Source organism: Sus scrofa, chromosome 14 (genome assembly GCF_000003025.6).
Source record: "Sus scrofa isolate TJ Tabasco breed Duroc chromosome 14, Sscrofa11.1, whole genome shotgun sequence".
NCBI lineage: Eukaryota > Metazoa > Chordata > Mammalia > Artiodactyla > Suidae > Sus > Sus scrofa.
Window position 1 is genome coordinate 120,258,476 of NC_010456.5, and position 144,179 is coordinate 120,402,654.

A 144,179-nucleotide genomic window follows, 5' to 3' on the forward strand; every position below is an offset into this window, starting at 1 on the left:
CAAGAGGGGTCCAGCGGAGAAAAGATCCCTGGGGGTGGAGGTGAAGGAGGACTTTACATAGAGCAAAGGTACCCTTACCTGACCACCTCTTCTTGGGCCTGTGGATCTTAACTCTAGTAGTTCATTTGGGGCCATTGCTGTATCATCAATTACTGAGCTCCTTGTGTTCCTCCTAAGGACCTGTAGAAAAGCTGGAAATGTGAGCTCCTGCTTCTGGGCTACCTCCTTGTGTTCCCAACACTGGCTAAGGCTGTATGGGAAGCTCTTCACCAACTCAACTTTAGCACAGTAGAGTGATGAGGTCCTGCTGATACACTTTTCAAGCCCTATGTCTTCCTTGCTGAGCCCTTAACACTGTTCATTCCCATTTCTCCAAATCTTCATGATTCCTTTCCCCAGCAATGCCTCTAGAATAGCCTCCTTTCTCCCCAAATTATCAGCTTATTTATGGGCCTCAGTGACTCCTGCAACCACTGGGCTTTTTATTCACCAGTTCCCTTTGCTCATGTTTTTGAATGATTCAGCTTCTGGATAACTGATGATTTGTCCTATAACATCAATGAACCTCTTCACTTTTCTACTAGACATTTAACTTTGACTTAAATATCCCAGTGAGCTACCCACAACATAAGAAAAATAAAAAGCCCTCTAAAAGCCTCTTAATTTCCTCAAGACGAACACTGCAGTTATTATCCGAAAGTGTTATTATAAGTGTTATTTAACAGTGCACCGTCTCCTGTGAACAAACAAAAGATGTGTTTCAGTGAGTTAACAATTTAAATCAGAGAAAGGAAAAAAATATATATATATATATATGTATGTGTATATTTCCAAGAAGTCAAGGAAAGCACAACAGGAAAGAAAAATCATACAGAGATTGTTAATTGTTTTGTAAGAATATTTGAGATGGAGAGATGTATGTTTCTGAACATATGTTTAATAAACCTGAGAACCCACCAGAAGGTACTTGTGAGACCCTTGTAGTGTTCTTTGATGATTTAAACCAGCAGCAGACTAATTTCCAAATGGAAAAGATTTCCTTTACTCAATTTAAAGAGTTGGTGTTAATTGTTCTAATTTCTTTGAACAACAACCCACAGACCTCTGGATCCTGGTGGCTAATCTCTGGCCATTTCCAGGTGGGTAACACCTTACGTAAATGGGCTTGTGTCTGAACATGTGATCATGTAACCTACACAGTTATTTTTCCTACAGAAAGGAGTGAGTTTCTAGTAAGGACAAGGCATTAAATGGTCCAGGGGATGCAGTGGTGAGCAAAGCAGGCAAGGTCTCTGTCCTCATGGATTTTATAGTCTGGTGGAATGGACACACTCACATGTGTGATTGTGTGTCTGATTATACCTTCCCTGGAGGCAGAGTCCTCTGAGAGCTCAGCTGAGAGACAGGGACCCTAGCTAGTCAGGGAGTGGAGGTGGTTGAGGTTTCCTTTAAGATGTGGTGATTAAACAATGGTATCAGAGGTGAGTGGAAATTAATTTGGGGGAAAAGAGGCAGCATCTAAAGGTCCATTAGCACAGAGAGGATAACACATTTGAAGAAACTGGTTGGATTGAAGATAAAATTGGCCAAACGTGAGGCCAGATCAGTCAAGGTCTTGTGGCTCACATGGACGATCTTGAATTTTATTCTAAGAATTTTGACAAGTCACTAAGGTGTATTAAACCATTGAATTTGTGGTCCAGTAACTACAAAGAGTAGAACACAGTTTGCTTGCCTTTCACCAATATGAAGTAGTTGTTTGGCTATCTCTCAAATTTGTGTATGTCTTTTTACAAGAGAACCTTAAGAATGTCATGTGAGGCCTTTGTCTTCAACATCCATGTGGAATATCTGCTCTTGACTGCTCAGACAGGGTGAATCTGGTTCTGCCTTTGGCTCTGGAGACCCTAACCCTAACCCTTTTGTGTGCTGCACTCTGCCCTGTTGTGTTCCCTTTAGAAATCTACTTCATTGTAAGCTGAGTTCAACAATGGAGCCACAAGGGAAGGTGATCTTGGGAGCAGCGAAGTTACAATGTGGAGGGAGTATCTCGATCTTACCCCCCCTTCACTCTCCAGTCCTCCCAGGACCACTGCTCAAAGCTGGGCTTATGCCAGCTAACATAAATAGCTATGGGGTTTTGAAAATAATGAAACACCAGTTTGAAATGAGCAAACCTAAACATTCACCAAATCCATAGAGATTAATGAAATTAGTGTATTGAGGCACACCTCAGTTTAGAGAGGGCCCAAAATCATGGAAGAAACTTGCTGTTGCTTCTGAGCAACTGCTGCCTTTTCCAATCCATCCTAAGGGGTGTTTTGTCTCCGCTCACCCTCCGCTCACCCTTTCTTTCAGAGCCTCCTGGCACAGCCTGCTTCCTCTCCCTCTTCCTTCATCCAGCAACTCCCCACCATCTACCCAGTCTCTCTTCTAACTACTTTCTCTTCTCTTTTTGTCTTCATATTGATTTCCTCATAAAATGAAATTGAATAAAGGGAAACATATGAAGAAATCTTACAGGATAATATTATGTCAAGAAGAATTTCCTCAGAGCCAGTTCTGTTTCATGGTAGAATGAGTTCCCAAGAAAAATAATGAGGCCAATTACCCGAGTTACTTAAAAATCAGCTGGACGAAAACACCAAGGATGTGCTGGCAGGAGGGCCCCAGTCTCAGCCATCCTGGAATGAGGAAAGTGATCCTAATAGGATTGTTCTCTCCTCATCCTACTTTTTCTGTGGGCTGAATTCCGTAGCATGTGCTAAAATCAGTTATAGCCAAATACAGCAAGATTCACTCCTTTCCTGTGGCCAAATTCATCAGAAACTAGAACAAAAACAGGAAAGGGGAGTATTCAAGAATCCCTTTTTCAACTATCAGAAAATACTCTGGTCGTGTAGGGAAAAATCAATGTGGAACTCTCCCATTCTTGGCCTGTTCTTGATTCTGTGATCAAAGGAAAAATTCTCTGGAAATAGGAGGGTGAATTTTGCTAACATTTCGTGGCTAAAAGCTACTGTTATACATAGCTTCCTACAGTGTCTGCATAAAATTTTTGTCCATCAACAAGTAAAATTTTATTTCCCAAACAGCACATGTTTTCCCATTACATGTTTATGGCAATTTCTCTGAAGTCCATTAATTTTTTTATATAGCCTTGCAGAATATTGTAGAAATCTTTTCAAACTCAAAATGTGTGAAATATAGGCATTACTGTATTAGCCAGATCAATGTACTTACCACCTAGCACTCTAGGATCCAAACAAAGATGTTATGGTTTTCTATCTTGGCATCATCAGATAAACATATCCCTTTAACTTGACCCAAGAGGTCATTGAAAAATCTACCATGATTTGATAATCTAATAATACCTCACACATAAAGCACTTGTACTTTATATAAACTCTTTCACAAGTATCCACTCTTTTGATCTTCAATTTGTGTATTATTGTCCATTATACAAATGGAAGAATCTGAAAATCAAAAAGGGGAAATAATTTGCTCAATGAATGACACAGAGATAGTAGGGGCAGGCTGGAGCACAATCTTGGATCTGTCTCCAAAACCCTGGATTCTTCCCATTCTGACACCTTGCTCTTCTCAGGGATTTGGGGAAGCTTCAACCTAGGCACATGCAGATGATGTGTTTTAGATGCTGAGTGCATCCTCTATAGATATCAGACCAAAAAACTATACCTTCAGAAGACAGTATGTATCAATAAAAATGATATTCTAATCATTGACCCAGGTAAAATAGCTACTTGTCTATTTTCAAGCATTTTTCATTCATGGGGAAACAATTATGCAAATTAACTTGAACTTTATGTCTCTGAGTTGAAGGAATTCACCTGATCCCTGAAACTGGATCCATTCTGCCTGCTTTCTTTGCAGAACCCTCCCCTCCCAGTCTCCTTATACCCCCAGGGTACCTAGCAGTGTTCCCCTGGGCATGGAGAAAGCAGTGTGTTGGAGAGTTCAATATCTTAAGCAGGAATGTTCTGTCTTCTACAGCTAACTGGTTCTCTACCAATTCCAAGGACCATCAAAAACTGTACAAACTTGCCCTTAACGATGGCAAGGAATAAAGGAAGCAATATTTTTAACATGGAATTAATGCCCTACTGAAGGGAGCCTCAATAAAGACTTTAACAAGACTCACCACTACTCCTGAGGGTAGGCAGGACCTGACACTTGCTTCTGACTAATAGAATATGGCAAATGTGGTGGGACTCCATCCCCATCTGGCTGATTTGGTGAAGCAAACATCCATGTTCACAAAACTCTTCTCTTTTTTTACTGTTCTTACCTTTTTATTGAAATATAGTTGATTTATGTGTTAGTTTCAGGTGTACAGTAAAGTGATTCTGTGTGTGTGTGTGTGTGTGTGTGTGTGTGTGTGTGTGTGTGTATTCTTTTGTATATGCTCTCCCATTATAGGTTATTATAAGATACTGAATATAGTTCCCACCAAGCTGGTCTCTTAAGAAACTGAAGGTGGTGTCTAGGAGCCAAGAACAACCTCTAGCCAATAGCCAACAAGAAGTTGAAGCCCTCAGTCCTGCAACCTCAAGGAACTGAATTCTGTCAACATAGCAATAGAGAACTAATACATCATACAAAGATGCAGGTACCTAGAGAATGAAATCATACTTGCATGGACCGATTAGACATTGAAAGGGCACACAGCTATGTTTTCAATAATTTTTTAATAGCTTGTGACCCCAGTTAAGTAGCTTCATCTCTTGTATCTTCATTACTGCATCCTTAAATTGTTGGAGGATTCCCTGAGATCATATGTGTAAATCATGTAATTACCCCCTACATCTTAGAGGTCTTTGCTTCTTTGGGTTTTAAAGCCAGCTATGCTCTTAAAAGTCAGTAATGATCATATTTCCAAATAGTATCTTTGTTGACCAAGCCTATGCCAAATGCTTCTCTGCCTTAGAAACCAGAGATATGAAAATACTATAAAGCACCAGCATCATAACTACTTCCTCCAAAAACCCCAAATGAAATAACCCATTATTACCCCATAAGAAGTCATCTTCATGCAGGGAGGGGCAGTATATTCATTTTCTGTTGCTGCACAACAAACTATACTATCTTAGAGGCTTTAAAACAAACCCATTGGTTATCTCACAGTTTCCATGGGGCAGGAATCCAGGCAGGCAGTGTCCTCTACTTGGTCTCATAAGACTGCAATCAAGGTGCTGGCCACACTGGGTAAAAACCTGCTCAAGCTCTCGCATATCTTTGGCAGAATTCTCTTTCTATAGCTGCAGACCTCATGGTGACTTGCTTCTTCATGGCAAGCAGGAGAGAATCTCTGCCCTCAGACCCTCTTTAAGGGCTTTCACTTGATTAGGTCAGGCCCACCCAGAGTGATCATCCTTTCAATTAACTCAAAATTGGCTAATTTAGGGTGTTAATTACATCTTCAAAAATCCCTTTGTTTTTGTCATGTTCTATCGACCAGAAGAAAATCACAGGTCACACACACACAAGACGAGGAATTACAAGGGCATGACTCTGTGGAGTCACCTAAAAATGTGTCCAACACAGAGTACAGTCAAAACTTTTTGATCAATGTCAGTAAGTACTTTCATTTAGCCATATTACTTTATCAATTTTCATTAACTTAAAGTGATTTCATTTAGTCATTATTATTTTACAAATTTTTATTATCTTATTACAAAGATCTATACACATTGCCAAGTGATTGTCTGTTAAGTGTGAGCAGATAAGTTAGATTACATTTGCGCACACAGTGACTTCTGTCCTTATTTTATATAGAAACCCAAGTTTAAGGGTGAACCAAAAGGACCTTATGATCCACTGGCTGCTAAGCCTCATAACATTTCAGTGTTATTTCACCTTGTGAATCTTCAGGTCTACAACCACTGTGCCTAAGAGCAACTTGAACTTCCTGTAAGAGTCCATGCTGGTTTGGTTCATGATGAGAGTGTTTTTCCCACGGTCTTCCCTGCCACAGTGTTTATCTTCTCTAGTTCTGAGTATGGTTGATGATCAGTGATCATCCTGGGATCAGAGGACCAGCACTGACCATCAATCTTCTCTCTTCACTTTCACTTTTAATTTTATTCTCTTAAGGTTAAATAGTTAAGTGTTCTAGGCATACCCCACATCCCTGATACCCAATCTGCCTAACAGAAAGCAAAAATGGAACAAAACTAGTCAATAGAGTGGAGAAAGGCAAACACCACATGGTATCACTTATATGTGGAATTTTTTAAAAAGTCAAACTCATAGGAACAGAGCATAGGAAACTGGCTACCAGGTCTTGGGGGGCAGGAGAGAAATAGGGAGAGGTTGGCAAAATAGCGATTGCTTAAGAGATAAGAATTCAACCTTATCTAATATAATGAGGCCCTGACCCTAAACATTTGTCTATTTGGAAGGAGGAAGAGGAGAAGACAAAGCTCCCCCTTTCCAGCTGGAGGTGAGGCTAAACTGATATAGTTTGGAGATGCTGTGATGCTGAGGAACATGAGAATGAAACCAACCCAGGGAAGAGCACGGCACCAAGCAGGGACATGGAGAAAGGTGGGTCCTGGGGACAGTGTTCCCAGCCATACCTGAAGCCAGCAATAGCCCTGGACTTTGCAGTTCTGAGCCTGTGCATTCCTTTTTGGCTTGAGATGATGGGGGTGTGGCATTGGTTTTGTTTTTTGTTTTTTGTTTTCTGTTACTTGTTATGGGAATTGTCCTAACTGATATTATACCACTGGCAAACTCAGACCAGAAATCTAGTTTCCCAGGTTGATCTCCACAGTAGCATATATCAGTCAGAGATACAGATTTTTTTAAAGCTAGAAAAGAACCCATTGAGTTCTTGTCCAGCACACTTTCTTTATGAGTTAAGGTCTACAGTGTTTCAGAAAAGGGCCTACTCATAGGTGACAAGCTATCAAGCTATCAAGATCAAATTTCCTGACTTGAAGTCAAGTCATTTTTTTTTTTACTACTCTATGCTACTTCAGTAATAGATAGTGATTTTTGATAAGCAACTATGTGCTCAGCTCTGTGGGTTCTTTCCTGTAGAGAAATGATAGATAATTAGATAAATAATTAGATAATCAGATAGATAATAATAAATAATAGGTATTCAATGGATGTAGAAACTATTGTTCTCATTCTCAAAGAGTTTACATTCAATACCATAAATATTTGAGTATTTGTTGAATATCTACTATGAATTCTTCAGTTACCTTGAAGACAGGTGATATGAGCATAGGATTAGTGGTAAAACTTACAGACTGAGCCTCCTCCACCTAGTAGCACTTACTAACGCTGACCTTGAATGATATTTGTGATTTCTTTAACTTCTCTGTTTCCTTATCTTAAAATTTAGTTAACATGTGATGTCATATGGCAAAGATTCAATTAAATACCTTAGGTTTGAGTGCTTAACACCATATCTGATGAGTACTATTCAGTGAACTAATTAATATGGTTATTGTTACATACCTGAAAAGATTAGACAATGTATTGCATGATTTAAATTCACACATGGTACTCTGAAATATACTGGATAGCACAAAGCACTGTAAGGTAAATGATGGATGCACAGCCTTCAGTTTGCAAATTGTCAGCCTATAAGGTGAATGTAGTTAGAAAGCATATTTTGTGTGATCCACACAGTATTTTTAAAAAAAGTGAAATTATTTTCTGATATCTAAGACTGAAGGTATTTTACATTAAAATCTAGGTTTCTCTCTTCCCTGGACAAATCAGATGATCTAACAGTCCCAGGGCTGCATTTCAATTTTGCATTCATTAGTGTCTGCCTAGTTCAGAAAGATCCATTGTCACACAGACTCTACCCCTTTGTATGTACTGTTCAGCTCTTGTAGGCTTTGAAATTTTGGAACTCGAATTGACATTTAACAAGGTGTTCTTAGAATCCTCACATGCTGTGCTAACATGTGTTCCACAGGGCACACACACACACACACACACGCACACACAGTGTTTCCTTGGTCACATACATCAGGAAATACTTCATAATAAATCGTCAGCCATCTGGAGCATCACAATTCACTTAGAGTTCTAGAAATGTTACAAGAAAGAAACCTGTTCAGATTGTTTTAACCCAGCATTTCTCAAATATATTATGCTGTAGAAGATTTTCTTCCAAAGAAAACCTGGTAATATTATCTGCAGTAGTGTTTTTGGAAGACAGACGTTAAAAGACCTGTTTGTTCATAGAAAGAGAAAGTTCTTAAGTAGTGAATGTCATGACCTCTGTCCAATGTGTAGTTATAATCTCCAAACTAAGCGTTCAGAGGGAAGTTAATAGACAACCTAGCAGTGAAGAGAAGTTGAGGAAATGGAATATAGGAAGAGAGATACAAGAGAAAGGAACACAGTCTGATCTCTCACCAAAAAAAAAAAAGGGACTTGGGGAATTAAGCCCAGTAAATCTTTGCTACTGTTTCTTGAAGAGAAGCAGCTTCATGATAACGGCGCCCAGCCAGCAAAAGCCACCGCTGGCCTTGGAAGAGAATCCTGGCTTTGATCTGCTGTTGGCTTAGTGTGTCCCTGATTTTGTTTTTGTTTTTTCCCAATGTGTATGTACATTAGGACAACTTAATAGAAGATTTTCCTTTTTGGATTAAAAACACTGGAGAATTTGACTGATGATCTACTTGTTTTAAGCAAATGACTCAGATTGATCCGTAAACTTTCAGTTACATTGGCCAGCAGATAAATCCTTTGTTTACTGGCTTTCATCACTCAGAGACTGGTTCTGCTCCATGACATGGGCTTAACTTCATGAGTCGTAAATATTAGTAAGTGCCAATAATGTATAGACAGACTAATTTGACAAAGCTTAAGTCTTCAATTTTATGAGCTGGTTTTTTTTGTTTTGAGTACTGAACGAATAGATGTTAAACAGAAAAAAAACTGGATAGTACAGATAGCAGAAAGACAATTCAAAATCAAATAAGGGTAGTATTGGGGCTGATATTTTTATATATGGCCCACAGGCTTTTCTTCCCCCCACTCCCATGGCATGGCATGCAGAAGTTACCAATCCAGAGATCGAACCCCAGGAGCATCAGGATCACTAGCCCACTGCACCACAAGGCTTTTCCAAAGAGTATTCAACATATGTATAGTATTATGCGTGACATGAATTCTTAACCCCAGAATTAAGAAGGTTCTATAGAACACAGTTATTTAATTTATTCAAACTGTCCAAATACCCTTCAATAACAGAATGAATAAACTGATTTGTTATATTCATATAATCAGCACTGTACAAAATGAGAATGAGTTCTCTGAAATCACACACTATTGGTGAGTTCCACAGAAATATAATATTAAGTTAAAGAAGCCAAACGCAGGAGAGTACAAATTATATGCTTCTCAGTATAAAATACAAAAATAGACAAAACTAATTTATGCTATCAGGATGGTGCTTGTTCTTTGAGAGATGAAACTGGAAGAGTACATAAGAGGTCCTCTTGGAGTACCAACAGTGCTCTTGTTCCAGAATCTATTTTTGAATGGGACGTCTGCCTGCAACTGACCATAGCCGTTGATTTTTGCTCCCCCTTAAAGAAAGACTGAACATTGAGAAATACTACCCTTTGAAAAACTGAAGAAAAGCATAAGAACATCAAGCATAAGAACCAACAAAACAACAATAAAAATTCCATGACCCTTCTAAACACTCCAAGATTATAAAAGACTTTGTAGGATTTATATTTATCCACATCTAAATTTCTTAGTCAGGAGTTCCCCTCGTGGCGCAGTGGTTAACGAATCCGACTAGGAACCATGAGGTTGCGGTCCCTGCCCTTGCTCAGTGGGTTAACGATCCGGCGTTGCCGTGAGCTGTGGTGTAGGTTGCAGATGCGGCTCGGATCCCGCGTTGCTGTGGCTCTGGCGTAGGCCGGTGGCTACAGCTCCGATTCAACCCCTAGCCTGGGAACCTCCATATGCCGCGGGAGCGGCCCAAGAAATAGCAACAACAACAACAACAACAACAGCAAAAAGACAAAAGACAAAAAAAAAAAAAAAAAATTTCTTAGTCTTCAAATTAGCCTATTTTTTCCCAATTTTTCATCGTGGTAAATACATGTAACATAGGGATTCATAATAAAAATAGTAGGTGGAAGTACAGTTGAAATGGACCTCTTAAGAACCTTTTAACCGTGTATTTCCAATTACTCCCTCTTGTCCTTTGTACTATCATTTTCATGTTTTCTAATTTTATGTATGCTATTAAACACACAAAATATTGTTACCATTTTTGCTTTAAACAAGCATGTGTCAATTAGAGCAATTAAACACAGTAAAAAATTTTTAATAGAAAAAAAGTTTTTCATCCCCTCTTTCCTATTCCTCTTCCTCCTTCCTTTTTCTCAGTGATGACCACCGTTATCCCTTAATTCAAAATATATTTTACTTAGTCAGTGACCTTGATCACAGATCAAATTTAATGACAGGTTCTTAAAATGTATTTTAATAGTGTCATCTTAATGGAATTCTAGACTATAGGTGAAGGTAAGAAATTGTCTGTCTTTGGCCATAATTTTAATTTCTTTATTATATAATAAATAATTTCTGAATTATAGCCATGAACAAAATTAAATTCTCTATCTACGAAATGTAATATTAACTAGGAGTTCCCATCATGAATCTGACTAGTATCCATGAGGACACGGGTTCAATCCCTGGCTTCACTCAGTGGATGAAGGATCTGGCATTGCTGTGAGCTGTGGTATAGGTCGCAGACATGGCTCAGATCTGGTATTGCTGTGGCTATGGTGTAGGCCAGTAGCTACAGCTCCAATTCGACCCCTAGCATGGGAACCTCTATATGTCATGGGTGCAGCCCTATAAAGACAAAATAAATAAAACAAAATGTAATATTATCCAGAATTTGTAAACTTTTCATTGATTTTTTTTTTTTTTTTTTGTCTTTTTGTCTTTTCTTGAGCCGCTTCCACAGCATAGGGAGGTTCCCAGGCTGGGGGTCGAATCGGAGCTGTTGCTGCCAGCTTACGCCAGAGCCACAGCAGCGCGGGATCAGAACCACGTCTGCGACCCACACCACAGCTCATGGCAACGCCCGATCCTTAACCCACTGAGCAAGGCCAGGGAACGAACCCACAACCTCATGGTTCCTAGTCGGATTCGTTAACCACTGCGCCATGACGGGAACTCCTGATCATTTTTTTAAATACACAGTTCTACATGGTATTGGAGCCAAATGTAAGTAATTTGAACATCTTGTTTTACTTGCTTTCAGTGGAAAAAAAAAACTATGTTAATACCAAGAAGCCATTCTTTTTAGCAAGGAACCAGCTGAAAACACTGGATGAGGAATAATCTCTAAATATGGATTAATGTTATATTTTATTCAAGGTGGCTTTGTGGACCTGTTTTAATCTGGTTCAATTACAGGGTATACTGTCAAATGTAAATGAATGAAATTTTGCTCCAGGTCGTAATAGAAAATACCTGTAACATCCTATGTCTTATGCTATTCTGTAGCCAACTTGACCTAATAGATATTTATAGAACATTCCACCCCAAACCATAGAATCCACATTGTTTTAAATTATGCACCTAACATTTACCACAGTAGACCAGATGCTTATGGCTTGCCATAAAATAAGAAAGACAACTTACAGAATGGGAGAAAATAGTTTCAAATGATGCAACTGACAAGGGCTTAATCTCTAGAATATACAAGCAACTTATACAACTCAACAGCAAAAAAGCCAATCAATCAATGGAAAAATGGGCAAAAGACCTGAATAGACATTTCTCCAAGGAAGATATACAGATGGCCAACAAACACATGAAAAAATGCTCAACATCACTGATTATAAGAGAAATGCAAATCAAAACTACCATGAGATACCACCTCACACCAGTCAGAATGGCCATCATTAATAAATCCACAAATAACAAGTGCTGGAGGGGCTGTGGAGAAAAGGGAACCCTCCTGCACTGCTGGTGGGAATGTAAACTGGTATAGCCACTATGGAGAACAGTTTGGAGATACCTTAGAAATCTATACATAGAACTTCCATATGACCCCGCAATCCCACTCTTGGGCATCTATCCGGACAAAGCTCTACTTAAAAGAGACACATGCACCCGCATGTTCATTGCAGCCCTATTCACAATAGCCAGGACATGGAAACAATCCAAATGTCCATCGACAGATGATTGGATTCGGAAGATGTGGTATATATACACAATGGAATACTACTCAGCCATAAAAAAGGATGACATAATGCCATTTGCAGCAACATGGATGGAACTAGAGAATCTCATACTGAGTGAAATGAGCCAGAAAGACAAAGACAAGTACCATATGATATCACTTATAACTGGAATCTAATATCCAGCACAAATGAACATCTCCTCAGAAAAGAAAATCATGGACTTGGAGAAGAGACTTGTGGCTGCCTGATGGGAGGGGGAGGGAGTGGGAGGGATCGGGAGCTTGGGCTTATCAGACACAACCTAGAATAGATTTATAAGGAGATCCTGCTGAATAGCATTGAGAACTATGTCTAGATACTCATGTTGCAACAGAAGAAAGGGTGGGGGAAAAAACTGTAACTGCAATGTATACATGTAAGGATAACCTGACCCCCTTGCTGTACAGTGGGAAAATAATAAAAAAAATAAATAAATAAATAAATAAATAAATAAATAAAAGAATCAATACATTTTAAAAGACTGAAATCAAAATACAATTAATAGAAATTAATAACAAAAGAAATCTTGAAAATCTTTAAATATTTAAAAGTTAAACAATATACTTCTTTTTTTTTTTTTTTTGGTCTTTTTGCCATTTCTTGGGCCGCTCCCACTCCCGCGGCATATGGAGGTTTCCAGGCTAGGGGTCGAATCGGAGCCATAGCCGCCGGCCTACGCCAGAGCCACAGCAACTCGGGATCCGAGCCGCGTCTGCAACCTACACCACAGCTCACGGCAACGCCGGATCGTTAACCCACGAGGTATAACTGAGTAAGGGCAGGGACCGAACCCTCAACCTCATGGTTCCTAGTCGGATTCGTTAACCACTGCACCACAACGGGAACTCCAGCAATAACTTCTAAATAGCCTATGTGTCAAAGAAGAAATCACAAAAGAGGTGAGAAAAAAATGTTGAATTGAATGAAAATAAAAATACAGCACAGCTGTACAGCAGAAATTGACAGAACACTGTAAATCAACTACAATAAAAAAAATTTTTAATAAAAATACAGCATATCAAAATGTGTATGATGCAGTTAAAGAAGTATCTGCAATATATCCTAGTACAGCACAGGGAATACAGCCAATATTTTATATAATTGTGAATGGGGTATAACCTTTAAATATTGTGAATCACTATGTTATACACCTGAAGCATATAATATTGTACATCAACTATACCTCAATATAAATAAATAAGCAAATAAATAATAAATTAAATGAGTTCCTCTCATGGCTCAGGGATTAATGCACCTGACTAGGATCCATGAGGATGCAGGTTTGATCCCTGGCCTTGCTCAGTGGCTTATGGATCTGGCATTGCTGTGAGCTGTGGTGTAGATTGCAGACTCAGCTCAGATCTGATGTTGCTGTGCCTATGGCATAGGCTGGCAGCTGCAGCTCCAATTCGACCCCTAGCCTGGAAACTTCCATATGCCATGGGTACAGCCCTAAAAAGCAAAAAATAAACAAATTAATTATTTTTTTAAAGTAACAAATAATAAAGTAAAAAAAGTATTTGTAGGAAAAGTTGTAACTTTAAATGTTTACATTTAAAAAATTATAAAGGTATGGAGAGACAGTATAAGATAGCAATGTAGAAGGACTGGAGCTCACCTTCTCTTATAAAAGAACAAAATTACAACTAACTGCTGAATAATCTTCAACCAAATAAACTGGCAGACTATCAAAAAAGATATTCTACTCCAGAAGACAAAGAGGAGGCCACATCAAGACAGTAGTAGGGATGATTACATGATATAAGCAACCCATACATGCAGGATGGGCAGCCCATAGACTGGAAAGTAACTGTATCACAGAGACTCACCTACAGGAGTGAGAGTTCTGAGCTCCATGTCAGGTCCCCACACCTGGAGATCTGGCATTGGGAGAAGGAGCCCCTGGAGCATTTGCCATTGAAGGCCAATGGGGCTTGTGCGCAGGAGCTCCATGGGACTGGGGTGAAATGAAGACCATTTCTTAAAAGGTGCACACAGGCTTTCATGTGCACTGGGTTGCAGGGCAAAGCAGAGACTCCATGGGAATATGGGTCAGACCTGACTGCAGTTCTTGGAGGATCTCCTGGAAAAACAGGGGGTGACTGTGGCCCATTGTGGGGTAAGAACATTGGAGGCAAAAGTCGCTGGAATAATCATTTGTATCTGTTCCTCTAGAAGTGGCCATTTTGGAAAAATCTGGCCCCACTCATCAGTGCTGAGAAGCACCAGGCCAAACAATAAACCAGGTGGGATCACAGTCCCACTCATCTGTAAACAGGCTGCCTAAAGACACCCCCCCCACCAGGCACACAGCTGCCTTTAATCTCAACCAGAGACAAAGCCCCAACCACCACAGAGATAAGAATCAGCTCTACCTACCAGTGGGCAGGCCCCAATCCCTCCCATCAGGAAGCCTACAGCAAGCTCCTATACCAACTTCAGCCTCAAGGGGGCGGACATCAGAAGGAAGAGAGGCTACAACTCTATAATCTGCAAAAAGGAGACCAAACCAAAAATCTATAGAAAATGAAAAGGCAGAGAATTATTACTCAGATAAGAGAGCAAGAAAAAAAAAAGTGGTGTTCCCGTCGTGGCACAGTGGTTAATGAATCTGACTAGGAACCATGAGGTTGCAGATTCAATCCCTGGCCTTGCTCAGTGGGTTAAGGATCCGGTGTTGCTGTGAGCTGTGGTGTAGGTCACAGACACAGCTCAGATCCTGCATTGCTGTGGTTCTGGTGTAGGCTGGCGGCTACAGCTTCGATTGGACCCCTAGCCTGGGAATCTCCATATGCCATGGGAGTGGCCCTAGAAAAGAGAAAAAAAAAAAAAGAAAGAAAGAAAGAAAGAAAAGAAAAAGAAAGAAAGAAAAAAAAAAAAAACAGAAAAACAGCTAAGTGATCTGGAGATTATCAACCTCCATGAAAAAGACTTTAGACTGATAATAGTGAAGATGATTCAAGACATTGGAAATACTGGAGGCAAAGATTGATAAATTACAGAAACATTCAGCAAAGAAATACAAGAGTTAAAACTTAAGCAAGCAAAATACAATAATGGAAAAAAATACATTAGAAGCAAACAACAGCAGAATACAGGAGGCAGAAGAATGAATAAGCGAGGTGGAGGACAGATTAGTGGAAATCTCTGATGTGGAATAGAAAAGAGAAAAAAGATTGAAAACAAATGAAGAGAGTCTCAGAGAACTCTGGGATAATGTCAAATGCACCAACATCTTCTTATGGGGTGCCAGAAGGAGAAGAGAGAAAGAAAGGGAAAGAAAAAATATTTGAAGAGATAAGAGCTGAAAACTTCCCTAACATGGGAAAGGAATCACTCACTCAAATCCAGGAAGCACAATGAGTACCATATAAAATAAACCCAAGGAGGAACACCCTGAGACACATATTAATCAAACTGACCAAAATTAAAGACAAAGAGAAAATATTGGAAGCAGCTAGGGAAAAGAAACAAATAACATACAAGTTAACCCCAGTAAGGTTATTGGCAGATTTTTCAGCAGAAATGCTGCAGCCCAGAAGGGAGTAGCATAATATACTTAAAGTGATGAAAGGAAAAAAAAACCTACAACCAAGAGTACTCTATCCAGCAAGGCTCTCATTCAGATTTGAGGAAAAAATCTAAAGCTTTGCAGACAAGCAAAAGCTAAGAGAATTCAGCACCACTAAACCAACTCTACAACAAATGCTAAAGAAACTTCTCTAGGTGGAAAAGAAAAGGCCACAACTAGAAACAAAGATACCGCAAATGACAAGGCTAACCAGTAAAGGCATACATATAGTAAAGGTAGGAAATCACCCACACAAATATGCTACCAAAATAAGAAATCATGGGAAGAGGGGGAAAAATGCAGGACACTGGAGTTGCACTTTAAATTAAGAGACCAACAACTTAAAACAGTCTTGTATGTATATAGACTCCTATATCAAAACTTCACGGTAACTGCAAACTAAAAATCTACAATAGATACACACACAAATAAGAAAAACAACTCAAATACAATGCTAAAGATAGTATCAAACCACAAGAGAAGAGAACAAGAGAAGGGAAGAAAAAAGATCAATAAAAACAAATCCAAAACAGTTAATAAAATGGCAATGAGAACATACATATCAATAATTACCTTAGGAGTTCCCGTCATGGCGCAGTGGTTAACGAATTTGACTAGGAACCATGAGGTTGCAGGTTCGATCCCCAGCCTTGCTCAGTGGGTTAAGGATCCGGCATTGCCGTGAGCTGTGTTTAGGTCGCAGACGCGGCTCAGATCCTGCGTTGCTGTGGCTCTGGTGTAGGCCAGTGGCTGTGGCTCCGATTCGACCCCTGGCCTGGGAATCGCCATATGCCGCAGGAGTGGCCCAAGAAAAGGAAAAAATACAAAAAAAAAAAATTACCTTAAATGTCCATGGACTAAATGCCCCAACCAAAAGACATAGACTGGCTGAATGGATACAAAAACAAGACCCATATATATGCTGTCTTCAAGAGATGTACTTCAGTTCTAAGGACACAAACAAATTGAATGTGAGAGGATGGAAGAAAATATTCCATGCAAACAAGAATTAAAAGAAAGAGTAGCTAGAGAAGCAATACTCATATCAGACAAAATAGACCTTAAAATAAAGAATATTATGAGACAAAGGACATTACATAATGATCAAAGGACATTACATAATGATCAATCCAAGAAGAAGATACAACAATTGTAAATATAAATGCACCCAACATAGAATCACCTCAATATATAAAGCAACTGCTAACAACATTAAAAGGAGAATTTGACAATAACACAATAATAGTGGGGGACTTAAACACCCCACTTACAGCAATGGACAGATCATCCAGACAGAAAATCAACAGGCCTTAAATCATGCATTAGACCAGATGGATTAATAGATATTTATAGAATATTCTATACAAAAGCAGCAGAATACACATTCTTCTCAAGTGCACATGGAACATTCTCTAGGATTGATCACATTCTGGGCCACAAATCACTCCTCAGTAACTTTAAGAATATTGAAATCATATCAAGAATCTTTTCCAACCGCAATGCTATATGACTAGGAATCAACAAGAAGAAAAACTGCAAAAAAACAGAAACACATGGAGATTAAACAACATGCTTCTAAACAATAAATGGATCACTGAAGAAATCAGAGGAAATTGAAAAATTTCTAGAAGCAAATGACAACAAAGACAAAACAATCCAAAACCTATGGGATGCAGCAAAAGCAGTTCTAAGAGGAAGTTTATAGCAATATAAGCCTACCTCAGGAAACAAGAAAAAGCTCAAATAAACAACCTAACTTTATGTCTAAATCAGCTAGAGAGAGAAGAACAGACAAAAACTAAAGTTAGCAGAAGGAAAGAAATCATAAAGTTCAGAGCAGAAATAAGTGAAATAGAAATGAAGAAAACCATGGAAAACATCAATGAAACCAAAAGCTGGGTCTTTGAAAAGATCAACAAAGTCAATAAACTCTTAGCCAGACTCATCAAAAAAAAAAAAAAAAGACTCAAATCAATACAATTAGAAATGAAAAAGGAGAAGTAACAACCAACATCACAGAAATACAAAGGATCATAGGAGACTACAACATGCAATTATATGCCAATAAAACAGAAAACCTGGAAGAAATGGACAAATTCTTAGAAAATTACAGTCTTCCAAGACTAAACCAAAATAAAATAGAAAAGATGAATGGGCCAATCACGAGAACTGAAATTGAAACTGTGATTTAAAAACTTCCAACAAATGAAAATCCAGGACCAGAGGGCTTCGGAGGAGAATTCTATCAAACATTATAGAAGGGCTAACACCTATCCTTCTGAAACTCTTCCAAAAAATAGCAGAGGAAGGAACACTCCCAAACTCATTCTATGAGGCCACCATCACCATGATACCAAAATAAGACAGAGATACCACACACAAAAAGAAAATTACAGGCCTGTATCACTGATGAACATCGATGCAAAAATCCTCAACAAAATATTAGCAAACCGAATCCAACAATACATTAAAAGGATTGTACAACATGATCAAGTCGTATTTATCCCAAGGATGCAAGGATTCTTCAGTATCCTCAAGTCAATCAGTGTGATCCACCACATTAACAAGCTGAAGGGGAAAAAAAGCATATGATACTCTCAATAGATGCAGAAAAACTTCTGGCAGAATCCAACACCCATTTCTGATAAAAACCCTCCAGAAAGTGGGCATAGAGAGAATCTATCTCAAGATGAAAAAGGCCATATATGACAAACCCGCAGCTAACAACATTCTTAGTGGTGAAAAGCTGGAAGAATTCCCACTGAAATCAGGAACAAGACAAGGATATCCACTCTTGCCACTACTATTCAACATAGTTTTGGAAGTCCTAGCCAATCAGAGAAGAAAAACAAAAGGAATTCAAATTGGAAAAGAAGAAGTAAAACTATCACTGTTGGCAGATAACATGATACTATACCTAGAGAATCCTAAAGACTCTACCAGAAAACTGTTAGAGCTCATCCATGAATTTGGCAAAATCACAGGATACAAAATTAATACACAGAAATTGATGGCATTTCTATATACTAACAATGAAAGATCAGAAAGAGAAATTAGGGAAACAATCACATTTACCATCACATCAAAAAGAATGAAATTCTTAGGAATAGACCTACCTAAAGAGACAAAAGACCTGTACTCTGAAAACTATAAGATGCTGATGAAAGAAACCAAAGATGACACAAACAGATGGAAAGACATACCATGTTCTTGATTGGAAGAATCAATATTATAAAAATGGCTACAATACCCAAGGCAATCTACACTTTAGATGTAATCCCTATCAAATTACCAAGGACGCTTTTCACAGAACTAATACAAAATATTTTAAAGTTTGTTTGGAAGCACAAAAGACCCAAAATAGCCAAAGCCATCCTGAGAAAGAAAAATGGAGCTAGAGGAATCAGCCTCCCTGACTTCGGTCTCGTACAAAGCTACAGTCATCAAAACTGTATGGTGCTGGGAGTTCCTGTCATGGCTCAGTGGTTAATGAATCCAACTAAGAACCATGAGGTTGCGGGTTTGATCCCTGGCCTTGCTCAGTGGGTTAAGGATCCAGCATTGCCGTGAGCTGTGGTGTAGGTTGCAGACGTGGCTGGGATCCCGTGTTGCTGTGGCTCTGGTGTAGGCCAGCAGCTACAGCTCCAATTTGACCCCTAGCCTGGGAACCTCCGTATGCTGCAGGAAAGGCTCAAGAAAAGGCAAAAAGACCAAAAAAAAAAAAAAACAAAAACAAACAAAAAAAAATTTATGTTGCTGGCCCCAAAACAGAAATATAGATCAATGGAACAGGATAGAGCCCAGAACTAAACCTGAACAGCTCCAGTCAACTAATCTATAACAAAGGAGGCAAGAATATACAATGGAGAAAAGACAGTCACTTCAATAAGGTGCTGGGAAAACTGGACAGCTACATGTAAAAGAATAAAATTAGAACACTCCCTAACACCATACACAATAATAAAATCAAAATGGATTAAAGACATAAATATAAGACCAGATACTATAAAACTCTTAGAAAAAACAGGCTGAACACTCCAACATAAACCACAGCAATATCTTCTCAGATCCACCTTCTAGAGTAATGACAATAAAAACAAAAATAAACAAGTGGGACTTAATTAATCTTAAAAGTTTCTGCACAGCAAAGGAAACCCTAAACAAAATGAAAAGACAACCCACAGAATAGGAGAACATCTTTGCAAATGAAGCAACTGACAAGGGATTAATCTCCAAAATCTATAAACACCTCCTGCAGCTCAATACCAAAAAGACAAACAACCCATCAAAAAATGGGCAGAAGATCTAAACAGACAGTTCTCCGAAGAAGACATATGGATGGCCAAAAAACACATGAAAAAATGTTTAGCATCACTCATTGTTAGAGAAATGCAAATCAAAACCACTGTGAGGTACCACCAGCCAGAATGGCCATTATCGAAAAGTCTACAAACAGTAAATGCTGGAGAGGGTATGAAGAAAAGGGAACCCTAGTACACTATTGGTGAGATTGTAAATTGGTGCAACCACTGTGGATAACAGTATGGAGATTTCTCAGAAAACTAAAAATAGAAGTACCATTTGATCCAGCAATCCCACTCCTGGGCATCTATCCAAGAAAACCATGACTGGAAAAGATCCATGTACTCACATGTTCATTGCAGCACTATATACAGTAGCCAAGACATGGAAGCAGCTTAAATGTCCATCAACAGAGGAGTGGATCCAGAAGATGTGGTACATATACACAAAGGAATATTACTCAGCCATTAAAATGAAGAAATAATGGCATTTGCAGCAACATGGATGGACCTAGAAATTATCATGCTAGGTGAAGTTAGTCAGACAGTGAGTCACCAACATCATATGCTGTCACTTACCTGTGGAATCTAAAAAAATGACACAGTGAACTTCTTTGCATAACAGATACTGACTCAAAGACTTTGAAAAACTTAGGGTTTCAAAGGAGACAGGTTGGGGGTGGGGGAATGGGCTGGGGGTTTGGAATGGAAATGTTATAAAACTGGGTTGTGATGATCACTGTACAACTATAAATGTAATAAAATTCATTGGGTTTAAAACATTTTTTAAATGATAAAGGTATAAAAATCAGTGTACAATATATTATAAGAAAGGACAACTACAGGCTGATATCCCTTATGAACATACATTTTTTTAAATTATTTTTAAATAAAAGTGAACTCAGCAGTGTATTTTAAAAAGTCAAGAAATTATGACCAAGTGGGAGGTGTCACAGGGATACAAGTTTGGGTTTACATTTAAACATACAACAAAATGGAGTTCCCATTGTGGCTTAGCAGAAACAAATCTGACTAGCATCTATGAGGACACAGGTTTGATCCCTGGCTTCATTCAGTGGGTCAAGGATCCTGCATTGGGATGAACTATGGTGTAGGCTGTAGACATGGCTCAGATCTGGTGTTGAAGTGGCTGTGGTGTAGTAGGGCAGCTGCAGCTCTGATTCGTCCCCTAGCCTGGAAACCTCCATATGCCATGAGTGCGGCCTAAAAAAATAAATAAATAAATAAACAGTAAAATGAGTGCAATCATTATCATATTAGCAGAGTAAAGGAAAAAATCATATGATCATTTACTTTATGCATAAAATATTTTACCAAATTCAATATCCACGCATAACAATTCTTAACAAACTAGGAATGGAGAAGAGTTTCCTCAACCTGATAATAGAGCATCTGAAAATCCTACTGCTGACATCATACAAAATGATGAAAGTTTTAATTCTTTATCCATAAGATTGGGAACAAGACAAAGTTGTCCACCCTCACCTCTGCTACTCAAGATTGTACTAGAGGTCCTACCTAATGAAATAAGCAAGCAAGAAAGAAGAAATAAAAGGCACACAGACACAAAAAGAAGTAAAACTGTCATTACTCACAGATGACATAATTGTGTACAGAGAAAATCCTCAAGAATCCACAAAAAGCTACCAGAGCTGACAAATAAGTCTGACAAGTTTGTAGGACACAAAGTCAACATCCATCAATCAACTTTCTGTCTATATACAGTAATGCTCAATTAGAAAGTGAAAATTTTAAAAATCCAATGCTGCCTATAGTAGCCAAGAAAAAAAATCATGAAATACTATGAGATACATGAAATAAATCTATAAAAATATGTGTAAGACCCACAGAATGAGAACCAGAAAACATTTCTGAGAGAAATTAAAGAACTCTTAAATAAATGAAAGATGTACTAATCTATAGATACATTATAATCCCATTTAAAACCCAAAGAGGTTTGTTAGTATTTTTTAAAGGCTAACTCAAAAATTTATATGAAAATAAAAAAGACTGAAATAATCTAGACAATTTTGGAAAAGAATAAATACGGAAGACCTACACTACATGATTTCTAATTATAAAGACTTAGTAATTAAAGTATGTGATGTTGGCATAAACACAAACATAAAAATTAATGGAACAGAACAGAAAATGCAGGAATAATCCCATACATTTATAGTCAATTGACTTTTGGCAGTGCGCCAAAGTCCTTCAATTGGGAAAATGATAGCCTTTTCAATATTTCTGTTGGAACAATTAGATATAAATATATGGGAAATGTACCTTGACTCTGCCTCACATCATATGTAAAAATTAACTTGAAATGGATTATAGACTTCTATGGAAAAGTTAAAACTTAAAACTTCTAGAAAATAATAACAGCAACAGAAAAGATCATTGTGACCCTGGGCAATGGTTTCTTAGTTTTCTGGTTCAAAAAGCATGAACCGTTTAAAAAAGGGGGGGCTGTGAGGAGGAGAGGAAGAGAAGAAGGAGAAGAGGAGGGATGGGTAGGAAAGAAGAAAGAAAAAGAAAATTTTAACTAAAATTTAAAACTTCAGAGTTCCCGTCGTGGCGTGCAGTGGTTAACGAATCCGAATAGGAACCTTGAGGTTGCAGGTTCGATCCTTGGCCTTGCTCAGTGGGTCGATAATCTGGCCTTGCCGTGGGCTATGGTGTAGGTTGCAGACGCGGCTGGGATCCCACGTTGCTGTGGCTCTGGCGTAGGCGGCAGCTACAGCTCTGATTAGACCCCTAGCCTGGGAATCTCCATGTGCCACAGGAGCAGCCCTAGAAAAGGCAAAAAGATTAAAAAAAAAAATTTAACTTCTCATTAGGAAGTTCCTATGTGGTGCAGTAGGTTAAGAATCCAATGTTGCCATAGGTCAAAACTGCAGCATGGGTTTGATCCCTGGCCCAGGAACTTCCATATGCCCAGGGTGCAGCCATAAATAAATAAATAATTTTAAAGCAAATTTTTCAAAAAATAAATAAAATAAATTTTTCATTAAAAATAAAAATGCAAGCAACAGAGAAAATATTTACATTCATCTGACAAAATCTAAATTTTTTTAAACTTACAAAATAACAAGAAAACAAATAATAAAAACTGGCCAAATATTTGAGCAGACAGTTCACCAAAGCAGATATGTGAATGGGCAGTAAGCATATGAAAATATGCTCAACATTATTTAGTCACCAGGAAATTCAGATAAAACCACAATGAGATTACCACTCCATGTACACTAAAATAACTAAAAGACTGACAATACCATGTATTGGGAGAATAGGGAGCAACTGGAACTCTCATGAATTGCTAATGGAAATGTAAATTAGTACAATCACTTTAGAGACCATTTGGCAATTTGTTAAAAATTCACACTTACCATGTGATCCAAGAGTTTTACTCCTAGATACTCATATAAGAGAAGTGAAAATTTATGTCTACAAAAAATATTTTGTTCATAGAAACTTTGTTCTAATAGCAAGAATTGAAAATAACCAAATGTCCATCAACAGATAAATGGATAAACAAATTATGGTATATTTATACAAGGGAATACTACTCAAAAACAAAAGGAGTAGTTCCTGCTGTGGTGCAGTGGGTTAAGTATCCAGCATTACTGCAGCTGCGGCTCGGGTCACAGCTACGGCTCAGATTCTGTCCCTGGCCTGGGAACTTCCATATGCTGTGGATTTGGCAAAAAATAAAATAAATAAAAATAAAAATTTTTTTTAATTTTAAAAACAAAGACAAAAAGGAAAGACTGCTGAAATGCACAGCAACATGGAGAAATCTCAGAAACCACGTGCTGAGCAAAAGAAGCCAAAAACGAGAGTACTGACATATTGTTCCATTCATTTAAAATTTTTGAATAAGTAAGCAAAAAGAGTATAGTATTTTCATATGGAGTATAAGTAAAAACAGTACACTATTTTATATAGAATAGTAGCAGAAAGCAGTGGTTTCATGGAGCTAGGGTGAGGGATATTGAGTAGTAGGGGGCATGAAAGCATTTGGGAGGGCAATAAAAATGTTCTGTATCTTGATCACAGCAATGGTTACCTAACATTAAACCATCCACTTGGAGTACATTTCACTGTAGGTAAATCACATCTCAATAAGGTTAGCTTTTTATTTATTTTTTTAAAAAATGAAGAGTCAGCTGCAAGGCAACAATCCTTCTTTCCCCTTCAGATAACTCCCCATTTCTCATGTGATATTGGCCTTCCCCAAAGACAGTGCAGAATGTGCTGATAAGCCCTTGTTCTGAGCTGACAGTTTCCTGTTAGTGACATTCAGCGGTCACATGCAATGCCTGAGAGATGTCCTTCAGGTGGTCCTTCAAATGGGGCTTATGGCTATGAAAGTTGGAAGGATGGCAGTCCCTGCCTTCCTGTCCCGGAGGATGAAGATGGCATTCTGACCTAAGGACTGAGTAATTTCCTTGTCAGCATAAGCAATGTGTTCTCCCAGTGGCTGTAATCAAAAGAGACTTGCCCTTTGGCCTCTAGCAGTGAGCAGCTCTCCACTGAGTTTGTTAGGACCTCGCAGGAAGAGTGGTAAATTATGCACAGGGACACCAGAGGGGTTATATATTACTGTTGCCACATAATTCTAGCACTTGTCAAGATCTAGATACCCTCTATAACTCAGGCATGCTTTAAAATGGTGAACAGGGAGTTCCTGTCGCGGCTCAGTGGTAAACGAATCCGACTAGGAACCATGAGGTTGCGGGTTCCATCCCTGGCCTTGCTTAGTGGGTTAAGGGTCCGGTGTTGCCATGAGCTGTGGTGTAGGCTGCAGACGTGGCTCACATCCCGCGTTGCTGTGGCTGTGGTGTAGGCTGGTGGCTACAGCTCCAGTTCGACCCCTAGCCTGGGAACCTCCATGTGCCGCAGGAAGCAGCCCTGGAAAAAGACGAAAAGACAAAAAAATAATAATAAAAAAAAGTAAAATAAAATGGCGAACAGTTGTTTACTGAAGCTAACAAAGGTCTAGCAATTATAAAACTAATTACTGAGACACACACCACCATAGCCACCACCAGAGAAAGGAAATAGTGAATAAGTCTTCTCTATGCAGTTTTTTCACTATGTTGGTATCAAGAAGCAGGTAGCTGAGCTGGCATCCATTAAGAAGGTTATAGCTTGCTTTCAGAGAGGAGACATGTTGGAAAGGAATTTTTTGTGGATGTTTTCCACTTAACTGTATTGGGGATGTTGAGAAGCAGGGTAGCCAGGAAGAAATAAACCAGATGGTGAGGGATACTTAACTGAATTCAAGGATTTACTGTAGAATTCCATGTAGGTTTGCCATAACCTTAACTTCCATCATTGAATGACATTCAGATCAGAATATTGTGGAACTGAAAGGGCATGTGGGTTTGTCTGGGGTCGGGGGGGAGTGAAAGAGCCATTTGCTTCAACTTTGTTTAAAATTATGAAGTTTGGGAATTGGAAGGACCTAGAGTCATCTAGTTCTGAGCTTACCAGCACTCAAGGATTGAGGTGGTAATGCCCATGGGAACTAGGAGTCAAAAGCAAATATGGCTCAGCTTCCAAGATAATTCTCTGCCCTGAGGTTTTCTGTATACATGTTATTTATTAAAACAAACACAGCAATTGGCTTGAATTTGAATTCTTTAAAGTGGCATTGTCAAAAAACTTTATTGGAGTTCCCATCATGGCACAGCAGAAACGAATCCGACTAGGAACCACGAGGTTGTAAGTTTGATCCCTGGCCTCGATCAGTGGGTTGAGGATCCGGTGTTGCCGTGAACTGTGGTGTAGGTTGCAGACACGTGGCTGGCATTGCTGTGGCTGTGGTGTAGGCTGGCAGCTGTAGCTCCAATTAGACCCCTAGCCTGGGAACTTCCATGTGCTGCGGGTGCAGCCCTAGAAAATACAAAAGACAAAATAAATAAACAAATAAATAAACTTTATTGATTGCAGTAGCCACTTTCACCTGTGCTCTAAACCCGCAAACCTTCTCTCTCCCTTGCCACCAGGTGTACCCCAGTGGAATGTAAAAGGAGAAGAGAGAATAGCCTCCTGGTCAACTCTGTGATGATGCAAAGGGGGACTCCAGAAATAAAAGGGACTCCTCCAGGCCGTACCATGTCCATGGGTAGAGCCAGAGCTGGGTGCCCCTTTCTCCTTTTCCAGGACCCCTCCTCTCACCTGCAAGAGACCTGGAGAAAGGAGCCTTCCAGACCTCACTTGCTTTAGCCTGCCTTTTGGGGTAAGAACAGATCCACTGGCTGCTCTTTCTGGGGAGAACTCAGCCCCTGGTTTCATGGCACCTGGTCCTCCTCTAGAAGCCAAGTCTCATTTCTCCCCACCCCTGTCTCCACCTTCTTGCAACACTCTTCCCAGAATAGTCAGGTACTCTTCTCTCTTCATGGGTGATGCTTAGGAGAGCTCATTCACTCATTCTTTTTATTCTGTGCCTGTTGAAACACAGCTAAGTAAGTCAGCCATCTCCTGTCTCCCCTCAGGGAGCTTGCAGTCTACCCTGGCAGGGAGGTGGCGAGCATGGATGCACATTCACTCGACACATGTGTACATCCTCCTTCCTGCCCTCACCCCAGCAGGAGTTGCAGTGACAAAACAACTGGTACTGCCCACACCCAGTAGCCCCAGTTGCTCTGTCCAGTTTCCCTGGCAAGAGAAAAGAACCATCCCTTTCTGGTCCTGCCCCTACTCCCATAAAATATATCCACAACAAACAGTGGAGCTGAAGGTCTAAAAATGAATCATTTGGGTCACTACTTCTCTGCTGATAATGGGGCCACAGCAAACTTTGGGAAAACAAGCCCTGGTGTTAGACCAATGCCTTCCTATGTCCTGAGTCCTTCTTCCCCTTTTTCCAGGTAGTGTATCCTCGCCTCTGCCTCCCACCTGTGTCTGTGTCAGGGCAGGATGGAGAGTAAGGTGAGTCATCCCCACCAGCAGGAGCAGAGGGTAGCCCGAGGTGTCCCAGACAAGCCCTTCCCAACCAAACCCCTTTCTCTGTTCTTCCTGATGCCCCAAGTTCCCTGAATCCTGCTGAAGGAGGGGGCACCACAAAGCAATCCTGCTTGTCCCCTGAACCATCTAAGAAAGAGAAGACTGGATTTCAGAGGCCAAACAGCCAGTAATGTCTAAGAGTACAGCAGAACCAATGCTGGCAAAGGATTTTCAGCAGGTAGGTTTTGCTTCAAAGCATCACTCTGTGTATCCAGTCACTACATCTCTCCATGCTCTGCTTGTTTTAAATGGCCACTCCTGTCCTTTTCTTGCTCTTGAGATGGAATTTTTCTTTTTCCGCGAAGTCACTGCGATAGGAGCCTTAGATTCACAAAGATCAGGATTGACAGGCACCAGCTGCGTGATTTCTCACCCAGATTCTTCTTGTCCACTTGGGAAATTATGGAAACATTTGATTTGTATAGAGTTTATAGAGTTTGTTACTAGCCACTTTAATGCTTAAAATTTGGGGAGTTCCCCTTGTGTCTCAGCAGGTTAAGAACCTGACATAGTGTCCATGAGCATGTGAGTTCAATCCCTGGCATTGCTCAGTGGGTTAAGGATCCGGCGTTTCCACAAGATGCAGTGTAGGCTACAGATGCATTCAGATCGGGTATTGCCATGGCTGAGGCATGGGCCAGCAGCTGCAGCTCCAATTTAACCCCTAGCCCAGGAGGAACTTCTGATGCTGCAGGTACAGCCATAAAAAGAAAAAATACATGCTTATAATTTTGTTTGATCCTTGCCACAATTCTGTGAGAATTTTTCTTAATATACCGAGAAATTATTCAACCACTATTTACAAGTGTCCTCAAGTGTGGTAGATGTAAAGTAGAACCACACACATCTCTGTTTTTAAGACACTTTAGAGTCTGATAGGCAGGCAGCAAATAGACGGGTAATTATAACTCCGAGATAAAATGAGCCCTACTGCCACCAGACCATCTTACATGCGTGCTATTAATACATGTTGATGGTTGTCCATAGTCATCTGCTCCACCCGGAGAGACCAGGGGAGGATCTAATGAAGGGACGACAATTCACCAAGTGGACAAACCTTCTAGGAAAAGAGAAGAGGGTATCCTCCACAGAGGACAGGGTGTGCAAAGATTGCAGCATTGGTTTGCAGCACAGGGTGTTCACAGAACTTCATCATGGAGGCAGGGGGCTGAAGGATTTATCCAAGGTCCTGCCACTGTTTAAGGCAAGAACTGGCTTTAAGAATAGGTGTCTTTCTACAGCATCTTTCTCCCAGTGGTATGTGGCCAGGCTCTCCCCAACACATTGAGTAAGCTTCCTGAATGGAATGCTGCCTGCCCATTTGCCCTCCAAATGGGTGCTCACAGAAAACCATCCCTGTTATTCTTGATTCCAAGCTACCTCCCTTTGTACAAGCCATTTCTATGTACTGGCAAATTGCAATAGTTATGATCATAGTAATAACATCTCAGGCATAATCAAATGCTATTGAGACAAAATGCACCAATTTAGGTCAGGCTTTGGCTACTGTAATGTGCATTTAAGTTCATGCACATTTGTGATTTATGGGAATGACAGTGCCCTCTATGTTCCCCTGGAAGCTGTGATAGACTGCCCTCTGCAACCTGGTTTTGTTTGGCCATTTATCTCTCCTTCCCCCGATCCTCAATTTTGAAAGGGAGGGAACCAACCTAGTCACTGCCATCTGAGCCAGTACATACCAAGGCAAAGCTGAAGTCATGATGAACTACTAATTGATCATTCCATTCAATCCACTTCTCACTGACAGGACCATATTGGGTTTGTGTAAATAACCTTTATGAAGCGATCAATTCGGCAACTCAGTCCCCTTATCACTTCCCTGAGGCTGCCTGGATACCGCGTCTCCCTGTCCTGAATCAGTTGGTCTCATTCTGGCTGCTCTGGTATCTTTCAGACTCTTGAAAGCAGTGTCTGCCACTGACTCTCCCTATAGAAAGAGGCACTCTGGTTGGAATGGGGGCCAGAAGCTTTTTTGAAGCTAACATATTTGCATATCAAAGACTCTGGGTCTACTTTGATTGTGTGTTTGCTGGAGATGGCTTGGTGACAGCTGATGTAGGTACAATTAGAATTCTCCCAGCTCTGGCCTGAGTACCACCAGCAGGAGACCCTCACAGAAAGGGTTACTTTCCTCGTCCATGCCCATTTTAAATTTCATATTCCTCGGGTAGAATTCCTCTCTGCATCTCTGCAGTTACCAATGCACTCTTTACCTATATGAGCACTTTTCATAGCCTGCCAGCTACAAAAATTCCTTAGGTTTGTTGATCTTTTCTCAGTTCCCTGGTGAGCACTGAGAGGAGAGAGTCATAGTTACCTCTGCCCCCCACGTGTATGTGGGACGTTCAATAAAACCTGGGCAGCTTGTCAAAGGCAAAAACCAGTCAATCATATCTCAATAAAGCTGGCTGTGGGGGGAGGAGGCAAAAAACAAATGAGGAAGAAGATTGATTGCATTCAGGTTATTGCAATAAAAAGATTCCAAGATCAGAATATCTCTGCAGGTTGATTTCACTCCAGCCTTCAAGGGGAAGGAAAGAAGAAGAAAGAAACTGCAGATGAGGCAATTTGCAGTTGGGGTTGTTTTGCAAGCAGGGCAAGTCTCAATCAGTTGTCAGACCAGGAAGTGCTTTTCCCTGTAGTTAGTTTGTTTCAGGGGGACAAAAGGTTCTAACCTCAGCTAATCAATCATGAAACAGAGACCAGAAGTTGGAGGGGCTGTGTCCAGCCTCATCAGCAGACTCAGACAAAGGGGGAAAGGGCTGTGCTTGGCCTTGTCCCAGGTAAATAAGGGAGCCTCCAAGTCTTAGGAGAGTCGGGAGAAAGAGCGAATTTTCATCCTCATCTAAGTCATGTGAGAAAGGGTAGTTCTTTGTGGGAACCTGTTTACTGGGACACAAAGATCAAGTGGGGTGGGGGGAATTTCTTAACTGTCACTGTTTTCCCAGAGCACATGGGTCAGGTAAAGTTAAACATTATCAAAATGAATGAAAGCAAATGTGCAATATAGGCAGATAGATAGATGGATAGATAGATAGATAGATGATAGATGGATAGATAGATAGATAGATAGAGCAGTGGTCTCCTCAAAGAAAGATTATTCCTGCTCTCCGTCCCTGCCTCAGCTCTCTCTTTGTGACCTACTAACATGGAAAACTAGAAAGAGAAGATAGGAGCTTTCTTAAAGTCCAATATCCTTAAAGTCAATTCTTCCCTTTGGTATTGCCTTTAAGGTGACTGGACTTTGAAATTTGCAACATGAAGATCACAGTGGTGACTTTTCCACCAGAATTGAAGCTGTGAGGAGCAGTAAGAATAAAGGGTGCTTCTGCGTGTTCACTGAGGCAAAGATGGTGGTCAGAGGCACTGCAGTCTGTGGAGCTGTGGTCGGGGAAGTCATTAAGGCTTGATCTGACCCTTGCTTACTGGGTAGGGGTCCACCACTCATCAGCCCTGCAGTTTGACTCTGAAACTTCATATCCAAGTTGTTTCTGCAACCACCAGCCTCCACCTGAGGCTCATCGGGTGAGGGTCCCTGAGGAAAGAATGATGCCCACTCAGGAATCCAGTGTTCTTTCTCCCCACACATTTATTTCTCAGAAGATTAAGCTTTTGCCTGGAGCTCTAGCCCAGGCTGGAGAGAAGAGAGTCAGGAGGCTTGATCCAAAAAGAAAAGAGTTATAAAGAGAAGGAGTTCTTTGAAAAACAAGATTTGAAGTCTGGGCAAAAGTTCTAGTGGCCTCTCCTCTTTTTTTTTTTTTTTTTTTTTTTTTTAGGGCCACACCTGTAGCATATGGAAGTTCCCAGGCTAGGGGTCGAATCAGAGCTGCAGCTGCCGGCCCACACCACAGCCACAGCAACTAGGGATCCGAACCGCATCTGTGACCTACACCCCAGTTCACAGCAACACCATATTCTTAACCCACTGAGCAAGGCCAGGGATTGAACCCACGTCCTCGTGGATCCTAGTTGGATTTGTTACCACTGAGCCACAACAGGGACTTCCTCTCCTCTTTTATTTTTAATCAGCTTTTTATCCCTAACAAACAGTAGATGAGCAGTACTGGGAATAATTGTTTAAAAAGAAAAGATAAGCCTGTGTATAAAGAACTACCATATGACCCAGCAATAACACTCTTGAGCATATATCTGGACAAATGCATCCACATGTTCATTGCAGCATTATTCATAATAGCCAGGACATGGAAACAACCCAAATGTCCATCAAGAGGTGATTGGATTAGGAAGATGTGGTATATATACACATAGACTAGAATACTACTCAGCCATAAAAAAATAATAATAATGCCATTTGCAGCAACATGGATGGAACTAGAGACTCTCATATTGAGTGAAGTGAGTCAGAAAGAGAAAGACAAATAGCATATGATATCACTTATATTTGGAATCTCTTCTATGGCACAAATGAACCTTTCCACAGAAGAGAAAATCATGGTCTTGGAGAATAGACTTGTCGTTGCCTGGGGGGAGGGGGAGGGAGTGGGATGGATTGAGAGCTTGGAGTTAATAGATGCAGACTATTGCCTTTGGAATGGATTAGCAATGAGATCCTACTGTGTAGCACTGGGAAGTATGTCTAGTCACTTATGATGGAGCATGATAATGTGAGAAAAAAGAATATACACATGTGTGTTTAACTGGGTCACCATGCTATACAGTAGAAAAAAAAATGTATTGGGGAAATAACAATTGATTACAATTTTTTAAAAAATCCTTAGCTTATTGTTTTGGTTAGGGCACTGTGTTTTATTTGATTCTAACACCTTGTTACTCAAGTTAGTCTTTGGTACAAAGTAGGTGCTCAGTAAATGGTTATTAGTTGACTGAATTGCCTTCTAGTTGTGGTTAGCATTCTCTTTTCACTAGGGGATATGGGTGTACCTTCCGACATGGGGCTTGTCAAAACGTGGCAAAGTTTGAACCAGCCATCCTGGTTTATCTGTCTCCAGTATTTTTAAGAAGCCACCCTTGTCATTAGTGCAGGAGGACTTTTCCTAAGACACAGAGGATGCAGGTGACACTTGCCCAAATACAGCACAGGTAGACGCCCAGACGGTACTAGTTCTTGGTCGAAAGAAGACAGGTTCTTTTATGCTTGCCTGATGGAGCTTGACACTTCACTCACAGAGGACAGAGCTTTTCACGTCACAGATCATTTTGGCCTTGGCAGCCAGGGTCCTCCTCCTCCTGGTCACAGTTCACTGGAGCTGAAAAAAGCTGAGGCCTAAGATGCACCTGGAATCAGGGCATGTGAAGCCAACTCTGGCCATGGCTGTAATGTGCCTCGGCTTGTGCCAGGAGCCATGATGTATGTGAGGCTAATTAGAACAAGTTTGAAAAGGCGAGCTTCCCTAGGGACAGCACTCTGAGGTGATTTTCTCCTGTGACAGGGAGCGTGTATTTGCAGGGAAAATCAAAATTTTCATGGAAAGAGAAGCTTAGAGATAAAGCTTCATTCCGCATTGCACGTGGCCCGGTCCTCCTTAGGCGAGACTTTTGGAAGATGCTGAGACCAGACTGTACATCTTCACCAACTGGTCACCCTGAGCTGAGCACCATCTGGAAAAGTTCAGTATCTTGCTTTGCTGCTTGACCTGATAGTCTCTAACTTCCCCAGGGTAACCTAGAGAGGTGTTGTTTCTCCCCCTCATATGCACTATGAGCAGTTAATCAACTGGTACCGGTATGCTCTCTTAAGGTCACTTGTTCCAGGAGTCTCTCTTTCTTCTTGGTGCAGGGCTTTTCCCTTTGGCTATTCCAGGATGTCTTCTGACACCAACCACCAGCTCTCCCATTCTCCAGACTCCAGATGGGCATTCAGTAATTCAATTCAATTTGACACTAACTACCCAGAGTCAGCGCAGACTCCACAGGTTAAGGATTCATCCCACAAGACTGCTCCCACTTGGGATGTCAGTCACAGTCCTAGGCCTCCTGTACTTCTTTGCAAATGGCTATAAATCAGGGGTTCCCTCAAGCCCTTCCTAAGGGTCAACAATTCGCTAGGACAACTGATAGAACCCAGGAAATCCCTTTACTTAATATTACCAGTTTATGGTAAAGGATATGACTGAGGAGCAGCCAAATGGAAGAGATCAATAGGGAAAGGGATTGGGGGGAGGGGTGCACAGATTTCCATGCCCTCTCCAGGTGCTCCACCCTTCCAACACCTCCTGTGTTCACCTATCCAGAAGCTTTCTAAACCCCATCATTAGGGGGGTTTTATGGAGGTTTCATTATGTATTTATGACTAATTAAGTTATTGGTCATTGGTGATTAACTCAAGTCCCAATCTTCTAATCAAGGGTTGGTATCTCTGGCCAAGTCTGCATCCTAACACTATCTAAGGGTCCACCAAGCGTCACTTCATTAGAACAAAATTAGGTCCTACTACCCTTATCTCAGGAAATTCCAAAGGTTCTAGGAGCTCTGTGCCTGTAAACAAGAAAAAAGACCAAATATCTTTCTATGATACCACAGTTGTGTCTTTGTGGAAATTTTTAAGATGTTAATACATCCAGCAATATGCCCTTCACACTAGTAGGACATAGCAGTTCTCTAAATAAAGTGGTTCCTGCTCTTTGTCCCAACCAGTTGATAAACTTAACTAGCCATGGAATTTTGAGTTTGTGCAGTAAGAGGAAAGCACAAAAGATGGAAAAGACTGTATCACTTCCACTGGGAAGCTTATGGCAATGGTGATATTAATTACTATGTCAATTAAAGAGTAATCTGAGACAATGTCTTATCAAGTGCTGACATAGATAATTTGGGGGTTTCCTTCCCAGCCCCACTGCATCCCATCCCATTGTCAAAGGAACTAAGGTATACCTTTGGTTAGGTCCCAACCAATTGGACCAGAATAGTGTCCAAAGAACACCAAGATGGACTAAAAAGAACTCCAGGGTGGGGCTGGACCAAGATGGACTAATTATCGTCCCTCCCATGACACTGGAATTTCTGTGTATGTCTTTAAACACTTGAACCAGAAGGGCTTGCCTTCATCCCTTCAGTCAAGGTCTTCTGCCTGTCTCTGATGCCTTTCCTCTTTTTACCTGGATAAATCTTAGCATTTTTCAGGAGCCAGCTGAGAGTATCTTCCTCTAGGACCCCATCTCTGTGACACTAGGTCTGTGTCCCAGTACTTCCTTGTGTTTACTTCCATTTAACATTTATAGATAATTATCCCAGTCACACTGTGAGCTTTTCAAGGGCAGGGACATCCTAGATATTCATGCATAATCTTGTTTCAGTGCCTATTATTTGTCCTGGCTCTCAATGAGTCTTCAACATTTATTCATTTAACTGAACCAAGAAATGAAGTAGTCTTTTTTAAGATAAACCAGACTATATCATTCTTTTGCTAAAAATTTGCTAATGACTTCTTTTTTACTTATAGTAAAATCCAGACTTCTTACTGAGGTCCGCAAAATCCTAGGTTTTCCATTTCACTCTGTGCATAAAATAAGCCTTAAAAGAATCACCCCAATCCACAGGTAAATCAAAACTTAACACTTCTATCAAGGAAAATGATGAAATACAGATAATCACACTATGCCATCCAGCATACCATCAAAACTTTCTAATTATATGAAAAAGCATGAAAATATTACCCATATCCAAGAGAGAAATCATTCAGTAGAAACGGACACAGAAATGAAAGGGATGCCAGGAGTAGCAGAAAGGGCTTGGAAACAGCCATTATGGGAGCTAAAATAACACACTAAATAAATTTCCCTTAATCTTAAAGAATTCAGGAAAGGAGGGAGAGAGGAACAAAGAATAGATGGCCCAAATAGAAAACAAATGGCAAGATGGTAGACCCAAACCCAGTTTAAAGTAAGTAGATTAAATCCTCCAATTAAAGGGTAGAGGTTGTTTAGCTGGGAAAAAGTAAAATTGAAAATAATCATGTGGAATATGGCAAATGTCCAGTTCAACCAACTAGATTTGGAAACATAAGTAATAAGATATAAGAGTGGGAAGTTTGATGAAACCAAGTTACGTTGGGTCATAGATGTCCAAACCTATACTTTCTACAGGCACTCGTGCCTTGTGTGTGCGAATAAATAGCCCACTTTGTGAAATGGAATGACCTTCTGAAAGAACAGGTATAAAGCTGACTTACTTTCCAGAATATTTTATTTCATAAGAAAAGTAAATCTTAGCATTCCCACTGTGGCAGAGTGGGACTGGAGGCATCTCTGCAGCTCCAGGACACAGGTTCAATCCCTGCCCAGCACAGTGGGTTAAAGGATCTGGCATTGCCACAGCTGCAGCATAGGTTGCCACCACAGCTTGGATCTGATCCCTGGCCCAGGAACTCCATGTGCCACAGGGCTGCCAAAAAGGAACAAGAGAGAGGAAGGGAGGGAGGTGGAGAAAGAAGGAAGAAAAGTAAATCTTTCTCTTATCTCCTGTTTTTTTCTTTCCTCATAAGGAAACAGGGTGGCTGTGGTCATGCATTTCAGCTGCCCAAGCTCCCAGCGCATAAATAAGCCAGGTGACAAAATGTTAACCTCTGTACTACATGCTACAATCTTTCTTTTAAAAGTGAAAATATATTTGGAAACTGAAGAAAGTACTAAGTCTAATCTTGCCTTGTCATTAAATCAATAAAGAAATTAAAGACAACATTACTCAAACTGTGGTTCTTAGATGACATCACCTTTATTTTTATTATTGTCATTATTATTATTGTTATTTCATTTTTCAGTGCCCACCACGTATGAAGGTTCCTGGAGTTAAAGGCATAGCAAGATATAGAAAAGATATTGCTTTTGCCTCAGCTTCATGAAGCTGATATCAATCTTTTATTTCATAAACTTCAGGCTGGTTATTGCTTTAAACGCAGGCTTTGGTGCATTAAATGTGGCACTGACAGGAATACAAATAAGACAGTTCCCAATGATACTAAGCAGGGGGCTGGGGAAGGACTGACTTCCCTCCCACGCCTGGAGAAGGGAATTCAGGAAAGGTCACAGAGCAGCTGGACTTTAGAGATAAATCTGAGCTGAACTGACTCAATGAATGACTCAGAGGGACAGTTTTTGCTGCTGTGTTTTTCCAGCAAGAGGAGAAAGGACAGATGATTTGATTGAGCCTCCGAAGGAGGTCTGGCTGTGCTGAGGCTGAAAGAGTCCAGATCTCAGAGGCAGAAGGTCTGGAGTTAACCCTTAATTCAGCCCCTCAGTAGCTCAGCCCTCTGGGCCTCAGTTCGATCTGTGACCACAGTAAATCTCTAAAAGCCCTTTCTGGCTTGAAATTTTTAAGGAAGTAGTACCTACTATACAGAGCAATCATTTGTATTTGGAAAATACTTCCTGGAATACCAGTTGCTTTGATACTAATCACAGCCTTAAGAATAACGAAGGGTAGAGCTGAGTGAACTGAGGCATCACCAGCTGAAAGATGCGGTTAGCTAACCAATGGATAGACTGGTCCTTGGCTGCAGGTCTCTGACTTCTAACCCTGTGTCCCTTATCCCATTCCACAAAGAGCAGAGAAGACTTATTTAGAGGGAATATACAGGCAAAATGGGGAAGTGGTGCTTTGAGTTCTTCAGGAAGGATTTGGGAATATTCTTTTTTTCTTTTTTTTTTTCTTTTTGCCTTTTCTAGAGCTGCTCCCATGGCATATGGAGGTTCCCAGGCTAGGGGTCTAATTGGAGCTGTAGCCACCGGCCTATGCCAGAGCCACAGCAACGCAGGATCCGAGCCACATCTGCGACCTACACCACAGTTCACGGCAACGCCAGATCCTTAACCCACTGAGCATGGCCAGGGATCGAATCCGCAACCTCATGATACCTAGTCAGATTCGTTAACCACTGGACCACGATGGGAACTCCCAGGAATATTCTTGTGGTGCAGTGGGTTAAGGATCCAGTGTTGTCACTGCAACGGCTCTGGCCACTCCTGTAACTCATGTTCCATCCCTGGCCCATGAACTTCCACATGCTGGGAAAAAAAAGAAAAAAAAAAAAAAAAAAAAGGAAGGATTTGGATCTGGGACTAAACTGTAAAAATGGAATGGGGTTGTCCATCAGGTCAGAATTAAGAGTAGAGTTTGCCCCTCTCTGAGTATTTGCACAAACAAATTGAAAATAGGTACTCAAGGGACTTCCCATTGTGGCTCAGCAGGGTAAGAACCCAACTAGTATCCATGAGTTTGCAGGTTCGATCCCTGGCCTCACTCAGTGGGTTAAGGATCCAGCATTGCCTCAACCTGCAGCACAGATCACAGATGTAGCATAGGCCCCAGCTGCAGCTCCGTTTTGACCCCTAGCCCAGGAACTTCCATGTGCTGCAGGTGTGCCTGTAAAAAGAAACAAAAAATTTTCTTCATGAACTCTGTGTTAAAGGGCAAAATCCTTGGAGTTCCCGTTGTGGTGCAGTGGTTAACGAATCCAGCTAGGAACCTTGAGGTTGCGGGTTTGATCCCTGGCCTCGCTCAGTGGGTTAAGGATCTGGCGTTGCCGTGAGCTGAGGTGTAGATCGCAGATTCGACTTGGATCCTAACTGCTGTGGCTCTGGCATAGGCCGGTGGCTACAGCTCCAATTAGACCCCCAGCCTGGGAACCTCCATACACCTTGGGTGTGGCTCTAGGAAAGACAAAAAAATAAATAAATAAGATAAAGGGCAAAATCCTTAACTTCCAAAGTCCCCCCAAATCTGGCCTTCCTTTGCCTTTCCAGTCTAATCCCAGCTACTCCCCTTCACCTACCTTTCACTCCAGTCAGACCAAAGGATGATTCTTCCCTGTACCTGTCCACACTTCCTGCCGCCATGCACCTGCTCATACTACATCCTCGGTCCACGGTTGTATCCTTTTTGTTCATCTAAACCCATCTCCATAGTTACCAACGTTCTCTGCTTCTTCCAATGGAATTGTTCCTCTCTCTTTCTCCTCTAAACACTTACCTCTTACTCTTCTGTTGACTTTACTTCTATCCTGTGTTATAATTATTCTCAAACCTGCCTGATTTCCCCTCTTAAATGGTTCCTTTAAGGCCGAAGAAAATGGACTTTCAAAGAATATGGATTTGGGGATTCAAACCAATCTTAACTTGATCTCTAAGACACCAGAATCTCCTAAATGTCATGTCAAATTGGATATTAAGCAGATCAATACATAATAAGTGCTCAGTAACATTTGTTGAATGTTCTTTATTTGTATTTGTTCGTTTGATTTCAAGGCTACTTCAACATTAAAACCCTTTCCCCATCTTTATTGGCTAAATAACTTAAAAACTGGCTTTTGGAGTAATATTTAATACCAAAACAAATTTGTGAAATAGCTGAGGATGTCTATGAGCATTTTCAGGGAGCACTAAAGACCAAAACTTAGGATCTGTTTCCCATCCTCAGCTCTGTTATCACCAGGAGAACCTCAGCACTGTAGAATTTTTCTCTCTAATGTGTTTTTAAAGCCCCCAGATGAAAATGTGCTGAACTGAAAGGAAATATTTTCATTCCATTGCTCTACACCCTTATTCACTTGTCTACTAAAACACATACCTAATCATGGCATGTATTTAAAGCCATGAAATATTTACAGTGCAATGCCAAAGGCAGATGATGTGTAATATATTCATTCTGCAGTCAGTAAACTCTGGATACAAAGACTCAAATTGATGCTCTCAAGTGATCGTGTCACTGCAAACAAACTTCTCTTAAAAAACCGTTCTTCAGGATTTGATTTTCATTCTAAAAGATGGCATGTTCTCTGTATATGTCTTGACTGACATAAATAAATCTAGGCTCTAGCTCTTTCCTGCACTTATCAAAGTATCTTCTGCCTTGTGAGTGAATCTTTTCTGAACAGGTAAGACTCCCCGGCAGGGCCCAACATGTCAGAGCTATCCCATCAAAGACTCTGCCTAAGTAGATATTTGCTAAATGAAGTAAACATTCTCGGTTGAATTTCCCAAAGTTCTGAACAACTCCCCCCCTACTGATTTGATGTGTCATTAAAAGTGCAGGCTACATCAGTGCATTTATAATCCTTGGAAACCACAAGTGCCTGGTAATAGCCATGAGCTGCAGTGTAGCATGCCAGGAGGCTTTCTTTGTCAGGAACGGAGAAACTGTTTTACTAACTTCTATATTTTACTCATTTTCCTGTTTAAATCATGTTGGATTTGCCTCTGTAACTTCCCTTTCTCCAGTGAATCCTCAACCATGATCTTGGGGCATTTTTTCCTTTCTCACTTTGTGCAATAATCACTAGCATTGGTTAGTGGGTGCTCAATAAATATTGGTTGGATGAATAGAAAATAACCTGTGAGGAATTTCCACTGTGGCTCAGCAGTAATGAACCAAATCAGTATCTGTGAGGACGCAGGTTCTATCCCTGGCCCCACTCAGTGGGTTAAATCCAGCATTGCCATGAGCTATGGCATAGGTCACAGGCGAGGCTCCAATCTGGCATTGCTGTGGCTGTGGCATAGGCTGGCGGCTGCAGCTCCAATTCGACCCCTGGCCCAGGAATTTCGACATGCCACAGGTGAGCACTCCCCCCCCCCGCCAAAAGAAGAAAGTAACCTGTGAAATTTGGCTACCATGTGTGAGGAACTGTGGTATATGCTAGAGATGAAACTGTGAGAAGGACAAATAGGGACCCTTACACTGTGGAGTTTACAGTCCACTGGGGAAGACAGACCGTCCATGACATCATGACAAAATACATACTACCTTACAGATGCAATGAGGACTGGAAGGAGCAGCCTGTGCGCTGGTGAGAGGGTTTATGGTGGATACCCTGAGCCGAAAGTGGAGGTCGGGGAGCACTTCCCGAAGAAAGTGAAGCTTTAGCTGAGATCTGACTCTTAAGTGCAAAGTGACAGGTGAAGACAAGGCAGATGAGCAGATGTGCAAAAGCCTGGAAGGAGGAATTTGAAGTTTGGGGAAGAATTTAAAGTTTCCAGGGGCTGAAAAGTATCATCAAAGGGCTGGAGTGAAGAGAGCTAGGGAGATGTTGGTGAGGGAGAAGTTAGAAAGGACAACATCCAGTCATGCGAGCCCTTAACTCCTCGCTCCAGGGTCTTTATTCTGGGAGCCATGCAAGTCGGAGGAGTTAAAAAAAGGGTTAACACTGTTAGGTTTTGGTTTCAAAGCCAACATAAAAAGAAGGAAGGCAGCTGCAGCACTGGCCAGTGAAAGAAGGGAAGTATTAACCAGAAGATTAGTAATAAGGGTATGCTTTCATTATTGAGCTTTACTCTCAGTGCAGAATTGACACATCCGTTTCTGGAGGAATGGTCAATTTGAAGTCATCTCCAAGTAGATCCTTGACAATCCAAGCTCCTGTACTGTTCCTTTGTCCTTCAGAGACACTGATGGGGATACAGGGGCAAGAGCTTCAGTCCGTGGCCAGACATTTGAAAGCATGGTGCACATCCTGGTGGTCACGCATTAACTCATTTGGCCTCAGCATACAAGCTTGGAGTCCCCCAGGTGGGCAACATCACTGTACCTGTCCCAGGGTGATGTGAATGAATAAAGACCTCAGTCATGCTAGGCCCACTGGCCACACACTACCTTGCTCTGTAAGAATTCCAAGCTATGCCTCGTGGTCATAGATTTGTCACATTCATTTTGTATATGAATCAATGCCGTATTTGCTGTCCTTCTAGGATATTTTAAAAACACTGACTTCTCACTGTGCCCTTGAGCTTTCAGTACACAATAGAAGATTGTCCAATAAGTGAGGAATCTTTTTAAAATGAGAACATTACCAGCTTGTGCCCTTAATCGTCTTTGTGTGGATTACAAGATGGATGTTAGGACTATTGTTTATTTATGAGGACCCCTAAGTAGCACACACATTCTAACTAAGAATCTAAGCCTTCATCCTTAACTCTGTCCTCCTAATGAAACTGAATAGTCTGACTCCTGGGGAGGCGGTCTCACTGACTGTCAAATCTGCCATATTCAGGAATGCAAGCACGATTCTGCAAGGACCCCTTTTCCTCTCCCTTGGTTGAAATCCCACCAGTCATCAGGGTCGATATTTCTAATAAGACCTCTCCTGCTGAGCTTTTCCTGATTACTGCCCCTCAAGAGGCCATAATAGCTTTCTTCTCTAAATCTTCCCAAGCATTTATATCAGTTTGCCTTTTAGACCAATGCCCCCACAGTCACACTCCCTAGGTTGCAAGCTGTTTGAAAGCAGGGGCTTCAACAGTGACCATCAACTCCACTCCATGCTGGAGTTTTCAGGCCTGCACTGTTCAGTGGTAATTCACATTCAGTGGGCACTGAGAGCCCCAAACTTAAATTCTAGCCCTCCCAAGACCGTCTCAACAATGTAGCAAAAATTTCTCATGTTTGAGCTGCCTTTTCATCTCCTAGTCTGGGTCTCCTTGCTGCCAAGATAATTTAAAAAAGCACAACTCCAAACTTAGAAAATGAGAGCAGCTTTATAGCTGAGAGAATTGTAGTCTCGAGTGTGTAAATGTATAAAAATCGATGAAGAGAGCAATGGATGCATGTCAGCTACTGTATATAGGGGCTTCTTTATGTAACAGTTGTTAGCTTTCCTTACAGAATTTTACACCTCTAAGGAACTGGGACCACTTTCATCTTTGTAGCCATGGTACCCACAACTATGTTGGTAGTAAAAGCCCCACAAGTGTTTGTGGGAAATGATTCTGATATGCCTTGCCACCATGATTGAAGTCAACTACATCATAACCAGGCGTTATCCCTTCCTAGACATATTTCTACATTAAAAAAAGATACCTGCAGAAGATGAAGCTTACTCAACATCTTTGACAAAGTTGCCTGCTGCTTCTTTGAAGCATAGGTAGAAGATGGTCCACCCACCTCTCAGCATGTATTCTGTTCTTCCAGCTCTCTTTTGCGTTTTCCAAGAACAGAGACTGTGTTTTGTACAGCTTTCTCAGTTACCTGGCACAGAAATAAGCATGCAGAAGGAATACAGTAAAGATTTGGTATTTCTGACTGACATTGTGGACACAGTCTCAGAAGCTGAAAGAGCAGCACCATGTGGCTTCCACTAAACCCAGATCCAGGAATGGACGCCACGGAGTGCCAGGATCTCCTATGCAAGGACATTCTCACCCACCCAGGAAGAGGCAAGCTCAGCTCTTCCCAAAAGGCCAAAACTGGACAGCAAAAAAAAAAAAAAAAAAAAAAAAAAAAGAAAAAAAAGGATGAATGCAACAAGTATTTGGCCCTGTCCCTTGTGAACTTGATTTCTTTTACCTGTGTCATCACCAAGAGATTGTCAAAGCAGTAAACGTGAATGTCCCCTCAGCCCCCTCAAGGAAAAAGTCCATCTTGGGACAGTTCTGGTGGTAGAAAGTTCATCCTGACATGGAGCTTATTTTCACTGCAACTTCCTCCTGTTGGAAAAAAAAGCAGCTCCTTGATGGGAGCAGTTGTGTTTTTTTGTTGTTGTTTTTTGTTTTTGTTTTTTTACTGCTGTAATTCCAATGTCTAGAATGGAGCCTGGCACAGAGTAGCCCTCAATAAATATCTGCCGAATGAACACATGAAAGAGTCTTCACCCTGAAGAGTCGTCTGAGACTTTGAAGTCCCCGGCCTTCCTGCTCAAACCTCTCTTAGGTTTCCAAGCTACTTCCCCTTCCTGGTCTGCCTTCTCTGACCACTAAATCGAGGTGCTCCACAGGCTGACCTAAGGTGGCTTTATCCCTGTAACCAGGCTACAAGCCTGGTGAGAATGGAGCCCCTGGTCATAATTACCTCTGTGATGCAGTGAGTACTCGATAAACGCTGATGAATGAAGCTGTTAGCGCTCAGTTCGCAGGCTCCCTGCATGGATCAGCTGGATTTCCATGACAAGGTCTCCCCTCTTCTTCCTTTCTGTTTCATCTCTCTTCACCCCATAGCATTTGCCCTCAGGAACACCTCCCTCCTAAGACTAATCAGGGCTCGCCAGGAATTAGGAAACTGGCCACAAAACACACTGTAAGATGGAAAGCACATTCTTAAAACCAAGGTTATGCTCCTCACCACCCCCACCCCTAACACCTACATGCATTTTCTTCAGCCTGTACAGTAAGAATTAAAGCCTGTGGGAGGAAACCAGAACAATCAAAGAGACAACAGTAGAGACTATGGGACAAGAGCATGAATTTCCTCTTGAGTTAAGTGACATCTTTGGCACATGTTCATTATCTATGTGGGTGAAAGTCATGGCTTTATCTTTTTGAAAAGTATATCTTTTAGCCCTTTCTAGGAGAGGAGACAATTAACTAGAGTGATCAAGTGTTTTTCATTAACCTTAAACCCATCTTGCTTTGGGCTAGAATTTGTGATTTAATTGAGCACTGCGTGCCCAGTCCTTACAGAGCCTAGCTTTCGACATTCCTCAGAGAAGGCAAGAACCTTGAGGCTCTGAAACTGCAAGCTGGGGCATACCGAGCATGTACCATCCTCCAAGCAGTTAGTCTCACTGCCATTCTACCTCCTGCTATCCTGGCAGGATGAGAAAACTAAAGCTCAGATGACTTTCCCAAGGTCACTCCGTCAATTAGGAGATCCGGGATTTAAACCCAAGTCACTCTGATAACCACGCCTTTGATCTTGCCCATTAGACCATGATGTTGGCAGATGAGGAAACAGAGGTCTCATAACTGGGACATGAATTGTCCCTCAGAACAATGAGGAGACAGATGGGACTGCCCCTTCCCAGGGTTCCCCCCCCCATCCACCTTCCGTTCTCTGTACAGATTCTGCCGAGGCTCCCCCATTACCCATGCGATGCGGCCTTCCTGCTCTGCCACCTCTCAGAACACACCAGTTCTCTGGAGCACTGCCTCCATCTGCCCCAGTTCATGTGCTGTGCTGCTCTGGGGATGTTCCTAAGTTGGGAGGAGTGAATGTTCCAACAGGCAAGTGTTCTTCCCCCAGCTCAGCTTTCTGCTCCCTCGAAGCAGAGAAAGAGACATGGGTGGTCTTCACAGCACCCTCCTCGGAGCCTGCACACAGGCCCTGCACACAGGGGCATTAAACAACTCCTATCCCGCCGTGCTGAGGGAGACAGCCAGGGCTAATGACAGCAGGCAGGAGACAAGAAGACACAGGAACAGTGGCAGGTGACCCGTTGTGAATAAATTATATTCAAACAAAAGGCAGCATAGAAAGTGGAGCAGCCACTGGAGAGGTTTAGACAAAGTTCGAGAGAATCCTTCCAATCGGTGAAGGAAAACTCAGGGCAAGCTGCAAGGAGACATGACACTTCCTCTGAGCTCTGAATGATGGTAGAATTGGGTATGTGGGAGAGTCTGGGTGTCCCAAAAGGACAGCAGGGACAAGGCTCTGAGGAGGGTGATCCCAGAAAGGACACAAGAGAAAAAGGTCGAGTCCGTTGCGCCGAAGTATCAGGCACAGGAAGGGTGCAGCTGGGGGATGAAGTTGCTTATATGTAAGTTGAGTCCAGACGGCGGACCCTGAACAGCAAAACCAGGGACTTGAGATCTAGTCTGTGGACCATAAGAGGTTTTAGAGCAGAAGAGTGACGCAATCAGGAATATGCTTCAGGAGCTCCTGTTGTGGCTCGGCAGGTTAGGAACCCGACATAGTGTCCATGAGGATTCGGATTCAATCCCTGGCCCCATTTAGTGGGTTAAGGATCTGGTGTTGCAGCAAACTGTGGCATAGGTCACAGATGTGGCTCAGATCCAGCATGGCTGTGGCCAGCAGCTGCAGCACCAGTTTAACCCCAAGCTGGAAACTTCCATGTGCCTCAGGTGCATAAGGAAGGAAAAGAAAAGAAAAGAGAAAATAAATGGCAACACCAGACCTGAGCTGCATCTATACCCTACACTGCAGCTTTCGGCAATACCAGATCCTCAATCCACTGAGCAAGGCCAGGGATCTGGTGTGGCTGTGGCTGTGGCTGTGGTGTAGACCAGCAGCTGCAGCTCTGATTTGACCCCTAGCCTGCATATGCCACATGTGCAGCCATTTGGGGCGGGGAAGTGCTTCAGAAAATATTCAGCAGTTATTTAGATGAAAAATGGATTAGAAAGGGAAAGGAATTGTAGCAGGGATAACAGTATGAGTAGCTTAGAAAGAAGGAACAAAGTTATGAAACAAATAGGGCAGCGGCATTGGGAAGGGACAGGAGTGGGTGGTGAGGCCTCCAGAGGCAGAAAGGACAAGGCTCCATAGGAAGGGTACGGAAGAGGAAGGAATGGGTCAGGACACCTGGGAAGCCGGGCACAGCAACATTTATTGGATGCTTACTGGTGCCAGGCATTGTGCAGAGCACCTGATACAAGTCTTAACCCACGGGATCCTCATAACGCCCTATGACGTAGGCACCCCTGTTTCACAGGTGTTGTTCACTGAGGCACCGGGAGCTTAAGCAACATGCCCAAGCACACGCAGCCTGTTAAGTATCAGTACAAGGCTTTGAACCAGGGCATCTGCCTCTGTCCCCATGGCCTACACTCTTCATCACAAGATTATGTTGAATCACAGGAGTCAGGAAGCCAAGGATTCCAGTAGATTAGGGCAAGAGAGGCTGAAAGCCAGAGAAGAGCCTAGATGGCCTCAGAGAGCTGGAGGAGACTGTGGGGAGCCCAGGCGTCAAGGGAAGCAGGAGCTTCCAGAAGCTACTTACTCAGCATTCACCCTGTGCCCAGAGCCACACCAAGAATTCTAAATTCTACCCTCCCTGAACCAGCAGCTCCTCTCTGAAGTAGGTACTGTTATTTTTATTCCTCCGATTACAGATAAAGAAGCTGTAGGTCAGAGCTTGTGCATCAGTGAGATTTGGGGATTCAGAGTCACATCTGTTTGTCGTCAGAGTCTGAGCCTTTAACCAATGCTTCACCAAAACTGGCACAAAGTTTAACACAAATGAGAAAAAGAAGAGGCCACTGTATATGACTAATAAGAGGTGATGTGGCCAGATAGCTTAAAAGCCAAATCAGAACTTGAGAGAGTGAAACTAGTGCTATTCATAATTCTGCTGGGAGGACTAGGATGAGATGGGGCTGTCCCAGGCCACCTAGCAAGTGCGTTCCTTCAACTCTGAGGACGCTGGCTGCATAAAATCAAATTAAATGAAATAAAAAGAAATATTAAATGGAACGAGGATGGAGTCAGATAACAGTGGGTCGAAGAGAAATAGGACATTAGGAGCTTGAGAGAATGAAAATGGACTCAGCTTTCTCAAAAAGAGGTAGACATCAGAGTTCCCTGGTGGCTCATTGGGATAAGGACCTGGCATTGTCACTGCTGTGGCTCAAGGTCGATCCCTGCCTGGCCTGGTAATTTTTGCATGCCACAGGTATGGACAAAAAACCAAACCAAAACAACAAGAACAAAACTTAGAAAAAGACACTGAAAATAACTTTCAAGGAAGCTGAACCTGTTTGACAGTGAGCAGGAACAGTGGCCATACTGCACCTTGTACAGTGTCCAGCATAGGCACTTCCTAAATATGTATTGATTCATTCATCAGGATCAATAAAGGGATGATTTTTTTAGAAGGGAAAAATACTGAGAATACTGTAGTCTGAAGGATAAGACCCTATGGGGTGGGGGGGATAAAAGATGCAAATACAAGAGGGATTAATAAAGCAGGGTAGATAACCTCACGGGTGTAAGTGGGAGAAGAGTTTGCTTTGAAAGTGAGGAGCATTCTCTTCTCTAAAGAAATAATAAAATGAAGCTGCCGTGCGCAAAGGACTTGGAGGTGGGTCGTAGACAGCTCTTGAGCAGAGGGGATTGCAGAGCCTGGGTGGGGGGGTGGAGAAAAGAGATCAGCAACAGCGACCCCACATTTCACCCATCAACTGAGCGCCTTCCGCAGGGGCAGGCCCCCCCCGCCCGCCCCAAGGCAGCCAGGACTCTTCCTCTAGTGCAGCCTCTGATCTGCAGCTACTAAAGGACCAGGAAGCCTGAAGCAGTGAGGAATCCCCCAGCTAAGCCTGAGGCTGGGGAACTGGTCCCGTTTGGTCACTGACTTGTTTTGTCACGCAGAACAGGGCCTTGTCCCTTCTCAAGGCCTCGGTTTCCTCCTCTATCAAATGAGAGAACATGATCAGTGGGTCCCAAAGGACTAAAGGCTCAGGAGAGATGATGATGAACTGTGTGTGTCTTTAACACTTAATTCCAGGCTAATACACACAGAAATGTGCATGTTTCATAACCGTACAGTTCTCTAGATTTTCACAAATTGGATATACTATGAAACCAACACCCAGAGGAAGAGTCAGAGTATTTCCAATAACTCCAAAGTCCCTCATGCTCCCTTCCAGTTATCAAACCCCCAGCTGAGGTGACCATATCCTGACCTCCAGCCCTGCAGTTGGGCCTCTCCTGTGTTTTCCTGCTCTATATGATGCCTGGAGTGTGCCCTATTTTGTGCCTGGTTTATTCCATGCAGCATCTTCAACAGTTCTGTGTATAATGAGAATATTTGCATCAATACATTACCCAAAAATGCAAAAAAAAAAAAAAGTGAAGAGAATACCATGAGTTTTGCCATCAGTTAAAATGTGTTTAAGTTAAATGATTGTCCTTTATTCTAAGATGATATTTCTCTATTTTGTAATAAAATGTCCTACACCAAGTTTGGTGGTTTTTTGTTTTAGTATTGATACATGTTTAGAAAATCCAATCTCTAAATCAGATTTTCTTGAAATTTGGCTGGTCAGAAAACCCCTGATTGTGGTCTCTGCTGGTCTGGTTGAGCTCCAGAGTTCCCAGAACTGTGATGTACTGGGCAGAGCTTCAGACTCAGCTTTCTGGTTAGAGCGCCCTCTGGTGGCTGAGTGGGAAAAGGGGGAAGTCCACAGACTCAGTGGTGCCTGGGATGCTGCAAAACTAAAACTCTTGACTTTTCTTGAGAGGAGAGAGAAGTGGGGGAGGTTTGTAGCCCCCACGCACTGAGTCTTCACAGTGACAATAAAGAATAGTTTCACCTTCCCTTTAGTTCCCTGGTGGTGCAGGGGGTTAAGGATCCAGCATTGTCACTGCAGAAGCTCGGGTCACTGCTGTGGCGCAGGTTCTGTCCCTGGCCTGGGAACTTCCACATGCCACAGGTGCAGCCAAAAATAGCAATAAATTTAAAAGACTATATGAAGAGGGGAAGGATAAATTAGGAGTTTGGGATTAACATATACAAGCTACTATCTATGAAATAGATAACAAACAAGGATAGCACAGGGAACTCTACTCAGTATTTGTAATAACCTATAAAGGAAACTCTGAAATACATATGCATATATATTCAGTGACACACACACATATATGTCACTGAATCACTTTGCGGTACACCTGGAACTAACACAACATTGTAAATGAACTATTTTTCAATTAAAAATTAATTTAAAAATAAAATTAAAAGGCTAGATGGGGCTTTTTGCAAAAAAAGGTAGCATGGAAGTCTGTAACCCACTTACAGGACAGGACCAGAGAACAGAACAAGAAAGCATCAATCAGGTTTGAGAGTCCTCATCTCAGAAATTCAGGAAAGAGGGGGCTAGGCCATGGGCTGTGTGCTCAGGACATACTTAGAGCCAATATGGGACTTTGAACAGGCTTCAGTGCCTCATGCCAGGGACTCAGTTGAAAAAAAAAATGGATGTTGTAGTGACTTCTGTGGCACTGTGCTGCCACAAACATACCAGTTGTGGTGGCATCTGAGTCAGTCTGCACCATCATCCAGCCAACAAGCACCCTGTGAAGAAACTGTAAAGGAAAAATTATTCAGCCTCATCCCCTGCCCTAAAGGAGCCATGGAGGCAAAAGGATAAACATGAAGTAAAGAAAAGTAAGAAAAATCCCAGAGCTCCCAGTTCTTCAGAAATAATTCTCTGGTGAGATTATGGAGTCTGTGATGGAGTCTTCCATTGAGATCGAGTCAAGGGGAATGACCATCAAGGGGAGACTCAGCTCTTTCTTCCCTAAGCCTGTGCCTTTACAGATGCAGCAGGATCTCCTTTGGAACAATGGATAATAGGACAATTCCACCTAAAACTAAATCCATCTGAGGCTATGCTTTGCATCATAGCTGCACAAAATAATGTACCAAGAGTGCCTTTTAATAGGTGATATCCTGGTCCATCCAACATAGTAGTCTTTATAAATCTAACTTTTAAAAACCTTCTATATTGCATAAAGCAAGATATATACTAGAATCCCCCTATAATTCATTGGTTTTGCCATTGTTTTCACAAGCAACAGTTTTGTTCTGGTTTGGCTATCCAGCCTTCAACACCCACCACTGTTTCCACCCCTCTGTAGCTTATTTGGGAGAATTCCCAAATGTGTGAGGTCTTGGCAGAAGTTAAGTCCCAGTCCCTGCCACTGCACACCCTCAACTAGGAGACATCAAGGGGCCACATGGTTTCTTCGGTACCCACTGAGGCAACCCAGTGATGCAGGCTAGACCAGTTAGATGTTCTTGCCTGGAACCTGGATGCTGGGGAAGATAGTGCTGAGTCAGGGGGAATGTTTGAAGGTCAGATTCAGCAGTGACAACAGCCTTTTGACACCAACTGTTCCTGATGCTCCAATACCAATAAATCCCTCCTCCTTCCAGAGTTTTTCCTAAACATGGTTTCTTCGGTAGTAGAGACACGTTCAATTATCTCTTCCTCTTCTTCCATCAGTGAAATAGATGCTCAATGCCGGGTGATACTAATGAACAAAAAAATGAAAGAAAGAAAGGGATTAGAAGACCTCACCAGTCAACGTATCAAAATTTAGTATGAAGTTCATGGAAAAGAGGCCAGGTAGAAGCACCTTAAATCTCCTAGAGTGGATTTGGTTTTAAATGATACAAAAAGTTAACCATACTAAAGTGCAAGAATATAAGTGACTCCACTTCATGTCTGCCTCATGAGACATTATGTCTTAGGTATTTAATTTTAAAGTCACATTGAGCTTTATGTTTTAATTAATGAATCCTGCTTCATAAGGCAATGAAGAGCATTTCTGCCAATTAGTGTCAGGTCTGTCTCTCACACAGCTTCTAATCTGCCCTTGCGCACCGGGCCGGGAGGTGGAGGGCAAACGCACATGGATTTGCTCACCCACTGGTACCTTGTGTTTTGTCATCCTGGAGTGTCTACATCTGTGTGTGTGTGGATGCTATTCCTTGACCCATGATCATGACAAATACAATTTCCTCCAGAACAGCATCACTAAGCGTGCACCCCCAGCTCCCCAAGCCTTGCGCTACAACCAGCTTATGCAAGAAGTATGCTCACATCTGCAAACATCCACTGCCTACATGAGATGAACATGGACGTGGGGCTGGGGGCTGGGGTTGAGGGAGACAGCGTGTGTGGTGTGGGGGGAGGAGGCAACATTGCCTCTCAGATAGAGGTGTGGAGTCTCTAAATCAGAACCTGGCAAAATTCCCAGTTCCATCATTAACTGGCTGTGCAATCTTGAACAAATCATTTCATTTCATTTCTGCCTTAGCTTCTTTACATATAAAATTAGAGCTGTTAGAAGAATTAAAGGAAACAATTGTGTAGCACCTAGAAGACAACTCCCTACTTAGGAAGTACTCAGTACTCTGCAAGGACTTAGTAAATGTCTGCTATCCCTCTGCCTCCAACATGTGCACTTTGTAGAGACCTCCTCCCCAGTCTGTACAGCAATTTCATAAACTCTGATGCTTCTGATCGTCATCTTTGGGGAGTTCTGGGTTTGTTTGGCTTTGTTTGGCTTTTGCAAGAGATGCACTTTCCTCACCAGATGCTCTTTGAACCAGCCGCCCAGGGGCTGCACTGTAACCCACACCCCTCACCAGTGCTGCAGAAGGGTAAGCAACATGTCTCCTGACTGCCCTTGGAAGGGACGTGGAAGCCACAGCAGGGAGGGGACTGGCAGGGTCAGGGATCTGACCTGTGATCCCTGGGGCAGGTGGCAACACAGAACATGGCGGGAAGGATTTCCCATCCTGGCTCAGCGGAAACAAATCTGACTAGTGTCCATGAGGATACAGGTTCAATCCCTGGCCTCGCTCAGTGGGTTAAGGATCAGGCATTCCGTCAGCTGTGGTGTGGGTCGCAGACGTGGCTCGGATCTGGCATTGCCATGGCTGTGGCATAGGCCAGCAACTGTAGCTCTGATTCACCCCCTAGCCTGGGAACCTCCATATGCCATGGGTGTGGCCCTAAAAAGACAAAACAAAAACAAACAAACAAAAAGCAGCAGAGCAAGGGTTTTGGAGAGGGGGATGAGGGGCAGTGTTCCAGGCTGGTGGCAACTCTGTTCCAGCAGAAGGAGAATGTCCCCCCAGGTATGAAGTAATATGGTGTTCTGTAGTCTGGGGTGAGAAAAACACAGGCAAGCTGTTGGTATCAGTCAAGCTGGGGCGTTCCAGGCTCCAGGAAGGCAAGGTCAGTAAAGGTTGGAGAATGGGCACTAGTTTTGACTGCGCATATTTTCTATAAGATTTGTATGGAGTAGCATTATTAACCACGCCCATCCCTTTTAAGAAAGGAAGAAAATGTGGTTCAGAGAGGCCAGGAAACCAGGCCAAGGTCATGCAGTGGTAAGAGGTGAGTGAGTTCCACCCCACCTGGTTGGTACTCGTGCACCGCCCCCAGCTGGAGACCAGGAGGCACCAGAGGGCTGAGCAGGACTCGAAACCTGGATCTCAGGCAGGAAGGATAATTCAGAGGCTGAGGTCCTAGCTTAGAACTGGGTGCAAGGGGGCAGGGGTAACAGGACTGGCAGAAAAAGGATTCAGAATTCAGTGATAGAGAATGGGACTGGTCCTGGAGTCTGGGTGAGCTGGTCCTGAAGATGGTGGCTAAGGGACCTATGAGGGCTGAAGGGATGGGGACGAGGGAAGAGAAGCCAGAACACCGTGACAGTGATGACAAGGTTAAAGGTCCTGGCTATGATTGTGGAACAGAGGAAATCCACTGGCTGACCTGGGGGCTCAGCAAAGGATTTTGGTCTTTTTGGTGCTGAGCTCCAGACCACTGAACTAATCAGACTACCCAAGGCTACAGAGTACGAAGCAAAACACGTGGAGAGGCCAGAAAAAGAGGCTGGGGTCTGAGTGAACATAAACCTCTAGTGATCTAACAGCGCACAGCCTTTGTTTAAATAGGAAATAGCATTGTAGAAGGATGCTACTTGTTGTAAAGGATGGAATCCACGTGGACCCTCCTTTTTTAAGACAAAATGGGATGTCAGGGGGAAGCCACAAAGAGCTACAAAGGATGAGTCAATGTATTTTTTAAGGCTAGGGAGTGAGCTTTGGTGACATTCTAGCATCTAGCATGGCGAGTCATCTTAGCGGAGGCCAAGGGTAGGCAACTCCAACTAAATGGACTCCCACAGCCTGGGAGGTCTGAGGCAGACACGGAATGTGCCCATGGGACAGAGCACCAGGGAGGCCCTGGAGAGATTCTGTAGAAACCCCCTGCCTATTCCACTTGCATTATAAACTGCCTTGTGCTGTAGGCACATTTGGATACGCTGTGTCTCTGTGAGGGACCCTGGGGGGATTGGGGGGGGTGGTACATCTTTCTGTTCCCATCATATCCAGCTGAGGGTACCATCAGAGCTGGCATTTCAGTCCATCTTATTAAATGAACCCTATCCATATTCCTGCCTACAGTCATGGACTGGGTCCAGTGACCTCTGGGAGGACACTGAGTGGCAGCACATGAACCCATGTGATTCCTCCCCTGTCTTATAGTCTGTATTATCTGTAATTCAGTGCCCTTCCTCTGGGGCTGGTGCTCTCTAAAGGTCTACACTGCCACCTGCTGGCTGGATGCACAGGCCAGCCCAGACGCCACTGTGCACCCCCTGCAGGGGTTTGCTGGGAAGTCCTAAGGCCTGACTCCCTGAGTTAGGCCCTCCTACCCCCTGCCTGGTGACACTGTGAGCATGGAAGCCCCAGGCTCTCATCCTTATGATTTTCCAAATATCTCATCATCCTTTTCTTCAAAAAATTTTAACTTGTTCAGAAACATGTGTCCTCCACCACTCCGCCCGGACGTATTTTAGACTCTTCTGACGCTGGAGGGAAAGAGAGCAGGGCAGTAGAGACAGCCACATCCCTTCCACTCACCCCTTGTCCGAGAGGCTTCAGTGCAGCCCCTGATCACAGCGCCCACGGCAGGGCCTGCTCAGGTTTTCTGTAATGAAGTTTGTTCCACATTCTCACAAATCAGGAATGAGGATGCAGTCTTAATCTCTGTATAAAAACCTTCTCTGACACCTGGATAGACCAAGGAAGCACCAGCACCGTCGTGTCCCCCTTTAAATAGGTGAACTGTATGGCAGAGGAATCTTATCTCAATAAAAGTGCAATTTTAAAAACAAGGTTGAGGAGTTCCTCTTGTGGCCCAACAGGATCGGTGGTATCTCTGGAGCCCTGGGACTCAGGTTCAATCCCCGGCCTGGCACAGTGGGTTAAGGATCCAGCGTTGTCGCAGCTATGGTGGTATAGGTCGCATCTGTGGCTTGCATCTGATCCCTGGTCCAGGAACTGCATATGCCATAGGGCAACCAAAATGAAAACAAAAACAAGCAAACAAAAAAACCAGTGTTGGGTTGGAAGACACAGGTATACATGCTGAGCTAAGTCTGGGGACACACGCTACATGAGCTTCCTCATTCGGTCCTCACAGCCACAGGACTTGCCACCACTAACCTCACCTTACAGGGAGGGAAATGGGGGCTCAGAGGGGTCGTATTCCTGCCCAAGGACTCACAGCTGGTACACGGCATGTGCAGTCGGCAGTCACGCCCTCCTTCAGCAGTGGTCAGCTGGCTTCCAGGCATCCCATGGAGGCTACTCGCCTGTCCTCAAGGAGCTTACAGTCCAGTAAGACACAGCAGCTGCCCAAGAACCAAATGCAGCTCGCACGGGTGTGCTTGACCCACACATTTTCTGTTTTGGTTTATTTTATGTTAAATTGGCTATGAATATTTAAAAACGAGGATAAGCCCCACACACATGCACAAAGGGGTCTCAGCTCCTCTTTAAAATCATGCTTTAACCCTTCTCCTGTGAGTCTTCACCACATGGCCAGTCAGCTGCAGATGGTACCTCCCCTCTCCTCACACAAGGCACTTGCTCTCCCCTCCCCCAATCATGGTCCAATCCCATCCGCTCTAATCTTGCCCACCTGGCCACTCTTAGTTTTTGGGGGGTTTTTTAAGTTCATTATTGTTAAATTTAGCACAGATACAAAAGACAACAAGAAAGAAATTTGGGGCTTAATGAACTACAACGGACACCCTTGTAACCACAACCCCTGCTATTCCATTTCTTCTGCCCTAAAATGTTGCTGTGAAAACTTCTAAGGGCAGTCTCATGTTTTTCTGCTGTAAGTGACCACATCATTCATTAGACTACTAAATGATTTTTTTCTTTAAAGTACAATGAGTTTTTCCTGATGGTTATCTTGGGGTTCTCAGGTCCATCAGACACCCTATTGCTTCCTTCAGTTTCCTCCTGCACAGCTGCTGACAACATACTGGTGACCTTGTGTCAGCTCCCACTAAGTTTGTGGGGATATTTGTCACCTGTATTTGATGTAAATCTCATCCATGAGTTTTAGTTTACTATCCTGGCTTCGCTGTGTTTTTATGGAGTGATTTGAAGAGATTCAACAACTAGGATACAACTGCCACCTTGCCAGAATCTGCATTTTTTGTTTTCAAATTCTGAGCCTATGAATTTCTCACTCTGTGCTCCATCTGCTTTCAGTAACTAGCAACTACAGTAGAGGCATTAAAATTGTCAAGCACCAGCGTTCCCACCGTGGCTCAGTGGGTTAAGAACACTATGTAGTCTCCGCAAGGACATGAGTTCGATCCCTGGTCTTGCTCAGTGAGTTGAGGATCTGGTATTGCCATGAGCTGTGGTGTAGGTCACATATGGATTCGTATGTGATGTTGCTGCGCCTGCAGCATAGACCTCAGCTGTGGCTCTGATTCCACCCCTAGCTCAGGAACTTCCATCTGCCACAGGTGCAGCCCGAAAAACAAAAGTCAAGCACCTGCCTGCCCTGTCCCCAGCCCTCCTGTTATGCCCTTCTGTCTCCCCTAGTGGTAAACTTGCTCAAGCTGGGAAGGTGTCACAAAGCGCTACCCCTGAGTGTGTGTAAATCCCAAGCTGCTGGGAAACACCAAGGGCAAGCCCTCCCTCACAGCTTGTGATACAACAGCGGTTCCTGTCACAACTGCCCACTTCTCTCTGATGAGAAATGACATTTGGTACCACTAGACAGCTAGAGCCCAGGCACTAGCCCTCAGGGCAGACAAGCACAGGCCCCTCTCATAGCACAAGCAACAGAAGGATTTTTTTAGCAGAGTGAACAAGCTGAGGAAGGCAGCCCCTGGGGTAATCACAGCAGAAGCCACACATCCATTCCTTTTATTAATTAATTTAAGGGCCGCACCCGTGGCATATGTAAGTTCCCAGACTAAGGGCCACAGCTGCCTGCCACAACAGCAACACAGGATCCTTAACCCACCGAGTGAGTCCAAGGATCGAACCCTCATTCTCATGGATACCAGTCAGGTTCGTTACCACTGAGCCACAACAGGAACCCTTCCGTACCCTTTTTTAAATCCTCTCTTGTACCTAAGACCTAAGAGGGCATAGAGTAAGCAAGACAAAGAGCAGCTTCCTTGGAATTCTTCCGTAAATTTAGCATAATGCTCTTTCTGCACCCAGACTTCTTTCTAGTCACTTATTTAAAAGTGAAGAGTGGAGTTCCCGTCGTGGCACAGTGGTTAACGAATCCGACTAGGAACCATGAGGTTGCGGGTTCAGTCCCTGCCCTTGCTCAGTGGGTTAACGATCCGGCGTTGCCGTGAGCTGTGGTGTAGGTTGCAGACGCGGCTCGGATCCCGCGTTGCTGTGGCTCTGGTGTAGGCCGGTGGCTACAGCTCCGATTCAACCCCTAGCCTGGGAACCTCCATATGCCACGGGAGTGGCCCAAGAAATAGCAACAACAACAACAAAAGACAAAAAAAAAAAAAGTGAAGAGTGATTCTTTTTATCCATATTTTTAACTCTCCATCATCCCCCTGAGCACATTACAGTTTTATTTTGGTCCTTGCTCTTTCTGGGGCCATGTCACCTAGTTTACGGCTCATGAACTTCATGCCAAGACATGCAGGTCCAGGCAGGAAGCTCCCAGCACCAGGAAACTCTGCTTCTTGGGCTTGAGCCAGTTAAATGAAACTTTGCTCTGAGCCTGCCTTGGGAAGTGACAGGCTTAACAGTCTGGTGAACAAACAGTGGAGTTGCCGTCACACTTGACTTACAGTCTGTTTGAACTCCAAAATCAGCTGCAATTCACGGCTCCCATTTCCTGAGAAAGAGGAAGATTCAGGATGTCACAGAGGAGATGACAGTCTGGGTCCTAAGGGGAGGGCCTCCTGCTTTTAGAGGTGATGGATGAGAAATGTGACTAATAAGCACTATTATTTGAAAAGTCCAAGTCCAATCTTATGGGACATAGTAGAAATATGAGCAAAGGTGAACCAAAGGCATTCCAGAATTGATCTTTGGTGGGTCAGAATACGTTCTGTTATTGTGAGGCACTGCTTCCATGTCATCCTGGTCTTGTTACAAATATAACCTGAGAACTCGCCATCAGTCATGCTTCCTCCCACACAGCAAGTTGGAATCAATAATCCTTGGGAGGAAAGAAGGCAGGAGGATGGCAGAAATGTTGATAAGTCTGTTTTTAGGTGCTTGGTCAGTTTAGACTCACCCTATCGGTAAATTTTTTTTTTGCCAACACCCCGGTTCTGAATGGTAAATATAGTTCATTTTCTGCTCCCCAGATGGAAAGCGTAATGGCCCTTGCCAACCATGCTTTGGTGAAAGGCTAAAGTATGCTTACTCATCTTCACTGCCATTCAAATCAAAGATGTGGTTTCAGAGTCAATGAGACTGGCTTTCAAAAGAACACAGCCATAAATAGAATTGTCTATACCCATTAATAGCTGGATCTATACATACCAATATGGAAAAATAACTTGGATATATTTTGCCAAGTTAAAAAAGGAAATTGCATATATAGAGAATAGCCCAATGTCTGTGTGTGTGATGTGTGTGTATGTGCATCTGTGTGCATAAATATTCCTTTATCCATTCCATATATTACTGAATACAAAGAAAGAAACTGGTGAAAATGTTTAGCAAAGAGTGGTTTTATCTGCAGGGTATGACTTAGGTTGGGTTCCTAAAGAGGAAGACCCTAAGACAAGGATCTGCATGTAAATGGTTTAATGGGACATGGCTCCAGGAAACACTGGTGGGAGAAAGGGAAAATAAGACAGAAGAGAAGGAAGAAGACAAAAGGTGTGCTATTGAACTGGTTCCCACAGTGAGCAAGGAAGCCTCAATCCCCATCAGAAACCCCAGGAGACAGTGTAGACCACGCCTCAGACATCCCAGCCAAGGGATGGAGAGTCGGTTTTCTCCCACCTGACCATGAAGGTCTGAGGCCTCAGGGGCATTAGCTCTGCCAGCCCTTCAGGTCGCCCCATGTGTGCAAGTCCAGAGAGAGCTGTAGGACAGGGAGTGGCAGGCACCTGCCAAAGACCACTGTTTACAAGTAATGAAACAATGAGACATCCACAACATCTACTCTAAGGCAGATCATGGAAGACTGTCACTTGCAGTGTGATTTGTGTGTGTGTGTGTGTGTGTCAATGGCATATTTCAAAATCAGGGAAAAAAAAACTGATAGTAAAAATATTCAACAAAATATTAGGTTTTCTAGAGGAAAAAAAAAATAAAAGGAGGCTTAAAATTAAGTCAGAAAGTATGCAGGGAGGCCTGGGGTCTCTCCTCAAAGGGTCCTTGCACCAGAAAACATGCCCTGGAAAGGAGCCCGCCTCACACACAAGTCAGACAGTGCTGGGAGGAGCGAGACGGTGGAGACAAAGCCCATTCTGACATTTTATTCACTGATGATAAATACAGTCTCGTGCACAGGAAGGTGGCCATGAATGATGTACTAGCACCGGAACGTGGCGGTCGCAGACCGCTCACTGCTTCGCCATCGCCAAACACTGGATCCCCCGCGGCTGCTCAGGGCATCGCCCCTGATCCGAGCACTGGGCTTTGTGGGGAATCCTCCTCTGGGGCAGCAATTTATTCTTTGCTAGTTCTCAACAATTTAAAAAAAAATCATAAAAGATCAAGTGTTTGCAAGAAAATATCAAAGAGGATAAGAAGATTTTCAGTTCTTCTTAGAGTCTAAAAGTAAAAAGGGGAGGTAAGGAAGGAGACAAAAGGGGGAAGATGTTGGGGGTGTGCCAGGCTTCTTCCTTTCCCCAGAGCGTTTTTTAAAAAAAATCAGGGAGATATTAATGCTGTTTGGAGATGGGCTGTGTCTCTCTGATGAGCCACTCGAGCGCTTCCTGGCGGCCCTGTTTTTGCAGTTCCTTCCCGATTACATCCCTACAGGTCAGATGGTAGTTGTTGAGCCAGTCACACTGCAACAGAGAAGAAAGAGGAAACTTCAGTAAAGGCTGCCTGGAGAGCAGCAAGGCCCATGTGCTGAGGCACAGGAGCAGAAAACCCTTTCTCCCTGCTCAGGGACAAGTGACTTCCTTGTGTTCTACTTCCCTGGAAACAGATGGGTTGAGGCCACATGGCCTATGGTAAGAATGCTCCCAGAACAGTCTGGAGTGACTGGGGGTGTGTGGGGCAGGGGGCAGCCTCAGCGGCCACAACAATACCCCAAAAGCCCTGGCAACCTGCAGTTCCCACAGTCACAGCCAACCAAAGTCCTCTGCTGCCACCTGGTGAAAAGTTGATGGGAATGCAGACCCAACCCCAAAACTGTAAAGTTTCTAAGATAGTCTATTTGGAAGGTGATACAGTCAGTGCACTGACTGGTATTTTAAAAGCCCAGTGGACAGAATCTTGATCTTGTTGTGTGATATGACTATGCCTTACTACAGAATGAAGCCCCAGATTTACTGAGTGATATATATATTTACTGAGTGGGAAAAGAAGCCTTTTACTAAAAGAGAGAAACATACTCTGCTTGGTATATTAAATACTGTCCTCTACTTGTTATTTGTGGAAACCTGCTAATGACCCCAAGGCAAGAAGATATTATCTGTCCTATAAAACCGAATTGGCTAAAAGAACAGTTCAGTGATTTGGGTATGTAAGGTACAGTAATAACACTGGACCAGACAAAGGCCACCAGTCCCTGTCCACTGTCATGGGGTGGACTGTGAGACACAGGTTAACAAAACTTTCTCCCTTCCTACTTAATCTTCCTCATGCACTATTTCCCTGAATAAAGTGGAATGTGTCGCATGGGAGAAATGCCTCCTGACTGGCACTCATCCTGTGGACAGCAAAGACAACGGGACCTAGAATTACTTGGCAGAAACCAGAGCCTTGGGCTTCCCAAGTGTGCCAAGTGACTTACTAGTGGAGTCCCTTGCTAACACCCTGGACGCTGTGCCCAAGGGCCACTGGAAGAGATCGGTTCCTTGGGGCACAGGGCTTTCAGCCAGGTGGCGCCCAGGTTCACTGCTGTGTTCTCACTCCCTGTCACCTAAGCCACTGCTGAAGTTCAGAGGAGTCCAGGACCACAGGAGAGACTCTTCCTGCTGAGGAGACACACCTGACACTGTGCTACTGACAGGCCGCTTCCTCTTCTGAATCCACACACTGAAGAAAGCAGCATCAGCAGGGCCTCTTTGGGTCCTGTGAGCGGGAATGATTGGCTGACAAGGGCACTGATGGTCAAGGAGAGGTGCCCAGGTACGGAAGGAATCGAAACAGAAAGCAGATGAGCTTCCTATCACCATCTGTGAGCTGGACAAGGCAGAAGAGGGTGCTTCTGCCTGGAAGAACCAACTTCCCTCTAGCACCAAGCATGCGGCCCAAGGGGCTCCATGAGGACACCTTTTTGCCTCAAGAGGCATGAAGGCCCCTGGGGTGAGGCCAGTAACAGAAACGTCTTATTCCTAGAGTAACCCCCACACTTGTCCTGCCTTTGGCTCCCGCTAGTCATTTGCTTGTTGCCGGACTTCTGTCCACCTGCCTTGCTATGAAATGTGTGTTCTTCTGGCTTCTGGCTTCCTGGCTTGGGAACTCTTCTGTCCATGAATCAGGCCTGACCACTTCACATCTGAAGGAGGGGGTGGTGCTGTTTCTGGCCCCCTGTTTTGGCCCTCGTCCCTGCTCTGATCTTGATCACTGTCTGATTCCTCCTGTCTTCCTCCAGGTTCCTGACTCTGCCACTTCGCCTGGCCTCAGGAGCCTGGGGACCCACACTAGTATCTGAAGGGGTTTCGAGACTCTGTGACCCATGAGCTTGACAAGTGAGCACAACAGTGAAGGGTTTCACAGCCCAGCGGGACCACCTCTCGGTCTGGGTGAAAACCAGGCATGTGATAGATTTTACTTCCCATTTCCTTCATGTTCCATGCGATGTGAGGAAACAACCTGGCACGTGCAATAGCCACCAGGTCCCACCAGCCGTCTGGAAGGGAAGACACACGGCCCGTATTTGCTAAACACGCATCAAGGCAGCTATGGCCCCTGCCCTCCTGGAAAGCAAAGTACACTATTCCCACCCACAAAACTACAGCCCACAACGGCAGGGAGAGCAGGCCAATCTCAGCCTAGAGACCCAAAAACACAGGAAAGGGACCTACAGTCCTCAGAAGACATGGGATTTTCACTCAAGTGGCCTAGACTCCACCCCACACACACCCTTCTGCCTCCCCCGAGACTCCCTCATTACCTCTTTGTCTGTAAGGGAATCCACGTCTATCATTTTGGTCTGTATGGGAACCAAAGTTAGAGGTTCAAAGGTCAGGCTTCCCCGGTTATTAAAGTTATACTGTGGGAGAAAGAAGGAAACAGAAGCTTTTACTCCTCTTTACCACAATGAGCCACCATGAGGTCATTCCCACCAGACAGGACTGTCCCTCAGAGCCAAGTGTGACTAGGAATCGAGAAGTGGTTAGTGGGTCCCCATCTGTAACAGACAGAAGCCACAATAAACACAGTGGATGCCACTTTCCATGAGCTGCTCCGCTGTGCAAACCACAGCCCATGGCAGCGGGAAAAGCCAGGCTGAGAGCGCTGGAGGCTCCTTCCCGGCAATAGATCCAGCCCGTCTGCTGTGATGCAGAGGAGGCAGGTGGGGGCGTCTGGAAGCAGGGACAGCTCTGGGTTTAGTTCTCAAGACTCCGCTAAGCTCTAAGTCCCCCAGCAGATTCCATGCGACCTGGCCTAACCCAGCCAGGCCCATCAAGTGACGTTTAACAGGTCTGTCCAGGGCATGTGGCCTGGGAGAGCCGGGGCACACAGAGCAGGCAGGTCTCTGTTCCCGGCAGGGCTTGCGGGAGTGAGGGGAGAGGCCGCTCTCTTCCTGCAGGCTAAGGAAACCACTTCCCACCGACCGTTCCACTTCCAAAATCAGCCATGGAGAGGCGCAAACAGGCCTTCCAGGTAAAGCCTAGCACCTAAAGGCTGCAGTCTCTTAGTAATGTGATGGGGAGAGGGCACCACACCTGCCTTATCACTCCTCTGCAGGGCCAGACCCAGGGGATAACTCAGGCTTCCCCAGCTTTACCTGATAAAAATCACCTGGGCGCTTGTTAAAAATAGTTTCCAGGCCCTAGCCCTGGAGATTAAGTGTCTGGAAGGAGGCTTTACACAAACATCCCCCACAGCAAAGGGGCCTTCATGACAAGAAGCTGCCTCCAGTAAACACAGAGGCCTGAGGAACATCAAGCAGGGGTCTGCCTAGGGCTCTCTGAGGTCTGGCTCAGGATCCCAGGTCACAAAGGATTTTCTTCCTGACTTTGAAGAGGAGAATGAATTCCAGGAAAGGCCTCAATATCAGGGGAAGGAAGCTCCATTTTGGCCACAGAATGGCATACTCTTTGTTCTAAGGACAAAAGTCTTCATCTTCCCCATCAAGGAACGAAGGAATTTTAAAAATAAATAACTACATAATTACTCACCTTGGTCTTCACAGGAACCACCAGGACAACATTCTCAATGCGAATTCCAAAAGCCCCATCTTCGTAATACCCTGGCTCTGAAAGAAACCAAGACCCCAGGTGAGAAGCAGCCCATGATGAAGATAAGCACTTTTTGGAGACGCTTTTGTTCCTGGGATGACAGCGCCTGTCCCAAGGAGAAGAGAAACAGGAAGAGCCACTCAATTAGGGACAAGAGCCCTGAGACACTTCTTCCCAGGTGGCTTTTAACAGGCACTTGAGGTACAGAGAGAGCAAGGCTCGGAAGTTTCTGAAACAGGGGATCCACCAAATAAATTACAGGGCATATCTATCCATAAGACATAACGATGCAAGCGTTAAAATACATTCACAGATTTAATGGGAAACGGCAATATCTGTTAAGTATGGATGCAGAATATAGACCATATGACCAGTATAATCTGAATGATTTTAAAAAAAGCTACGCACATATATAAACAACCAGAAGCTAATAGATCGAAATATTAAGCCGTGTTTCCCCCAGGTGGCTGGGTCACAAATGACTTTCATTTTCTTTTTTTTTGTTGTTGTTGTTGTTATAATGGTTTTATTTTATTCATTTTCTTCTTCATACCATTCTATAGTTTCATGTTTTCTACAATGAATATTTATCACTTTTATAAACATAAAAGGTGGTTGTTTGTTGTTGTTTGAGTAAAAAGTGACAGGAACGGGAAAGTAGATTCAACTTACTCTATAATAATTCAAATATTAGAAACAACAAAGAGCTTTCAAAAAGCCAGAGGATCCACGCGCACCCTCTGGGTGAGAGAGACCTACCATCGGTGACAATCATGCCCGCCTCCAAGGGCTCATCGGAGAATGTTTTATAACTGATGCCACAAGGACCCTCGTGAACATTCAGAAAAGACCCGACCCCGTGTCCTGTTCCGTGCAGATAATCCAGGCCAGAATCCCACAAAGCAGAGCGGGCAAAGGAGTCCAGAAGGTGGCCTGGAAGATATAAAGAACCACTTGACGATATTTATACAGTAGTTTTCAACTTGAGAAGCACTTTAGAGATTAGATTTGTTATGTTTGGCTCCAGAAGGTGAAACAGAAACCAGTGGGTAAAAGTCCCTGGAGGACTCAGGTTTCAGTGCAACACAAAGAACTTTCTAACAATCAGAGCTCCTGAGGAGGGCAGCTCCCCACCAGTCCGAGCTCAGTGTGAAGCTGGAGGACGCTGGTGAGGGACGGTCAGCGGTGGCAGCTAAGGGCTGCGTTAGGTGCCCGGGACATTCCCTTCCCAGTGCCGGGACCCCACAGCTTCAGAATTACAAAGGTGAGATTCCAGCCAGACTGCAGGCAGGCCTGACAGGTGAGGAAATGTGCCTGGGAGGTGAGTGCCGGCCCAATGCCCGGGACAAGCCCCACCCACCAGTCTTCAGGCAAAAAGGGGTAAATCCGAAGTCAGGTTCCCAGAAAAATTAATCCCAACAAAGGTCCTGAAAGGAGGCACTGGCCCAGCACAGAAGGACAGACAAGAGGCTGCGCCAACTTCCACGGGGGCCCTGGGACCTTCATGCCCTGCTGCCCCCACACGGGCCACCCAACACCAACAATGGTCAGGAGGTGGGGACACAGCTGACCCTCACCCGGTCCTAAGCCTGGCTCCCTGGAGGTCCTCTCAGCTCAGTCCGTGCAGCACCCCACTTGCCCTGGCTGGGCCTGAAGTAGGCTGGGGGCTGGTGAGAGAAGGACGGTTCTTCCACTCAGACTTACACATGGCTGATGGCTGCACAAGAAAAAGGCTGCCATATGCAGGAAGGGACCACCTACCTTTGGTCCCGGTCGGGAAAACGGCAGCGCTCACAGCTATGTGGCCCTTGAGGACATATGTGAAGCATTCCTGCCAAAGAAAACCCAGGGGGCATGTTCAGAACAAATCCTGTCCTTTCCTGGGAGTTCAGAAAACCTTGCCTCGTTGTATCAATACCACAGAGAAAAATCAGAGGAAAAATGGAAAAAATCTGGCAGGGGAAAAATAACTTGGCCTCGGGACCAATTTTCCAGAAAATCTTGAAATTAGATTTAGTAAAAGAACTGTCCAAGAGATGACCCCACCAGCCCTTCCCTGACATTCTGAATTATTCTGCCATCTGAGCCCCAGGAAGGCTGGGGCAAAGTAATAAAAAGTACCGGTGACACTAGTAAGGTAACACTTACTGAGCCTCTCCTCTGGCCGGCCATTGCTACTCAGCCCTGCACACTTAATCCCACACTTCTTGATGGAGGCACTCCTGTCCTCACTTTACAGAGGTGAAGTAGGCAGCCTGCCACATTGCAGAGTTCATAAGTGGTACCATCTGGCCTTGGAGCCGGGCAGTCCTGCTTCAACTTCTGTGCTCCTCACCACCAACTATACTCAAACGTTAGTCCCTACTGCCTAGACAAGAAAAGTGCTGTTTGGAAGGGTAGTGGCTTGCCAGTAGGGTGCAGAGTCAGAACTAAACCCAACACTGTTCAGTCTCGTCTGAGGCTCTTTCTACAGCATAAGACAAGTCACACCAAAGGTATCTGGACCCAAGGTCAAACCCTTCTAAGGTGCTGGTGCCTACAAGTGAACAATGCAAGGGACCAACACCAGGAAACCTGCCCTGCGGCACCCACACAGCCCTCCTCCCTAGACAAGGAGCTTCCCGGAAAAACGAGCACTCAGAGATTCAACCAATATCTGCCAAGCAGTGACTATGATCCAGGAAACTGCTGGGCTCACAGAACCTTCACAGCCAGCCTTGGAGGCAAGCAGTTTTCTCCCTATTTTTATGGATGGTCTAAGTGCTACATTCAAGGTCATGGAGCGGGTAAACAGCAGAGAGGGTACGAAGCCCAGTCTCCAGGCGCCTGGTACACACCCCTCTACCTTACAGCTGTCTCCTCTTTTCCATGCCAGACAGACCACAAACTGAGCCGTGTATATTATTTCAGAGGGTTCCTAGAGAGTTGAACCTATAAATAGGAACACTGAACTTGAAAATAGAAGGGGGGTAGCTTTCAAAATCAAACCTAGACACTGTTGGTTAAAAAAACATATATTTCACAACTCTACTCCCAACCCCAAAGACATTTCCTGACTCAAGAGCAGGCCAAAGCTGTTTAAACTTGAATCTGAGCCACTTTGACCTCAGCAGACAGAAAGCTTTTAAAATCTCTCCAATGATTAATTAAATGGACATCATAAAGCAGATAAGCCTGACTCCACAGTAAATGAGCTATTTTATTGTCCCACATATAATTTTTACTTATTTATACAATCGCTTTTCGCAAGCAAGAACTGTCAGAGAAAGTAGAGAGGGCCTCTCGAGTTTTCTCTTACCTTCTCATATGCCGTAGGGGTTCCAAAATGCATGGTACGAGTCACATCTGTTGTTCCATCCCTTTCCAAAAGAAAGGACAAATTAATTTTCACTCGAAATAAGCTTTTGCTCAAATAGACAGGTGAGGATGTGGAGAAGTTAGAACCCTCATGCACTGCTGGTGGACACGGAAAATAGTGCAGCCACTCTGGAAAACAGTTGGCAGTTCCTTAAAAGGTTAAACATGGAATTACCCTGTGACCTAGCAATTCCACTCCTAGGTAAACCCCCAAGGGAACAGAAAACATGTTCACAGTAGCATTTTTGTTCATAATATCCAAAACATGAAATAATCTGAATGCCCATCAATGACAAATAAACAAAATGTAGTATATACATACACTGAAATATTACTCAACAATAAAAAAGGAATGAAGTACTGATACACACTATAATAAGGAAAAATCCAGAAGAATCAGACTAAGTGACAGAAGCTAGACATTGAGGCCACATGTTATTAACCCAATTATATGAAATGTCCAAAACAGGCAAATCCATGCAGACAGAAGGTAAACTAGTGGCTCCCTGAGTAGAAGAAATGAGAAGTGACTGCTAACAGGAATGGTGTCTCTTTTAACGGGTGATGAAAATATTCTAATATTGATTGTGGTGAGAACTGCACAACTCTGAGAATAAACTAAAAACCATTAATTGCACACTTTAAGTTGCATGGTTTGTGAATTATGTTTCAATAAAGTCATTATAAAAAATAAAATGAAACAGAGTGAATGCCAGGATGGCCCGTATAGTGGGAGTGAACTCAGCCCTGGCACGCACGCACACACACACACTCTTGGTCTACGATGTGAGGACTGTTTCATGAAAGACACCGTCTCTGGGGGTATGAATGAGAAGGAGGTGGACAAAGGGATGGAGAGCAATTTACTGGCCCCTAAAAACACTCAAGTGCATCTTTTAGAACATGCAAATCTACCCCCTGACACAGAAAGGATAGCTTCTAGAATCCTGCTAACATGTAGAAGTGAACCAAAATGTCACCACTAACCAAGCAACCCCAATACTCTGAGCCACAAGGCTAGGTTGTAGCTTCCACATACTTGGCTGAGCTCATTTAAAAATAAGGTTCTCCATCAGCCAAAGTCCCAGCTGCAGGGACTGAGGAGAACAGGTGAAAAGGCCTTGCTCGTGCTCTCTTAAGGCAGACGACACCAATGCCAGCTCCTCCTCCTGGGGTCCACATCGAGACCCAGCCTAATCGTGGGTTCTCTGACAAACTATCCTAGATGATGACTGCGAAAGCAGTGAGGCATGAAGAAGGGGATTCAGAATTCATAGGCAACCCTTTTTTCTCATGCATTCATTCAAAATTCTCATGCCTCACTTCATGGCTCTGGAGCCACTGCAAGTCCAGAGAGCTGGCAGACAGTTTGTGGGCTGGATCAGAAGACTTCCCAATGGTCCAGAAAGCTTACTTTTTTATTTATTGAGTATTTAACAGCTTCCAACCAAGGCCTAAACATTTCTATCAAACAGTCTTTTGGGGAACAGAGCTACAACCAGGCTATTTCAACTAGGGGTGAAAAAAAGGACAAGACTTGAGAACAATTCTGTTAATGCCGCACAGAATGAGATGACCGGCTGGAGCCTGGCTTGTCCAGCCACTCAAGTGCCTTGATTCAGCGGAGTCAAGATCTCTGGCAGCCCTGATTCACTTACTTGTACTGTGCACCCGAGTCAATGAGGTACACCTCATCCAGCGACAAGGTCCTATTCGTCTCAGGGACTGGCCTAAGAAGGTAATCAAAAATTAGTTATTCCACAAATGTAAACACTTCCTGAATCCAGGAAGAAGGAATACAACTGTTCTTTGTATTAGTCTCACAACTTAGGTAAGTCCAAAATTACATCAAAATTAAGTTACCCAAAAGGTTAATTATTTCAACTAGTATTAACCTTCTACTAGTCAGTCCCAGTCAACCTATCTCTCCACTAGATAAAGAGCTCAGGAGAAGGAAGAATAACATAGTTATGTCTACCTCCATTTGTTTCTGGGACAAGTGTTCATGAGATAAATTGTAAAAGCTACAAAAATATTAATCAATAGAAGCAATGGGACCAAGCTGGGAAATGGGGAGAGCACAGCCTGGAGTCACTTGTCTTTTACTGGGTAGGGGTCCAGGCCCCTGCCTCAGCCTCCACTACCCTCCCTTAGTCTTAACTCCACCAGGAGCCTCCCCACTGGCTTCTCAATTTGGTAGAAAAACTAAAGGCGTTTTTGCTGGGGAAAGGGATGGATCGTGATGCTCTTACGCTGGAGCAATTTTTCAAATCAACATGAGGTATTTTTAAGTGATCTGATTTCCGGGTGCCTCTTTCCCAGACACTAGGCTGCCCTAAGAAAAGTTAAAAGGGGAGTTCCCGTCGTGGCGCAGTGGTTAACGAATCCGACTAGGAACCATGAGGTTGCGGGTTCGGTCCCTGCGCTTGCTCAGTGGGTTAACGATCTGGCGTTGCCATGAGCTGTGGTGTAGGTTGCAGACGCGGCTCGGATCCCGCGTTGCTGTGGCTCTGGCGTAGGCGGGAGACTACAGCTCCGATTGGACCCCTAGCCTGGGAACCTCCATATGCCGCGGGAGCGGCCCAAGAAATAGCAAAAAGACAAAAAAAAAAAAAAAAAAAAAAAAAAAAAAAAAAAAAAAAAAGAAAAGTTAAAAGGGAGTCGAGCATTCCGAGTGTCTGCCCTGCAGGAGACAGGGGGCCTCAGAGAGCTTCTCCTTCATGTCTAGGCAGCAAGGGAGCTAGTGGGCACTCAAGTCCAATGATTGAAAATGAACCAAAGGTGGGCCCAGCTTCAGCACCCTGCCTCTCAACAGGCTTCCAAGAGCCATAACGAAGAAACACCAAAGGAGAAGCAAAATTCTCCTGTCCTGGTCTGAAATTATTTAAGGTGTTAATTACATGCAAAATTCTAGGAATAGTATCCAAGCAGGAAATTCATCACCTGAGTTAAATATAACACAAAAACTGACTTCCTTTTGGTATTTTAATATTAGAACAGAAGCATTCATGTGAAAGAACCGTACATTCCCATATGTGACTGTCTCCCACATAACAGCTTCAAAATTTGCCCTAAGACTAAAAACTCTAAAAGCAATTATTAAAAAGCAGGGCCCAAGTATAGCACAGTGAGACAGAGCAAGTGTTCCTTCCCTGCGCACATCACAGATGGGAAGCGAAGAACTCAAGATGCCCCACAGAAGGCAAAACCATTTGAGCCAGGTGAAGCTAGAGCTGCAGCCCAGGGGACGCCAAGTCCCCTTTCCCACAGGTCCACAGGCAGATCTAGCAGTCCTAGACTCATCAGTTCCCCTCCTGCCTCACAGCGGGGGGACGCTCGGCTCTGTGGGCTCCTGGGCTCTCACAGGTCATGTGATAAAAACCCCCACAGGCTGAGGAAAGAGAGAGTACAGATTATCTCCTTAACCATAAAAGGTGCTCCACAAGCTAATGATAAGATTTTCTGGTGCGGAGGTGATGGAGCTCACAGGACGTTTGGACTAATTCATCAAGAAGGCTGCCGCTGTCAGAAGGGAAAAACACTAAAAATTCTAATTATTAAGATCCAGGGATTATGAATACAGATAGTGCAGCCTCAGAAGGAAAGAGAGACAACCCATTGACTGCATCATGGAGAATGTCAGTGCCAAACACCTAAGCTTAAGAGGCGGCTCCCAAAAGGCAGAGGCTTGGGACTTTAGAGGAAATGAGAGAAAACAAGATTTCATTCTTTCCCAAATAAGAACAATCTCAACAGACACACGGAGGTGGGCACTGGGGCCTCTGGTAAAACAATGTCTCTCCCCTGCTCAGGCTCCTGTGCAGAAGCAGCAGCAAAGCCAGGCAGCGTGCTCCTCCGCATGCCTTACGCGTAGTGAATGATGGCGCCGTTGGGTCCCGTACTGGAAATTGTTGGGAAGCTCAGGTCCACAAAGTCAGCCTGCTGCCTGGAACAGAAAGACACACAGAGCAGAGGGGCTTAAAGATTTTTATTGTGCCAAGAAACAGGGCCCTCCCAGGTTCATTTAACCTGCCAAGGAAGTGAGCACAGGTTCGTGGGGTCCCCAAACTGGCCCTTACCTGCGGAATTCCTCAGCTTTGTCAGCAGCTGAGATCTCCGTCACGCCACCTTTGGGCACCTACAAGGAAGTGGCTTATAAACCATCGGGGTGTGATAAATTCATGTGTCTCTTACATATTATAGGGCGTGCATTAAAAACTTATTTTTCCTCAATTCCCATGTCCCTATTCCCAGCAATCTACAGGACACAGTTTATGTCTCATCTTTAACAAGGAGGGGATTTCCAAAGGCTCTAATCTAAAGTTGAAGGATTTCTACCCATTTATTTTTCACAAAACCATTTTGCCTCAGTATGATATCCTGAAACTTTCCAAAACTTTATACACCTAAATTTAAAAATTCAAAAGTATCCCACCCAGGATATCATTTTAAGAAAGTGATCCTAAATAAGTAAAAAAGATAGGTGCAAACATATTATTACAGGGTTTTTGATAAGGGCAAACAGTTAACAACAATCTAGACATTTGAAAATAGGAGAAATGAGTAAATAAATCAATCTAACCACCAAACATAGTCTCCATTTAGATCATTTTTTTAAGACCTCAAAGCATATGGAAAATGCTCACACTATGATACTAAATGACTAAAATAAACAAAATACAAAATTGTAGCTGTACAGTGAGAGATGTAAAAATAATTTATATTGAAAAAAATAATATACAAAGATGAACAATAGCCAGAGGGGAAAAAGCTGTTACACTGGAGGGAATAGGGGTGATAATTCTCTTTTTCCAATTTAAGCTACTTTTAAAGAGTTGTTTAGATAATATTGAAAGGGAACATGATATTGTTTAATAAGAGAACAAAAAAATCACTTTCGTGTCAACTACAAGGAGTGAAAGGGAAAGAAACCAAGGAGTCAGTTTAATATAAAAAGTTTTATGGGAGTTCCTGTTGTGGCACAGTGGAGGTAAGTCTGACTAGGAACAATTAGATTGCAGGTTGGATCCCTGACCTCACTCAGTGGGTTGGGAATCTGCTGTTGCCGTGGGCTGTGGTGTAGGTTGCGGACAAGGCTCAGATATGGCATTCCTGTGGCTGTGGTGTAGGCCAGTATCTGTGGCTTCAATTAGACCCCTAGCCTGGGAACCTCCATATGCCGTGGGTATGGCCATAAAAAGACAAAGGACAAAAAAAAAAAGAAAAAGTTTTATGGTGCAAATTAAAGTTCAAAATGTATAAAGATCTTTTTTCTCTCAATACAACTTGCCTAGAATATCCACAAAGTCATATTTCCTTATAATGAAACTCCACTTAGTTGTAAGACAATTCCTTAACCAGAAAGGATCCGTGCTGTTAAGGAATTTCCTTCTTCATCCTTGTTACTATTTTCTACAATTAAAGAATTTCTAAATACACACACACCAAATTTCCACAGAGAACTACTGAAAGAGTGCTAAAAGTAGATCAAGAGCTTAGACCTCATGGTGAACAGTTAAAATCACACGTAGATAATTCCGGAATAATCTAGATCCAAGTGTTAAACAAAGACTAGGAACCAACCTCTTTCTCCAGCCAGTTAAAGAGTTCACAGAGGGCAACGGCATCTTTAATCTGTGCAAATAATGGAGACATTTTTTTAAAGTCACTACTGAAAATCAGATGGGCAGATTCGGAGCCCAGCCCTAATGTGATACTGAGAGGACTGCACCCACAGGACCACAAATCATCAGCAATCAGGGCTGTACACGCAGGCATTTCCTGTGAACAAGTGTGCAGCAATTTCTACTACAGGGGAAAGGGCTCCTCTGCCAGGGAGTAATTCAGGCACGATCAGGAAGGGGCCCACCCCAGAGCATACACAACAGCTCCCTCAGGGGGGTCACTCCTGTACTTCTGGAGCAGGAAAGACAGGCCATCTCTGGGCCCCACATCCTTCCAGATCCACTGCTTGAAACACAAATCCAGGCCTTTTCAGAGGCTTCACCTTCATCATTTTCATCATCGCCATCACCTACACTATCATCATCAATATCTCTTTTGTGTTGTATGTATTTTGTAAAGATCCAGATCATCCAGTAGTTGATTTCATTCTCTCATTAACTCTGGAAGGCTCACAAAGGTTCCAACCTTGTGCCAAGTTCAAGACCACTCAGCAGGTAAAGGAGCAGGGCCTTCTGACCGCCACACATCCCCTCTTCAGCACGGGCTGCCTTACTCACATGAGCTCGCCTCATGCCTTCTGATTCGGCAGAATTCTTCACAGCTTTGGCGATGCAGATGGGGGTGTAAGGCATACAGCAGCGATGATCCTAGGGCAAAAGGCAGTAGCATGGGAAGCTAAGCATGGCTCCACTCACCCAAGACCAAGGCAATCACCTCTTGGCCCAGCACACCACACTTAAATCACTGGAAGAACTCCCACTCAGGACCTACCCAGCTGTCCCCTGGGGCCCAAAGACCTGTCCCTTTTGGTTGGTGACTCTGAGCATGGTAAAAGGTGATTGAGCTCATTCAAAAAAATAAAGTACATCAAACAAGGTATTTCTCGTCCATCCCCCACCCACTTAGTTCTGTGAGACTGCTGGCAGCCAGCCATCAGCAAGATACTCCTTTTTGAGCCTCCGTGGTCATGGTCAGAGTTCACTAACAGATCAAAGCTTGACTGAAATAACCCCTTCTGGCTGCACAAAGGAGGCTTTTTCCCACTGTCTGGGATGCATATGACCAACCAGGGGAGACAGGGGCACTCTGCTTCTTCCCCTCTTGCACTCAGGAATCAGCTACTGCTAAAGATCTGATCTTAAAGGGCTGGGGAAGAGCCTTCCCAATTTGAGAACAAGTTAGAATCCAGGCCTGTGTTACAAGGGGGTTGGGGTGGATTTTTCACCACCTTGACTTTGGACTCGCAGAGCCTCTCAAAGGGCTTTCCCTCTCCACTCTCCTTGCTTCTCTCTCTCACTTACCTAACCCCTCAGGAAACAAAGGCAGGCAGGATCCCCAGGGAAGTAAAGCTCTGAGTAACTGTGTCACACAGTGTGATAGTGACCAGGTGCAAGGGCAAGCCAGGTCTAGAGGGCCAAGCCTAGACTCCTCCCAGGATGGCCCACTGCTTAATGGAGAAGAGAGGACATTGCTGGCCTTGGCACAGGCCACCTGGCAGCCAGAGGCCCAAGGTAGGACAGTTAAAAAGAATACAACTAAGGTGGTGTGGACTGCTGCCCCAGGCTCTAGTTAAAATGGGGCGGCGGCGGAGGGGGGTGGTGGGGAAACAGGTGTCAGCTGCTTACCACCACCAGCAGGGGCTCAGTCGAGGGCAGGGTTATCACTATCATCTGACCTCTGACAAACCCCTAGCTTCCAAAGCTGCCCAGGGCCTCAGGTCTCTTGAACTATAAAGTGTGATGGGGGAAGTCAATTAGCGTCTCCCCAACTTTAGCCACTCTCCTGCCACCCGCACAGGTCTTACCTTAGCCGCCTACCCCCGGACCCTGAGTAATATCCTTCTTTAGATTCTCTTTCAATTACCTTCGTTTATTAAACTCAACTCTGTCTTAACAAATGATCTGTATAATATATGGTCTTATAGACTAATTATATTTTTACCATACACATTTTTAAATTGAAATATAGTTGACATATATTTTAATGTAAGTTTCAGGTGTGTACAACCCAGTGATTGACAATTTTTAAAGGTTAAATGCCATTTAAAGTTATGAGAAGATACTGATTATATTCCCTGTGCTATACAATATATCTTTGTAGCTTATTTATTTTATACATAGTAGTTTGTGCCTCTAGTGTTTAGACACCCCTATCTTGCCTCTCCCCACATCCCTCTCCCCACTGGTAATCACTAGTTTGCTCTCTGCATCTGTTAAAATGCTTTTAAAATAGATATGTATAAATAAACCTAAGTTTGAATGTTTCCCACCTAAAATCATCTCTCATGCCACATTCTGGAAAACACAGGACTCAGTGGGTTCTAAGGGCCTCCCTCTAGCCCAAAGGGCTCATCCAGGGAGATGACACCTCTGATCCAACAGCCAGTTCTGGAACTCTGCCCAAGCAACCTTTGTTTCAAAAGCAAATTGCACGAGGCCAGGCCTGGGAAGGGCCTGGCCGCTGGAATGAAAGGTTCAGATGGGCCTCTGGGGCTACCAACCTTGGGGATGGCCTCGCTCACGGCATAGCTGGCCTTGTCACTGACCCACACCTTCTCCCTAGGCGACAGGCTGGCACACAGGACCTTGAGCTCGCTCAGGATGGACTTGTAGGGAAGCACCTGGATTCTGTATTCGGCTTCCAGGCCCAAGTCAAAAAGCAGGTGTTCCTTAACACTGGGGGTGTCTATGCGGTCACCGTCAATGAAGAGCCTGCAGAGGGGCCAGACGCAAGGTGACAGGAAAGGCGGGCATAGGAGTGAGAGGACAAGAACGCAGATGCACACAAGTGGGTCTGTCTTCTGGCAATCCAAAGCAAGCAGCTTCTCCTTTCTCCCCACCTTTCCCAAACCCTGCTCCCCAAACCGTGTCCCCTGCCCTGTATATGTTGTCGCCTTCACCAGGTGACAAGCCAGGGCCTGGGCACTGTCCTCTTTGATGCTCCTCCTCTCTCCTTTATTGAGATCTTTGAGCCTATAGCCTAGACCACCCCCAACCTCTCCAGCTTTCGCTGTGGCCTTGCCCAGTCACTGCCCAGGTTCAGGCCACTATCGTTGCTCACCTGGAGTGGTGCCACAGCCTCCTAACTGGTCTCCTTGCCTCCAGCCTTCCCTATCCACCCTATTTTTCACAGCAATCATAATTTTCCCCATAATTTCACCCTAATCATAACAGTCTTTATGATTTACAAGCCTGACCAAGTGGTTCCCTTGAGAAGCTCATCCCTCGGGACAAGAGCCCAAGCTCTGGAGCTAAGGGAGGCTCACAAGGCCTCCCTTAAGGGGCCTGCCCACCTGTGGGCCTCTCACTCCAGGTTCCAACCATCCTGGACCACTCTGCCTCCTCCACATGCACTGTGCTCTCCCCTGCCCAGAGCCTCTGAAAACGCTGCTCCCTCTGCTGATCGCCATTCTCTCCCTCCTCGCCCCCTAACCCAGCTAACTCACATGTACCTTAATCTCTGCTTCAATATCACTTTCCCCAAGAGCCTCCTCTGACCAAGTCAGGCCCCTCCCATAATACCCATCTCCCCATCCTACTGATGAGTCAGTGCCCACCATGTGCATGAATCGCCTAAGTTCATCTCCCCAACTCCAACTCCAACCCAGGGCCCTGTCTCATTTGCCCCAACACCTAGCAGAGACCCTGGCACATGGCAGGCACTGAATAAATATGTTGTCTGAATGTACAAAGCCATTCAAATAGAAGAGCAATGGCAGGAAGGCCACAAGCAGCAGTTTAAAAGATAAACTGACGATTCAACAAGGCACAGCTCAGGGACGGTTTCCTGAACCACTTCTGACCTTCCGAATGACAGGGTCTGTTTGCAGTGGAGACCCAGGATTGCATAATGGAGCCCACAGCCCCCCTGGCATTGGCTGCTAGAAAACCTGGCATCAGAATCAAATCTGCAGCCTGAACAAGACTTTGCAGCAGGAATTTGGTGAACTGACCTCACTCTCTGGTTTTGTTCTGATGTCCTCGAATACCAATTTTTTTTTTAATCTCCTAGTACTATAGAGACTTTCAGAGACTTCAAATCACTTTCAGGATTAAAAGAGAAGCAGGATATAAATAAATACCTATTGTTAAGGAAGGCAAGAAAGGGAAGGAAGAGAGGCCGGAAAGGGAAAGGGCAGGAGAAAAGCAGCGCGTCAGCACACGTCAGGGCCGGAGCAGGAGGTCGGGGCTCCAAGGGGCTGGGAGAAGGACTTTCAGGTGCAGGGCCAGCACTCACATGATTGTTTCTAGTCCTATGATTGCATAGGAGAAAAATACCGGATTGTGCTCCACATCTGATCCTCGGAGATTGAAGAGCCCTGGAAAAAAAAGTTCCTGTCACCTGCCTGACTGAGAGTTTAAGGGGCAGCTTGTTGGGGTGGTGAGCGGGGTTCCACTTGCTAGGGAAGGACTGGGTGGCATCTCTCTCAGAAGCTGGGAACCTTTCTTCCTAGTCCTACCTCTGAGCTGCAGTTGCTCATATCCGCCAAATGATGGCACCAGAACTGTTTCTTATGCTGCCACATCTCCGTCCAGAGAAGGGAATGCGGGAGTTATTAGTCAGAAAAGGGGAAATGCCCTCCAAACAAAGAGTTGCAATGGTCCCCCTGGTGGTGATGGGTCAGGCCTGGCCTTGCGGCAGAAAACCTCTGATGCTCCCTACTCCAGGGCAAGAAACCACTTTCTGGCTCCCATCTGAGGCAAACGGCCTTGGATAGAAAAACTGAGACCCACCCATGAGGGAGGCCAAAAGAGGCCTCTGTGTGAGGGTCACGGAGCCCCAGGGAGGCGGAGCTTCCCGGCAGAGGAACAAAAGCAGTGAGTCAGCCGGGGCTCTGGCCCTTGAATGAAACCCGAGCCTGCGGCCCACCCATGGGTCTGCTGTGGACCAGGGCAGGGTGGAGGACCTGCCTCCGCCAGTGTCAGGGGGCTTGGTGAGGTCACTGTGTGTCTGAGAAACCAGAGAACAGCTCTGGTCCCTGCACTTCCAGCTGCTTAATGTCTGCTCTCCTGAGGATCAGAACGTAGAAAGGACCCTGCAGTAAAAGTACCACCTCTGCTTTAAAATCACGGCTTCTCAAAGTAAAGCGATGAGGCAGTGTGTTTTACCTATGGGACCAAACTAACACTTTTTTAAACAACAGTACCTGGGACTGGCAAGGGTGTGGCAAGAGGGGTGTATTCATGCACCACTGTGCGACCATTCCGGCAGGTAAATGGCAAGACGGTCAAAAGCCCTACCACACACACACCCTCCAACACATACCACTTCTAAAAGCCAACCAGAAGCCGCAAGAAAACTATCAGACATTAAGACATGGATTTTGATGCACCAAGTTTGATGGCAGCATTGAAATAAAATCATGAGGAAACTGGACATAACTGAAAGGACATACTTAGGAGAATGGCTGAGTAAATTATTATACAATCCTATGGTGGGATATTTAATATTCACTGCAAATTATGCTTATATATGCGTAGAGTATCCTGATACACTGGGGGAAAAAAATCAAGCTACAAAATCACATATGCACAGAATGTCAACAGTGATTCTCTCTGTGTAACAAGATCACAGGTGATACTTTTTTTCTTCTTTCTACTTCCTCTGCACTCTCCAGATTTTCCACAATGGAAATGTGTTTTTTAAATAATCAAAGGGAGAAATTAGCTTTCTACGTTATTTACTCTGATGCTAAGATTATTAAGTTAATTAGGGATACAAATCACTGATACTCCTGACCAAGTCTGGGGGCTGGGGATTAGAGAGAAAGGACACTGTACAGTAAGCTCTCTTTCTGTAGTGAGAAACTAAAAAGATAAGACAGTGCCTCTTCTCAGGTGCCTTGGGTCAAATCCAATCAGAAAACAGCAGAGAGAATAAGAAGCTTCAACCAGATTCCTTTAGGTTCTAGAAGGCACTAAACAATTCCATGGGGGTCGTTTCAGGGCTTAAGATTAAGAAACTGCTACTGCATGAAAAGGCCTGGTGAAGAACTTTTAATTCCTGAGTTTTCTGAAGTAGAAATATTTCTAGAACATCATTACTGTGAAGAACTTGGGGAAATACAGGCAAGTATAAAGAAAAAAATATCTCCTGTGATCTCACTGTTACACGTATAGAGAGACATGAATGTTGACAGACCAGGAAGTTTGGACGAAATGTGCTTTTTCAGAGGTGTCACAGGCCTGAGTACAATGGCCAGAGGGGAACATTACCATGACTTTAACCTTAGCCCCTGGCTGTAATTCTGCTCCAGATCCCCCTCCCCCACTCCCTATAATTTCTTCTCCATCCTACTTGGCATATCGTACACTCACTTGGTGACAAGTCTTTTGCTTATTCCCTGGCCAGTCATGAACCCACAGATTCCCAAAGAACCAATGGAGAGATTAGAGAACATGCCCCAACAGTGAAACCAGGGCACTCACACGCAATCTCATCCAGGGCAGTGACCACAAACCACACGACATTCCTCTCGGCCATTTTCAACCGAAGGTCTGCAACCTTGTCTTTCCAGGAGATGCCTGCAAGAAACAAACCTGCTTGTGACTCCAGCCCTGGACTGGTCCCAGAGTTCTGCAGGAACCAAGTGAAAGAAGCCATTCCAAACATCCTTAACCAGCACCACAGCCTAAGGAACATGTTATCTGAGCTGACCCAAGGCCTGGATTCAAGCCCCATACAAGAGAAGTAACTCTGTCTAAGCTAGTTGACTCTTGAGAGCCCTGACTGCCTCACCAGCAAGATTAATTCATTTGTTCATCCAATAAATGTCTATGAAGCATCTGTACTTTCCAGGCCCAACTATCTGTAGGTACCATACCGGTCACTGAGGTTGGAGCTCTGAGCTACACACAATCTCTGCGCTCTTGGGGCTTACAACCTATGAGGGAAGACAGATTACTAAACCAGCAATTAGTTACACTTCTGTAAAGACTGTTGCAATGGAGGAAGCACAGGGAACTTTGAGAACACACAGCCCAGCAGAGAGAACTCACTGACTCTTAGAGGTCAGAAGAATATACCCACCCCTTTACATTCCCAGAGCCTTTCAGTGCTAAGACCCAGGCACTCTCTACATACAACTTACTGTGACTTTGACTTTTAAATCACACCTGTGCTGTCAGACACAGCCAGGGCCTCCCTGCTGCTCCCCAGGATGAATCTGTGGCCCTGGAGGTGCTCACCCCATCATCACCACTACCACCACCACCTGCCCTGAAACAGCACCTGTAACTCAGGGTACAGCCACCTGTGAAGGGGGCAGGCATCTGTCTTATTCAACCAACACACGGCAGTGTCCTGCACACAGTAGGTACTCATGTGTCAGTTGAACAGAAGCCTTATCAGCCATATATGTTCTCCCCTCTTGTACAAGCAAAAGGTCAGAGCCCTGTTCAGTTAAACAAAATCCAAAATACACTGATGGAAATGTTTAGGTGACCCTGGACCACCCACTGGACCCATCCCCCCAAACTGCAACACCCTCAGGTGAGGGCGTCACAAGGAAAGTGAGCTGGCGGCTGCCTCCACAACCAAACACTGCTTTGAAGATCAGCTCGGGAACGCTGTTTAAAACTTGGCTCAGAGTCTGGGCTGTAATGCTTTCTTCCCAGGACCCCTCTGGGCAACGGGCCCACATTCCAGACATCCCCCATCCACCTCTCCTCTTCCATTTCAACAGCAAGGCTCCCTCCCCTGCAGCCCCACCTCCCAGGCCTCTCCCTCCACACTTCTCACTGTTCCAGAAATCCACACTTGCATCTCCCACAGAACTTGCTCCTTACTCACCAATGTCACACAGGCCCAAGAAACCCACCCACCCCCCAAAGCCTTTAGAGTACAAGGTAGATAGAGGGTGGGGGGGGCCTGGAAAGGTAAACCTACAAATGCTAGGTTTAATGCTAGACAGAAGAAAAGGAAATGGAAGCTAGAAACCTCTAGTCTCTGTTTCCAGTATCAGACATGTCTTAAAGGGGCAGTGAGCAACTGAGTGGTAGAAAAGACATCTCAGTAGCACCCAGAAGAGCTCTGCAAAAATAAACTATGCCAAAGTAGGGGAAATAGGTGACAAGAGTAGAAACAAACTGAACTGCTTGCATCAAATGTCTCAGGGGCTTGGACAGGTCAAAATCCCCCCATCAGCTCAAGCTCCACTTGGATTCAGAAAACCTTCACTCAAGTGTAGGGGCTGAAGGTGAAGGCAGGGCATGGCGTTCCGACCTGTGTAATCCAGGCCCAGGGTGAGGAGGGGCTTGCACGGACGCTCAGGGCGGTCTGTCCAGATCTTGTCCACAAGGTTCTCCTTGACAGGAACAAGGTGGTGGCCAGCGCTTCTCAGAACCTTGGCCATCTTCTTCCAGTAATCTGAGGAGAAGCACACGTGGTCTAGCTAAGAGCGGAACATACTTTACAGACAGCAGCACTTTGAGAGCCTGGCACCTTCTGAAAGGCAATATTCCTGTGGCCCTTTGCTAACCCTTCTCCTCACCTTGACCTCTGTTGTGACATCAATTCATGCTGAGCCCTAAATGTTCCACGTTCCACAAGCAAACAAGGAGGATGGAGAGGCATCTAGAACCCACTTCCTCACCCAAGCTGAAAGGGTCTATGCTTACTCACCTGTAGGAATGATCAATGGGTCCACACCAACCCTGGATCCTTCAGGAAGTACACTCACCAGCCAGTCTTCCTGAGTTGGTGTGTCCTTCAGACCTACAGAGGGAAGAACTAATAAGAAACAATTCCTGGGGGCCCAAGCTCATTGTCCCATCTAGCAGGATGCAATTCACCAACATCATGATAGTTGGTGAATTAATAAAAACAAACTAAAGAAGGTGCTTTTACTAAAGAGAATTGACAGCACTTGGAAAATCTAAACTTCCCTTAATCCTGGAAAGTAATGAGAAGTGTAAGACACTATATAAGGAAAGCATAAGGTAAGACGGTATATAAGGGTGAGACAGAAGGAAAAAAAAAAAGCAGGATTTTCATTAGACCCCCAGTGAAAGGCAACCCGAGAATCACTGCAACGTAGGTATGTGCTGTCATCGTGAAGATCACCTCATCAGCCTCCAGTCACTTTTCCACTACTGGTCATGTGATGAGAGCTTGGGTGGTGATATGGTGAAGGCTGGGGCTGGGAGCCTCCCTGACATCCCACAGCAGGTAAGTGGAATACACACCACAGCAGCCTCCCCTTATCTGGAGGGCAGAGTGGCAGAGAAAAGGCCCTGGGTCTGACTGGAGGGCTGAGCACACGTCTTGGCAGCAGAGAAATCTATCCAAAGATTAAAGATTATAAGAGGAACACACAGAAGCCCAACATCGTGTCCTTAACGTGGTTCCCTGGGCCTCCCACTACCAAGAGCAAACAGCCCTCTCGGTTTCTGCAACACTAGTCACAGGACATCAATCAGCTCTGCAAAAGGAACTGAAGTCATTTTTGATATCCCAGTTTTTCTTTAATCCATCCCAATATCTTGTATATTTGGGATGTATACTTTTTTCATCAGATTTTTGCTAAATAACATTTGGTAAAACATTAAGAGTGAAAGTTCACATATTCTGAAACAGTACTGATTTTTTACCATTTTCCCTGAGTACTGATAATCATATAACCACAGAAAGGAAGTTCAAAGGTTTATAAAGAAATGAGCTCATGAATTTCAGTTCTCAAATACTCAGCTGCACTGAGCTGTTATCTTGCTATTTGATTTGGCCCTATATTTTTTCAAACTGCTGAACAAGCCACTTCTTAATGAAGTTTCTTTAATGCCCCTGGTAGAACTTTCACAGGATGAAGTCATGTTATCTACTAGCAGACAGATGTTTGGCAAAACCCTGGGGGTGAATCACTCCCCAACCACACCCACCAGAAACTCCCCATGCAGGAGAGACGCTGAGGAGGTAGGCTTAGGGAAGAGTCAGCACAGGGAAGAAACTAGAGAGGGGCTGGAAGGGAGGAGCCATCCCCAGGATTGTTCTAAGGAACAGGCAGACAGTATCTGCTCCTCTGACACTCTGACCCCAAAGTGCTATGCATCTAACAGCTGGAGTTACAGCCCCAAGGAGAGATGCCCACACTCCAGGGGCACGCTAAATGATCCACGGGGGTGCAAGTAGAAAGGATCAGAACTCCCATCTGTTCTTTTCCTAAAAAAATAAGCAACTAATTTTTGCTTGTATTTGAAAATACAGATGGTCACTAGCACATCCATATAACTCTTATAAAGTAAATATATATACACGCAGACGCATGAGCCATCAACAGAGGCATGTAATTAAAAAGTTTAAAGGTGAGGTAACCAATCCATTTATAACAGCTATACAACCCTGAACATCTGTGTGTGTGTGTGTGTGTGTGTGTGTGTGTGTGTGTGTGTGTGGAGAGAGACAGAGAGTGAAAGAGAGAGAAAGAACTGGGGTAACATCACCTATAACTTCAACGTTTCTATATTTTTTAAAAGATTTTTGAGAGCGTTCCCTTCGTGGCTCAGCAATTAACGAATCTGACTAGCATCTGTGAGGACGCAGGTTCGATCCCTGGCCTCGCTCAGTGGGTTAAGGATCTGGTGTTGCCATGAGTTGTGGTGTAGGGCACAGATGCAGCTCGGATCCTATGTTGCTATGGCATAGGCCGGTGGCTACAGCTCCAATTTGACCCCTAGCCAGGGAACCTCCATATGCTGCGGGTGTGACCCTAAAAGGCAAATTAAAAAAAAAAAAAAAGATCTTTGAGAAACAGAAATTTAAAATAAACCCACTGCCAAGATAAAAAACATTCCTAACTCCTAAGACAAACAACACACATTTATGTATATGGAGATGGTGTGGCACACATGTACACACACACACACACACATACACACACACACACACAAACACGTTTTACCTCAGGAGGCTCACTGCTGGGATCTTGATGTCAATTCAACTCAAATTGTGAGTCTAGTAACAATGTGGTTTCCTCATTACTTCCGACAACAAAGAAATATCAGGTATTTGGTCTCATCTTCTTTTCCTTACTCAACCCCAGTAGCCCTTTCCCCCTCCTATTGTCCAAGTTCAAAATTCAGGAGGCAGAGACCTCTGTACAACCACTAAACACAAGTTTCTACAGACTATTTTAATGGCAAGGAAAAACACAGCACAAAATTAAGTGACAAACCAGAGTACACACCCACACATAGATACACAATCGTTATCCAGTAAGTGCTGAGCTCTATTCTTCTCATATATTATCTCTTTAATTCTCACCATTTTTGTGTGGGACTTACTATTATCATTCTGTATTACAGATGAGGAAACTGAAGCACCGAAAGTGAAGTGACTTGCCCAAGAAAGTTCCAGACCCATGCTTCTGCCCCTCCTCAGAGGGAGAGCTTCCTAGCTTCTGCTGCCAATGGCCTCTTACCTTTATCTCACTCTGAATCATGAGGCAGCGAAGAGCAGTGGGAAGGTCCCCAGTGCATGAGTCAAATGCACAGCAGGATATGTGAGCTAGAACAGAGCAACTGTCCTCTCTGGCCCTCAGTTTCTCCTCACTGACATGAGTATCCTGAACCAGGACCTTCCAAAATTGAATGCATAATGGTATAGATATATAAGCATGTAATTTTCTTGGTTTTCCTAGTGCCATGAACTGTGTCCCCTCAAAATTCATACATTAAAGCCCTACCCTGAAATGTGACTGTATTTGGAGATGGAGGTAATTAAGGTTAAATGAAGTCATAGGGGTAGAATTCTTTTTTTTTTTTTTTGGTCTTTTTTGTCTTTTTAGGGCCGCACCCACGGCATATGGAGATTCCCGGGCTAGGAGTCGAATCGGAGCTGTTGCTGCCGGCCTACGCCAGAGCCGTAGGGGTAGAATTCTAATCCAAAATGATTGGTAGACTTCTAAGAAGAGGAACAGAGGGAGATCTAGCCATGAAGGAAAAGTGAAAAGGCAACCATCTACAAGACAAGACGAGAGCTCTCACCAGAACCTGACCACACTGGTACCCTGACCTCAGACCTCCAACCTCCAGAAATGAAAAAGTAAATTTCTGTTGTTTAGGCCACCCAGTGTATGGTATTTTGTTGTGGCGGGCTGAGCAGACTAAGACACTTTGGATTCTAAACAGTCCATGGCCCCATAATGGGTTAGGACTCAGAAGCCCTGAGAGCACTAGGGTCCCTTCCCAGAACTGGCCAACTAAGGTTGAGATGGCCAGGCCTCTACGCACCCATCTTCATGAGTGTCCAGTTGCTGTCCATCTGCTTGGCAGCCTGGAGAAAGTAACGCCCATCTGTCCACATGGCCGCGTGCTCTTCTGTGATGATGGCTGTGCCTGGAGCAAGGGAGCAAAGAAGTGAGAGTGGTTTCTCATAACCACCAGAAGCTGAACAAAATGGCAGCAGGCAGGCAGGCATGGCGAGAGGCACCAGATCCTGTGTGGCCTCACTGGCCACCACCAGCAGGGCAGATGCGCCTTTAACTCCAAGGAAACTTCCAGGCAAGAGAAGATGATACACTGAGAACCAGCTGTGGACCAAGCTCTGAAACAAACAGTCCTGAGGCAGCCCAAGCTACCTGAGTACTGGTTCCCACACAGAAAGAACCCCACTTGTACAGCAGGAGTCAAGGCCAGCAGAACAGAGGTCTACAGACTATGGCCACAAGGGCCTCATAGTCAACAAGACAGAGGTGGAAACAGTTCCTGCTCAGTGATCACAGCCATCTGCTCCACCAGATACCCCAAAGGAGAGACCACCGGACCCGGTGAGTATTCATGGTGACTCAGTGGTCACCAGTAGGGACTTTATGCCTCCCACCTCCACCTGTCTCATTCTCACAAGCCCGGCAGAACTCAGGGCTTTCAACGGAGGTGTCAGCTAAAACATGTCCTAATGTGCCAAGAACACATCAAAGAAAACAGTACACTAACTGCGAGGAGAGGGGCTCCCACCAAGTCTAGCAGCTTAAGGGATGGGAGTCTGAAGGGGAAAACCCACCTTAAAACTCAAGGGCACAACAATTTTGGGAAAGTTAGTACAGAGCACCAATATAGCTCAACATTAATCTTTATTATTTAAGCTGAAAGTGAAAACAGAAAAATCAAAAGTCAAGCACTTAGAGAATTACACAGGACCAATAAGCTAAGGAGGGGATTTCAAAAGTGCTATGGTGTTCCATTTCTTTTTTTTGCTTTTTAGGGCTGCACCCACAGCATAAGGAGGTTTCCAGGCTAGGGGTCAAACAGGAGCTGTAGCTGCCAGCCTACGCCACAGCCACAGCAACACAGGATCCGAGCTGTGTCTGCAACCTACACCACAGCTCACGGCAACATCAGATCCTTAGCCCACTGAGCAAGGCCAGGGATCAAACCTGTGTCCTCATGAATGCTAGTCAGATTCGTTAACTGCTGAGCCATGATGGGAACTCCAAGGTGTCCCATTTGTTATTTGGAGTGCTAGTTAAATGGGCTATTCAGGTTAATTGATAACATTTTTCTTTACACATGTTATATTTAATAAAAGTTCAAAAATATTTTTTAAATAAATTGTTTTAAGACTAGAAAAGCAAAGGCACAGAGAAAAGGGTCATGAAAACATAAGCTTAGGAGCTGGGGGTGCCAGGACCATGTTCCCTCTGCAGACGCTCTGGTTTGCATCTTCTTTGGGGTTTTATATCACAGGCTGAAACTAGGTCCAGTTATTTTGGGGGAGGTGAACAAAAGTACCAAAGAACAAAGAGGGAATTTAGCGACTCACCTGCAGAGCCATCGAATCCAGAGACGAAGGCCCGCCGACAATCACATGGAGCAATGTACTCACTCTGGAAGACAAAAAGGACAAAGAACTGGACCTTGATCAGTCTCAGGCCAACTCATGCTCAGCCCAGCAGAACTACAAAGGCTGGCAAAAGCCAGACACCTGCCTTCAAGAGACTGACAGTCTAGCTGAAAAGGCAAGCTCAGCATTAAAAAAAAAAAAAAAAAAAAAAATTAGAGCGCACTGCAGAAGACCCTAATTAATGAAGGGCTAAACGGGCTTTTCCCTTTAGCCTCAGTTTCTTCATCTGGAGAACAAAGCAAGTTAGAGAAACAGATCAAAACTGCTCTTTCCTCACTGAGATCTTACTCAAAAAAAACAAACCAATAGCCTTCTCCCTTCCTTGCCACTGACATTTAGGCATCTGCTATTTTTCTGAAAAGGCTGGATTTCTGTTTTATGTGCCAATAGTTCTCTAACTTGAGTCTCTCTAGGTATCAGCCTATTTCTGAATTTCCTGTTTGTGTCCCCCTCCAAGGCAGTGTCACCAATCTCTCCCACGCAGACCCTGTCCCTTCCTGTTAGGGAACGAAGGGAAACGCTTCCTCCAAGCCAGAAGGCTTTAGCAAAATAAAACATCATGTTCAAATCCAGGTCCTTCACAGCTGACAATCCCTTGCCTCTGTATGGAATGGGATTAGGGTAAAGAAAGTAAGAGGTTCCCAGTCCTAGAGAGGGTGTGGAGTCCTCATCTGTATGATAACCTCTGGAAATAGCCAGTGAGGCACAGAGAGTTAACTAACTTGTCCAAAGTCACACAGCTAATAAGTAGCAGAGGCAGGATTTGAAACTGGGCAGTCAGCTCCAGAGCCTCGACTCTGAAGTCTTTATACCACGCTGCCTCCATAAAACACACCATCTCTCATTCTCGTAGTGACTCTGCAGGATAAGACCAAGAGCAAATGAAAAAACTGAGGTTCAAAGACAGAATCTTTAAGTAACTAGCAGGTCAACAGCCGGGCCAGAATCTGGTCTGTCTGAGACCAGAGCCACTGCTCCTTTTACTGTTCATAGGTCTTCCCTGAGCCAAAGGACCTGGCAGGGTCAGGAATGCTTAGGATAGAGAATGGGGCCACTGGCTGACCCCAAGGCATTTTAATTTTAAGTGACATGATGTATGAGGAAAAAAGGCTCCCATATCCCACTCCTGCCCTGTGGGTAAGAACTGTTCCCTTCCCCGAGGCAGCCACAATCACAACCTCATACCAGTCACAAGACCACAATCCAGAGAGGTGCTGGAAGGGCCAGCAGAAAGAACCATGAAGACAGGAAGAAGGAGCTCTGGGAGCTGCAGGCCACACCCCCTCTGGCAGGCCAGCTATGTGGTCTGCAACAGGCCCCCTTGCCCCTATGTGGTCACTCCCAGCCTCAGCCCCTCACTCCTACAATGGGTCATTTCACACTGCTGAATGCAATAGCAGGCAAATGTTCTATCCCCAAAACACACAGGAACACTGACCAGACAGCACTAAGGACACAGAAAGAAATGGCCACCAGCATCATTTATTAACTGTATATTAACCCAGTAATTACTGAGTGCAAGACTGAAAAAAAAGAGAGAGAGAGAAAAACAAAAAATGCCAAAATGGGGGAATGGGTTCCCACCCTTATCCTAGGACTATTGTGAGAACAGTAAGTGAATGTTTAAAACAACTCACCACAACCTGAGAGTGCCTCGTACACGCAACAGAAAAGATAATATTAATCCCTTCTTCCTGGGTGGTGGAAAGTGTCTAAGAGGCTTGGAAAACTAAGTTAACAAAAACAATCCTTGTGCTAAAAATCAGAGTGCCCAACAGGGAAGACACAGAGGGGACACGCTTGACCGACCAGAAGGTTCCCCTGTCCTGGGGCTCACCCACCTGACAGACCACAGTGACGATGAGGCAAGGGGCTGGCAAAGAAGGAACTGCAGGCAAGGTGGGGAAGCCTACTGGGGAAGCCTACAGGGCCCCACAAAGGTCTACCTAGAGTTGCCCCTCAGCAAAGGCAGGAGAAGAGAAGTGGAATTAACAGCAGGTGGACGTGTTTGGTTTGGGAACAAGATGAGGGCTGGGGCAAGAATGTCTAGACATGACCTAAGTGGTCAACATGCCAGAAAGACATCGCTGACCAAAGCTGTCACCTCCACATAACAGGATAAAGCAGAGGCCAGACAAGCCTGGGCCTCCCACTCTTTCCCCCCGGCCATGAAGCTGGCAAAGCCCAGGACCATTGTCCCCAGAGAGCAGCAGAAGGTCTAAAGTAAGCCAAAGCTGGAGCATACTAGGAAAAGGCACAAAGAAACACAGCTGTTGGCTTCTCTAAAACTGTCCATTTCTCTCCATCTCTAACATGCCCCAGTCCAAGGCTTCCTCATCGCTACCTGGACCACTGCCCCTGCAATCCACTCTTCACACACAGTGAGCTTTTCAAAATGTGTGTACATTTATATCATGTTAGCATCCTGCTTAAAACCCTGCAATGACCTCCCATCATCTTAGGATAAAGTCCAAACCCCAGCCCAGTCCCCAAGGCACAAATGAACAATCCAGCAAGCAAAATAAGACAGATATCAGTAAAACATTAGCCCTAATAAAAAGCCACATAAATTATGCTACATATGCAGAATGGTATCTGCCAGTTTCAACCTCAGATCTGCCTGGAATCCATCAGGCCAAGCTCAGAGGTTTGACCTGGGCCAGCACAGACAGGGGAGGAGAAGCAGGAAGGCAATCCAGGGAGGAGGACAAGTTCAAGAAGGCCCAGAAGCAAGAGGTTTGTGGCAGGACAGCATGCAACTAGCCTGACTGCTGGGACAGGAAGTTGAAGGGAGTGGCAGCAAAGATCCTTGGGAAGGCAGGCTGAAGACAATGGTCAAGGACCTCAAACATCACACTAAGAGGCTTGAACTTTATCCTGCAAGTTCCAGAAGGAGAATAAAAGTTCAAGAAGGGGTGGTGACATGGGTTTTAAGAAGAATGAGCAACATGGCCACATGCAGATGGAACGGGGCAAGCCAGGCAGATGGCTGGGTGCCAAAATAAGCTGGCCCGAAGTTATATGGGCCCTGAGGTGAGATCTTTCCCCTCCCCGGCACAGTGCCTCAGACACACCAGGCACTCAACAAAAATGAAACCGAAAGAGTAAAAGGCTATGTGTTCACAGGAAGTCCCAGAAGTTAGACTGGGAATAGGAGACGAGAGCTACCGGACCCCAAATACTAAGGTTACTCCCCTTCTCTGGCATTTTCTTCTCTCTTAAATGAAACCAAACCAAGGTATGTGGGAAAACAGATAGCTGCCCAAAGATTCATGCCCTTTCCTCAGTGTACAGTCACTGAAAAGTGGTTGGTTGCCCCTCCAGAACTTCGTTTCTCAGCCCCCCCTTGCATCTAGGTGGGGTCACGTGACCAGCTCTCAGCCCTAAAATGTGGGTGGAAAGTGATGTCTGAGTCAGGGCGAAGACAGACGTGTCTCCTGCGTACGCCTTCCCTTCTGCCTGCTGGAGCAGTGGCATTGTAGGGTGGAAAGTGCCTGGATCCCTGAATCACCCATCTATCTAGTGGAAGAAAGTTACCCACCAACCAGGAACACTCACTGCTACGTGAACAAGAAATAAGGCTCCACGGCACCAAGTCACCAAAACTTTGAGATGGGTTACTGCAGCTAGCCTTACTCCAATTAATACAGTGGATAAAATCACCGTGGGATAAAAGTCACCACCTCCACCCCAGGAGAGAGCCCATTTAAGAACTACAAAACAGGAAGCCAACTCCTGGAGGAATGGGAGTAGGATCCAAAGAGTTTAGGAAAATCTGATTCATGTCTTCCAGAAGGAGGAACTATAAACACAGCCAAAAACTCAAGTTGGCAGAGTCACCCCAGCAAGAACGTGATCCTTTGACTAAGCAGAGCCCAAAAAGCAGAATAAGGGGCCTTACAGAAGGAGAGGATGAAGAGTTCAAATTTCTCAAAGGTAGTGCCAACGCAGTTCTGGCCCCAACGAATGGTTCCCCTGGTTTGGGGCCAGTGGTACCCACAAATCCCAACATTTGACTGAGATGGTTCATGAAAGCACCCAGATTACAAGAAAGAATGGACAATTCCTCACTGAAAAAGTCCCCCTGGGCCCAAACTCATTAACAGCACAACCCTTGTTCTGAGTTGAAGAGGAAAAACCCTTAGAGCTGCAGAGGACAGGAAGGGGCAGACCCCTGGAGTGCCAAGTCCTTGCACAATGATGCATTTGGGGTGCATATTCTCTCTAACACGCAACAGTGTGTGGGTGTGTGTATTTGTGTTTTGGAAAGTACAAAGGACCGAATTCAAGATTCCTCTTCATTTCTCCAACACCCTCCCTCCCCCACCCGTAGGAGAAATTCCATCAACCCAGCATCTAGCCTGAAATGAAACAATTAGGAACAAGAGCCTCAGAGAACAGCAGCCTCTCTATTACTGAGGAGGCTGTTGCGGCAGGTCACACACAAAGCCAAGCCTTCCTCCTCAACCTCACAGTCCTGGCAAGGACCCAGAGTCCCACTTAACAGCTGTCTCGCCTGTGCCCCACCCCCTCCACAGAACAGAACCAAGGAATGCGGAGCTTCTCATTCCTTTCTGTGGATGGCACCACAGACCCTCTCAGCTTCCAAATTTTTCAATCTCCTCGGCCATCCATGCTGGATCTATCCGCTGCTTCTCCTCCACGTCCTTCCCGCTTCTCTGCTCCCAGCACCCAGGCCCTCTGTACACCAACTGTGGGATCCTGCAACGGCCTCTGAACAGGTTTCAGTTCCCAGTGTCTCCCTTTTCCACCCCACCTGAACACTGCTCCCAGGAATGGATCGTGTCACTCCCTTGTTCAAAGACCTTCCGTGGGTCCCGAATGTCTAATAAAAACCTAAATTCTTGACTCTGGCGGCTCCTAAGTGGCCCTGACCAGATCCCTTATTATTCTTTCTTCTTTAAGGTTATCATATATATTCATGTTCTCCTACTTCCATGGATTTGCCCACAGTATTTCTTACACCTCTCTATCTCCAAGCACGCCAATCCTATCTGTTCACATTCCAACTTAAATGCACTTCCTGGGAGTTCCCTGGCTGTCTAGAGGTTAGGATTTGGCACTTGCATCACCACAGCCAGGGTTCAATTCCTGGTCTGGGAACTGAGACCCCACGTCAAGCCGCTGCATGCCATGGCCAAATAAGTAAATAAATAAAAATGCACTTCCATCATGAAGCCTTCTTGACTCTGCCAGCTCAAAATATTCCTTCTCACCTATGAGTTCAGTTCACACTTGATCTAAATCTGTGCTGGCCTTTAACAGTACACACTGAATGCATGTAGCTACTGAGCAATTAAAATATGGCTAATGTGACTGAGAAACTGAATGTTTATTTCATTTTAATTAATGTAAATGTAAATTTTAAAACTGATGCTTAAGACTCCATTATTACAAAACTTCACAGGTTTAGAACAACTTTGGTATGTAAGTCCATTTTTTTCAACTGTAAATTTTATGAAATCTAAATAAAGATGACATATTTCCAATGAACATTCCACATTCCAGTTGAGATGATTTGTAATGAAATACATACTGGAACTGAAGACTTAGTAGGAAAAAAGGAATGTAAACTATCTCATTAATAATTTTCAATACTGGTGATGTGTTGAAATGATCATATTTTGGACATACTGGGGTAAATAAAATGTATTACTAAAAATAATTCCACTGTTCCTTTCACTTTTTTTTTTTTACTATGGCTATTACAATATTTAAGACTACATACGTGTCTCATATTTTTCTACTACACAATGCTGAGTTCTTTCCTGTGACATTTACTGGTTGTACTTTGTGTGAGCATTTGCAGCTGGTACCATCTACTCTTTCATCTCTTTAAGGGGATAGTCCCCCTCATTCATTTCCATAACGGTAATAATAACAATAATAGCTAATATAATGAGACTTGTCAGGTGACAGACAAGCTTTATTAAGCATTTACATCTATTAACTCTAATCCTAACAACAGCCCTAAGAGGTAAATACGTCGCTGTCCTTTTCTAGCAGATGGGGAAACTGAGACCCAGAGGGCTTAACTGACACTTGGGAGTTTGAGGTAATTTACTTGAGGTCAAGCAGCTAGTTAAGTGGCAAATCTGGCACCTGAACCCAGTCTCTAAAGCCCATATGCTTACCTACATGCTAACTGCTTGCCCTCTACAACTGTCCCAGTACTTAGCTTTCAGATAACAGTCAGGAAATATGCACCAAATAAACAAAATACAGCTTCTCCCAACTCGCAAGGCAGATGGCTAAACTACAGCAACAGAAATGACTGTTAAAAATTATAAAAGAAAAATGGGTAGGAGGGCAGTGGTGAGGGGGTGAGGGAGAAAAGAACAGTAAGAGTATAAGAACATAAATTTGTGAAGCCTAAACAAATAGTGACTTCTGCAATAAAAGAGACAGCTAATATCAAGCAAGCTTAACTTTTCGTGTTTTCAGGATGTTTCTGGAAAACACATTTTTCCAGGATTAGAGGTTCAGCTTCCTCATCTAGGGAGAAATTATCCAATTCTGAGATTCCAGATCCATTAGCTGGAGAAGAAACACTGAGGGAAAGCCTGGAACATTGCCTGTGTTTGGTCAGTGTCACTGCCATTCCCAAAGTTGAATAAGAAATTGCTTTGGGTGTATTAGGCCACACCTAATGTCAAAGACAGAGAATTCTTAAAAATTCATCAGTGTATTAGACCATAAGCCAGCTTTATGATTTAAAAAATAAAAAAGGGGGGCTCAGGAACAGCACCCAGGACCAAGAACATCAAGATAAATTTGACTTGGCTATAAGAATGTCTTCTGTGGGTAAACATACAGATTTCATCCTAACTCCAGGCAAAGGAAAACTGAAACTGAAATACCAACACTACAAAGCTTCTAACACACCCTTAACTGAAAACCTTCAAAGGTTAATGCAAGTAATATTCACAAGTCAAATCTTTCCATTCAGTGAGGCCTCATCTGGAGGTAAAGATTCACAAATAAAGCAGAACTATTAGGAGTTTGGCTGGGGCTCCATGGCAGCCTGTGAGATCCTTTCAAAGGAGAGACCCAATTTCAGATGACAGCATGCCGGTGTTGTAAGGATTAACAGGGTAAGGCATTCCCTGATAGCTAGCGGGTAAAATATTACTTCTGGGTGTGTCTGTGTGGCTGTTTCTGGAAAAGATTAACAATTGAATTGGTGAACCCAATAAAGATTGCCCTCACTGATATACATGGCAGCATCTAATCTGCGGAGGGCAAATTAAAGGAGGAAGGGCAAATTTGTTCTCTTTTGACTGAGATGACATCCATCTTTTCCTGCTCTCGGACTTCTGCATTCCTGGTTCTCAGGCCTTTGACTTGAATAGGGACTTACACCACCGGTGCCCTCTGCAAGCTGAAGAACCAGAAAAGCCAGTGGTGTGATTCCAGTTCAAATTTGAAGACCCCACGAACCAGGGGAGCTGATGCTGTATGAGCCAATGTCTCATAATGTCTTTTTGTTCCCCCGCCCCCCTCTTTCTACACACACACACGCACACACACACACATACACACACACGTACATACATATACATCCTACTGGTTCTGTCTCTCTGGAGAACCTACTGACACAAGAATTTACAGATGACCTCAAAAAAACTGCTATATCATGTGCTCCACCATCCTGCCCAATACTGAGATAGAACAGCTACAGTCAAATCAGACCACGGCAACTGCCTAATGCTTGAAAGGCAGACAATGAAAAACACTACAGGCGACTCCAGCAGAGAATCCACGTGACTGGAAGCCCAAGTCCAAAGGCTAAAGCCCAGGGCTGACAGAAGGCAGGGAAGAACCCATCAGAGAAGCCCCAGGCAGGAGAAGAAAAAAGGAGCTCCCTGAACACAAGGCCAAGGTCTGCCCTCCTCAGGGTAGTGCATCAGCAATATAAAGGTCCAGACCTCTGCCTCTTCATCTGTCAACTAATTCTTCCACAAACTATCAAAAACTAGATATTATACACTGGAAACAAGCAAGCCAGGGCCAAATGAAAAAGTTTTCAGTGAGAACCTACTGGACACAGGTCCCTATGCCTAGCCCTGAAGGATAAACTCAGATGTGGGTTGACAGCTGGAATCCTACAAACACCAATGGGTCTAGGGGAAAAGAAAGAAAAGGGAGTTCCCATTGTGGTGCAGTGGAAACAAATCTGACTAGTATCTATGAGGATCCGGGTTCAATCCCTGGCCTCACTCAGTGGGTCAGGGATCTAGCGTTACTATGAGCTGTGGTGTAGGTTGCAGACATGGCTCAGATCCCGCATTGCTATGGCTGTGGCGTAGGTCAGCAGCTGCAGTTCTGATCTGACCCCTAGCCTGGGAACGTCCATATGCCACAGATGCAAGAAAAGAAAGGAGGGGCTAATGAGTTCCATCACCAGCCCATCAGCACTCAGTACCTGGTGGGCGTCTCCCGATGGGATGATGTAGGCCTGGATTGGTTCTGTCACATACTCCAAGTTCTTCATGGCTTGTCTCAGCTGCCGAAGCAGCTCTGAAGTTACCTTTGGAGCCATTCTGCCGTCTGCAACAATAGGAGAATTTGTTCCAAAACCTGATGCCCCACATAACTCAATGACTAGTTCAAAGGGAACCTTAAAGAAGCATCTACCATGTCCTCCCCCAGCCCATCCACCTCTATGTCTTTAAACCGACTGCCCCAAACCAGACCAACACCAAAGCTGCCAGAAACTCTAAAGCTCACAATTCTTAAATACCATTTACAAATGGCTATTTGTGTCAAGAAAAGTTGAGTTACTAGTATTCATTTCCAAAGTGAGCAATAACCTCTTTCACTTCAAGGACTTTATTCTAAGAAGACAACCAGATGTGCAAAGATATAGCTGTTTAATTTGTTTATAGTAGTTAAAAAAAGGGAGGGGGGTTCCCACTGTGGTACAGTGGAAATAATCTGACTAGGTACCATGAGGTTGCAGGTTCGATCCCTGGCCTCACTCAGTGGGTTAGGATCCAGCGTTGCCATGAGCTGTGGTGTAGGTCGCAGATTCGGCTTGGATCCTGTGTTGCTGTGGCTGCGGCATAGGCTGGCAGCTGTAGCTCCAATTCGACCCCTAGCCTGGGAACTTCCACATGCCGCAAGTGCAGTCCTAAAAAGGAAAAAAAAAAAAAAAAAAGCAGAAGTGGGGAGATACCTAACTGGTTAAATGAACAATGGTAGACTATGAAACAGTTTAAAATTTCATAAACCAAAAAAATTTACATAGATCTATATTTAACTTACAAAGATACCAACAACACTGGTAGGTGATTTAAAAACAGATTACAAAAGAACATGTATAGATTGTTCTTATTTAAAATTCTGTATGTGTAAATGCATAGAGAAGTTTCTAGGTCAGTCACTCAAGTGTTAATTAATGGTATTAAACATATATGGATAGAAGGATTTGGAGTGATTTTATTTTTCTTCTTCTATTTTACTGCTTAATTTTAACCGCTTTAAAAGAAGTTTTATGTTTTTGTTAAATAGCCAGCCACAGACTGGAAAAGGTTAGTCCACTAGAATTTAAAAGTCTAAGCCATGTGCCCTAGTGAATACCTACTACCAACTGGGTATAGGACCTCAGGGAGAAGGGGATTAAGCCATCAGTGCTCTGAGATCTCCTTTCTAAAATATGGTGGGACTGGAAGAGATCCAGATTCTTCAAACTGAGCCCCACAAAGTGCCAGGGATCCTGAGGAGTCTAGCATCCCAATAAAACTAGCTAGAGTCAACAGTTATTAAAAAAAAAAAAATCAGAAACAGAAATTCAAAAATTATTCAAAAGAAAATGTTAGGAACATGAAATGTAGTCTTACTAGAAATCCTTAAACTTTTACTAATTTTTAAGTGATCAAAATCAGAATATTGCCTCTTAGTGTGTAGAAGAGACTACTTCTATGTAGTCAAGACACAGATGATGCAAGCTGACTTTAAAATCGATTTAGTTGGTGCTTCAAAAAAACACCTTTTCTCAACAAATATTGATATCGGTGAAAAGTTCTGATAAATCATACTATATGATCTCTCTACATATGACTAGAGATAACTATATCATAGCTCTAGTCCCATGAGTACATATCAAAACAACTTACACAAAGAATTTTACTGAATCCTATATATTGGCACAAAACAAAATATTAGAATTCAAAGTAGAATAATGAGGTTTTCCAACTCATTTTAAAATAGATTTTATCATTTAGAGCAGTTATGGGTTCATACCAAAACTGAACAGAAAGTATGGAGCGTTCCCATATGCCTGCCCTGCCCTAAATACCTACAGCTTCCCACACTATCAAGATCCCCTACCAGAGTGGCACATTTTTTATAACTGATGAACCTACATGGACACATCGTGACCCCCCAAAGTCCATAGTTTACATTAGGGTTCACTCTTGGTGGTGTCTATTCTACAGATTTTGACAGAGGTATAGTGACAAGCATCCATCATTATGGTACCATGCAGAACAGTTTAATGGTTTTTCATTGCCCTAAAAAATCCTCTCTGCTTCGTCTTCATCCTTCCTTTCCTCCCCCAAGCCCTGGCAATCACTAATCTTGTTACTGTCTTCACAGTTTTGACTTTTCCAAAAAACCATACAGCTGAAATCATACAGTATTATGGCCTTTTCAGATTGGCTTCCTCCACTTAGCCTTTAAGGTTCCTCCATGTCCTCCCATGGGTTGATAACTCATTTCTTTTTAGCTCTGAATAGTATTCCATTGTCTGGATATATCACTATTTATTTATCCATTCACTAACTGAAGGACATGTTGGTTGCTTCCAAATTTTGGCAATTATGAATAAAGCTGCTATAAATATCCATGTTGCAGGCTTTTGTGTGGACATAAGTTTTCAAATTCTTTGAATAAATAACAAGGATCATGATAGTGGGATGATATGGTAAGAGTATATTTAGTTTTGTAAGGAATTGGAGTTCCCGTAGTGCTCAGAGGAAATGAATCTGACTAGCATCCACGAGGACACAGGTTTCATCCCTGGACTCACTCAGTGGGTTAAGGATACAGCATTGTCGTGAGCTGCAGTTTAGGTCACAGACGCAGCTCAGATCTGACATTGCTGTGGCTGTGGCGTAGGCCAGCGGATACAGCTCTGATTCAACCCCTAGCCTGGGAACCTCCATGTGCGGTGGGTGAGGCCCTAAAAAGAAAAAAACAAAACAAACAAACAAACAAAAAAACCTACTGAACTGTCTTCTTTTTTAAAAAAAAGAATTTTATTATAGTTGATCTACAATGTTCTGTTAATTTCTGCGTACAGCAGTGACCCAGTTATACATACATATATATACACACACATACATATATATACATTCTTTTTCTCACATTATACTCCATCATGTTCCATCACTAGTGATTGCATATAGTTGCCTGTGCTATACAGCAGGATCTCATTGCTTATGCACTCCAAATATAATAGTTTGCATCTTCCAACCCCAAACTCCCAGTCCATCCCCCTCCTTTTCCCTCCCCCTTGGCAACCACAAGTCTGTTCTCCATGTCCATGAGTTTGTTTCTTTTCATTTGTGCCATATATTAGATTCCAGATGTAAGTAATCAAACTGTCTTCTAAAGTAGCTGAACCATGCTGCATTCCCACCATTAATGAATGCAAATTCCTATTGATCCACATCTTCACCATCGTTTGGTATTGTCAGTGTTTTGGATTCTCCCAACATATTTTTTAAACAAATAAAAAAACACCTGACTTAACCAAAAACATCCTAATGCATAATGCTGTAAGTAATGGGGGGTTACATACATCGAGGTTGCTGTACCACAGGTAATCTTTAAGAATTTACTCCCTGACTCACTGGGGCTTGTACTCTGCTAGGTAAGGATCCTTTTTGGCTCTTTGTCTTTAACAATTTGATCTTCTTCTTCTCCATCATCAGCAGCACCCTGGGCTATAAAAGCCTCAGTTATCATGGTCATCTCCAATCAATTCCTCTATGAGGTAGGATACTAATCTTGGGACTCACTGAAAAAGTGTCCCATTGTATTCATAATTTGCAAGAGCAGCTTTAGCTATAAACCTCAGGGCTTCATCTCACAAGTCTCCAAAAGACAGAAGGACTCAAAGACAGAGTCACCGGAAATGGTTCTCTTCATTATTCAAACAGCTATGCTTCCTATATTATAGCTGCTTCTGAATAACTTCCAGAGGGACATCCTTTCCTTTTGCCTGATCTACTAAACTATAATTTCTCACCTATCTCAAAAAGAGGGATCAGAAGTATCTAATCTGATCTAAATTTATGTCAACACTTCCACTGGGTTCAAAATGAAGCCTATTGTGACCTCATAAGCTTTCAGCAACTGAAAACTTTATTATGACATCTTTCAGGAGCTTCAGAATAGATCTGTGTTTCCAAACCACATTTCTGAGAGCAAGTTAAGACTGTAAAAATTCAAGCAAAAACATAGACATCTTTTAGAGTGCTATTCCAACTTGGCTACACATGAAAACTACCTGGGGAACTTATTTAATTAGCCTGGAACACAGCCTGAGCATCTGGAATTTTAAAAAGCAACTATATAATAAATCCTAGTATATTTTCTTTCAAGATCACTAACCTCCTTATAGTATTTGCCTTCTAATTGGGCCTATTCTGACTTAAGGAATTTGATAGCACTGACTGTGTGTTTAGAGTGCTGACTGTAGTCTGTATCAATATTATCAGTTACTCTGAAAGCCTTCTCACTCAAATCTGGAACAAGACAGGGATGCCCACTCTCACCACTGCTCTTCAACATAGTTTTGGAAGTCCTAGCCACAGCAATTAGACAAACAAAAGAAATAAAAGGCATCCATATAGGAAGAGAAGAGATCAAACTGTCACTGTATGCAGATGACATGATACTATACCTAGAAAACCCTAAGGACTCAACCCCAAAACTACTTGAACTGATTAATAAATTCAGCAACGTAGCAGGATATAAGATTAACATTCAGAAGTCAGTTGCATTTCTGTATACCAGCAATGAAATATTAGAAAAGGAATGCAAAAATACGATACCTTTTAAAATTGCACCTCACAAAATCAAATACCTTGGAATACACCTGACCAAGGAGGTAAAGGACCTATATGTCGAGAACTATAAAACTTTAATCAAAGAAATCAAAGAAGATGTAAAGAAATGGAAAGATATTCCATGTTCCTGGATTGGAAAAATCAATATTGTAAAAATGGCCATACTACCCAAAGCAATCTACAGATTCAATGCAATCCCTATCAAATTACCCATGACATTTTTCACAGAACTACAACAAACAATCCAGACATTTATATGGAACCACAAAAGACCCAGAATCGCCAAAGCAATCCTGAGAAACAAAAACCAAGCAGGAGGCATAACTCTCCCAGACTTCAAGAAATACTACGGAGTTCCCGTCGTGGCGCAGTGGTTAACGAATCCGACTAGGAACCATGAGGTTGTGGGTTCGGTTCGGTCCCTTCCCTTGCTCAGTGGGTTAACGATCCGGCGTTGCCGTGAGCTGTGGTGTAGGTTACAGACGCAGCTCGGATCCCACGTTGCTGTGGCTCTGGCGTAGGCCAGTGGCTATTCAACCCCTAGCCTGGGAACCTCCATATGCCGCAGGAGCGGCCCAAGAAATAGCAACAACAACAACAACTAAAAGACAAAAAAAAAAAAAAAAAAAAAAAGAAATACTACAAAGCCACAGTCATCAAAACAGTGTGGTACTGGTGTCAAAACAGACAGACAGACCAATGGAACAGAAGAGAGAATCCGGAAATAAACCCTGACACCTATGGTCCATTCATCTTTGACAAGGGAGGCAAGAACATAAAATGGGAAAAAGAAAGTCTATTCAGCAAGCATTGCTGGGAAACCTGGATAGCTGCATGCAAAGCAATGAAACTAGAACACACCCTCACACCATGCACAAAAATAAACTCCAAATGGCTGAAAGACTTAAATATACGACAGGACACCATCAAACTCCTAGAAGAAAACATAGGCAAAACACTCTCTGACATCAACATCATGAATATTTTCTCAGGTCAGTCTCCCAAAGCAATAGAAATTAGAGCAAAAATAAACCCATGGGACCTCATCAAACTGAAAAGCTTTTGCACAGCAAAGGAAACCCAAAAGAAAACAAAAAGACAACTTACAGAATGGGAGAAATTAGTTTCAAATGATGCAACCGACAAGGGCTTAATCTCTAGAATATATAAACAACTTATACAACCCAACAGCAAAAAAACCAATCAATCAATGGAAAAATGGGCAAAAGACCTGAATAGACATTTCTCCAAAGAAGATATACAGATGGCCAGCAAACACATGAAAAAATGCTCAACATCGCTGATTATAAGAGAAATGCAAATCAAAACTACCATGAGATACCACCTCACACCAGTCAGAATGGCCATCATTAATAAATCCACAAATAACAAGTGCTGGAGGGGCTGTGGAGAAAAGGGAACCCTCCTGCACTGCTGGTGGGAATGTCAACTGGTAAAGCCACTATGGAGAACAGTTTGGAGATACCTTAGAAATCTATACATAGAACTTCCATATGACCCCGCAATCCCACTCTTGGGCATCTATCCGGACAAAGCTCTACTTAAAAGAGACACGTGCACCCGCATGTTCATTGCAGCACTATTCACAATAGCCAGGACATGGAAACAACCCAAATGTCCATCGACAGATGATTGGATTCGGAAGATGTGGTATATATACACAATGGAATACTACTCAGCCATAAAAAAAGAATGACATAATGCCATTTGCAGCAACATGGATGGAACTAGAGAATCTCATCCTGAGTGAAATGAGCCAGAAAGATAAAGACAAATACCATATGATATCACTTATAACTGGAATCTAATATCCAGCACAAATGAACATCTCCTCAGAAAAGAAAATCATGGACTTGGAGAAAAGACTTGTGGCTGCCTGATGGGAGGGGGAGGGAGTGGGAGGGATGGGGAGCTTGGGCTTATAACAACAACAAAAAAAAATTTTTTTAATTAAAAAAAATATCATCAGTTACTGACTTCATCAGTAATGTCAACGGAACCAATGGCAGGCACAAAATCCTCAATTACAAACTGATAGCCATCAAAGGCAAAATGGAGCCGATCAAAAGCATCCTCTGCTTCCTTCATCAATTTCACTCCACTACAGTGGTAACTTCACACTTCCCTCCACAAAGCCACCTTCACCACTATTAACATCTCCCCTGCTCCTTCCTTCCTCATCCTTGATTTCCTTCACACTTGGTTGGTGTTCTTGATCTGAGGTACCCACTCCTTTGTCACTTATATCAAACACAATGAAAGAACTCCCAACACCACAATCAACAGATAGGATGTGGTAAAGGACAGTGGCAGGACTAGCAAAGGGGAAAAGACAGCAACAGGCAAAGGCAGAGGCAAAGAATGGGCTGTGGCAGTGGAGGCAGGTATACGGGAGGTGGATACAATGGGCAAAGGTGGTTGAGGTGGCTGTGGCCACAAGGACAATGGGCCTTAAAAGTAACTGAATGGGTGAGCAGCTAGAGCTGAGGAGAAGACAAAGCAGGTTCCATCAGAAGACCCAGCTAATGAGGTAGCAGCAATTGAAATAATAGTCAAGATGGAGGAGATGAAAATCATGGCTGGTAATCCTCAGAGGGTAATTTTTATGAGGATGAAATGGGCTACTAAATATAAAGCACTTAGAAACAGTACTTGGCACATAGTAAATGTTGTATCTGCAATTGCTAGGTCTAGATACGCAGCTAACTATGAAAGCAATGTGATAAATGGTGCAATAGATGTATACATTGCTTCTCCTTAAGGCAGGGACCATGTCATCCTCACCTCTGAATCCATGTATCTAGCTCAGCACCTAACACATGCATATACTCACTCACTCAAAGATGTCTGAATGAATATTACACCTTTGCGTCTATGACATTTTCAGACTCAACATAATAAAGAGTAATGAATCTTCAGTGAAAGAAAGCTCGAATCTTAGAAAATACCACATTATAGCATCTGCCTATTCCACATCCCATTACTTTTCAGAAATGTCAGAAGCCGCCAAGAGCTAATCAGGGTATGCAGGGAAGTGGGGAGCCAAGAACAACAAACCTGGTCTATGATGTAAAATTAGCCCATACATTGCCAGGTATTTTTAAATCATGCTTTAAAAAGAATGACTCATTTAAAAGTCTCTTGCATACGTGGGTCTGCTTTTAGAAGTTATGAAACATTCAGCCTTTATCACAAACAAAAGACTTTTTACCGCTTGGAAATACATGAAGAGCACACCCTATTTACCTCATTTGGTAGCTAGAAAAATTTAACATGACAACATGTGTGAAAGCAGCATGCACAGCATCTGGTACACTGCAAAAGCTCAAGAAATATTATTTGACTCTGGATCCGAAGCACCAGCTGGGATTCCTACATGCCTTGTTGTAAGAATAGAAGGGGCTGGTTTACTCCAATTTCAGCATCTTAACACTTGCACAGATGCCAAGCTGCTCGTCCAGCATCAACAGCTTTAGAGATGGTGGTTTGTTTCTCTGTCTTACTCTGAGTGAGGTAGCCAAAGGCTTTACATACACTAGTGGTTAAGTCTCACAATAACCCCCCAGGGATTCACGGCTCCCATTTTACAGATTTAAAAAATAAACGAACAAAAAAAAAAAAAAAAAAAAAAAAAAAAAAAACAGGAGTTAAATACTTGCCCAAGTTAACCAGATCATCAGGACCAAGACCCAAGGTCTATCCAATTCCCAAGTCCATGCTCTATTATAGTATATTATATTATCTAGGGGACCTAACAGAGGCTCTAAGGCACTCTAAGACCAAAGGATTCAAAACAAGTGGGTTCTAGTTTCCAGCTGGGATCTGCAACCTCAGACAACCAAAGCTCCCTGAACCTCTATTTCTTTATATGTAATAGAAAGAAAGAGAATTTCTCTTCGAACTCTAAACTCAATGATTCTATCACTTTTTCCCTTTTCTACTTCCACTTTTTCCCATTCATTCCTCTCCTCCCTCCTAATTCAGCCAAGACTGTGCTGGATACATTGACATTTTTAAAGAAAAAAGACCTAAAATTGCACAAGTTACAGCACTGATCTTCCAAAGAGAAACCAGTTATAGCTCCTAATGTGCTCCACAGGACTGGTTTGTTCAGTCGACTAGACGTAAATGCTGTAGTTCTCCTGGGTCGTCCACAGAAAAGCACTTGTTTTACATGGGACAGAAATACAGAAATACACCACTTTTCAGAATTCAGGTTTCTGGCAACCCAACAATATAACTAACCAGTTCTGGAAAGAGGATATGGCTCTTGAAATTTTCCTCCAAAAGATTTTCCTGAATGCCCACTTTATAAAACACGATAATACATTATAAAAATTTTTCTTATCTCATAGTCTTAGGATGAAAACTGAAAGCTAATCTCTAAAGCTGTCAATAAAGGAATATATTAGAAATTAGCAAAACTAGAACAGGACTTTTATAATACAATCTACCACCACCACCATCACCACCACCCCAGGAACAGGAAATCAAAAACCATAATTTTCCAACTTACTACTGAAAAAAAGTGATGTAAGCAACAGCTCAGAAAGCCAAAAGACGAAATGGTTTTTAATTTCCAGATATATATGCCCTCAGCCCCCCAGCCATGATCAATTAATTAATCCCTTACCCTCTCTTCTCTCCCAGCTTGGGGTTGGAGTGGGAGAATCTAAAATCCTTTTGAGATGTTCCATCTAAGTAATAGGCAAAATTATTACCTGTTCCTACACCTGGGTATCCTGAACGTGTCACCTCGTTAGGTTCAATTATTCTTAAATTCTTCAGCTGAAAATCCTGGTAATTTGCCCTAAGAAGAGAAAGAACAGGATGTTGCAGACTTTGATCTTAGCAAACGTGGCAAGGCTTAGTCAGAGAGGGTCATTAACTTGACTTAACAACTAGAAGAACTCTCACCCCAGTATCAGTGATGAAATAACTAAGTTTCAGATAAAACATAAAAACATCACCATCGCAGGTAAATAGTCTCAGTTCCAGCCTTTAATTCGTGAATTCTCTTCACCTACATCTAATCTCCTATTTAACTTATCTAAAAATATTTTATTAGCAAGGACTATATTTTTCACATGCACAGTTCTATCTGCTTCTTTTACAAATCTGCCTGTCCTTTCTTCATGGTGTCCTTCTCTATGGTTTCTATTCCTTCTCTTAGCTTTAATTATTTGGGGCCCTTATTTTATAATTCATTTCAGACTCTCCATTAGAAGATCTTGGAATAGTAATCCTCAAGTTTACTGAGGCTGCTGGCTCCCTCTTGGTGGGTCATTACTTTTCTTATAGACTCACAGACTATTTACCTATGAGAACGAGAGGTAGCCTGGATTGTACAAGCACTATTGACACTGTTGTTTGCTTCTGAGATTAATTCTCACTTTAATTCCTGAGCTAGGAGATTTACATACAAGTCTCCTGTCTCCATTTGGGGATAGTCTGATGCTCTGAAACCCAACTACTATGAATCTGAATCCCCTCAGATTCAGCTTATCCCCTGCCATGCAGGCTTTACGTTCCCCTACATTTCTGGCACCTGAGGATTTCTCTTCCAAGTCCATTCAGTCAACAATGCAAAAATGAAATTAAGAAAAGTTCATCATAACAGCATCAAAACAACAATTGCCTAGAAATAAACTGAACAAAAAAGATACAAAACTTATACTCTGAAAACTACAAAACACTGTCGAAAGAAATTAAAGAAGACCTAAATGAATGGAAAGATTTTCCACGTTCATGGGTTGGAAGACTTAACTATTGTTAAAATGGCAATACTCCCCAAAATAATCTACAGATACAATGCAATCCCTATCAAATTCCAGCTAGGTTCTATGGAGAAAGTGACAAGCAGATCCTAAATGCAAAGAATCCAGAATAAGCAAGACAATCATGAAAAAGAACAAAGTTGAAGGATTCACCCTTCCTGATTTCAAAACTACTAAAACAGTCATCAAGACAGTGTGGTACTGCCATAAGGATAGAATTACCCATCAATAAAATGGAATTCAGAAATAAACCCTCACAATTACCATCAAGTTTTTTTATAAGAGTACCATTCAATGAAGAAGAATACAGTCTCTTCAACAAATGATGCTGGGATAGCTGGATGTCCACATGTAAAACAATGAAGCTGAACTTCTACCCTCACATAGAAATTAACTCAAAATGGATCACAGACATAAATGTTTTCTTAGACGAAAACACAGGCATAAATCTGCCTGACCTTGAATCAGGCAATGATTTCTTAGATATGATATCAAAAGCACATGCAGCAAAAGAAAAATAGATAGACTGGACTTCACTAAATTAAAGACTTTTATGTTTCAAAGGATGCCATAAAGTAAAAAGACAACCCATAAAATGAAAGAAAATATTTAGAACTCATGTATATGATAAGATTCTAGTATCCAGAGTGTATAAAGAACTATTACAACTCAGCAATAAAGATAAATATTAAAGCTTTTAAATAGTCACAAGTTCTGAATAGACATTTCTCCTAAGAAGATATACAAATGGCCAAAAATCATACGAAAAAAATTTCAGTATCATTTTTCATTAGGGAAATGCAAATCAAAACCACAATGAGATGCCACTTAACATCCAGTAGGGAAGATTATAATTAAAAAAAAAAAAAGCGGAGTTCCCGTCGTGGCGCAGTGGTTAACGAATCCGACTAGGAACCATGAGGTTGCGGGTTCGGTCCCTGCCCTTGCTCAGTGGGTTAACAATCCGGCGTTGCCGTGAGCTGTGGTGTAGGTTGCAGATGCGGCTCGGATCCCGCGTTGCTGTGGCTCTGGCGTAGGCCGGTGGCTACAGCTCCGATTCAACCCCTAGCCTGGGAACCTCCATATGCCGCGGGAGCGGCCCAAGAACCAAGAGATAGCAACAATAACAACAACAAAAAGACAAAAGACAAAAATAAATAAATAAATAAATAAATAAATAAAAAGCCATAAAATAACAAGCATGGGCAAGAATGTGGAAAAACTGGAACACTCAGACATTGCTGGTGGGGATGTAAAATGGTATAGCAGCTTTGGGAAACAGTCCAGCAGTCCTCAAAAGAATTAAATACAGAGTTAGCCAGCCTATGATCCAGCAGTTGCACTCTTAGGTGTACACCAAAGAAAACTGAAAAAATTAGGTCCACATAGAAACTCACACAAAATGTTCACAGCAGCATTATTCATAATATCCAAAAAATAGAAACAACCCAAATGTCCATCAATTGACGGATAAATAAAAGTAGACTAAACATTATTTGGCAATAAAAAGGAATAATTACTGATAGATGCTACAACATAATAAACCTAGAAGACATTTTATGCTAAGTTAAAAAAGCCAGTCTAAAAAGACGTGTATTGTATGATGCCACAGGCAGTGTCCAAAATAGACCAATCCATAGAGATAGAAAGTAGATTAGTGGTTGCCTAGAGCTGAAGTAGAGGTGGGGAAATGAGGAATGACTGAAAATATGAGAGGATTTTCTTTTGAGAAGAATTAAAATGTTCTAAAATTGATCACGGTAATGGCTGCACAACTCTGGGAATATTCTCAAAACCACTGAATTGTACTTTTTAATAAGTGAATTGTGTGGTACATGAATTATATTTCAATAAAGCTGTTATAATATTTTACAAAGTAAGAAAGCTTTTTCTTGGACAGAGATATGTCACATTCTCAACTGATTTCCCTTGATTTCATATGCACATTTACAAATGGTGAGCCAAGAAAGTCAATTTCTCTATATATTCCAATTTAACTGGTGCCAGTGACTGGCTGACACACAAGACAAGAGAGCTGGAGGGAGGTTATTCAGAAGTAGCCTTATTCACTCACTTTACAAGAGAAGAAACAAAGGTAACTTGCCACGGGCCATACACATCAGGAGCTCCAAAGCCAAGACCAAAAATCAGGTCTGACAGGTAATGCTTACAGAGAACTTGAGTTCAAGATGTCTCCGTAAGGATCTCTACCTTTCTGTAAGGATCAAAGGAGCCACAAAGCAGCTAAATATTAAAACTGTCATGCTCCTGCCATACCCTGGTCACTGCAGAGTCCAAGATCCATCCACCTTTCATTTACTTGAACAGACACATTCTCAGGCTCTCCAACAAAGCAAGGCTATTATTGAATGTTAGGACGAGAATGTACCTCAGGAACCATCCAATTCACCTCCCTCCTCTAGAAAGAAACTATTTGTTCAAGGCCTCAAAGCTATGTGGTGAGAGTTAGTTTAGAACTAGGGTCCAGGGGTCCCAACTTTCAGCTCAGTGTTCTCTTTCCCAGGCCTTCTTCAGCCTACACCTTCTCAACATCATGATGTGCTATGAGAAAGGTAAGAGGGGAGTTCCCGTCGTGACTCAGTGGTTAACAAATCCAACTAGGAACCATGAGGTTGCGGGTTCAATCCCTGGCCTTGATCAGTGGGTTAAGGTCCTGTTGTAGCTCAGTGGTTAACAAATCCGACTGGGAACCATGAGGTTGAGGGTTCGATCCCTGGCTTGCTCAGTGGGTTAAGGATCCAGTGTTGCTGTGAGCTGTGGTGTAGGTCGCAGATGCAGCTCGGATCCTGCATTGCTGTGGCTCTGGCGTAGGCCGGTGGCTACAGCTCCGATTTGACCCCTAGCCTGGGAACCTCCATATGCCGCAGGAGTGGCCCAAGAAATGGCAAAAAAACAAAAAGACAAAAAAAAAAAAAGAAAAAAGACAAAGAAAGATAAGAGGAAAGAAGCATGCAGAGAACTTTTTTTTTTTTTGCTTGCTTGCTTGCTTTTTAGGGTCACAACCGTGGCACATGGAAGTTCCCAGGCTAGGAGTCAAATCGGAGCTACTGCTGCCAGCCTACACCACAGCCACAGTAACATGCGATAGGAGCCACGTCTGCAACCTACACCACAGCTCATGGCAATGCCAGATCCTTAACCTACTGAGCAAGTACAGGGTCGAACCAGCATCCCCATGGACACCAGTAAGATTCACTTCCACTCTGTCACAACGGGAACTTGCTGAGAATTTCTTTTTATAAGATGGCTATAGCACATTTCTCTCCCTCTTTTTAAAGAAATCCCAGCAGGGTTGTTACCCTCTGCCTTCCCCCAGCCCATGATGAGAATCATACATGTATATCCCTCAGGATGGAGCAAAACAAGGACCAAGATGCTCAATCGAGCCCTGTGAGGTGAGGCAAGGGCAGAATGGAGGAAGTTCTAGGGTGAAAAAGGAGGCAATGTTATTTTGCCTACCCAGAATCCAACCCTCCTCCTTTTGATCAGAGCACCTTGGTTTTTCCTTCTGAGAGTGTCTCTTCTCCATTTTTAGTCCACAGAGTTAGTTGAAATGAACCTCGCACACTCACACATCAAGTTCTGGATCCCAGGCCTGCTCAAGCCATCCCTCCAACCACAATTACCGGTTCAGGGATGGACATAAGGAACAAAGCAGTCCAGTGAGGATCACATCTGGAATTTCTGCTCCAACCATTAGGTAAAAGGGCCCTGTTTTTGCTGGGACTGTCAGACTAGATCTGTTAAAGGAGAAAATCTGCCTGAGAATGAAGCCAACAGTGAAGAAATCAGAGCCAAGAGGTACCAGAGAGAAGCCAAGTCTGATGCCAGTGCTGGTTTCCTAGATGCCCCTGCACTAGAAGCCGGCTCAACCCCTTACCTAAGTCCATCTAAGGTCAGATTCCATCACCTAAACTGAGTCATATTTACATTGAATGGCACTCAAATTCTGCCAGGAGGGGAGGTACCTGGGGCAAATAGCCTCCCATCTCTCAGCCTTTCAGTGGCCTCTTGTGTGAGGTAAGGAGACTCTATCAGCAAATGCTGAAAGACCCTTGTGCCCCTAAAATGTTGGGATTCCGTGAGCCCATCAAAGACCAACTAGGTCCTCAAAGGCTACTTCTCAGCCTAGGCCCTAACTCATTATCCACTTGTGGTACCCCATTTCCAGCAGCCCTATTCCCATGCAGGTTAGCCGCACCTCAAACACCCTTCCACAGGGCTGGGCAGGTTCTCTACTCATCCCTAACACGCTCTGCGGAAGCCAAGGCCAGGTCAAGTTTGGCCTGAGATCTGTCAGCTCACAAACACAAGCACAAGCCACGGCCTGTGTTCAGCAAGTGAGCCGGGCCATGCTGCCAAGTTTCAACTGGTCAGAGGATGGCTGACCCCATGTAGATTGCCAGGGAATTTGGTTTCTGGCCATTGGGAATTCTCAACATATCTCTCAGTTTGTTAGCTGCTCTGATAAGTACACCTTGATTGTAGGGGAAGACTAGGCTGAAACCTATTCAATGTGAGACCAGCGGATTATCCTTCTCACCTCCCTGCATCCAGGGAGTACCCAGGGCAGGTTACTGGTAGGATGATATCAAAGTATTCCCTTACACGACCTCTGAAACCACTTGGGTAGGGAAGGGCCCGTGGTGGCCTATCCTTGTAGTGGTGACAGATCAGCAAGTCGAACTGCAGGTGTCACATTGTCACGGTTGTACTTTGAAGATTAGATTCTCAGGATAGAGGGGCGAGGGCGAGGTCGAGGGCTCGCCCACCTCCCCGGCCCCGGGAGAAGCCAGAAGGGGTCAATTTCCTCCTATAGCGGGGCCTTCTAGCCTAGCCGAGGAAGGGGCGGCGATGGCCACAGCTCCCTCCGGCCGAGCGCTGCACCTCCGCACACACTCTCGTGCGAGGACGCGGTTCGGGCTGCCCAGGGCTGCCAGAGGCCCCACCGGAAACGAACCGGAACTTGCCCGGCTGCAAGGCTCCCTCCCCTTGCCTTGGCTCGAGGGGCTCCGGCCATCCCTGGCCGGCGCCCGACTGCAGTGGGCTGCCTGCAGCGCCTCACCCGCTTGTCCCTGCCCTGCGGAGTGCAACAGGCGCGCCCGGGCCCCGGGGGCCGCGCGATGCCCGGACGCCGGCTCCCCGGCACATTCCCCTCACCTTACTCGCGGTGCCTTTCTGGAGGCTGCCATTCGGCGGTGACGTGCCCAGGCTCACGTCAGAGGAGCGCAGACCAGCTGATCACCGGTGGGCCTGCGGAAGGAAAGGAGGGGGGCGCGCGCGCCGAGCCGGCCACGCCCCCCTCTGTGGCGTGCGCCGGCGCCGCGGCCCCGCCCACCTTCAGGCCCCGCCCGCCGCTGGGGACGTATCTGCATTCCCACCGCAACCCGCATGGCTTCTTTCCCTTCGGCGAGTTAGGGGATGGAAGCCGTGCAGCGTCGGGTTATTGCTGTTCATTTTTCTCGCCATTCCCCAAAGAGGTAAAAGAAGGGCTCTGTCTGCTGAAGGGATTAAGGCGCGATGAAATTCCCTTCAGGGATTTTCCAGCCTTTAGGAGGAGGACGTGATCAGTTATGGAAGTAGTACCTCAGCGCGGTCTCACTTCCTGAGGCGTTAGCATTTCTCCTAAATCACTCATACAGGCAAAATCCAGCTGCTCACAACACTTGGATAGCTAATAGGCACCTCAAACTTGACATGTATGAATGGCGCTGGTGCCCACCCCCACCCCCCACAACCAACGCACCAAAACAAAGCAAAACCTTGCTCTACCAAGCAATCAGCGACTAGATCTTGGAGTCATCCCTGCCTCCTCTTTCACACTCCACATCCTGTCTTAGAAAATCGTTTTGGCCGCGTCTTCAAGACTGATCTAACCACTTCTCACTACCTGTCCCCCTTGTCCCACCTCTAGGTCTGCATCGCTACTGCCTTGCCCTTGTGATTGATTCCACTGACTTCCCTAATGCCTTGGGCACCCACAAGGTCTAGCCTAAACACAGCAGCCAGGTCAATTCTTTGAAGTCTGAAATCATGCCCCTGATCTACTTAGCACTTTCTGATGGTTCCTCATTTCACTCAGGCTAAAAGCTCTGCTTGCTTTGCCCCTAACCATTTCCTTCTGTTTCCACACTGTTCACTCTGTCGCAATGAACCTGATCTCCTTGCTATCCTTGATAAAGCCAGGCATCCTTATGCCCCAGGGCCTTTGGACTTGTTCTTCCCCAAATACCCAAGCTCCCTTCCTTACCTTTTCCTCACTTTGCCTTCAAATCTTTGCTCAAGTATTACCTTTTCAATGGACCCACCCTGATCACCCTATTTAAATCTGTAAACAGCCCCCAAGGTGGCTAATCCTCTTACACTGCTGTTTTTTTCAATAGCACTTATTACCTTTTAACATGATAAAGAATGTATTTATGTGTGTTGTATTCTGCCCCCCACCTTACACACACACACACACGTGCACATGTGCCATTGTCATTAGTATAGTATAGTAATATAAACTGTGTTTTTTAATGATGAGCAAAACCTGACCTGTAGTAAGTGCTCATTACATATTTTTTTGCATGAGTGAATGTTCTCAGAATGTGCAGTACTTAAGGGTAGGAACGCTGGCTCTCTTGTTCATTTTTATGACCCTGGTGCTTAGAGCAGCATCTGGCACTGAGTCAGCGCTTCAGATATATTTGCTAAATGACAGTGACCATCTTTTTAAAGCCATCTACTCGTCTTGCTTTGACCTTGGGGAAGGCCTTATACACCTGTATCAAGTAGGTTCTGCTTCCTGCAAGAGCTTGGAGTTCTAGTTGTTATTCAATAAGCATTTAGACAAACTAAATTGGGCCTGTAGAAAAAGTATGAAAGAACTAAAAGATGTGGCACCTTGGAAAGTAGCAGATGTCTGTTCTATTTCCCCGACTTTATGGAGTCAGAAAAAAAAAAAAAAAAAGATTGTAAATAAAATGACTGGTTCCAGCCCACATCTGAAAAATGGTGGGAAAGATCAAGTTATGAGAGAAAAAAAAGATGTCAGAGAGACAGATAAGTGGGACCTAGAAGGAACAGGTATTTCGTAATCACATCGCCTAGGAGGAGTCTGCTCAGGATTGATCACATCTGGCTTTAGCGGAGAGAGAGAAATACTTTGTGTTCCCTGAACCGGATTTGAATTTCTATTTGCAGGATAGCAAATCACCCTCCCCTTCTTGAATTTCTCTCAGGAAAACCACGGGGAGAAATTGTTGAGCTGAATTATCACCAGAGGGTGAAAACGCTCGGTTTCTTTCAGGCTCTTCTCCTGGCTCCCCAGTCCTACATGTTTGAAAAGGCGGAACAGTCACACTAACATTTACTGAGAGCTATGTGCCTAGCCCACAACATCCTAATGAGTAAAGGACTGCAATCCTCATTTTACTGGTTGAGGAGACAGATTTGCAGATTGTCACTTGCCCAAAGTCCAAAAGATAGTGGTTGGAATGTAGTATACATTCAAGCATCAGGTGGATTCCTAGCTCCCAAACACTTAATCACTAAGTTATGAGGAAAGAACCCTAGAGGTCACTCATCCAACCTTCTGGTCCACACAGTGGAAGGAAGGAGGCAACTGGATTCAATAATTTATCATTCAAATTCAGACTGGTTGGGGTTTTTAATTTTTTAAATTATGGTTGCTTTACAATGTTGTGTCAATTTCTGCTGTACCGCAAAGTGACTCAGTCATATATATACATTCTTTTCACATATTATCTTCCATCATGTTCTATCACAGGAGACTGGATACAGTTTTCTGTGCTACACAGCAGGATCTAGTTGCTTATCCATCCTAAATGTAATAGTTTGCATCTACTAACTCCAAACTCTCCCAGTCCATCCCACTCCTTCCGCCTCCCCTTTGGCAACCACAAGTCTTTTCTCCATGTCTATGAGTCTGTTTCTGTTCTGTAGATAGGTTGATTTGTGCCACATTTTATTTTTATTTTTTTAAAGACACAGTGCAAATGGCTTTTACCTTTATTGATTGATTGATTGATTTCTGCTTTTTTAGGGCCTTACATGTGGCATATGGATGTTCCCAGGCTAGGGGGTAGAATCAGAGCTCCAACTGTCAGCCTACATCACAGCTCATGGCAATACCAAGTAAGGCTGGAGATAGAACCCACACTCTCATGGATACTAGGGATACTAGTTGAGTTCGTTTCTGCTGCTCCACAACTGGAACTCCTATGCCACATTTTAGAACCCACATATAAATGATATCATATAGTATTTGTCTTTCTCTTTCTGTCTTAATTCACTTAGCATGAGAATCTCTATTTGCATCCATGTTGCTGCAAATAGCATTATTTTGTTCTTTTTATGGCTGAGTAGTATTCCATTATGTATATGTACCACATTTTTTAATCCATCCATATGTCAATGGACATTCAGGTTGTTTCCATGCAGACCTTTTTTTTTTTCTTTTTAGGGCTGCATTTGTGGCATATGGATGTTCCCAGGCTAGGGGTCCAACCAGAGCTACAGCTGCCCGCCCATACCATAGCTGACAGCAACACGGGATCCAAGCTGCATCTGCAACCCACACCACAGCTCAGGGCAACACCAGATCCTTAACCCACTGAGCAAGGAAAAGGGATCAAATCCGAAACCTCATAGTTCCTAGTTGGATTCATTTCTGCTGCACCACAAAGGGAACTCCTGGATTGGTTTTAAATGTAGCCAGAAACATTGTGTGTGGAAACATGTTGTGGATTGAACTGTGTTGTCCCCAAATTCACATGTTGGTGCCTATCAGTATGTCAAAACGTGATCTTATTTGGAAATGGGGTCCTTGTAAATGTAGTTAAGATGAGGTTGTACTGTGGTAGAGGGGACCCCTAATCCAAATCACTGGTGTCCTTATAAAAAGAGGAAATCTAGACACAGAGAAAATGTAATGTGAAGATGACAACAAAAAGCAGAGCAATGCATCTACAAGTCAAGGAATTCCAAGACCAAAAGAGGAGAGAGGCATGACCCCTGGGAAGGAACCAACATTGAGGATTCCTTGATCTGGGTCTTCTAGTCTCCAGAACTGTGAGACAATAAATTTCTGTTTAAGTCACCCAGTATCCAGTAGTTTGTTATGAGAGCGCTAGGAAACAGTACAAAATGGGTTCTAAATGTCCAGGTCTATGAATTGTGCAACTGTTAATCCAGCCACACAACCTTCATCCATTATCATTCTGGTAACCATCCTCCTATTTCCCTCTGTGGACCCATCCCTTCCTCTCTCATTCTCAGTCTGTTATTTGGTGAAACACTTGGATTCTAAGAGTCTATCATGACCCAGGCACGAGCCATCATGATAGGCTTAGAAATGTCTTTGACACAAGTATAACGAAATTTCCATGGTGAATACTGGAAGAGGGCCTTTTTCTCCTTTGCCAGGCAAGAACCTAGATGCATCCCACTCTGGGACTGCTGCCTCTACATGCAAGATGTGAATGGCACCAAAGCAGCAGAAGGCAGAACGGAGAAAGAGAAGCAGAAACCTCCTAAAATGGTTTAAGCCCTGAACCCTGCCAGGCCCAAAAACAGATCTCCCACTGGATTTTGCAGATGTCAACCAAAAACTTTCCTTTTGTGCTTAAGTCACTTTGACATGGATTTTCTGCCACTTGCTATCAAAAGATTCCTCACTGAATCATTTAAGTTACCTTCCATCTGTACAACTGGTTTATGTGCATGAAGTAGATAAAACTGTATTAACATCAACAATCATGAACTAAGAAATGGAAAACGTAGATTATAAAGAAGTAGATAAGATGTAATATCCCATTTTTATAATTACATATACATGTACCTATACTTATATAAATATATTTTTTAGAATACAAGAAAAATGACCCACAAAACATAACAATGCCTATCTCAAAGTGACAGAATTTGGGATAATCTTAATTTTCCTCTGCTTCTTTGGGTTTTTTGAGGGTTTTTTTTTAATTAAAAAAATTAATTAAAAAAAAAAAAGCTCAGGAGTTCTTGCTGTGGCACAGTGGGAGCGTTGGGAAGCAGGCCCAGGCACTGTGCCAGGTGGGTAGGTTAGATCCTGGGTAAAGGATCTGGTATTGTTGCAGCTGTGGCTAAGGGTGCAACTTCAGCTCTGATCTTACTCCTGGCTCAGGAACTCCATATGCCATGGGGCAACCAAAAAAAAATCCTCAAAGTACTAATCATTTATTTGATCCTTTCTCCTTTGAAGACAGAATGGAGAAATGGTACCATCCTTCAAATCTGAGCACCAATATTCAACTTGATAACTAGTTGAGGGCCTGACCATTGACTGGGTGGGGGGGAGCTTGGGGGTGGGGGGGACCTGGCCACATCCTCTTTGGTAAACCCCCAGATGAGAGGACTGAAAAAAATAGAGATTCCTGTAGTCTATCAAACAAAATTACAACTTCAGAGGATGGATTTAACCTTTTCAAACATTTCAATTTGTTCCAATAAAATCGATAGTTATAGGCATAGTGATGAGTGAGGCTCTAACAAATTGTTATAATATGGTCTTATTTTCTGTGAAGTTCACTGAAAGATAGGCTTGTGGTTACACCCTAGAAAGGAATCAGAGAAGAAAAGCCAACTTCCAGGATTGTAGAGTCTGCCAAAACAATGTACGGTAAATTAAGGGTGGGAGATACATTTGGCTCAGTTCAAAATCCACTCACCCTTTGTATTCAATGAAAACTGAACTCAGACCTTTGATATCTGAGTTCCATTTACTCTTGGCAAAGTTCAGTTCTCTCGTTTAAAAAAAAAAAAAAACCTTTCAGAAGGCCCAGAGCATTTCTTGGACATCAAAAGTTTCTTGCACAAACAACACATTGATGAGCTAAGTGTAAATAAATCAGAAACATACAGAGTAAGTGACTCTAAAACATACACTCCCTTCTGTGCTATACAAACAAAAAAAGGCTCAGGGAAGGCTTTGTTTTTTCCCTTTCTTTAAGGAGTATTCCTTTTCACCATATTTTATCCCTTTCTCAAGATATCTTTGAGGGACATTGGTAAAATGCAGCAAAAGAGAGTGTATCCAGCTGTTCCTGATGTTGATTTCTCACAATTCCTTCCTGGCTCTGCCCTGAAAACTGAGCTTTGGATAGAGGTAGCATGACCTAGTGGTCAAGGTCAAGAGACATGTTTTGGCCCTCGCTCTGCTACTAAAAAGGCATGTGACTTTAGAACTGGCAGATCACCCTCTTCTCTGGTTTCCTAAGAACTGGGTTTGATAGCCCCTTCCAGATCTGCTAGGCATTTGATCAAGTCCTAATAAAAGGACTTGAAGCTGGCGGCCTCAAAGATATGTGCTGTGTGGCCATCGCTGTATTCTTTTTTTTTCCATACCAGGTTTACGGGGATGTAATTCACATAGAATACAATCACTTATTTGAAGTACACAATTCAGGGAGTTCCCTGGTGGCCTAGTAATTAAGGATTCAACATCGTCACTGCTGTGGCTCATGTTCAATCCTTGGTCCAGGAACTTCCCTCATGCTGCTGGTGTGGCCAAAAATAGTAATAATAATAAAATATACAATTCAATGTTTTTGAGTATACTCACAGAGTTGTGCAACCATCATCACAATTTATAACATTTTCATCACACTGAAAAAAAGCCTATACCCTTTAGCAACCACTCCTCAATTCCCTTTATCCTCCCCACTCTAGGCAAACACTAATCTTTCTGTCTCTATAGGTTTGCCTCTTCTGGACGTGTATTAATGGAATCATAGCATATGGTCTTTTGTGATTGGCTTCTTTCACTGAGCATAATGGTTTCAAGGTTTATCTATGGTGTAGCATATATTAGTACTTGATTCCTTTTAATTGCCAGATAATATCCCCTACAACTCATTAGTTGATCGACCCTTGGGTTGTTTCTATTTGAGGGATATTGTGAAGCTTCTATGGACCTTCATGTACAATTTTTTTGTAGACATATGTTTTCATTTCTCATGATTATATACCTATGCACAAAAATGTTGAGTCATATGGTCATTCTATGGTTAAATTTTAAGGAAATACTGAACTGTTTTCCAAAGTGGCTACACGTCTTACATTCCCAACAGCAGTGTATGAGGATTTCTGTTTCTTCATATCTCCACCAACACATGTTATTATTTTTCTTTTTGATTCTGGCCACATTAGTGGCTATGAAATGTTATCTCTCTGTGGTTTTTATTTGCTAATGATGGCTAATGATGTTGAGTGCCTTTTTATGTGCTTTTTTGGCCATTTGTATGTCTTCATTGGCAAAATATCTATTCAGGAGTTCCTGCCGTGGCGCAGTGGTTAATGAATCCGACTAGGAACCATGAGGTAGTGGGTTCGATCACTGGCCTTGCTCAGTGGGTTAAGGATCCGGCGTTGCCGTGAGCTGTAGTCTAGGTCGCAGATGCAGCTCCAGTCCCATGTTGCTGTGGCTCTGGCGTAGACTGGTGGTTACAGCTCTGATTAGACCCCTAGCCTGGGAACTTCCATATGCCGAGGGAGTGGCCCTAGAAAAGACAAAAAAAAAAATCTATTCAGATCCTCTGCCTGTTATGTTGTTGTGATTGTTGTTGTTTTGTTCTTTTTTTGCCTCTTGCTTTTTTTTTTTTTTTAGGGCTGCACCTGTGGCATATGGAGGTTCCCAGGCTAGGGGTGGAATCAGAGCTACAGTCACTGGCATAGCCACAGCCCCAGCAATGCAAGGTCCAAGCTGCTTCTACGACCTACACCACAGCTCATGGATCCTAGTCGGGTTCCTTAACCACTGAGCCATGACGGGAACTCCCTGCCCATTTTTAAATTGCATTACTTGATTTTCTTATTATTGAAGTATAAGTATTTTTTATATATTCTAGATGCAAGTCCCTCATGGGACGTATGATTTGGAAATATTTTCTCCTATTCATTGCATTTTTTATTCTAATTAGATAGCAGCATCTAGAAAAAAATCCATATCTTCAACTTCCTTTGGAAAATCAGAAGACTGATTTAACAGCACTGGTCCTTCCTCCTATATAGCAACAAGCATGAATGGAGCAGGGCCTACTCCCTTGAGATCAGACAAGAAGACCTTCATTTAACTATATTAACTATTCTATTTCACCCGCTAAGCCCCTATACACTTCCCAGTTTGTCATTCCTTTTAGAGAATTTGACAAAGCATGGACTAAATTTCAACTCCATTGAAATTGCCCTTGCAATTGAGTTGAAACAACTATTTCTTACTAGAATGTTTTCACCTTTGGCACTTAAACACAGAATCCCCCAAACTTAGCACAAACCAGAAAATTCTCCACTCTTCCTGTTTTGTGATTTGGATTTTCTGAGGCATGGGGCAACTCACTGGGGCTTGGCAAGACCTCCAGAGTTTTGGCAGACCTGTTTGTACTGATGTCATTAGTGTCCCTTGCCATAATGCGTCTTCATTACTAACTCAAACCAGCCAAACTCAAACAAATGGAGCTAAAAAAAAATAGAGTAACAGGCTGCCTGATCTTCAAAACACTGCATAAAAATACCAGAAAAATAATTTCATACTTAAGATCACAGCCAAGAATGAAAATCACAAGTTCTGATTGTTAACCATCCCTTTCCCTAATCATAATTTGCCTGCTAAAAGCAGCCCCCCCTTAGAACAAAATAAGAATTTCTATAATGATGTATTAGTAATATAACCTAGTCTATAACATTCTTTTCCCCTGTTTTTCATTAGCCTCTGTTTAACTATTTACTCATCCTTTTTTTCTTTTTTTCTTTTCTTTTCTTTTTTTTTTTTTTTTGTTTTTTTTTGTTTTTTTGTTTGTCTTTTCTAGGGCCACACCCTCGGCATATGGAGTATCCCAGGCTAGAAGTCTAATCAGAGCTGTAGCCACTGGCCTACGCCACAGCCACAGCAACTCAGGATCTGAGCCGTGTCTTCGACCTATATCACAGCTCATGGCAATGCCAGATCCTTAACTCACTGAGCGAGGCCGGGGATCAAACCCAAAACCTCATGGTTCCTAGTCTGATTCATTAACCACTGAGCCACAACAGGAACTCCCATTTTTTCATTTAAATATTTTTATCCTTACCATTCTTTTTGTGAGCAACTTTATTGAGATATAATTCATATAACCATACACATCACCCATTTAAAGTGTACAAATAGGAGTTCCCACCGTGGCACAGTGGGTTAAGCATCTGACTGCAGTGGCTCAGGTCACTTGGCAGTCCAGGGAAGTATAGATGAGGTTCCTGGCCTGGCACAGTGGGTTAAAGTATCCAGAATCTGAAGCTATGGCTCAGAGTTAATCCCTGGCTTGGGAACTTCCATATGCTACAGGTGGGGCCATAAAATTTTAAAAAATAAAGTGTACAACTAAGTGGTCTTTAGTATATTCACAGAGCTGTGGAACCACCAACACTATCTAGTTTCAGAATATTTTCATCACCCCAAAAAGAAACCTCATATTTTAGCATCACTACTCACTTCTCCAATTTTCCCCAGCCCTGGGCAACCATTAATCTGCTTTCTATCTCAGTGTCATTGCCTCTTCTGAGCATTTCATATAAATAAAATCATACAATACATTATCATGTGTGTCTGGCTTCTTTCATTTAGCATAAGGTCTTCAAGGTTCATCTGTGTTGTAGCATGTATCAGTGCTTCACTCTTTTTATTGCAGAATAATACTCCATTGCATGGATCTGCCATGTTTTATTTACCCATTCAAATGAATATTTGGGGTATATAAAGAACTCATACAATCCAATAGAAAAAAAAACAGATCCAATTAAAAATGGGCAAAGGACTTGAATAGAGATTTTTTCAGAAGAAGACATAGATATGACCAACAGGTATATGAAAAGGTACTCAATACTACAAATCCTTAATTTTAATTGATATCTGGGTTGCTTCCACTTTGGGGCTATTATGAATAATGCTGTTATGAACGTTCATGTGTAAGTTTTTTTGTAGTTATAAAACTTAGCTGTGGATTGCCAGGTCACAGGGTGACTCTCTGCTTCATATTTTAAGGAACTGCCAAACTGTTTTCTAAAGTGGCTGCTCCATTGTAAATAAATGAGTTGCAATTCATCCACATGCTTGTCTGTTCTTCCTATTTGTGTGTGTATGTGCGGGCACGTGCGTGTGCACTTTTTAGGGCTGCACTGGCAGCCTGTGGAAGTTCCCAGGCTAGGGGTCAAATTGGAGCTGCAGCTGCCAGCCTACACCACAGCTCAAGGCAAAGCCAGATCCTTAACCCACTGAATGGAGCCAGGGATCAAATCCACATCTTCATGGATACTAGTAGGGTTCACTACCACTGAGCCACAATGGGAACTCCCTGTTCTTACTAATCTTGACTAATATGTTTGCCTTCCTTCCTTCATCAATTCTTCCTAGATTTCACTGAAATTTCTAATGACTTTTGCCACTGGGAAAGAGAAATGGCACTTCATTTTAGAGAGAACTCTTACTTAGCCTCTTTTCATGGAAACCATTAGAAAAAATAAACTTCAAATTGTTCCTTTACTCTAGTAAATCAGATTTTGTTCCAAGGTGCACCATAAGCCTGAGTCTCTAAGCACCTAGTCTAGCTATTTTAGATACAAACAAAAGAAAGTAATTCAATCATATAAATTAAAGCCATAAATTTATGGAATTTCAGAACTTGAAGGAACCCTAAGGATCTCTCCACCAATGCTTTCATTTTATAAAGGAGGATGCCCAAACCAGATTCATGTGAACAAGGCCACAGAGCTGGTTTATTGCAGGATAAGACTGAAACCCAGCTCTGCTGATTCTCAGCTATCAGTCCTGTCAGTTCAATCCTGTCACTCAGTCATCTGAGAAAATCCAGCTTAGCAAACACTGGGGCAGTTATAATTTCAAAAGCAAGGGCTGCATTCATATATACACCAAGCAAAGTGAAGAATTAGGTGATTCCCTGCATAATTCCTACACAAAACCCACTCACATCAAAACCTAGATCCAAGGTTGTGAATTGGGTACCAGAGGGCTGAGCCTAGCCCACAGATATGTTTAGCTTATGCTACATAGTATTTTAATATTTTTAGAAAATAGTTGCAGGAGTCCCTTGGTGGCTTAGTGGGTTAAGGATCCAGCATTGTCACTGCTATGGCCAGGATTCAATCCCAGGCCAGGGAACTTCCGCAAGTCATGGGTGAGGCCAAAAAAAAAAAAAAATTGTTGACAATTCATAAAAATGAAGATATTTCTCTCTCTCTCTCTCTCTCTCTCTCACACACACACACACACACACACACACACACACACACTTCTAAAATCTATTAACATGGGCCTGCTGTGATTCCTGCTTAAATTTTGCAACAGGCTGGAGTTGAGCAGTACCATCCACTACCCACCCAGTAAGCCCCATTCATCATTCCCCCCACTGCCCCCCACTTCATTCCAGAAAGTCTTTGCGTTTAGGACTTAGTCCAGATAATTGAGAGCAATGTGAGATGCTGGTGCATTTGCTATCTGCAGGAGGACCCCTACTCTGCATGGCTCTGCTTAAAGAGAGGAGGACAAACAAATACTGGTGGGCAACTGAGATCTTTGCAGGCTTGGAGGGCTTATCAGGGGAGCAGATGATCAAAACAGGAACACCAGAGTACTGGGAGAAGCGGAGGGAGGGGGAGTCTGCCCGGCCTCTGCGGGGCCTCCTTTTGGCCTCAGTTCACAAAATAAGCAGCAGATGCTGCAAGGCAGCCACAGATTTCAAAGAGAAACCAAGACAGCGTGTTACCTCAGAGCCCAAGTCCCCACAAGGGAAAGTCTTGGAACGGCATGCTCTCTTGTGAGCTGGGGCCCTTCGCCTCCCCCGGTGTGAGGCGCTGAGCTCTGCCTGTTTCCAGAAAGTGCCATCCAGTTTGCTTGCTGTGCTGCACAGCATGTCAGCTCATTGAATCAATTGCTAACTGGTGATGGAGGGCTGGGCGGGGCTGGGAGCAGATAAAGCACACCTGAGACCCTAAAGGTGATTCTGAAGACTAAATAAAAGACAAGCACTTTGACTGTGTCTGCAGCCCAGAAAGAAACCAAGAAATGCTGGTTCTATTATTAATGGTGAACTCTCACAGAGCATTTCAAAAATCTGAAATCTATACGTCTTCATAAAATCACAACTGTCAAAACTGAAAGCCCTTAGGGACCAACTGGTTCACCAAAGTTATGAGAAAAGCAGTTTCCTCCTCTCTAAGATGAGGTGGTGGCCCTGACCAGTGTGTGGTCCCATCAGTCTAGGGTTTTGTCAATGCCCCTATTGTGTAAAGCACAGCACACCTGTAGACTCCAGGGTCGATTTGCCCACGGGGTAGGCCTCCCTGTTATGCTAAAGAATCACTTTTCTTGGCTGTTTTGGCTCAGGACTTAATAGTCAGAACTTAAGAGGCCCCTGGGTGAGGCTCAGAGACAAATGAGCTCAGAGCACATGTGAGAGGCATGATTTACATCCCTCCCCTCTTCACTGGAATTGCCCGAGTGTGTGAGGAGTGGGATGGACGGCTCTCGGGTTGGAGTTCCTTGCAGCTGTAAAAACAGCCGGTCCCCCTGGCTTCCCCCAGCTCTTTGGCACAAAGAGACCGTGGAGGGGCTTCAGGAAGTTGGAGCAAAGGAGGAACTGCTCTTAAAAGGAGAGAAAGAGTAAAACAAAAAGCTTCTCTTGTATGACCTCATCACCAAGCAAGTCTGTCTTCAGTTCTTTGAAGTTAGGTGGAATTGGAATCATGTGGGTGTTAAGCGATAAAAAATAAATGGATTACAACTCTCCCAAGAAGATTTTGTTGTACAACATGATCACCTGTCAGCTGCAAACGGCTTTAAAAGTCTCAAAAGCTTAAGCTGCTGTGCTGGGCAAGGCTCTGTCTATCCCTCCACCCCATCAATGCCCCTCTCTCTGCTTTACCATCCAGTTCCTCAAAGGGACCTTCCCTTGTGCCTCAGGACCTTTGCACATTGTCAATGTTCTAAGGAGCTGCAGTTCCCTGGAACAGTAGCTGTGCTCCCAGGTGTGTGTATGTTTAGGAGTGGGAGGATTGGCATGGAGCCCACAAAAAAAAGGGGATCCAACTGACCTCTCCTAGAAGCAGCAGGATGAACTGGAAACAGTCTTAGGACACCTGGTTCTGCTAATTGCTGAGATCGGCAGGGGTCTCAGGGGTCACTGTCCCCACTGGGCCAGAATCCCTTTGTCTGTAACACAGAAGACCAGATGTGCCTGAAGCCCTGTTCCTGCTCTAGCATTTGGTGATGCTAATATCAAGTGAAGAATGACCAAGATATTCTTCTCCCAGGTCAGCACACCCTGCAGACAGACAGACATAAGTTCACCAAGAGGCACATAACTGCAGCACTCATTGCAGCCCCAAATCAGAAACTACCCAAATGTCCATAAACAGCAGAATGGATCAATTCTGGTACATCCACGCAATTGAATAAGCCCATGAGAACGAACAGACTACAGCTCATGAACAACATGAATGACTCACACAAATGGGATCCAGACACCTAAGATTAGATGTTGAATGAATCCAATTTTATAGAGTTCAATAACAGGAAAAAACTAGAAGTCAAGTTACTGTTTATCTTGTTTTTTGTTATCTTTTTGCCTTTTCTAGGGCTGCTCCCGAGGCATATGGAGGTTCTTGGCCCAGGGTCTAATAGGAGCTGTAGCCACCAGCCTACGCCAGAGCTGCAGCAACACTGAATCCGAGCCGCATCTGCAACCTACACCACAGCTCACGGCAACGCCAGATCCTTAACTCACTGAGCAAGGCCAGTGATCGAACCCGTGACCTCGTGGTTCCTAGTCGGATTCGTTAACCACTGAGCCACAACGGGAACTCCTCAAGTTACTGTTTAAACTAGCAGAAGGGTAGAGACGAAGGGAGATGAAACAAGGATTCCAGGGAACTGATGATGTTTTTTCTTGATACCGGTTCTGGTTCATGGATGGGTTGACTTTGTGAAAATTCATGGTGCTGCACCATTACCACTTACACACTTTCCTATGAGTATATTATACTTCAATTAAAATTTTTCTTTTTTTTTCTTTTTCTTTTTAGGGCTGCACCTTCGGCATATGGAAGTTCCCAGGCTAAGGGTCGAAACAGAGCTGTAGCTGCTGGCTTACGCCACAGCCACAGCAACCCTAGATCTGAGCCTCATCTGTGACTCACACCACAGTTTACAGCAACTAGGGATCCCCAACCTGCTGAGTCTGGCCAGGGATCAAACCCACATCCTCATGGATACTAGTCAGATTCGTTTCCACTGTGCCACAACAGGAACGCCCTAAAATTTTTCTTAAAGACACTTTTACAATAACATACAGGAGACTATCTTTAAGATCTTAGGGTAGGGAAAAGTGTTTTAATAAGACACAAAGAACACAAATTATTAAGGAAAATTTGACTAATCAATTACATATTTTATATTTAATTGGGAAGCAAAAATAATAACAGCAATGAACCAGCAAATGGCTTCAGTCTAAGGAATAGCATCATGAATAGGTAACATTTATTTGCCATGAACCATGCAAACATTATCCATTGAATTCTCATAACTACCATGAGGTCAGCACTTTTTTCATCCCTATTTTGCAGATGGGTAAATTGAGGCTTAGAGTTAAGTTGCTTGGCTACAGGCACTTGGCTAGTGAGCCAGTGCTTGAGCTCAGGTGGGCCTGACTTCTAGGCTTCCCCCATTCCCTACTTGGCCAAGGAGGTTTACAGTTCAGCTCATCAGACATCTAGGTTGTAGGGAGAGAGAGGTCATAGGTTGGGGGGCCATCACAGGTCACAGGTCTAGATTCCCACCCCAGTCCATTCCCAACAGTGTTTTCAAAAAGAGTGGATGGCTAGAATTATAATGCCAAGACACCCCTCCCCTGAGGTCAGGAGCTAAGATCCCATCAGAACTCTGTCCTCCTGAGGGGGTAGAGTGAGTGTGAAAGGCAGGATACAGGGTGAAGAATTGAGAGGAGGAATTTGTCTTTTCCCCTTCATTCCCTGTGCCTGTTATCATCAGAGAGATGATGGCTTCCACAGTGCCTAAAAAGGAATTCTCTTTTTTTTTTTTTTTTTTTTGTCTTTTTAGTTATTTCTTGGGCCGCTCCCGCAGCATATGGAGGTTCCCAGGCTAGGGGTCAAATCGGAGCTGTAGCTGCCGGCCTACACCATAGCCACAGCAACGCGGGATCTGAGCCGCGTCTGCAATCTACACCACAGCTCACGGCAACGCCAGATCGTTAACCCACTGAGAAAAGGCAGGGACCGAACCCGCGACCTCACGGTTCCTAGTCGGATTCGTTAACCACTGAGCCACAACGGGAACTCCAAAAGGAATTCTCTACTCAGGCTAAGTCCTCTCTCCGCTGGTGCTGCCCCAAACTGCTGGGTTCATTCCAAGCTCTGAATAGTTTCTCCCACCTGGAAGACCCTTTACCTCCTCTTCTATCTAATTCTGCCTTCTGTTCCAGCTCAGCCCAAGCCTAGTCCCTGAAGTTGGCCTTTATTACTCCAGGCCAGTGCTGCCCAATAGAACTTTCTGGAGAGTAAGACTCTTACTCTTGCTCTATCCAGGATGGTGGCCACTAGCCACATGTGGTTACAGAGCACCTACTAAGCATGGCTAAGAAACTGAGTTCTTAATTTTATTTCATTTTACTTTACATTTAAATAGTCACACGTGGGGAATTCCTATTGTGGATCAGCAGGTTACGAAAAACTGGCCTAGTATCCATGAAGACATGGGTTCAATCCTTGGCCTTACTCAGTGGGTTGAGGATCTGGCTTTGCTGTGAGCTGTGGTGTAGGCCAGCAGCTGCAGCTCCAATTAGACCCCTAGCCTGGGAACTTCCATAGGCTGCAGGTGCAGCCCTAAAAAAGCAAAAATAAATAAATAAATAAGTCACATGTGGCTGGTAGCTACCCCGTTGGAAAGTACAGCTCTAACTCCATGTATGGCCTTGATTTTCTTCCTCCAAGAACAGAATGCAAAGTTGATTGGTTCTCTATTTTATTTGTCTAAGTGTTGCCTTTGGAGCTGAGCTATTAGCATAAAGAGGGAGTTAAAGATAGGAAAAATCTACTTTACAGCCTTACTGTGCTCACACAGTTCTGAGCACAAAGCTGGTTGGTCTTCTGCTACAATTGATTATTACTCAGAACTGGCAGAGCTAGGATGCGACATCTGGAGCCATTGGAACACCCAGTTGCAGGTGCTCCACTACAGAGGGGAGGTGTGGATGGAGTGTGATTCCCTTGTTACAGAAGCAGTAACAAGGGAAACCAGGTATCCAGGTGAGGGCAGCTCCAGTCTCCTCTGGGTACTTCAACCCTGCCCTGCATTTTCTGGAATCTTCCTCTTGCACCTCAAAAGTGGCTCCCGCTTCCAGGAACCGCCCATATCTGAAGCAGAGTGTAGAGATGATTACAATGCAGTAGGCTAGCAGGCCAGAGCGCCTCTGAGTGCTGCTTAGAGCCATTAACCATAGCATTCCTGTGAAGCATTTGTGTGAACTCTCTCTTCTCCAAGCCCCAAAACACCCTCAAGGAGATTTTCTCTCTAAAGTGCCAACAGACAGGCACAGGCACGGTCACCAAAGCTTGAACTTGGTTTCTGCCCACCAGCCTAGGGTGTTTCCCATGGGGACAGATAGTGAGGTCAGCAGAGGCACTATCAGCAACAGTTGGAAAGGGAAAGGTCCTGTGAGTCCACTGAGACAGGAGGATGGAAGACATGAAGGGTAAAGCCTACTAAAGCATGTGCACCAGATGCTGTGTCCCAAGGCCCAGGTGCTCCCACAGTTCAACCAGGGATTTGGAAAGAGATGAAAGTGGAGTGACAAAATGAAGGTAGAAGTGAAAGAGAGAATTTGGGAAGCTTGTGAGGCAGGAGATAGGTGGGCTCCAGGGTAGACATTTGCAAATAGCCTCTTATTTATACTTCTTGAGGCAGGAGATAGGTACAACTAGCCTCTTATTTACACTTCCTTAGGAAGGAGATAGGTGGGCTCCAGGATGAAATTTACAACCAGCCAGGTATCTAACTTCAAGATAGAAATAACAACCGACACGTGGCAAATAACTGGTACTTGTCTTCTGTGAACTTGTTAAACAATTGTAACAACAGGATCAAAAGAGGAGCTGAGTCCTGCTTGGACAGAAGAAAGAGGTCATGTACTCCCCATCCATAGGATCAGAGAGACCCCAACTACACATTCACAGAGAGACCTCTCTGGGTCAGAAAGTGGGGGGGTGCTAGACCATAATAAGTCTGGATAACCTTCCTGCCACGCTCTGCTTTGCAATCCAGCTGGGCCAAAAGGTGAGCACACAGATCAGGGGAGGGCCTTGGGTCTGGTCAGATGTAGCAAAATAAAACAAGATAATTGGTCAAAGGAAGACAAAGACCTGGAAGAACTGCCCTATATAAGAAAATTAAGTCACATTTCTGGCACGCCACTCATTTAGGGGGACGCCCACACCCTCATTTCTCTTTTGGGTGTGTATTATTGCTTTACTTCTGCCTTAGATAAATAGATTCTCTGTATTTCTGTGCTCTCCCACATGTTGTACAGTGTTTCTAGCAATAAAGCTTATATCTATTTTTATAATCTTTGCCTCCTTGAAGCATTCTTGCTTTCAACAGAGGGCAAGAATCAGGGCAATTCTGTTTTCATCCTCTAGCTAGTCTTATGGCTAGGATTCCTGGTTTTCATCCAGGCTGCCCAGGTTCAATTCCTGAGCAGAGAATTAAAATCTCTCTTGAAGCCATCACCCATTGCTATCTCTCCAAAATCACCAGGACCTTATAGCAAGTAGTCCACGTATCAGGCAATCTGGGAGGTCTTTGCATAGGGTTGGAAGAGCCTCAGTTCTTCCTTTAGGGGGAGGTGGGAGATGGGGAGGAGTGGAGATACCCACCCCCCAACTGGGGTACCTGAGCTGCCCCTGGAAGATGCCCTTGAGCTGGCCCAGGGGGAGAGGAAGAGCAAGAGGTTACCTGGCTTCCTAGATGCATTGCACATGGCATGCCACAGTCCTTAATTAGTTTAGGAGAGAGAATCTTTGGGGTCTACATGATGTGGTCTGCTATCTGTAGGAGACCCCAGCCCCCAGCTCCTGTGCCCACACCGGCCCTCCCTGTCCTGAGAGAAACACGTCAAAAGATTAAATGGCCTGATAGTAAAAAGCACTAACCTATTGATGCCCCTATCAGGAAAAAGATAGCCTTCTCCCTTTGCTGAGAGCTCTGCCTTCTCTCTCCTTGACCTTCAGAGACAGGCTGCACAGAGTGAGGTGCCCTGTCCCTGCCTCACCCCCTCAACTCCCCACACCCTTCTCCCACCACATCCCTCCTCAGACCCCCAGCTGCCAAACCGAACAGACACTGCTGAGGCTCATCCAACTCGGCCTCTGAAATGACCCCTCCCTCCTTGATAAGCTGCCCCCTACTCCCGGCCTTCTCCATACAGTGTTCACCTTGCCTTCTCCAGCCCCTGGGTCCCCCTTATTTTTCCCACTTCTGTAGGTGTCAGAAGTCTTTCTCACTGGCCCTGCCCTGCCCCTGGGCACTGGCCCTGTGCTGTCATGTCTTAACTACCACATCTAAATCTCCAGCTCAAACTTGATTTTCTGAGTACTGGGTCCTTATTCCTAACTCTTTGTCTATCAGTAATGCCCAAATATTCTGAAGTCACTTGAAATTCAGTACGTCTAAAATTAAAATTGTCCCCACTTCCCTCCTTGAAATTTGACTTTCTTGTTTCCTTTTTTTTAATTACAGCTTTTAATTATTTATTTATTGGCAAGGCATACAGCATGCATAAGTTCCCAGGCCAGTGACTGAACCCACACCACAACAGTGACCAAGCTCTGCAGTGACAACACTAGATCCTTAACCCAATGTGCCACAAAAGAACTCCAATTCTTTTGTTGTTTTTACAACTATTCAACACCATTTTTTTTTCTTCTTTTTTGGCCACCTGGCAGCATATGGACTTCCCAGGCCAGGGAGCTGAGCCGCAGTTGTAATGTATGCTGCAGCTGTGGCAATGCCTGATCCTTAACCCACCATGCCAGGCCTGTGTCCCAGCACTCCGGAGACACCACTGATCCCCTTGTGCCACAGCAGGAACTCCTCAATACCATTCTGTTCATTAATAAAAGCCAACCTTTAATGAGATAGATGCTTGCATGTATTCCCCTCCTTCTGTTGACAGTATATGGCTTTCCATCCAGGCAAGAGCCCGCCCCCGCCGCCTCCGACTCAGCCCATGTTATCTTCTCCAGTGTCTAGGGAAGAGGGTGCCAGCCATGGTCTTTGTTTACCAGCATATCTCATCCTCCTGGCCACAGGAGGAAGTTTGGTTTAGGAATAGGCAGTACATGTCCAAGTTTGAACTTGTGAAATGTGAGGAGATATTCTCTAGGGGAAAAAAGTGCCTCACCCTTTAAATTCCTCGGGCAACGACTTTTCTCCTGATGGAAATAAATAAGGAATCATGTAGCTCTCAGAACATTCCGGCCACCATCCTGTGATCCTAAGGCAGCCAGGCTTAGGGTGAAACACACAGCCTGGAAGTGTGAGAAGGCAGAGAGAAGAAACTTGTTCTTTGATGAAGTTGCCGGTTAAGTGTCACCTGAAGGCCACCTTACCGCTGAGCTTAAGACTGTTGGAATTGTATTTTCTGTTACTTGCACTCAAGACACCCTAAGTGACACACCTAGTAATAAGTTCTCAGTAACTCTTTGTTGAACTGAACTGACCCCTAAAAATGTATTAAGTATGCACTGGCCTCCAGGCAATGTAATGCCTAGATTCAGTGCAACTACACACATCATTAAGAAAGTACTTCATATATAATATTATAAATCAACTATACTTCAATTTTAAAAAAAAGAAAAAAGAAAGAATGCACTTCAGTGGCACAAACTTCTTGTTTTAGAGGCTTCCAGAAATAGCAGGCCTGGAGAGGTGCCTCAATCATACCACAGAGGTAGCCAGCCGTGCTGCCTACATATGAGCCTGGTTTTCTCTCTCTCTTTCAATTTCCTTGTCTAAATCCAGGTGATAAAACTTACACCTACCTCCTTCTACTGCTCCCGGGTATGAAAAACTTGGAAAATCGGAGGTACTAAAATTTGTAATATTTTTTTTTCCCACAGCAAGAAGTATAGATGCTATCTATATAAAACACGCCTTACTAAACTTACTAAACTTCTCACTTTGGGAAGGGCAATTTCTTTCTTGGAAAACGTGAAAAGAGCTTTTAGTTTGGCTCCTTATGTTGAGAAAATCTTTAATGAGGTGTTAAAATTACAAATAAAACCTCAACTCATTATGTCCAAAACAAACTTATCAAATGGCAAGAAAAACCTGAAAAAATGAGAGAGTGACTAGATCAGAGGATTTCCATCACGCTATTTTAATACACTGCTCAAACACAACCCATTGCTATGTGTGTTGTAAGTTCTTATTAATCATTGTCTAAGTGTCATTGGTTTTGCCCACCCAGCTTCCATTCTCCTAGTTTCTGATAACAGTCCCTCAGTTTTCCTTTAGGGACTAGGCCACACCCACTCTTAGTCTATATGGTTCAGATGAGATGGAGCCCACTTCCGTTCCCATTCCCCATGGTGGAGACAGAGGGAGACAGCACAGCCCCAGCCAATCAGCATATCCCATCCCATTGACGGGAACCCAGTGGCAGTGCTTCCAAGGCAACCCAATGAGTCTTAATCCTAGGATTTAGGCTGGAACTACAGTATTAAGAAAATAAAGCTCTCTTTTCACAAAGGGTGCTCAGCTTTGAGAATACAAACCTAAGGCTGCCAGCAGCCATTTATCACCCATGGAGTGATTCTGTCTGAAAATCTCAACACAAAGTAAAACAGAACCTAGAGATGGATAAATAATCTAAGTCCTGATGAAACCATTTGTGCCTCTGGATCCAGTCATGACTGAAGCATCTGCCCCTGCATATTCTTATATTACACAAGTCAGTGCATTTTATCATTTGTGTAAGTCAGTTTGGGTTGGGGTTTTTTTTACTTAAAGAATCCTGTGTTTGCATTTTTGGAAATAAATTGAATGAAAATAAATTGAGTGAAATCAGGGTTACCCTTATAATAACTTCTCTCTTGCTTTTATTTTAATATGCTTTGTTGAGTGAGAGAGAACAAGGTGGGAAAAGAGCCAACACAGGCAAAGGTATTTGACCTACAGTTTAGTCATCGCTTGAAGTGAGAGAGCAAAAATCTGAACCTGCAAAAGAAATGTGTTCTGTTCATGACCACCATTCATCTGTGGATCTTCACAAGAGAAAGGCTGAAAACCTCTTTACTGTTTTATTTCTTAAGTTCTTTCAAGAGTGCGTAAATGACTTTTATCATCACAGTGCATTTCTATCTATGAGCATACCTCAGAGACGTTTTGGCTCAGTTTCCAAACGATGGCAATAAAGTGAATGTTGCAATAAATCGAGTCACAAATTTTTTGGTTTCTCAGTGCACATAAAAGTTATGTTTACACTATGCTGTAGTCTATTAAGTGTGCAATAGCATTACATCTAAAAAAAAGCACATACCTTAATTTTAAAATATTTTATTGCTAAAAAAGGCTAACCATCATCTGACAATGCAGGGCTGCGACAAATCTTCGATTTGTAAAAATCACAGCATCTGCAAAGCACAATAAAGTGAAGCACGATAAAACAAGCCATGCTGGGATAGATTTTTGGATTTCCCAAAGCACTTTCCTGCTCAACTCACAGGCCACATTTGCACTTACACAACCCTAAGCACCCAACGGCAATTACGATACCATTTTACAAATGGAGAAACTGAACATGAGATGGGGAAGCAACTTGCCTAGACCCAGAGCAGGAGAAACTCAGGTTTGCTCATCCCAGCCTGCTCCCTTTCCACCTCCTGTGAGGGCAAAATGAGATCATAAATAGGAAAACACTTTGGAAAGAAGGGAACTCTATCGATGCCAGATGTATCATTATAAAGCCAAACCTAAGTACAGAATGACCTTGTTATCACCCCTGGAGTGGGGATGCTTACAGATCAGGCCTGCTTAATCTCTTGGTACCTTGGGGAGAGCATCTGGGGCTTTCTCCAGCAGGGTTAAGCCTTGTATGTTCCTGACATCACTTTCTCCAGAGGGAACCCATCGGGAAGAAAAGAGTGACATCCCCTTCATTCCTTAAAAATGTCGCCCCCAAATTATGCCCAATTTGACCAATCAAAACGTCAGAGAGTAATAACGTAGATGTCAGATTCAAAATTTATAGACACTGTGGACATGTGTGATGGTTTGTTTGGGGAAATGGATTTGTCATGTGCAAGATATATGGCACAAGATAAAACATCCTGACAATATTACACACTTGGGGAAGTGGGGGGGCGGGGGGTGCATGAGCTTATTATTTTGAAAGCACACTGTTATGACATTTAAAAAATTCCAGAGTGAAGGCTGAGCAGATCCAGAGGTTAATGCAATGCGGGAACATGCAGCTGTGTGGGACCATGAAGACATATTCATTTTGTATTACAATGTGCATTTTTCATTTTCTTCTCTCAAATCATGGAGTTCAGTGCACTTTAAGAAAATTTGATTGGGGTATATTTAAAAGTGCATAATATGAAAGTAATAATACTCATTTTTGGAAAATTCAAAAGTACTTTCAAATTAAAAATTTGTTCAAAATTTTTAACCTGAGAGCCCAGTGAAGTGGAAATTCTGTTTATTCTCTTGCCAAATGGCCAACATAATGGCTACCATCCTTCACCAGGAAGAGTCTTGCATCATGAAATTTGTTTTTTGTCTTTACTTTCATACATGCAGTCTTATAAAGTGCAACTCACATGTCAAATGCAAATTCCTTATACTCAGATGCACTAAATGTTTTTAGAGGGCTTATTTGGTACAGGCTTTCACACATCTGCAATTTTAAACTTCACCAACAGCCTAAAAGGTAAATAATATCACCCTATCTTACAGAGGAGAGAATGGACGCTTAGAGGATTCAAATAACTTACCCAAAGTTACATAGGGAGGAGGACACAGAGCCAGAACTCACAGGCAGGGTTTTTAACCCCTCGGACCACAATCACCTTAACCCAAAAAACTGACAGAATTTCACATGAGCACCTATTGACCTCTAGCCTTGTACCAGGTGCTGGGCTGGGCATTAGGTCTAGAGGGGACCGAATGATGCCAGAACCAAGATTTTGGAGGGGCAGGCAGGGGCACAAGATACAGGGTCCAAAGGTCCAAGCTGGTTCAAGCAGGCTTCAGCGTCTGAAGATTCAAAGGGTAGTAATATATGGCGAGGGGGGCTGTTCCTTCTACCAACTGACTCTCACATTCTCTTATTGAGTTCAAAGCTCTGCAAGAGAACATCTGATGGGTTTACTTAATCACTTTAATTCTCTTGGGCAAAACTTTTGTACCAGACTACCTTATAGGCTGGAGGCCAGCCTATAGACTGCCCTTAAGATAAGTGTTCATCTGTGATCCAATCAGCTATGACTTTGGAGGTGCGGTGGGGTGGGGTTGTGATCCAAAGTACAGAACAAGCTAGGTATGCTTCAGGAAGAGCTTAAGACCCTTTCTTTAGCAAAGAACTATGGGCATACGGTTGCCAAGTAAAATACAAGATGCATAGCTAGATTTGAATTTCATACAAATACTGAATTATTTTTTAGTATAAGTATGTCCCAAATATTGCACAGGACCTGCAGATATTATTTGTATCTTATCTGAAATTTAAATTTAACAGAATACCTATGCTTTTATTAGTTAAATCTGGCAACCCAATGTGGGGGAGTGGGGAGGAAGGCAGTTACCATTAGAAGGAGTTGTGGATGTGCTTCTAAGACTTGGTCAGTTCCTCAAAAGAAAGGAAATAAAAGACATAAGTTCACATATTCAGAAATGGACATTCAAGCTATTTACAGAGATCAAAGATCAGGAAGCAGTTATCATGGAGGGTAAGCCCAGGATTCCAGAGAAGGTATCCACAGGCGGGAAAAGTAGAATGAGGGTAGTCCTGGCTACATATCTGACCCAGAAAGTTGTCCTCTGCTGGCTTCTAAATGATCTCCTTGGGCAGCATGTGGGAGGGGACACTGGAAGACAGGCAGGCAGTGGGGTTGTGCTTCTGGGTGATCAATTTATTCAGATAAAGGATCCTAGAGGAAGTGTCAATAGGAATAGGGAAACGTTAGGGATATTATCTGATTCCAAGGACAAATTGGTTTACAAATATAGGCACCATGCAGAATGGCAGTACAGAGGGTGCAGCACAAATTTAAGCAAAAGCTCAGTTGCTTCAACTGGGCCAAAGTAGCCAAGGGCTGCAGTTCAAGGAGCAAGTGAGTCTCTGAGATGTACCCCATGCCATTGGGATATTGGGTTCTGCTGAGAACAAATAACTTGAAGCCCTACTTCTGCAGGCTAGAGACTCTGACAAACTGTCTGCCAAGATAACAATGGGCTCAGGAACCAAAGAAAAGACAGAGCCACTGGGAAGTGGACAAGAGGGGGCTGGGCTTGTCAGTGTGCTATTGTTTGTCCGAGTTTCCCTTTCTGGAGATGCTGGGGATTATAACAAGGCTGGACTCCCCAGAGCTGGACTTGGGCACAGAGCTAAGTGGAAGACTGTCTGAGACGTAGGTGACTGTGGAACAAGAGCCAGATAAAAAACAAAGGGCCAGCTAAACAGATCAGGCGATATGGCTGGAGTAGTTGGGGACACAAGGCCCAAGGAAACCCTCTGAGATAAATGTCCCCAGGGCAACTGTATCAATACTGTGGGCTCGCAGGAAGGAGTGACGGTCATTGTCTGGTTTGGATTTTGGTTTGGTTTTTGATATTTTTGTACCACAATCCATAATTTATGTACTGATCCAGTATACAAAAAATTAAAACATAAATTCACAATGTTTACCGTTTGTGGGTGGCTTCTCTGCTGATATTTTCAAATTCTTTTAATTTCATTTTTATGTGGGACTGTTTTGTTTTGTTTTGTTTTGTTTTGTTTTTTATGTTTTTGGGGCCACACCCGCGGCATATGGAAGTTCCCAGGCTAGGGGTCGAATTGGAGCTACAGTCGCCGGCCCACGCCACAGCCACAGCCACAGCAATGCCGGATCCGAGGCACACCTGTGAACTACACCACAGCTCATGGCAATACCAGATCCTTAACCCACTGAGCAAGGCCAGGGATCAGATTAATTTTCACTAAACCATGATGGGAAATCCATTCATTTTTATGTTTTTTAAAAAATGTGACTCACTAAATTGATTTCACATCTCTTTGATGGATCATGAGCTCACAGTTTAAAAAAGCTGGTTTGATTTTATTTATTTATTTATTTGTTTGTTTGTTTATTTATTTATTTATTTTGTCACCGGCCCTTGGCAAAAACAATGCCAAATTCTTTCAGTAGATGTCAAGTTTTATGATGTCTATTCTTCCCATATAACACCTTTTCTCCCACATAATGCCTTCTCTCCCATATAACCCCACTACCCCTCACAAAGCCTCCACGAAAGGAGTGAAACTGAATCCATGTATTTATAACATGATGTCACTAATTTGGGCATATCTGATTGGACAGGATAAACACCTGACACAAAAAGGATGACCATTTTGAAATTAAATCATTGTGATGACTGTTTAGTAGTAGATTGTCCTTGGGACAGGTCCGTAACATATGGTGGTTGTACAAGTCGTGGACTATATAACTCTAGGGATTATCATAGTGTAAAATGTGCCACCTAGAGTCACATGGTGTACAACCTGTAAAACCATACACAACAACTCTCTGGGAGCTAAAAGTTAATTTAGTTCCAAGGCTAAAATGGCCATATTACATCATGTCCAGTAAAACAAAGTGAAAAACATTTTTATATTAACCAGCTGGAATCAGAATTCATTTAAAGGAAAAAAATATCTTAGTATGAGAAAGTACCTTGATAAACTACTTCAATGACAAATATAAATTGGTGCTGAGACATCAGAGGAGGAGGAAAGACACCCTGCTTGAGAAAAAAGGGAAATATTTCTTGGTTTTTCTAAAATGGAGAGAGTTGAGCAATGCTATCTTCAGAGGAAACTGATAGGACACTGCCTGGAATGCCAACCTATAAACAGCAGTGAAACCTCATTAGAATAATAAAAATGCCACTGGAAATGGGAAGGAAATTGAAAAATTGAGGTTACCAAATCTTCTCTCAGATAGAGAAGGGTAAGTTTGTAATAGATACTTTGACAACCCATCCCAACCCACATGGGTTGGGATGAGCCATCAGGAACATGATTACATAAAAACAGATAACTGGTTGTAAAACAACCTTTTAGGAGGGGGGCTCAGATCAAACACACTACTTTCATTTGACTCTGTGAGCTGTGCATATTTGGGACTAGAGCTGAACTGCTCAGACTGACAAAGCAGAGGCTGAGTATGATGCTCCTCTGTTGCTCTCCCCCCAAGCACCCCAAGCACCTCCCCTCCAAGTATCAAATATCAGTCTTCGCAGGGTGCCAAACTGTTAATCTGTCCATTGTATCCAAGAGCTTTTGTCTGGTCCTTGGTATAAGCAAAGGGGAAAGAGAAAGAGGGAGAGAGAAGAGTGAAAACTAAGGAGATAAATTCAGACTAGGTGGGGTAAAGGGCCTGTGAAACTCATCAGGTATGGGTAGTTTAAGAATGGTGACACCTACTGTTTCATTTAAGGTTTACACTACCATGGTTGTAAGTTCTCTCTTCACTTCCTCATCAATTCTCTGTACTGCCTCTCATGCTCATAAAGAATTTGTGTGAAAGAGAAAGAAGTATGTGTGATGTGCATGTGTGTGTGTGTGAGAGAGAGAGAGAGAGAGAGAGAAAGAAGGGTCTGAGTTTAATGTCTTGTCACTGTGGAACAGAACAGAGACCATTTGAGTTGAGGAACCCAACAGAGAAAGGAGTCCGTAAGAACAGAAGCTCCACTGGGAATTCAGAGATATCTTGGAAGAGTCTTTGGATACCCATAGGACAAGGACTTGAGAGTTCATTCCAATTTGACTAGAGCTCAAGGAGAAGAGAGGCTCCAGCTAACATCTGAGTTAAAACAGAGGAACAATGAGAAAGCCAATCTTCAGAGAGTGAAAGGGTTAAGCAGACACAGAGACTATTTTGCTTCTTGTATTAATTTAGTAAGCTAAGCTGGGTTGACAAGTACACAAAATTTTGTAATTGCTCAAAACAACAGGAGTTTATTTTTTTGCTTACTCAACAGCCTAAAGACAGCTCTTTTCCATGAGATGATTCAGAAACACAGGTTCTTCCTAGCTTGTGGCTGCACTATTCTCCAGGGTCTAGGATCTCATCATTTATCTATATCCAGCCAACAGAAAGGGAATGAAGCACAGATGGGACATATGACCTTCTTGGCCTGAAAATGGCTTACATCACTTTCCGTCACATTCTGTTAGCTAGAGCTCACACATGTAAGTAAGTCCTACTGCATGTGGAGCCCGGAAAGTGTGGTCTAGCTATGCATTTAAGAAGAGGAAATGGAGGAGTTCCCTTCTTGGCTCAGCAGTTAACGAATCTGACTGGCATCCATGAGGACTTGGGTTCGATCCCTGGCCTCGCTCAGTGGATTAAGGATCTGGCATTGCCATGAGCTGTGGTATAGTTCACAGGCACGGCTCGGATCTGGTGTTGCTGTGGCTGTGGTGGGGGCCTGCAGCTGTAGCTCTGATTAGACCCCTAGCCTGGGAACCTCCATATGCCACGGGTGTGGCCCCAAAAAGACAAAAAGACCCCCCCAAAAAAAGAAAAAATGGATTTTTAGTAAATAGTCTCAATCTAACACTGTCTGTCCTTTCCAGACACAAATTCTCCATGTGCACCTTTCTTCCCACATAAAGAGCCTATACTCACGCCCTCCTCAAGGAAGACAATCCAAGTCTCCATTTAGTCACTACATTCATCTCAACATCTGGGATTCTTGAAAAAATGCAGTTTCCTCATTCAGGTCTATACGTGGCTCCTCACAGTCCAGGGATTTACTAAGCAAAAGACCAGGTATCTGGCCCTCTAACACACATCCACTCTAACATGGTGGAGCAGATGTGATTACTGCAATAAGACCCCAGTTCGAAGAAAGGAAGGACGGGAAAAACAGAGTCTGCAGTTAAGAACATGATGGAATCCTGCTAGGTGAACAGTATGAGACCTATGCCTGGTAGGAGAAGGTAAGTTCCCTGCCCAGTGCTTTAATCTGCATTTGGGAGGAATTCATTGTTTGTTTTTCTCTAGGGCCCCTTACTCCACCCTTTGGATATCCCTCCTTGCCCACTATTCCTTTTGGCCACTTCTGAAGAGCCCTCCTTGAAGCCTCTGCAGGCATTGTAGACTACTTTCTATTCATGCAATTTTAGGACCAAAGGGTAAGGCTTGACCAATCAAAGATGATTTCACCAAACTCCTTTAGTAATACTCCTTCAAAAAAATTGGGAAGCTTCTCATTTATTTGCCTCTGGTAAATTCCAAGTGCCGATAACCATAACCCAAATTATTTCCTGGAACCAGTCCTGATGCGCAGCTTTCTCTCAATTTAATGGCAGTTACCTCCAGGCCATCTGAACAATAGACTCAAGTGGAAAGATTACACTCTTCATCTGATCTTTGCTGCAGGGGTTGAACTGCTATATTTAACTGAGAATTCTTAGTGGGCCAAGTCTGAGGGGTTAATTTTTTTTTTCTTCTGGTCTTATTCCTTGCTGTTTAGATCAGAATAAATAGGTTTTTCAAATTTGGAGGCCATCTTCAGTCTCTTCTACTTCTCCTTATAAACTGGCCAGTTATTGCCTGGGCTCGCACTTTTCTAGCAGTAACTTGTTCTAAGTAGCAAGAAACTCAGCTCTGACACACACGAACATTCTAATGGCTTCCCCTAGAGCTACAGGTCCACCTTGTCTGCATTCCAAATGACTGCTGGCAACAGTTTAACAAATATCCTACCTCTACATAACATGGCTCAACATTTTCACAGCCCACTCTAGTTTCTTGTCTCCTTGCACAACTACTAAACGAGTGACACCTAATTTAGGTGTTTCTTACTTAGCACTACCTTTCTAACACCAATTTCTGTGTTACTTAAAGTAGGGAAACTGCTGTGGAAAAATAGACCTGAAGTGTATAATGATTTGAGCAAAATGGAAATTTATTTCCCATAGCCTCATAGTATAAGGCAGTTATTCCTGGCCATTGAGTGATTGACTTCTACACAGTGATTTAGGAATCAGGCTCCTTTACCCTGTGGCCTTGCATCTCCTAAAATTTCCTCATCATCTGTGTCCAATCTCAGAGTGAGATAGGTGGGGACCCAGGATTCTCTACCAGAGTATCTGCTCCTGGACAAAAGTCTCCTTGAGCAATAGGATACAAATAAATTTTAGACAATAAAAATAACTGCCCCATGCCCAGTTGGGACAATGATGAGCAATAGGATACCTGAGTTCCCCTCGTGGCTCAGGGGAAACCAACCAGGCTAGTATCCATGAGGATGAGGGTTTGATCCCTGGCCTCACTCAGTGGGTTAAGGATCTGGTGTTGCCGAGAGCTGTGGTGCAGGTTGCAGACATGGCTCAGATCTGGCAATGCTGTAGCTGTGGTGTAGGCCAGCAGCTGTAGCTCAAATTCGACCCCTAGCCTGGGAATTCCATGTGCTGCAGTGTGGCCATAAAAATACAAAACAAAACAAAAAAACTGCCATTTCTGAGATGCCTGGAAGAAAAGCAGTGTCTTCGGCATGATCCCTGCACATGGCATCACTAAGGTGTTCAGGCACTTAGGGTGGACAGACCACCTAAACCACAGATTCATCCCTCTTGTTACCCCATTGAAGGACCCAGCAGCTCCTCTCGGGAAGCAGGCAAGGGTACCAGTTACTTGCTTTCGCTCCCTTGTGCTGCAGCATCAACCTTGCCTGAAATTCTCACCTGGCTTATTATGCTTCTATTGATTAGAGAGCCCAAGGGCTCAGATCAGTAACAAGAGGGTAGAGAGAGTGTGAAGGGGCATAGGTGCTTATTAGAAGCTTTGACCCAGAAGTGTGGGTTGTGTTGCATTGGCTAGAACTCAATCATGTGGCCATACCCAATTACAAGAGAAGCTGGGAGATTAGCCCCCTGGCTAAGCAGCTATTTTTCCAATAACAATTCTATAGTCCAGGAATCTGCAAACTAAAGCCCACAGACCAAATCCAGCCCACAGTTTGTTTTGTAAATAAAGGTTTATTGGAACACAGCCATATGCATTCGTTTACATGTCACCTGTGGCTGCTTTCGCACTCTCACAGCACAGGTGAGTAGCTGCACTAGGAACTGTGTGGCCCACAATGCCTAAAATATTTCCCATCTGTCACCTTTACAGGAACATTTTCTTGACCCCTGCTTTATACTGGAGGCAAGAACTATGGCAGCCTCCTTGCCACCACAAGGGGGAGTCTGGAAATGCTGGGGCCCACCACCTGACCACTGAAAATGAAGCCAATCAAACAGAAGGCAGAGCCTAGACATGGAGAGAAACCAAGCCCTGATGACCTCATTCAAGCAGTGAAGCCAGGCTAGCCTTGGGCTTTGTAGTTAGTGCATCTAATACATTTCCTCTTTCACTTAAATCAATTTGAATTGAGTTTCTGTCTTTACATGAAGGGCCCTAACTCATAACCTCTCCCATTCTAGAGTGGCAGACCACTGGGGAGAGGGTGACGCTTGTCTTACACCAAAGAACAGGGATGAAACTTCAGTCTGACTTAGCACACCGATGGATCAGACCTGAACAGTGGACAAGTGCTGCTGGAGTGTAACCAACATGTGGCACATCCCCAATTTAAACCCTGCAAGCTGTTGAGACACTGGTCGCTTGGAGCTTCCTTTGAATATTTCATGTCTCCGTCTGAGTTGATCAAATTTCTCAAAGCAGGTGAAGTGAAAGGCAAGGGTTCAGCGAAGCAGCTGCTTAGTGATCCTTCAGTCCTAGGAGACCTTTGGCCAAGAAATAAAAGCAGAGATTTTTTTTTTTTTTTTCAGTCCGGCCTGTCCTGGAAAAGCCCTGTGTCATTCACACAATGAAATATAATAAGCAGCCTCTCTTCCAGGCCAAGCCCTCAGAGCTCTCTGCAGGTGCACTGGCAGAGCACAAAGGGGTTGACAGAGGGCAGGTGGCTTTGTTCCCCCTGCTGTCTACTTCTCAGAAGTTGCTCATTACAGAGTGAGGCCATGGTGTTATATAACATGAACTCGGCCTGGTTCCACCAGAGTTCAAGGGAGAACAAAATATATAATATCTTCAAGAAACAGCAGACTGAGAGACCAAACATAGGATCCTTTAGATCTTGACAGACAGGCCATGCATTGAAGTCAGAATATGCCCTAGACTTCCTGAGTTGCCCTTCATGAAGGCAAACACTTGTTATATGATAAGAGTCTTCTATATATCTAGAGTGGAGTCTACAATAGCCAAGTCTGTGTTTCGAATAATTCTTGGCATCGGCCAAGTAACCTCCCTCCATGGATCTCCAAGAGCTTTGCAAACATTTGATGTAAAATAACTTTACACTCACGCACACAACTATAGTTACTTTTTAAAAATCTCCCCTGCGAATAAGCAAAAACTAATTCTACACACTCTCTTTTAATTAACAAACATGTCCTCCTATGACCACATACCTTCTGTGACATGAATAAGAAATACAATACCCAGGAGATGGAAACGAGTGTTTTTAACCCTTTGTAGAAGTACAGGGACATTGTGTAAAGAATGTGGTTCTGAGAAGAACGTACGGCAAGAACACCATAAGCCACTGAAGCACAAAAAAGCAGGAGCCCTGGAAGCTGTGAGCATGTGGACAGGTGTGTGTGTACCTAGCTAAGTTCAGTCATACCTGTCCAGGTCCCCTAGGGTCAATCTGTGAGGTTTCAGAGTTGGATGCAGATCAGAGGAAATTTTATTCAAGGAAATAAACAGTAGATGGACCAAAAAGAAAGTTTAAATCTTGGTCATCTAAAAGAAAAACACAAGTTTGGAACTAGAAATGTAGAGGTGAGAAGCGAAGTAAGTTCATGTGTAGAAAAATAAGCCAGAGTTAAGAAGGTCACATAGGGAAATCAAGTTCAAAGTGAGTCAGGGCAAACAGTCCTGTAGAAAATATATAAATCGAAAGAGAGTGAACAAAGAGTAATTTATTTTCAGAAATGACTCATGCATTGGTAGGGTCTGGCAACTCTGAAATCCATAAGGAAAGCCAGGAGTCTAGAAATCCAAGTAAGAACTGGGGTTGTAGGCTTGCATACAAAATATGCGGGACAGGCCAATAGGACTTCAACTCAGGCAAGATTTCTAGATTGTAGTCTTGAGGCAGAATTCCTTCTTCTCCAAGAATCCTCAGTCTTTGCTCTTATGACCTTCAACTGATTAGATGAGGCCCACCCACATTATGAAGAATAATCTGCTTTGATGTCAACTGACTGTAAATGTTAATCACGTCTACAAATTACCTTCACAGAAACATCTACTCAAGTGCATGACCAAGCACCTAGGCACCCTAGCCTCTTCAGTTGACACATAAAATTAACCAACCTGTGTTGTTTAATGAATCCAACAGAACTAAGTTCATTACATCATAAAGATTCAGGGCTTAGAGGAGACTCTATAGATGAGGAATCTAAGAACCAGAGAATGGTGAAGAGTGACTCTAAAAGAGACAGTAGTCTCCTAAACCCTAGTCCTGTGCTTTTTCTCAAACTCTGGGGCTAGGCATCCTAAGCCCAAGTGCCAACTCCCACACAGTTTCTTTTTTTGATCAAACTTGGTCGGGTGTAAAAACAGACATGTGCCTCGAAATTAGTGCCAGCTAGATCACATTCTAATCATCCAAATATCTATTTCTTCAGTAACTTCAGGAGGAAGTTAGGGATAGCAGAAGGCTAAGCACAACAACAAAGTGCAAGAGTTTCCAAGAGTCTGGAAAACATATGTGAACTTGGAGCCTTGCCCTTATGGGTTTTAATTTTGAGTCAACTACATCTAAGAAGTATTTACTTTTGGAATTCTCATTTGCACTCATGTTCATCTATTTGCAAAAATGAGTTGCTTCAACATGGGCCCGCTTGTCGAGATGGGGTTGTTCACTTTTTCATCTGTTAGGGCTAAAATGGAAAAATCGGCTTGTTTCTGACTTTCGTGAATGAACTAACAGTGCTTGCTGCATGGAACCATCTGGCCCAGGCAGGGCATGGATTGTTTGCACTGAACCCTGCCTGGCACCCCCTGAGGCCAGAGCCCTCCTAAGACTGGGGTGCCTCCAGGAAGTACTTACAGCAACAAATAAATTTGGCAAAAATAATCCACAAGAGCATCATGAATACAAAAACGCTTCCCACAAGAGAACAATTACCAGACAAGCCAAGTACTTTTCTGTGGGAACTAGGGCATACTTGAAGAAATCACCCAGAGACCAAGGCAGAGAGAAACGATGTTACCATTCTAATTTGGCCTGCTTTTATTTCTCAACACTCCCAGTTTGCAGTGAGTGGGTGTCACCATGCTGTTTTTTTCCCCCTAACAGAAATGACAACCACGAAAACCTCCACCCTGCATTTGAGCAAATATCTGTCAATTAGAGTGGTATATACTGAATATAAAAATAGCTAACTCACTGCTTTATGTTGTGCCAAGGAATGTTCTGAGCATTTTAAGTGAACCACATCACTGAATCCTCACCTCTGAGGTAGGTACCATCATCTCATCTTTTAAGTGGAAAGATGAAACAGAGCTTAAGTTAGAGAAAGATTAAATTTCCTAAACAAGTGCCAGAGTTTATCAATTCTAAGACAAATTTTTGTCATATTTTAACATCACTGAAATTAAGATATGCCCTACAATTGATGGCATATTAGCATTGTGTCATAATTTAGTTGGCAGCTCTTTTTCTTTCTTAGTGATGCTTAAAATAATGATAATGCTTGACAGTCAAGGGCACCTTAAATGTGCTGAGACACGGAAGGTGGGAGAGCCAAGGCAGAGTTCAAGCAGTTTGACTCTGGCGTTTGTGTTCTCAGGCCATACAGTGAGAGATTCCTTCTGCTCCAGTGGTTGTGTGTGTTTGGCGGGCGGCAGGGGGTTGGAGGGGTGGGTAGGAGGGAAGATGCTTTGATTTCAACCAAGAGGTCGGAAAGTGCAGTGAATAGGATTTCCAAGAAGACCACCATTCACCTAAAGTGATCATTAAAAAGCAAGGTTTTACTTGAGTTCCTGTCATGGCTCAGTGGTTAATGAAACTGACTAGTATGAATGAGGACGTGGGTTCGATCCCTGGCACTCATCAGGGGGTTAAGGATCCGGCGTTGCCATGAGCTATGGTGTAGGTCATAGATGCAGCTCAGATCCCACGTTGCTGTGGCTGTGGCATAGGCCAGCAGTTACAGCTCTGATTCAACTCCTGGCCTGGGAACCTCTGTATGCCGCGGGTGTGGCCCTCAAAAGACAAAAGACCAAAAAAAAAGCAGCCAAGGTTTTATTTAGCAGGTTCTGAAATGGAAAAAAAAAAAAAAAAAAAAAAAAAAAAAAGCCAAGACAGTCTAAGTCAATTTCTCAATCTTTTTAATTTTTTTAATCCTCAACCCTTTTTGATAAACACTAATCTCATACCAGGTCCCTCCCTCTGATACACCCCCGCCCCAGGAATTCTGATATGTTGACCGGGCCATCACCCCTCTCAGAGACTTGGGCCTGAAGATCATCCAAAAAATGTTCTTGTTCTGTGTGCAATTATGCATGAGATTTGAATCACCTTTCTCTTTCCCTATCTTCTCAAGCATAGTAATAATCACACAGCACTAAACTTGAAATTAAAAAAATTTTAAAAACAGTGTGGCTGAGTTCAAGGGTATGAGGGAAAATAGTTTATGGGCATTTGTGTGTGTGTATATGTGTGCTCTCTGTGTGTGTAGTGTGTGTGTGTTTTGCAATTTTTATTTACTTTTTGTTTTGTTTTATATTTGGGGTTGTTGGGGAGGAAATCTCTATTTAAAAAA

At 43.5% G+C, this 144,179-nt stretch overlaps 1 protein-coding gene and 1 long non-coding RNA gene across 6 annotated transcripts; both read right to left on the reverse strand.

The window, feature by feature from the left end:
- On the reverse strand, positions 37,853-44,763 carry LOC102162613. Its single transcript, XR_002338632.1, has 3 exons — positions 42,933-44,763; positions 42,432-42,571; positions 37,853-42,113 (listed from the first exon to the last, which is right to left on the reverse strand). It is a non-coding gene; the product is annotated as an uncharacterized LOC102162613 (long non-coding RNA).
- On the reverse strand, positions 58,103-109,520 carry XPNPEP1 (X-prolyl aminopeptidase 1). Of its 5 annotated transcripts, XM_003133180.6 has the most exons (21): positions 109,186-109,520; positions 102,949-103,037; positions 93,553-93,677; positions 85,026-85,089; positions 83,498-83,602; positions 79,896-79,988; positions 79,497-79,640; positions 77,702-77,797; positions 75,510-75,591; positions 73,774-73,984; positions 71,831-71,920; positions 71,172-71,222; positions 69,668-69,726; positions 69,457-69,534; positions 67,247-67,318; positions 65,530-65,590; positions 63,993-64,062; positions 62,991-63,164; positions 62,172-62,248; positions 60,941-61,039; positions 58,103-58,661 (listed from the first exon to the last, which is right to left on the reverse strand). In XM_003133180.6, exons 1-21 carry the CDS (start codon positions 109,215-109,217, stop codon positions 58,533-58,535), a joined length of 2,001 nt encoding a protein of 666 aa, XP_003133228.3. In that variant the 5' UTR covers positions 109,218-109,520; the 3' UTR covers positions 58,103-58,532. The 5 variants fall into 5 exon arrangements, with proteins under 5 accessions (XP_003133228.3, XP_005671503.1, XP_020928848.1 ...); XM_005671446.3 differs by lacking the exon at positions 102,949-103,037 and having other exon boundaries at positions 109,186-109,366; XM_021073189.1 differs by lacking the exon at positions 93,553-93,677 and having other exon boundaries at positions 109,186-109,337.

Bases quoted from the DNA above. Each gene is read 5' to 3' on its own strand.
- XPNPEP1 (XM_003133180.6), bottom strand. From the start codon at position 109,217: ATGGCAGCCTCCAGAAAGGCACCGCGAGTAAG. The intron at 73,985-75,509 runs GTGAGTGCTGGC...GCCCCTCTGCAG, and splicing joins ATAGGACTAGAAACAATCAT to GCTCTTCATTGACGGTGACC. The intron at 67,319-69,456 runs GTAAGGCATGCG...TTACCTTCTTAG, and splicing joins GGCGCCATCATTCACTACGC to GCCAGTCCCTGAGACGAATA.